The 144,179-nt window shown below is 34.6% G+C and overlaps 8 protein-coding genes across 13 annotated transcripts; 6 read left to right on the forward strand and 2 right to left on the reverse strand.

The window, feature by feature from the left end:
• The first annotated feature begins 7,416 nt into the window (after positions 1–7,416).
• On the forward strand, positions 7,417–11,578 carry LOC126727242 (cysteine-rich receptor-like protein kinase 44). Of its 2 annotated transcripts, none has more exons than XM_050432811.1 (8): positions 7,417–8,228; positions 8,924–9,049; positions 9,686–9,840; positions 9,968–10,178; positions 10,319–10,556; positions 10,759–10,927; positions 11,032–11,336; positions 11,438–11,578. In XM_050432811.1, the coding sequence occupies exons 1-8, from the start codon at positions 7,448–7,450 to the stop codon at positions 11,520–11,522; spliced, it is 2,070 nt and encodes a 689-aa protein (XP_050288768.1). In that variant the 5' UTR covers positions 7,417–7,447; the 3' UTR covers positions 11,523–11,578. The 2 variants fall into 2 exon arrangements, with proteins under 2 accessions (XP_050288768.1, XP_050288767.1); XM_050432810.1 differs by having other exon boundaries at positions 7,419–8,228; positions 10,759–10,909.
• A 3,026-nt stretch (positions 11,579–14,604) lies between these two features.
• Positions 14,605–15,601, forward strand: LOC126727249 (cysteine-rich receptor-like protein kinase 26). Its single transcript, XM_050432820.1, has one exon. The coding sequence runs from the start codon at positions 14,713–14,715 to the stop codon at positions 15,325–15,327; it is 615 nt and encodes a 204-aa protein (XP_050288777.1). The 5' UTR covers positions 14,605–14,712; the 3' UTR covers positions 15,328–15,601.
• A 404-nt stretch (positions 15,602–16,005) lies between these two features.
• LOC126727250 (cysteine-rich receptor-like protein kinase 44) lies at positions 16,006–18,107 on the forward strand. 2 transcript variants are annotated; one of them, XR_007656192.1, is made up of 3 exons: positions 16,006–16,520; positions 16,642–16,852; positions 17,663–17,791. XR_007656192.1 is itself a non-coding variant. In XM_050432821.1 (2 exons), the coding sequence occupies exons 1-2, from the start codon at positions 17,238–17,240 to the stop codon at positions 17,969–17,971; spliced, it is 609 nt and encodes a 202-aa protein (XP_050288778.1). In that variant the 5' UTR covers positions 17,022–17,237; the 3' UTR covers positions 17,972–18,107. The 2 variants fall into 2 exon arrangements, 1 of the variants encoding a protein (XP_050288778.1); XM_050432821.1 differs by lacking the exons at positions 16,006–16,520; positions 16,642–16,852 and adding an exon at positions 17,022–17,537 and having other exon boundaries at positions 17,663–18,107.
• Positions 18,108–41,748: 23,641 nt separating this feature from the next.
• Positions 41,749–63,020, forward strand: LOC126727245 (cysteine-rich receptor-like protein kinase 44). Of its 4 annotated transcripts, none has more exons than XR_007656191.1 (9): positions 49,638–50,220; positions 50,294–50,368; positions 50,800–50,850; positions 51,841–52,002; positions 52,089–52,261; positions 52,353–52,452; positions 52,667–52,762; positions 53,180–53,241; positions 60,643–60,769. XR_007656191.1 is itself a non-coding variant. In XM_050432813.1 (7 exons), the coding sequence occupies exons 1-7, from the start codon at positions 41,768–41,770 to the stop codon at positions 62,833–62,835; spliced, it is 1,995 nt and encodes a 664-aa protein (XP_050288770.1). In that variant the 5' UTR covers positions 41,749–41,767; the 3' UTR covers positions 62,836–63,020. The 4 variants fall into 4 exon arrangements, 1 of the variants encoding a protein (XP_050288770.1); XR_007656189.1 differs by lacking the exon at positions 60,643–60,769 and adding an exon at positions 53,379–54,079 and having other exon boundaries at positions 49,639–50,220; XM_050432813.1 differs by lacking the exons at positions 49,638–50,220; positions 50,294–50,368; positions 50,800–50,850; ... (3 more) ...; positions 52,667–52,762; positions 53,180–53,241 and adding exons at positions 41,749–42,590; positions 61,220–61,347; positions 61,464–61,674; ... (1 more) ...; positions 62,221–62,371; positions 62,521–63,020 and having other exon boundaries at positions 60,643–60,771.
• A 13,873-nt stretch (positions 63,021–76,893) lies between these two features.
• Positions 76,894–77,848, forward strand: LOC126727247 (cysteine-rich receptor-like protein kinase 26). The gene has a single exon (XM_050432818.1). It carries the CDS (start codon positions 76,943–76,945, stop codon positions 77,768–77,770), a length of 828 nt encoding a protein of 275 aa, XP_050288775.1. The 5' UTR covers positions 76,894–76,942; the 3' UTR covers positions 77,771–77,848.
• A 5,890-nt stretch (positions 77,849–83,738) lies between these two features.
• Positions 83,739–95,221, reverse strand: LOC126728764 (cysteine-rich receptor-like protein kinase 25; the record flags this gene model as incomplete). The annotated part of the gene is made up of 5 exons (XM_050434548.1): positions 83,739–84,132; positions 84,258–84,468; positions 84,688–84,812; positions 85,048–85,215; positions 94,426–95,221. Coding segments are annotated over 5 exons (1,539 nt in total), but the record flags the coding sequence as incomplete, so codon positions are not given.
• Positions 95,222–97,731: 2,510 nt separating this feature from the next.
• On the reverse strand, positions 97,732–110,882 carry LOC126727243 (cysteine-rich receptor-like protein kinase 10). Its single transcript, XM_050432812.1, has 7 exons — positions 109,812–110,882; positions 99,951–100,121; positions 99,601–99,731; positions 98,850–99,060; positions 98,495–98,732; positions 98,258–98,408; positions 97,732–98,163 (listed from the first exon to the last, which is right to left on the reverse strand). The coding sequence occupies exons 1-7, from the start codon at positions 110,662–110,664 to the stop codon at positions 97,879–97,881; spliced, it is 2,040 nt and encodes a 679-aa protein (XP_050288769.1). The 5' UTR covers positions 110,665–110,882; the 3' UTR covers positions 97,732–97,878.
• A 13,844-nt stretch (positions 110,883–124,726) lies between these two features.
• Positions 124,727–131,007, forward strand: LOC126727241 (cysteine-rich receptor-like protein kinase 10). The gene is made up of 7 exons (XM_050432809.1): positions 124,727–125,674; positions 128,573–128,701; positions 129,174–129,301; positions 129,431–129,641; positions 129,772–130,009; positions 130,200–130,350; positions 130,454–131,007. Exons 1-7 carry the CDS (start codon positions 124,795–124,797, stop codon positions 130,796–130,798), a joined length of 2,082 nt encoding a protein of 693 aa, XP_050288766.1. The 5' UTR covers positions 124,727–124,794; the 3' UTR covers positions 130,799–131,007.
• Positions 131,008–144,179: the final 13,172 nt, after the last annotated feature.

A 144,179-nucleotide genomic window follows, 5' to 3' on the forward strand; every position in this document is an offset into this window, starting at 1 on the left:
GATCGGAGCTACCCTGGCGGCGCGTGAAGCGCGTGGGATAATTTGCCGAAACTTTGACCGACGCGTGGCGGCGCATTGATGGTCAGAGGTGGATTTTTCCAGCGGATATGTGTAGAGCGTTGGAAAATCTACACGGTGATATATCTTGTCCTAATCAGAGGTCAGAGGTGACAGATCTGATGATGGCAGTGGTTTTGGCGGCGGAGGAGGAGCTTCTGGTGGTGGAGATTCAACCCTGAGGACCTTTGACGGTGGCGAAGCTGTCGGGAAGGGGCAGTGAAAGGGTTTACTAACCACAGAAGTTGAGGCAGCGGAAAATACCAACAAAACAAGATTGCAAGACACAAGAAAATTAAAGCAATGGCTCTGATACCATGTTAGAAATACTGAATGCAATAATATTGTATTTCTCAAATCAAAGAATATATATCAGTGCCTTTATATAGGAGGCATATGTGTGCGGTACAAGTAAAGTGTAGTACAAGTACAAGTGTGCTATACAAGTAACCTAGCTGGGCCTAAAGTCCATAACATAATATACGTTAACATGTTATATTATCATTCACATTTTTTAACTGATCATAAAAACATCTCGGGCTTGAGTTGATTCTTCAATTCCAAAGAAAAGTTCTTTGTTTCCACTAAAGATCTATACCTAGTGGGATGAAGTTCTGTGTTTATTGTGATTGGAATCTTACAAAATCTATAATGTTCAGCAAATTGTATAACACAATTATTATTTCATATACATATTTCAAGTTACTAGGGTAAGTTTTCACATTCCATTCAAACCCTGCTAACCTTATAAATTTTTTTTTCATAATTTTCATTTATGAATTTATCTATGTATGTAATAGTTTTGAGGCAAGTACAAGACAGTATAAATCACCATTTACTTATTTGATAATCTTTTTTTCTATTTTTGGTATCTTTTGTAATCAGTTTCAACTTGATGCTTGCCTTATAAATATTAACATAAACATATAATTTAAAAATTACTAATTTACATTCATGAAAGAACACACTAAATTCAACAACTAATAATTTACATAAACCAAAATTGATAGGTGACCTTCTTTCATGTAAAATATTGATAGTTGACCTACTTTAAAAAAAAAAAAAAAAAAAAATTAAGCTTTAACGAACTTGGAAATATATAATTATCATTTACAAATTATGACCATTTCCTTTGTGCCAAATTGTCAAAGTGGACTCTCAATATCAACTTTTTGCTTTTATTTTTTATAATATGGGTGTCCACAACTTTTTGGACATTTTGTTATATACATCCTAAACATATGATGAACTTTTTACCTGCGTACTCTGATTTTAAAACTCGCATCCAATTACTAATGGACAAAAATTCTAATTATATTTTAATCATTTTTAGGGCTAAGATATATGAGGCATATTTTTTTCCTCGAAGCACATTGGCAAGAAATCAACAATCAAAATCAACATTTGGTATTTCATTACTTCTATTAACGATGATATCATCAAATTCCAATCAATGATAGACTGTGTATTTGACTCTAAAGGTTTTACAATATAAATATTTTAAAGATAACTTAAACATATGTATATACATTAAAAAAGAAACATGCTAAATATAATGATTAATTATTTACATAAAAAAAAGATTTTAACAAATATACACATTACTTAAATTTAATTTTTTATATGCAAAAATTCATAAAGAATAATAAATTTAATTATTTTTGAAATTATTAGTAAATATATTTTTTTTTGTACTATTTTTTTTTTTTATCTTGGATTTAAAGAACCGCTTCTTATTTATTATTTTTTCCATTATCATTTTTTTTCTTTTATATGTTTTGGACTGTCGAATACATTGATAATTTAGTAAATATTATCTTTATGTTTTTCTTAATACAACATAGCACCTATGAAAGTGATTTCCTCTTAGAAGAACTCCTACCAACCGAAGAGGATTGTAAAATCACCTTGGAATATTTCTAGACAAGTATTTGTATCTATCATCTAGGATTACCAAGGAGGGATTGTTTAATATTGGGGGTAAGATGATTCCTTCAAAGTGATTGCCACTAAACCTATGTCTGGCTTGACATAAAACGTTTTCCAAGTGTAAAATATTTTCAAGTGAAAATATATTTCGGAAAATATTTTTAGGTATTTGATTGCATTCTATAAACTATTTTGGAAATAATTTCAAGTGTTTGGTTGTGTTAGAAAATAGATTTTATACTAGTTTCTCACATTTTCCCAGTTTCTAAACATATATTATAATAGAAATCTCAATACATAAACCCAAAGAAACAAAAACAAAAACAAAAATATTCATCAAACCTTATCAAATTGAGAGAGAGAGATCAGTCATGGGTATCGATAGTTCAATCTAGAGGTGGTGGAGACAAGATCGAGATGCAGAGCCAACATCAATGAACTTGAGACATAGACGGCGAGATCGGTCATGGGTGGGTCGGTGTGGTTTGATCTAAAGGTGGTGGCAACAATCTAGAGGCTATGACAGTGATGATCTCTCAGATCCAGGTTCAAGTGCTCTCTCTCTCTCTCTCTCTCTCTCTCTCTCTCTCTCTCTCTCTCTCTCTCTCTCTCTCTCTCTCTCTCTCTCTCTCTCTCTCTCTCACATTTGGGTGTTCAAATGAATGTAAGTGTGAGCTTGGGTTGAAAATGAATTGCTATAAAATGAAATTGTATTTCATTTTACATCCTACTCTACCCTATATTTTACAGTCAACTAAAAATTAATTTTAGTTTGACCAGATTTTCCTATCCACCCAAACATCCTTAAGGCTTTTAAATATTTTACGTAAAGGCTTTTCATTTGAAAAAGAATGCAACCTAAGTTGTAAGCAATTTAGGGCTTGTTTGGATCAATATTTTTCATCACTCAATTTTCGTCACTCATCACTCATCACTCATCACTCATCACTTAAAATACCCTACCCATTTAGCACCATCACTCACTTGTCATCACCCAATATTTTTCACACTGTTTGTGGGCCACATACCTGTCACTTGGTGCAGCTTTTTTTTTTTCCCAGTACCCAAACTCACCGTCAATTTTGTTACTTAAAAAATAAAATAAAATAAAATCGTAGCCCAACCACAATAGATGACCAGTTCACCACATAGCATCACACAAACAACCCAGAAAATTCCAAAAAAAAAAAAAAAATACATAGAAACCCCATAAACCCAGAAAATCGTAGCAACCCATAAACTTAGAAAATTTCATACCCATAAAGTCATAAACCCAGAAATTTCATAGCCATAAATATGCAACCCACGAAGCTAAGAGAACTGAAGACCGAACCTAGTGAAAGAAGAAGGGAAAAAAAAAGAGTAAGAACTAAGAAGACGAACCCAGGAGAAGAAAGGAAAAAAAGAAAAGAAAAGAAGAAGGTAGATTGGTCAAAAGGTGCGGTTGAGCTATGACTAGTGGGTCCCTCATATGTGTTTAATTACAAAAACGCCATTGAGTTATGAGTTATGGAAACTGAAAACAGCAAAAATGTGTTTTCAGTTTCCATAACTCAAAAATCAAAGACTTAAGTGATGGAAACAGAGTTATGGTACAGCTAAACGAACTTCTAGCTATGGGTCCCACCATTTTTGAGTTATGAGTTATAGAAACAGAGAATTGAGTTATGAAAACAAGCCATCCAAACAACCTCTTATTGTCTGATAGATTTAAATAGGCCAATGAGTATGAGCTACCAATTTTAGTCAAACTTTGTGGAATTGTTCTTGAGAGTGTGTTACTGGAAAGGCCCAAATTTCAATAAAAAAAATTACCTAAGGTCAAAGGGATGCTGCCTTCTATGAAATTTGACATGTTATAGTGCTTTAACATTGTAAAAAAATTCCCAGTAAATATAAGATTTACATAGAATGTGAGAGAAATAACATTATATAAAAGAAAATGACTAGAAGAATACTCAAAAGAAAATATATAGTTGTAAACACCAAATTAATATAGTCATGCTACACAATAGAATAACTTTATATTGTTATATGCTACATAATGAAATAGGATAACATCTATCAATCAAAGAAAAAAAGGATAATACATTAAATCACAAGCAAATAGAATCAATCTCATAAAGCAAAAGTTCAACACAAAAATTCATCAACCTAAGTAAAGATGCAATAAAGAATTAAAAATCCACCACAAGAGAGAGAGAGAGAGAGAGAGAGAGAGAGAGAGAGAGAGAGAGAGTATTTATCTTTTTGTGAGAAAAAATATGGATTGAATGGAAGAGATAATAACAATTTTTTATAGTAAATAAAATAGAGAGAAGAAGGAACAAGAGAAACTAGTTTGAAGAGAAACCTTTCAAATTCCTTCTATATCTTTTTGTTGGATGTGAATTTTGAAAATCTAATAGCTAGATTGCATGTTCTTTATGTTTTTATAACACAGATGTCTATTTTTGTTCAAATTTGGATGTTATTTACTATTCGATCATTAAACTTATTTTTTATGCATTATTTTAGTTTGCAAAAACTTGAAATTTAAACATTTAGTTGATGACATAACTATTGATTTTTGATTTTCTTGAAATTTTGTAAACATGGAGGATATAATAAGAATATACAATTCAATAGCATGGTTTTAAAAACCGGTACGATCAAAGAACCGAAATAGAGAATGGTTTTTGGTTCTATGGTCGGACCGGGGTCGGACCGATAGTCGAACTGATGATGTTATAAATAATTAATTAATAATTATAAAATATAAATAAATAAATAAATAATTTTATAACTAATCATTTTAACTAAAAAATTAAATTACATAACAGTAAAACATTAAACCTTAACTTTAATTTATATATTAGACAGCCAAACTCAAGCCCACCACAAAAAATATTTTAATTATTCTTTCATTTTTCAAATAACAAAAAGTCACCGGTGAATAGCAATATCATTGCCCACTTGATATTTCTTTCCCACCACATATCCTACCTTTACACGTTGATACTCCACCCACGACATATTTTGAAATCTTACATCCACACCTTGGCAAAAATAGCCAAATACCATTATTTTCTGAAATTATTAGTGTTTTACCACTGTTTGAGAAATATTTAGAAATCTACCACCTTTTTAAAACTCCAGTTTATTGACATGGAACTCGAGTTTATGAAAATTGAGTTTCTTAAAAAGTGCTAAAATAGCACCCATTGATCTGGCATTTTCTAATAAAAAAGTCCACTTGGAACTCACATTTATGAAACTCAAGTTCCTTGTGATATAAAACTTATTGCCTATGTTTTAAACACTTTCACTACCTTTTCACAATTGCTGACTTATCTCCCATCCCATGTGACCCTGATAATAGAAAGAAAAAAGAGAAACCCACACCTACCCAATATGCAAATGAAGAATATGAAGCAAAACTAGAAGCCAATGAGCAAAAAAAAAAAAAAAAAAAAAAGATAGAAGTTGAAAAAAAAAATTAAAAGAGATAGAAAGGCATGCAAAGTAAGTTGATGTAAGTGATGTAACGTGTGGTAAGAGATTTTTTTTATTTTTTTATTTAAAGGTAAATAAGTTGTGGCTGTATGAGTGCTGTGGGAATTGGGAATAGGAGAGTAGGTGTTTATTACATGGTACTCAAGTGTATTAAACTTGAGTAACACATTGCAACAAACTTGGGTTTCATATAATTGAGTTTCGTGTGGCATTTTTTAGTTAAAATAATCCATGTCAACATCATTTTTTTATGGAACCTGATTTTCTTAAACTCAAGTTTTAAAAAAGTGGTAGATTGCTAAATATTGCTCAAACAATGGTAAAACACTAATAATTTCGGAAAATAGTGGTATTTGGCTATTTTTGCCTCCACACCTTGGTTAATTAAAAGCTCTGTACTTCTGGTTTCTTCTTTCACTTTTCTCTAATTTTTCATCTCTCTCTCTCTCTCTCTCTCTCTCTCTCTCTTTCTCTCTCATCAATATATGTGCATCAGTACATGTGCAAGTCTGCAAGAGCAGCAAGCAAAGCTCTTAAACTGAAGCGGATAGATTGTACCTACATCTCTTTGGTTTATGGGCTTCCTCGGTTCTTCCTCAACTGTGTCAACTCATATATAGTAAATCTGATGTTTCTGGTGTCAATGTGGGTGTCTTAGGCTTCATAGCTTTAGACATGACAACATCTTCAAAGTCAAAATCTCTCTTCTTCTTAAATTTGAAACAAAATCTCTATCTTTTTTATTTTTTGTCAAAAACACAGTGGCTAAAGTGTTAATGAACAAAGCAGCTTAAAACCGGTTTAACCGTATCGGTTTCTGGTTTTCTAGTTACACTGGCGGTTTTTCCATTTTTTTCTTAATTTTTAGTTTTTAATAATAATGGGCCGAATTAAGATCCAATTTTTGGTTGAACTAGTCAAACCGGTTGGTCTGGTTCAGTTTTTAAAATCATGTTCAATAGTTAGGTTTTCAAAATTCACATTCAATAAAAAAATATCAAATGAGTTTGGAGGTTTCTATCCAAACGAATTTGAAAAAAAAAAAGAAAAAAAAAAAACCTTTTTCAAGAAGAAGAGTAAAAATAAAAGTAAGATGAATGGATGGAGGTATTGTAACCTTAAGGTATAAAATAGTGGAGAGATAAAAATATAAAAGTGTGAGAAAATATTGGAAGAAATGTAATTGTAACGTAAGAAATTAATAAGAAGAAAAATAGTTTAAAATCAGGGAGAAAGTCTTGGAAATAGGCATAACAACAATAACTAATACTATTCAGACTTTCTCTATTGTCTGGCCTTCTTGCTCTCCACCTAAACCTTATAACCTTAATTTCACTTAAAAGAAAATATAAAATAAAATAAAATTGTCTCAATTAAATTTTCAAAGTCAACTAAGAATATTTTGGTTCTCAATAAACTAACATTGGATGTAGAAGGTGGGGGTGGGTTTGGGTTCGGAGTCCTTGGTTTCATTTCACATGTGATGAGACAATTTTTTATTCTTTTACAAATGGGAAACTAGGAATGGAAACTGGAAAAAAAGGATCGTGTGTCAAAGTGAGGCGCTGGAAAATACACGTGGCATATATTAGACCATGCAACATGGAAAGGAGCTAAGTGTGCGATGACATATTCGCCTACTATGTTTTTTTTTTTTTTTTTTTTTTTTTTTTGTCTTAACCAAATTCATTTGACCACTCGTTTTTACTTACCTGCCGAATAGGAACGTGTCATATGTATATAGGAAGGAAAATTCTTTTCTTAGGAAAATTATTGGTAGTTTCCTAGCTCAGTTCCAACATAGAAAACGACATGTGCTCAAAATTCAACAAAGATTTTTCCTGATCGCCAACTTTCTATGATTTTCAACACGGCAGACAAAATTTATTACATTTAAATCAAACTATGTTATCTTCTCCATAAACCTTCAAGTCTTCATGATTTTAACTATCATTTTGCCCAAAACATGGCTTTGATTTCATCACCACTACTTTTTTTTCTTTCTACAGTGTTCATGCTCATTTCTCAAGCTAGTGCACAGTCAAGCGTCTCCCACTTCTGTTTATACGATCGGGGTAATTACAGCACTAGAAGCCCCTACGAGGCAAACCTCGATCAAACCCTCTCGGACTTGGTCTTCTCCACTAACGAAACCAATATTAAAGATGGCTTTTACCCTTACTCTTACGGCCTAGTCTCTGACAGAGTTTATGCCATTGGACTCTGTAGAGGAGATATTAAGGAAGACCTCTGCCGTAATTGTCTCAATGGCTCAAGAACTGCTCTCAAACAGCTTTGTCCCAATCAGAAAGAAGCAATAGTATGGTACGACAATTGCATGTTAAGGTACTCCAATCGACCTTTATTATGTATCCTGGAAAATCAACCTGCTTTCTCGCAATGGAACAACAGTACTCAGAATGTATCGAATGTAGATGGGTACAGCAAGGTGATAAAGAACTTGTTAGATGGGATGATAAGTGAAGCTGCCTCAGGTAATTCTTACAAGTGTGCTACAAGAACCTTAGTCGCACCAGACTCATCCAACACCACAATATATGCCCATGCGCAATGCACTCCCGATTTGGTTGAGACGGATTGCATTGCATGCTTGAAAAATATTTCTGGACAAATTCCACAATGCTGTCTTGGAAAGGAAGGTGGGAGATATTACACACCCAGCTGTAATTTTAGGTATGGTACCAACGCTTTCTTTGACCTCACAGCCGATGCATCATCACCGGAAGGTAAGATAATCCTCTGAATACTTCACTTTCCTAAAAAAATTATTCGTTTTTATTAGAGAAGTTCTCCCTTCTCCCACGGGAGATGTAGGTCCTATCATGAGTCTCCTCTTATAGGAGGGAATAAATTCTTCTTTTTCATTGAATGGGAAAATCTTTATTTCTTGCTCTTAGGGTACATGTTCTTCTTACAAGGAATACAAATGTTTTGAAATGGAGAAAGTAAATTTTACGATTTAAATTTTATTTTAGGGATCTATCATATCATGTAAAATTCTAAATAAGATTGCATTGAACACACTTTTAGATTGCTATATTGAGGAAAAGTTTGTGTATAAAATTGAGGAAAAGGTTAGATTGCTATATTTATAGTTTCTTTTTTGCTGGCAATCCAAAGGTTATGTTGCAGTGTATGTTGTTTCTTTTTTCTTTCTTTCTATGGATTATTTCTTAATATATTAAGTTTTGCATATCAATTCTTCGCTTTGTTCTATAATTTTTCTTCAGTAGATCCAATTATCGAAAGTATATGTTAAAGTATTGTTATTTTCCTCTGGAACTACTTCATTAGTATGTGGTAATAAGTTGTGATTTGTGTGTCAACGATGATAATTGGACAATTCCTCCCACTCTATATGGATGCCTCAAATTCAGAAAATAGACGTCTCAAAGTAATAACATGCTTTTGGTTTTTGCAGGAAAGCAGAGGAGTACAACTCGAACTGTCATCATCATTATTGTTCCGACGGTTATAATTACTATGATAATTGTCATAAGCATTTGCATCATTTTGAAAGTGAGGAGGCCAAGGGATAAAGTTGAAAGTAAGTTCAATTATTGCTTGTAATTTGAAAGCTATTCTTTTATATTATCAAACAGCTTTAAAATGTGAAGCATAGGATTGCATGAATTTTTTGAGTACCAGGCAAATTTGTGAGCAACAGTTGATCCCATGCCCCATAAATTTGGAATGAGGGAATGGGAAGATATACATTCTTACGTATTTGGAAAATTATTTCTTGTGGAACAAACTTTCTATGGTGAGATATACATGCATAAGGTCTACTTTTAAGAATATTCTCATGCAAAGTTGGAATAGTTGTTCATAATAAAAACGGCAAATGTCTTTAATTTTGAATCTTTAAGAGAGGAAAATCACTTAGCTATGTATGGTTTTGAGTTGTTAAAATCCTGTCTCACATTTGTATCCTAATATCCTGTCTCACTTCTATAAAAAAAGGGACGACTTATGAAGGTTGCGAAGGGAAAAATATGAAGAGGAACACTTAATGGGACAAACGATTTTTATTATATTTCAAGAAAAAACTAGAAACCATAGCTTTGTTTTTGAATGAACTCTTGGTTAATAATTTCGAATAACTTTGTAAAACAAGATTGTGAGCTTTGCTGCAAAGATTATGATTAGCCCTTTTCCGTAAGTAACCTTTCACCCACTACAGCGTACGATATATCGTCTTCTTCCTCTTATGAAGCTGGGGATGAAATAGCAAGTGTGGAATCCTTACAAATTGATTTCAGCACAATCAGAGATGCCACAGACAACTTTTCCGACGCATTCAAACTTGGGAAAGGTGGATTTGGGACAGTTTATAAGGTAGGAAACCCTCAGGGTATCAAAAGAATTTTTAATAATCCGCTTAAACTTGCAAAACTATTTTTTTAAATTTTTTTGAAGTTGATTTTGATTGTTTTATTTATGTATTGCTCTCACATATATTCAGGGTAAGCTTTCCAATGGACGAGAGATAGCTGTGAAAAGGCTATCAAAGATGTCTAGACAAGGAGATCTACAATTTAAAAATGAGGTCATGTTAGTGGCAAAACTCCAACATCGAAATTTAGTTAGGCTCCTTGGATTCTGCTTAGAAGGAGATGAAAGGCTTCTTATCTACGAGTTTGTGCCTAATAGAAGCTTGGATCGCTACATATTTGGTACAATTGCATTTCTACTTTTTTTTTGTTCTTGTATATTGTAATAAAAATGATTGCATTTGGATTTTAAGTCTTTTTCTTCATTCCCAAGAGTAAATTTAAAAATATTTCTTGTATAATAGAATTTAATGAATATGCAGATCCAATGAAGCGTGCACATTTAGATTGGGAAAGCCGCTACAAAATCATAAAAGGCATTGCTCGAGGACTTCTATACCTTCATGAAGATTCTCGACTTCGAATTATCCATCGTGACCTCAAAACTGGCAACATTCTATTAGATGCAGAAATGAACCCTAAAGTTTCAGACTTTGGCATGGCAAGGATGTTTGTATTGGATCAAACTGAAGGCAATACAAATAGAATTGTGGGGACCTAGTAAGTATCATGACAGTTTTTAGAGCTAATGACTAGAATTGTGCACAATTTTTAAAAATGATTCCAATAGGCTACTTGTGTCGGAATGACACCAAAATAAGCCATAACAAAGAAAGAAATAAAAAATAAAAACTCATAAATAATCATTAAGAGTTTTACTGCCATTCAAATTGATTATTTGATTTATTATTTTGATATGTAGTGGATATATGGCTCCAGAGTATGCAATGTTTGGACAGTTTTCAGTCAAATCAGACGTTTTTAGTTTTGGTGTGCTAATGTTAGAGATTTTGACTGGCCAGAAAATTACTCGTTTTCATAACGAAGAAAACAATGAATACCTTCTAAGCTATGTGAGTATGAATGTCAAAGTATACATATCCCTTTTCCTTTTGAAAAAATAAAATAAAAGTTAAGAGGGAAAGTAAAACAATTTTTTCATTAACATGCTATGTGCACGTTGATATTTCTACAGGCATGGAAAGTTTGGAGGGAGGGTATAGCTTCAAATATCATAGATCCCATGTTAAAAGACAGTCCAATAACTGAAACGATGAGATGTATCAACATTGGACTGTTATGTGTTCAAGAAAATGTAGCTGAAAGACCAGACATGACTTCAGTTGTTTTCATGCTTAGTGGCAATTGTAATACTCTTCCTGTACCTACACAGCCAGCAAATTTTATGCTCAGCAATGATATATCAACCACTTTAATACAACAGGACAACAGTTCCAACGGAACCAAGTACGAGGTTTCAATAACTGAATTATATCCTAGGTAATGTTTTTATTTTTATTTTAGAGTTTCAATCTATGACGTCCGCTCCTGATGATTGCTTTTTATCATCAGACCAAGATATCAATCAATTTTTTGTGTAGGCGGGAATTGAATCTCAGATCTCTTATCATTGGGGCTATAAGCGATTTTGTATATAAATTACGCTCACTGCTACAGTATATCTAACTATATTTTGTCTATAGTTTTCCTGGCATTATCTAGAAAACTATATCGTTTGAATCCTTTTCCGAATGTAAATTGTAAATATAGTTTTACTTCCGAAAATTTTGAAATTAATTATAAATTCTCAACAAATTAATTAAGATTGACCATATATATTTTCAAAACGCAAACATATAAGGAAAAAAAAAATCTAAGCAATATCCATTGTCTTAAAAAATATTTAGTGGTGCCTCACCCTTAAAGAAATAATTTTTTATTTTCATGGTACTCACACACACCATACTGTGCTCTGTTCTCGCATTACATACACAGAGGCAAAAAAAGCAGATTTGATCCCTATAATATGGGATTCTTACATTATCCTCGTAAATTAAATTGAGTTAATAACTTAATATATTCCCTAGGTCTTTTGACAGAGAATCTTTGTCGTCATGACATCATCTCCTCAATGGAAAATGTTTATGCGTTAAGTAATGCTATGGATACATAAAAATGCACAATTTTATATCACAATTTGCCACGTGGTGAGTTGTTATTGGTAGATGTGTGATGGTGGGCTATATGAGGACACATTTCAACCAATCACAACTTACAACATAGCGAGTTGTGGCGTAAAGTTGTGCATTTTTATATGTCCATAGCGTTACTCAACGTATAAACATTTTCCGTTGAGGAGATAATGTCATGACGACAAAGATTCTCTCTCAAAAGACCTAGGGAATATATTAAGTTATGAACTCATTTTAATTTAGGCGAAAATACACTTTTAGTCATTACATTTTGGGTCAATTATCATTTTGATCTCAAAATTGATTTCACTACTAATGTAGTCCCTAAAAAAAGAAAATCATTTCTCTTTTGGTCCCTGCCATCAACCCACTAACGAAAACCTCCTACGTGGCAAACGGAATAACCTTCTTGCTGACGTGGCGCTGACATGACGCTGATGTGGCCATTAAAACATTATTAAAAACATTATTTGGCATTTTTTAAATGCCAACTCACCATTTTTATTAATGAAAAATTAAAACAAAAATTTTATTTCCTCAATTTTAATTTTGATTTTAAAAAATCAAAAACAAACAAAAACTTTACTTTTTTAGTTTTAAACGATTTTTTATTAATCTAATTAAATTAATTAGAAAATTCAATAAAAAAATTATCTTTAGATCATTTTAGTTTTAAGTGTATTTACTTTTCTTTAAGTGAGTTAGTCAAAAGCATCAAACGATTTTATTTATTTATTTATTATCAGACCATTTTAAACCATGATTTGAGTTTAGAGAGAGCTGTACCAAAAACAAAAAAGAGTTTAGAGAGAGAGAGAGAGAGATGAGGTCGGCAGTTTGGAGCAGATCCAGAGGAAGAGATCAGCGGTGGTTTAAAGAGAAAGGAACTCGATCTCGACCTCTGTCTCAACCACCATCTCGACCACAATGGAGCTCGCCGGTCTTAGCCACCGTCTTGGTGTGGGTTTGTTGATTGATTGGTGGGTTTAGTGACATTTTCAATGGTAGTGGTGGTCATGTTTTGGAATTTTTTTGGGTTTTTGTGCTGAAGTTCATGTTATGGAGAAATGCTTTTGATCGGCGGGGTGGTGGTGGCTTGATTTTGTCAGTCGGTGGTGGTCATGTTCTGGAATTTTTGTGGGTTTTAAGCTGAAGTTCATGTTATGGAGAAATGTTTTTGATCGGCGGGGTGGTGGTGGCTTGATTGTGTCGATTAGTGGTGGTGGGATCTAGGTTTGATTTTGTTGGTCTGAGTTTGATTGTGTTGATCTGGGTTTGTTGCGATTGGTTTCTTGATATGGGTTGGTTTGTTAACTGGGTTTATGGATTTGATTTGCTAAGAATTCGATAATGATTGTGTTAGAATTTGAGGAAGAACATGAAGAATTCGATGGTCTTGATTTGTAGTAGATTCGATGGTGCTGGGTTTGATGATCTTTGAGGTGTTGAATTTGGGTTTTTTCTTCTTGTTTTTATTTATGTCTTAGTGATCTGGGTTTGAGTTCTTGGGTTGTTGGGTTTGTGTTCTTGTGATGGATTTGAGTTCTTGGTTGCTGAGTTCGATTTGGGAAGAGTATGAAGAACAAATTGTAAAATGAAGAATAAGTTGAAGAACATGAATAACATTAAGAAATTTTTTTTAATTAAAATTTTTAATTAAATTAGATTTAAGTTTTTTTAATTAAATTAAAAATTTTAAATTTTCTGACATAGTTTTTTTTTTTTTTTTTGTAAAAAAATTAAAATGCTGATGTGGCACTTAAAAAATGCCAAATCATTTTTTAATGGCCACATTAGCGTCACGCTAACGCCATGTCAACAAGCCCCTCCGTTTTTCACGCAGGAGGTTTCTGTTAGTGGGTTGACAGTAGGGACCGAAATAAAAACAATTTTCTTTTTTTAGGGACTACATTAATAGCAAAATCAATTTTAGAACAAAAATGAGAATTGACCCAAAATGTAAGAGTCAAAAGTACATTTTCACCTTTAATTTACGAGGATAATTTAAGAATCCCATATTTATAGGGATCAAATCTGCTTTTTTTGCCTCTGTGTATGTGTGGACAGAGATGTAATGCGAGAACAGAGCACAATATGGTGAGTGTGTGATTACCAAGAAAATAAAAAATTATTTCTTTAAGGGTGAGGCACCACTAAAGGGTCATCCTAAAATTATTGTTTCTTGACACACGTTCATTTTGGGTGTAATTTCGTCTAGAAAATAATGGTCCATAAGTTGTTATATTGCTTCCTTTAATTCACTAGCTTAAAGAAGCTAATTCCAAAGTAAATAAAACTTTGACATAGAGTTCAGAAATAGAGTCTGAGCAGCAACAACTTACGTTGATTATATAATGCCCTAACATAATTTTATCTCTAAGACAGAGTTGGGTCATCATCGTTGACCAAATCAATATACAGACCTTCAATATTTTAGTTTAACAAGCCCTAACTGGCGGCCATGACTGCTGCAATGACATAGTAAAATGATCGGTAGCTACCTAGCCTAGTTAATCCTAAAAAAATGAAAAAAAATATCAATTTTACAAATACTAATACTTTGTAGATTACTTTGACTTCATATCAATGCTTTGAGCTAGGAAACAACACAAAAATTGATTGTTAGAAACTAGTTCAGCCCTCCTCGATAAAGCTTCTAGGCATTAATCTATCCATGTTACTACATGGCAATGATTTCTTCGACACTACTTGCCATCCTGTATCCCATGTTCACACTCATTGCTCAAGCCACCGCCCAGCAAATGTACCTATACCATTCATGTTTTAACATTCAGGGTAACTACACCACTAACAGTACCTACGAGGCAAACCTCAGCCTTGTCCTCTCTTCCATCTCCTCCAACACACAAGTTGAAAACGGCTTTTACCCTGATTCTAAGGGCCAAGACCCCGACAAAGTTTATGCAATTGGTCTTTGTAGAAGAGATATTGAGCAAGATGATTGTCTTGGTTGCCTCAAGAACGCTTCGAGTTTTCTCCCACAACTCTGCCCAAATCAGAAGGAGGCAATAGGATGGTACGATTATTGCATGATACGCTTCTCTGACCGCTCCATATTTGGCATCATGGAAATTAATCCCTCAATGTTCATGTGGAACACTGACAGCGTATCAGCCCAAGATGGGTACAAAAGGGTGCTTGAGACACTGTTTGAAAGCATGAGAAGTGAAGCTGCATCAGGTGGTATTTCTCTCAAGTGTGCGGTGAGAACATCAGTCGCCCCGGACTTACGCACATTATATGTGCTTGTGCAGTGCACTCCTGATTTGTCCGAGTAAAACTGCAGTGATTGTTTAACAGATATTTACGGAAATATTCCACCTGTTGTTGGATCGGAAGGCGGGAGAACTTATGCACCCAGCTGTAATTATAGGTTTGAGACCTACTCTTTTTTTAACGTTGCTTATGCAACATCACCGCGGCCGCCATTTTCGGCATCTTCTCCTCCTCCTCCTCTGCCAATTCCTATAACAGGTATGATAATTCTCATGTAGGCAGCTCCGGAGCTGAGATCGACTGCGATAAGACAACTAAAAAAAGTTCACTTTTAATATATATATATATATATATATATATATATCTTACTACCTTCTCTCTCTCTTTTTTTTTTTTTTTTTTTTTTTTTTTCTGAAATTAAAAGTGCAATTATGCGATGTAATAACCTCAATTATTGTATCAGATCAAAACTTCCTTATTGAGATTAAAAAAAATAAAAAAATTATTCACCATAATTTTTTTATTGAATATGAACTCATCAATTTCCTAATATTCCCATAGGATTTGTCATTTTGGGTAATGATTTTGTCTTTTTGTGGCAAATCAAATTATATGTTTCACAAATACTCTCTCTCCTTTATCCCTTCTTTATTTCTTGTGTGGTGTGATTTTGTTTAGTAGGACCAATCTACCCACGGATGAATAACTGAATTCAACAATTGACATGATTTTTTTTTTGGTTTAAATATATTTGACGAGACGCTTTTGGTTTTCTCAGGAATGAAGAGAAAGAAAACTCGAACTGCCATCATCATTGTTGTTCCATCTATTATTGCTATGATGCTTACCATTAGCATTTGTATATTTGTTAGAGTCAGGAAGTCAAAGGAAAATTATGAAAGTAAGTCACTTATAATCAATTAGTTTCAATATTGCTAGCATGTCATCCACTTATCTGAGAGGTGTTATCCTACATGGGCTCCGCCATATATATATAGGTACTCTATTTGGCAAAGAAATTTTGAATAGGAGACACATTTACCCTAGTTTTGACTCTTAAGAGAAATGATACTATTTAAAGAAAGTACTTAAATCGTTTGATTGTTTATAACTTGTTTCCTATTAATTTGAAGCTGTGGAAGGAATAAAAAGTGTGGAATCCCTCCAATACGACTTTAGCACTATTAAAGCTGCGACAAACAACTTTTCTGATGCAAATAAACTTGGGAAAGGTGGATTTGGGATAGTTTACAAGGTAGGAAAACATTATGATATGGAAAGATGTTAAATTCAAACTGTGTTAAACCAACGTTTTAAATTCAATCAAAGTGATTGACTTAAGTTTTTTAATTTACATATTATGCAAATAATTTCAGGGAAAGCTTTTAAATGGACAAGAGATAGCTGTGAAAAGGTTATCAAGAAACTCTCAACAAGGAGATTTGGAGTTTAAGAAAGAGGTTCTATTAGTGGCCAAGCTTCAACATCAAAATTTAGTTAGACTCCTTGGATTTTGCTTGGAAGGGAATGAGAGACTTCTTATATATGAATTTGTGCCTAATAGAAGCCTCGATTACTACATTTTTGGTATTGTTACATTCTCTCTTCAATTTATATTATGTGATTCTAATAAATTCTTTTGAATTTCATGGTATATGACTAAAGAATATAATTTCTTGAATATAAAGATCCAATGAAGTGTGCACATTTCAATTGGGAAAAGCATTTCAAAATTATAAAAGGCATTGCTCGAGGACTTCTATATCTTCACGAGAACTCAAGACTTTGGATTATTCATCGTGATCTCAAACCTAGTAATATTCTTTTAGATGTAGAAATGAATCCTAAAATTTCAGATTTTGGTATGGCAAGAATGTTTGTATTAGATCAAACTGAAGGCAATACAAATAGAATTGTTAGGATCTAGTAAGTATAGTAAAACACAATAGTTGATGACAGATAATATTTATGCATGTCTTATATACTAGATTTTACTAGTCTTCTTTTCTTAGGGCAAAACCATATTATTGCCATAACAAACATGGAAATAAAAATTTTAAACAGAATCATTGATTTATTACAATTTAAATTGAAAATAGATTTGTTGATATTGAAATGCAGTGAATATATGGCACCCAAGTATGCAATGCTTGGACAGTTTTCAATAAAGTTAGATGTCTTTAGTTTTGGTGTGCTAATTTTGGAGGTTTTGAGTGGACAAAAAATCACTCATTTCCATGATGGAGAAAACTCAGAGTATCTTCTAAGCTATGTGAGTATGACTACAAAGTATAGAGTAAACATTTCCTTTTTATAAACAAAAAAATCATGAATCGGAAAGTACATAATTGAATGTTTTCCTTAATTTTGTATGTGCATAATGAACTGCTTTGACAGGCATGGAAAAATTGGAGGGAGGAGACAACTTCAAATCTTATAGATCCCACATTGAGAGGTGGTCCAATAACTGAAATGTTGAAATGTATCATAATTGGGCTTCTATGTGTTCAAGAAAATGTAAGTGACAGACCAAATATGACTTCTATTGTTCTCATGCTTAACGGCAATTTGGATCCAATTCCAACGCCAACACAGCCTACAAGTTTTATGCAAAGCAATATTGTATCATCCACTTCAGTACAGAATGACAATAGTTCCAGCATAACTAATAATGGGGCTTCAATAACTGAGTTATGTCCAAGATAATGGTTTGTAAATTGGGGTCGCAATATTCCACTTGAAACGATTAATTTAAATAATTCAAGTACACGTCAAATACTACAATTTGAACTTCTTATATGTATTGTTATTCCCTAAATTTATAATTCCAAATTTCTTTTCAAATTTAATTTGTGATAAATTTTTTTATCTATTAATGTGATCACGTAGATGCCACTGTCGGCATCTTCTCTTCTCGCACCGCCAATTTCCCTATAAAAGGTTTGATAAACAAACCTCACATAATAGGCCACGGTTCCTGGTAAAATTAAAATTTTATCATTTTTTTACCAATATATATAGGTTTACGTTATACAAACATATGAATCTTATATCGTAAAAGAAGTAAATGTATACAACATGTAAATTTTATATTCATAAAAAATGGTACTAACATATAAATCTTTTATTGTAAATATTTGCAAAAATTATATAATATTGTAATTTTATTTTTTTTTGTTGTACACATTTATTTAATATATAATTTAGATCTCACATTAATACTACTGCAATATAAACTATAAAATGTAAATCTTACTTTGCAATATAAACTATTTTTTTATTATTTGAATGTGGACTTCTTATATGTATTGTTATGCCCCAAAATTTTTAAATCCAAATTTCTTTTCAAGTTCTCAGTTGTGATAAATTTCTTTATTTACCAATGTGTCCATTAAATAATTATTTTTTAGAGACTGATAAACAATTTAAGCGTGCATGTGTACTTCACACCTTCTTACAACATAACCTAACCTCCAAACTTGTTCTTGGTAGAGTGTAGACTAATTTTCCTTATATGTTGAATCAATTAAATTTTAAAAAAGAAAAAAAAAAGTTTTCATTTCTTATTTTATTTTTCCTCTAAAATGTAAATTTTAAAATAAGTGGTAATTCACTAATTCCTAAATTTTCAAAGACATGTTCTTGTCAAGAAAAAATTACTAATAAACAATCTGTTTTCTGGAAAACCTTTAGAGAGCGTCACGTTGTGGTTTCCAGTATCCGCGGTTACGTCGGTTAGGCATGCAACTGGTAAACCAAATTCACTTGACTAGCCCTGCAATATTTTAGTTTACCATGTCCTGGCAGCTAGCTGCCATGGAGTAGGAAAAGGATCGGTATCTTCCTAGCCTAATTCAATCCCAAGAAAATGATGAATTTTTCATTTTTGGAAGAAAAAAATAGAAAATACTAATTTAAAAAAATAAAGAAATATGGACTTCTATCAATTTCATTAAGATTCTCATAAGAATTGTCATTTTGTTTAGTAATTTTGATTTTTTGTGGCAAATTAAATTGATTCTCTCTCTGTTTTATTTCTCATTTTTGTGGTGTGATTTTGTTAATAATTGAAATGCTCATGTTCATGTTTTTATATTAATGAAATGAGATAATACTTTTTTTTATAAAAAAAAAAGAAAAAAAGAAAAGAAAATAAAAAGAAATGTCATGAAATCAAAATAGAATATATATATATATATATATATATATTTTATATATATATATATATATTTTTGGAATAATAAGAAGTTTTATTAAAGAACTACAGATCAGAACAAACAAACGGACCTAGCCCATCCATCAGCCCACTGCCACTGGACCTCCAAACCAGAAAGGGGGATAATTCGCCACCTTCTCAAACAAAAGAGCCCAATGGGCTAAAGCAATCTATCTAAGAATGAGTTGAATCACGGACAACTCTGGCAGCACAGTAAGTTTTTGCAAACTCATATTTGTTCATTCCCAGTAGACCAGGCCTATTACCAATAGAATTGCCAAGAAAAAATAGATTAAATTAACAAACCGTGTAAAAGAAAATCAATCTTGTAAGACATAAAGGTGTAAAGAAACTTGCCATAGCATGTTTACCTGATGAAAAAATGTCATATGGCCTATGATCACCTAGGAAATATACAACTAAGATATTAGAATTCATTAAACAAAAATTAAAAAATAAAGCCACACAAAACATTAGAAAGCCAAGCGAGATAGAGTATCAATTAAAAAGGAATGGTCGCATTGTTTAAATGTGCCACAACCTCAAAAAAGAAGGGGTCCCAGATAGTAGAACTATTCACTTGATCTTCAAAGTCACATCAAGGACAGCTTTTATCTGTCAATAAACCAAAAAAGAACAAAGGAAAAAAAATTAACATATGGCAAAAGGATCCTTGCAGATGATAAGTACAATTAACTAACCATAACAATAAAAAAGTGGAATATGAAAGCAAATTATAAAAGAGATTGTTCATGAAAATGAGGACTACCCTTTGGTTCATACTCGACATCTATGATTACACGTTACACGCTCGACATCTATGATTTTTTATTATGTGAGTCACTATAAGTATATAATATATAAAATTATTAAGATGATTTGTTTTAGATAAATTTCTGTTACCAAAGTTATGTTCTAAGAAGTTGTAATATTATTTAAGTTAAGACTTTATTACAAATATTTCAAGAAAAAATAATCCCTTATTTATTTTAAATTATTTTAATCATCTATATTTTTCTCAAAAATAAATTTAATATTATGATACTGCCATGTACTTCAACAGACTTTTTATTTTTATTATATCTATTTTATGGTTCAATTTTAATAATAGTAATGCAATCTTTTTTTATTTAAGACAGCCTAATAATGAATTCTGATAGGAAACAGAACAAAACTGGGGAGAAGGTAACGACACCAAAAATTAAATCGTTTCTTGTTTCTACGTTGGCCAGAGAGTTCATAGTTTGTACTTTTTTTTTTATAAAGAATTTTTTAATGTACTTAAAAAGGCTGATTAAGATGTAAGTGCCCGAGAACAAAAGGAAGTGATGTTCGTTGAACTTTCCGAGTGGAAGGCAAGCAAAGTTTTTCTTTGGGAAATGAATTTTTACTTCTCAAGCAATAAATACAGTCGCATACTCATGTCATAAATGTGGTCATATTCAAAATAACTCAACAAATTCATGCATAATATTTAAGAAGGGTTGTAATCTCCAGATCCTAGAATAGCCAAGGAAAAATAAGAACTAATTCGTTCGCATTTAACCAAAAATGAAAATCAACTCAACTAATCGTTTGTATTAAACTTTTCCTTCTACTACCGTCATATTAATATATGAAAACCAAGGACTTCTTTTCTTATGTGGTCTAAAAGTAGTAGTTTAAAAACTGGATTCAGACTATAATGAAAATGGCATTTCAATGATTTTGATCCTCTCTCAAGTGAAAAGTGAAAACAAATCTTGTTTAGCAAACATATTATTGTTTGCTTCCCCACACACACACACACACAAACACTATTATATAAGATAACAATTCCACTGCAAACAACCAAACAAATAGATGATTAAACCAAGATTAAGATAAGTCAACTTCTAAGTCAAGAAATAAAAATATGAAAAAGTCATGAAACATCAGTGCTTATATACCTGGTGTAGTTGTAGGCGATTCTGGTGGTGGGGATGCTGCAGATGGGACAAGTGGTGGTGGTGATGGTGATGGCGGTGGCAGTGATGGTGGTGGCTCAACTGAAGGGTCATAAAAAGAGTATACTTCAAACCTTATATCACAGCTGGGTGTTACAAATTTACCTCCCTGTTTTCCATTACAACATTGCGGTATATAACTCTGAACCTGCTCCAAGCAACTGTTGCATTCTAGCTTGCTCAAATCAGGGGCGCACTCAAGAAGTGCATGTATGGTTTGGAAGTTTGGGGCAGAGGCACTCTGCGCAGCAAACTTGTGAGTAGAATTTCCTGATGCACTACGGTTTCTTAGTCTATTTAACAAGGGTAAATAGCACGTTGTTGAAAGCTTCTACGTCTGGGACGTCTCCTGTGTTGTAAAAGGCAAAAAGAGGGCTAGCTTCCATAGCATTAAATATGGATCTGTTTGAGTATCGAAGTGAGCATTTATTAGGCCAAATGATTGCCTCCTTTTGGTTTGGACAAGCTTTCAATAGGTCGGAACTTGCCCCATTGATACAACTACGGCATTCGCTGGGCGAAGTGTCTCCGCTACAGAGCGCAATCGCGTATACTTTGTCGGGAGCTTCACCAAAAGAAAAATTGTAAAACCCATAATTAATTTTGGTGTTGTTAATCATTGAGGCCAGGAGAGTATTGAGGTTTGCCCTGTAGGTACTGTTACTGGTGTAGTTTCCAGTGTCATAACAGTATTGGGCAGCTGTGGGAATAACAAGATAAATGAGAGCAACAGAGAAGAATAACAGCAGTCTCGAATGGCCCATTTTCATTGTTCCTCTGCAGTTGTGGCTAGGTTTAATAACAAGTCCTGTAGGTACTGTTACTGGTGTAGTTTCCAGGCCAAAATGGTCAAATACCACCAATTTTTGAAAATTTTTGTAAAAAAACACTGTTTCGGAATTATATAGGAAAATACCATTTTTTATGGTACTCGAGTGAACTCGAGTTCCTAGAAGTTTTGCCACCATGGCACTGCTGAGGTGGAAATTGGGCAATTAAAAAAAATTGTGTGGTACTCGAGCATGTTAAACTCGAGTACCATGCAACAAAATACTCGAGTATACCAGGCTCGAGTACCATTTTATAATAAAATGCTTTTTTTTTTCTTTTCTAAGGTACTCGAGCTCACCAAGCTCGAGTACCTTGTAATTTTTTTTTTTTTTTTGATTATCGACAAATAAACATAAACATAAAAATAAGTAGCTTTTTTATGTTTTTATTTATTTAAATAGAAGCATTGTAAAATATAAAGATTTTAATTTCAAAATATGAATTTAATTTCTACATTAAGTAAAACTGTTAACTGTTTTCTCATAAAACACCTAGTGAAATCGTTTTTTCTAAATCTAAATGCCAAATCTGAATGCTTTTTCATGTTTTAATTTCACAATAATCGAATCTATTTTTCTGTGTTGATAAAATCTGTTTCTACATTTAATAAAATTTGCAATATGCCCATCATATTTACTGTATATTCGAATTTGCTTACTGCATTCATAAAATCTGTTTTTTTTGCATTAAGTAGAACTGTTCACTGTTTTCTCATAAAAATTGTTCACTATTTTTTTGCATAAACTATTTCTAACATTCTGTATAAAATTATTTTCTGTTCAGCATTATTTAAAAAAAAAATCACTCTTTTTTGCGTAAATTATTTTCTGTTCACTATTTAAAAATTCGTTCACTGTTTTCGCATAAAACACCTAGTGAAATCGTCTTTTCTAAATCTAAACGCCAAATCTAAATGCTTTTTCATGTTTGAATTTCATAATAATTGAATCTATTTTTCTGCATTGATAAAATTTGTTTCTACATTAATAAAATTTGAACTCTACCCATCATGTTTACTGTATATTCGAATCTACTTACTACATTCATCAAATATTTTTTTTGCATTAAGTAAAATTGTTCACTATTTTCTCATAAAAATTGTTCACTGTTTTCTGCAAAAACTATTTCTAGCATTCTGCATAAAATTATTTTCTATTCTGCATTATTTAAAAAATTGTTCACTCTCTTTTCTGTGTAAATTATTTTCTGTTCAGTATTTAAAAAAATTGTTCCCTATTTTCTCATAAAACACCTAGTGAAATCTTGTTTTCTAATTTTAAAAGCCAAATCTGAATGTTTTTTCATGTTTAAATTTCAAAATGAACGAATTTGTTTTTCTGCATTGATAAAATCTATTTCTACATTAATAAAATTTGCTCTCTGTATATCATGTTTACTATATATTTGAATCTACTTACTGCATTCATAAAATTTGTTTTTTGCATTAAGTAAAACTGTTCACTGTTTTCTTATAAAAATTGTTCATTGTTTTCTGCATAAACTATTTCTAGCATTTTGTATAAAATTATTTTCTATTCAGCATTATTTACAAAATTGTTCACTCTCTTTTTTGTGTAAATTTTTTTTCTGTTCACTATTTAAAAAATTGTTCACTGTTTTCTCGTAAAACACCTAGTGAAATCATTTTTTATGTAAAAAAGCTACTTATTTTTATGTTTATGTTTATTTGTCGATAATCCCCCAAAAAAAAAAAAAAAAAAAAAAAACATTTACTCGGTACTCGAGCTTGGTGAGCTCGAGTACTCTATAAATAAAATAAACACCATTTTATGTTTATGTTTATTTGTCGATAATCCCAAAAAAAAAAAAGCGTTTTATTATAAAATGGTACTTGAGCCTAGTATACTCGAGTATTGTGTTGCATGGTACTCGAGTTTACCATGCTCAAGTACCACATAATTTTTTTTAATTGCCCAATTTCCACCTCAGCAATGCCACGGTGGCAAACTCGAGTTTAAGAAATTTGAGTACCGAAAAAAGTGGTATTTCCATATATAATTTCGAAACAGTGTTTTTTTACAAAAAATTTCAAAAATTGGTGATATTTAGCCATTTTGGCCTAGTTTCCAGTGTCATAACAGTATTGGGCAGCTGTGGGAATAACAAGATAAATGAGAGCAATAGAGAAGAATAACAACAGTCTCGAATGGCCCATTTTCATTGTTCCTCTGCAGTTATGGCTAGGTTTGAAGAATTTTAGCATAAGAGACCTATGTCATTCCTGTTCTATACTTTTCCTCGGTTCATGTATCTGCGCCTTTCTACATTGACTAGGGTGAAAGGTGCTGGAAACTTCATTTAATTTATGACCAATTCAAAGCTTTGACTGAATAATACACGGTTTACATATAAAGACGTGAGTGAATACTGAATAGTCATAGTTATAGACTAATAGGACATAATAGAATTCGGAAAGGTCTTTTCCACCGTGGGCCACGTTCTACGGGTTTGAATTTGAAAACACGGATATATTTATTTTGAATTAACGAAACTTTGAAACTTTCTTCATTTTTATTACATGCTATTGGTAAGAAAATTTTAGGGAAAATTATAGTTTTTCACTCAAATCTTTAATTGATTTATAATGTTCCCCAAAATACTTTTTATTCTTGGAATGAATAATCAGTAAATTTTATTAACAAAAGGAATAAATGAGCATAGCAAATTGCAAATTACACCAACAAGCAAAACATCAAGTTCAAGTGAAGGAAGCAAACAAAGCAACAACATTTCAAAACATAGTTTAATAAACCACTAGCCGAGATTAGAAGCTAGGTGGTACATTGCAAAAAAAAAAAAAATCTCAAATTACTTGAGGGAGTTAATCGTGCATTTTGAATTGTCATATTGAAGAATTTGTTGAGATGCAAATTTGACACAAAAAATATTGGAGCTACTATGAAGATCCTTGGGATAGAAATTCATCATGATAGAGGGACTTGTAATTGCGGTTATCTCATAAGGAATATCTTTAAAAAGGTGTTAGAGATGTTTAGAATACTTGATACAAAAACAATTAGGGTGCTGCTTGTTGCCAGTTTCAAATTATCTTTAGAGCATCAACACTGGGGAATGCTAATGCCAAATGTAAGAAGAATTTGGCATTTCAAGCCCCAAAGTGCTCTGCATCAGGGAATGCTAAACCCAAGTATTGCAAATTTTTTTACAATACTGCTACAGTGCAATTCTAAAGGTAGAATTGCATTGTAGCAGTATTGTAAAAAAAAAAAAAATTACCAACCAACCAAAAAAAAAAGAATAAAAAAAAAAAAAGAAACTACATCCACCTGATCAAATAAAGGTGTTAGCTTGGGTTTTAAGTTTTCACATACAACTTCGAAGCAGGTTCTTGACCAAATATTTTGTTTCTTTATAGTCTTTCAATATCAGATTTGTTATATACTTTCCCTCTTGACCAACTTCGAAGCATGTAATGTGGAAAATTGGGATAAAACAATAAGCCATTATTATGAGTGTATAACCATATGCATAATCTAAACTATATTTTCTCTTTGTGGGAAGGTAGGCATGGCACTGCGAGGGTGGCATAGTGACACGAATCTCAAGGGGTCTAGAAGTAAGAAGAAAAAAATGGTTGACAATAGCGATTGGAGGCCATGGTCAGAACTCCCTAAGGCTTTGTTTGATCGGATAACAAAGTTAAAGCTCCCTAATGGTTCATAAAATCTGTTTTCTGCATTAATTAAAACTGTTTATTGTGTTCTCTAAATTTAAAAGCCAAATCTATATGCTTTTTCATTTTTAAATTTCACAATAATTGAATCTGTTTTTCTGTATTGATAAAATCTATTTCTACATTAATAAAATTTGCTCTCTGCACATCATGTTTACTGTATATTCAAATCTGTTTACTGCATTCATAAAATCTGTTTTCTGTATTAATTAAAATTGTTCATTGTTTTCTCATAAAAATTGTTCACTGTTTTCTACATAAACTATTTCTAACATTTTGCATAAAATTATTTTATGTTCAGCATTATTTAAAAAATTGTTCACTCTCTTTTCTGCATAAATTATTCTCTGTTCACTGCATAAATTGTTCACCATTTTCTCATAAAATCTATTTTTTGCATTAATTAAAACTGTTCATTGTTTTCTCATAAAAATTACTCACTGTTTTTTTGCATAAACTATTTCTAGCATTCAGCATAAAATTATTTTCTGTTCAGCATTATTTAAAAAATTGTTCACTCTCTTTTCTGAGTAAATTATTTTCTGTTCACTATTTAAAATTAAAATTGTTCACTATTTTCTCATAAAACACCTAGTGAAATCGTGTTTTCTAAATTTAAATTTCAAATCTGAATGCTTTTTCATGTTTGAATTTCACAATAATCGAATCTATTTTTCTGCATTGATAAAATCTGTTTCTACATTAATAAAATTTGCTCTCTGTACATAATGTTTACTGTATATTCGAATCTACTTATTGCATTCATAAAATCTGTTTTCTGCATTAATTAAAACTGTTCATTGTTTTCTCATAAAAATTGTTCACTGTTTTCTGCATAAACTATTTCTTCAATTTTGCATAAAATTATTTTTTGTTCAACATTAATTAAAAAAATGTTCACTCTCTTTTCTGCATAAATTATTTTTTGTTTACTATTTAAAAAATAATTCATTGTTTTCTCATAAAACACCTAGTGAAATCGTGTTTTCTAAATTTAAAAGCCAAATCTGAATGCTTTTTCATGTTTAAATTTCACAATAATCGAATTTGTTTTTCTGCATTGATAAAATCTACTTTTAGCCATACAGTCTACCTTTCTAGAGCATCAAGTTGCTGAATGATTGTGTCTGTCTATTTGCCTCCCTTCAAGCTTTGCAAGTAACAAATCTACTTTTATAGGGATGCATACACCTCCCATTGTAGTCTTTTAAAGTTGGCCAACTTGCAGATTGTGCAGCCACTTCTTTCATACTTATGGCTTGGGTACCTAATCATTAGTATTGCACAACTGCATTGTACAAACACTGAGAATTGCACACTAGGAATTGCACAACTGCATAATTTTTTTAAAGTATTTTTCATGTGTATTATTTTCATACTAAGCTACATTGTATTTCTACAAAATTTAATGCAACACAAATCTACTTTTATGGCTTGGGTACCTAAAGATTTTCTAGCTGATTGCTGAATGGGGAACAATACACAATATCTAGTCCAATCAGAGTCCACTCACATAGGCTTAATTTATGCAGTAATCTTCCAATCAAAAGTACGAGTTAACATTAGAACGTAACCATTAGTAGAGGAAAGTCAATTAAATTTGAAACAAGAGGTATAGAAAAAGTCACGTTTCTTTAGCAATTTTATGAAACAAAGTCTAACAGGATACATAGCTACAATTAACATTGAATTAAATAAACTGTCTATTACATGTGGAACAAGAACTTGGAGACAATGTCACTTTGCAAGAAATAGAAGTGGTATCAACTAAAAACATAACAAAAGTGAAATGTCCTATGATATTTAAAAGATTTTTGTTTTTCATATATATATAAAAAAAAAAAAAAAAAAGATATTTGTTTTGTGATGCGTTTGGATGGCTATCAAACTATCTATCATTTTTCCATTTTGGAAGGAATGTAATAGAATGATTATATATTTATATATATATAGAAGGATTCGTTCAAAATTTAAATTGAAAGAAATGAATCAAATGATACCCTTAAAGTGTGGATGAAATGTTTTATAATGCATAAATTTATAAAAGATACTAGTGAAAGTTCCATGCGTTGCATGGCTTTAATCCTGAATTTTCTTTATATATATTTTTGAGAAATTATAACTAAATGAGTTATTATTACATAATTTTGAATTATTTTCTAACTAAATGAATGATTATTATAATATAACATGCATAATTTTGTATATTTGTCCTTATATATAATATCTGTAATTAAGATTATTAATAAAAACATTTCTAATTTTTTTTATAACTCCTTATTTATTAACGAATGAGATGATTTTAACTCAAGAAATTAAATCTTTTATAATACTTGCATATTATTGATACTTGCATATGCGTAAGTTGCAACTAAAAAAAAAACAATAAACAAAAATGTGGGGTGCAAGAGAGATTCTATGGCAAGACTATTGGTGAATGTATATAAGTTTTAAAATTTTGATAGGGAGGTTGGGTTACAGAATAGTAATGGAGTGAAACACAAGTGGGTTAAGTGCCAAAAATGAAACCACGGGTGGGTAAGTTAAATTTGAGACAATTCATAGGTGGGTAAAGTGTAATTCCCAAAAAAAAAAAAAAGAAGAAGAAGAAGAGTGGGTTCAAAGGACTAAAAAACCACAATCTATTAGTTCTACTAAGGTGAGTTTGGTTCAGCTTTTTCAAACAATTCTTTTGGAAAAAGTGGAAGTTTTAAAAAGTGCAATATGAAATTGAGATTTTTTTTTTTTTTTTTTTTTTAAGTAGTATGTTTGGTAAAAGCTATCAAAAAAATGCTTTTTCACAAAGTTGAGTGTTTGGCTAATACTTATAAAAGTGGCGGTTTGAGTTGTAAATTACCAAAAAAGACAAGATATATATAAATATATATGTTTTAATTACCTCTCTTAATGCAAGTTATGGACACAATATTTTTTCAAAAAAGTCACAATAAAGTCTGCATGACAAGCTGGAATTTAAATTAGTTTATTTCCCAAAGTCATCCAAGAAGTAGCCGCCCTGATTGGAGGACTTAATTATATGAAGATCACTATCTGGAGTACTCTTCCAGCTTGGGATAGTAGTTATTATATGGAAGCTCGGCCAGCACACATTTTGGTTATTATTCATGATTGGGGTTGTATCCTTGAATACAACTACTATACAGGAGATACTTATTTACCACTTGATGAGCCAGATGCTCTGGCTCAAGAATGGTCTAATTTCATGAGTAATAAGATTTATGAGATAAAAAAAAGAATTAGACAGAGGCTTCTACTTATATAGTTACACAAACAGGATAGCCGTATATGGTCCAATACCTTCAGCAAGGAGGCTATTTAGGAAAAGAAAGATTGTTAAGGATCCTAGAATGATACAGATTGAAAGACAGACAAACAGATCACTATTCACTGGCGATAGATAACTATTCACTGGCGACAAATCACTATTTCACTAGCGACATATCACTATTTACCAGCACGCATGAATAGCTTCCAAACAAATCAAGATAATCCAGACTAATACAGACAGTCTAGACAGATACAGACAGATGTTCAAAAGTTACTACTATTTACTAGCATGCGTAAAAAGAGATTTGATAGATTCCCGAGATCTGAAAGATTCCCAGACAGACGCAAACAAACTATTACTCATCAGTACTAATTTCCATACCACCGACAGATTAACTTGAGTTAAATTTACCTACTCAGGTTACTTTACCATGGTTCATTTCACCTATAAAAGAGACGGACTATGAAGACAAAAGACAAGTTTCTAAGTTTCTAAGAATCTAAGCTTTTAAGTTCCAAGTTTTAGAAAGCCTTTTGTAACAGCCTTCCCTCTCCCTCAGAAAGACTTTTGTACTCTTTCCCCATCTTGTAATCTTGTAACCTTTCTCTTCAGACAGTTTTATTTTCAAGCTTGTATCAAAGACAGCAGTTTGTTTTCAAGTTTATAAAAGACTGAAGTTTTTATTCAAGTAAGATTCTACTAGTTTTTGTTTTCATATCCCATACTTCATTTTAACCTTATTTTGAATATATCTATTTTGCTGTTTACTTCTTTATTATCTATTTTATCATTGTTTTTCGCTTCCATATTACTACTATGTTCTCTCCTGGGTAGTCATTGGTATTAGAGCATCCAGATCATAAAACACCAAATGAACAGTGAATAATTTATGCAGAAAAAACAGTGAACAATTTTTCAAGTAATGCTGAACAAAAAATAATTTTATGTAGAACGCTAAAAATAGTTTATGCAGAAAATAGTGAACAATTTTTATGAGAAAACAGTGAATAGTTTTAATTAATGCAGAAAACAGATTTTATGAATGCAGTAAGTAGATTTGAATATATAGTAAACATGATGTAGCACCAACTGTGGCATGAGTAGTTTTTTGAAGACACATCACCAGCCCACTACTGTAGCACCAACTGTAGTCATACGAACCACATGCGCCAACAGACGCCACTATTTCACACGTGCTGCTCAATAGCTTGGCACGATTTCACACACTGTCCAGTCATATCATCCACATTCATGAGAATACTTAAATATATGAATAATCGTACCCTGGTACCAGGGACATAGCACTGTGTCAATTAAATATGATGCTCTGTTCAAGAAAACTGCAACTACTACCCACATCTTCAAATCTCACTGTGACATTGGGAACATTTAAAATCCTATTCAGGTAGTGTTTTTCCAGCTTGTATTGACATGACAAGCCCTAATAACTGAAATTATAATGCCTGGAACCAGAAATGAGGTTATAAATGCACCACAATAATGATCTTATTTCTACCCCACTAATTTCATAGATTGACTAAGCTATGTGTTGTAACACCTCAATATCAAATCGTACAATGTGAAACAAGTTTGGATCTACTTCAACAAATGGATTATCACAAGTTTCAGCAGATCAACAACTACAGACATACATAGACCACTATGGAGGGAAATAGATTGGAAAGAAAAGAGATTTCCTTAATATGCCAATATACACGTACGAGAGTCTTGGAAGCGTCGGGCACATCATGGTCAGTAAACCTACAAAACTAAGTACAAATACCACTACAATAGAGTTCACTGTAGCAAAACCACCATAGTCAACCCTATATGAGAAGAGGTATGAGTTGGAGGTGTATTGTCGATGGCTTGGGTTACGAGTTCCTAAGGCACACTCAGCAGAGTTACCTAGAGATGAACCTACTAACATACTTGCTCATCTTGAACAAGAGAACAATCAAATGCAAAGGCGATTAGACCGTTTTCATGCAATCCAAAAAGCTAGGAAGCATTTAAAGGGGAAGGCGCAAGAGTGAGCCATTAAGTCTATTAATGAAGTTACTGCGTTAGATGATGAAAAAGATATTTTAGACTTCTCAAATTCAAGTAATGATGATTTCCAAAAGTTTCTACCTACGAACATTAAACATTGTTTTTAATGTCTACACATTTTGTGCAATACAAAATGTTGTTGTCAATGTCTGACAACTGATGATTATGTACATTCAACTTTTGCAAATCTAAAGATTAACTGTTCATTAGTTTTGGCTAAGTTTATATGAAATCACTTGCTCATTTTTTCCCTATTGTTCTTTGTTGCTACATATGATTCTCGTGCTTTGGTTGGACAATGTCCTCTTGCTTTGTAATGTAGGAAACACCTTAGGAAGTGAAATGCCTCCAGTTAGATATGTTGATGTTTCCAATATTCTGTTTGTGTAATTTGAAATGTTACACACATAACACTTATCACCTAAATTAGATTTATTGTACATTACTTGTAGAGTCCTGACCAAAAGTATCCATCTACACTCACATGAATACACAGATATACAACCCTTTGTAATGCACCACTTCCAAGGATGCAGAGCATCCTTGGAAAGTTTATGCATCAATTTTAGGAGTGAGCTATCCACCATTGCTACACTAATCTTCGCAGTGCTACATGTGCTACTCAACGATTTGGTACGTTCTTTGATTTTCCATTGAGTTTACACGATTTTGTTCATTCAACAATTTTGAAATTTTCATCAAATCAGGATGATTAGTACATTAGTACACAGTTTTAAATTGATTTTTCACAATTCTGTACATTTGACGACTTCAAATTTGGAAACAAATCTGGATGATATGTACATCTAATGTAATTAATTTTCCATTGAGTTTACTCAATTTGGTATGTTCTTCAATTTTCATTTGAATTTTCAGGATTTTACACACTTAACGAATTCAAATTTTTCAACAAATTCGTACTATTTGTACATCTAATGTACACTATTTTTCCTTGAGTTTTCATGGTTTTGTACATTCAACGAATTCAAATTTTAAAAAAAATTCATACGATCTGTACATCTAACGTACATACTTTTCCATTGAATTTTCATTATTTTGTACTTTCAACGAAGTCAAATTTCTCAACAAGTCTAGATTATCTGTATATCTTATGTACACCTTCACGATTTGGTACGTTCATTGATTCTCCATTGATTTTTCCCGAATTTCTATATTCAACTAATTCGAACTTTTTTACAAATTCGAATTATTCGAGGCATTTACCATTAGGTGATTTATACGAATCATTCATTTTTCTTTCATGGAGTTTGTCCATTATTCATATGGTTACATATTTAAAAAAACACAAACCATTTAAGTGCAATAACTGCGCCAATGCTAAAAGCAGTTTATACAAAAAACAATAAACAATTTTTATGAGAAAACAATGAACAATTTTAATTAATGCAAAAAACAGATTTTATGAATGTAGTAAGCAGATTCGAATATATAGTAAACATGATGTGCATAGAGCAAATTTTATTAATATAGAAACAGATTTTATCAATGCAGAAAAATAGATTCGATTATTGTGAAATTCAAACATGAAAAAACATTCAGATTTGGCGTTTAGATTTAGAAAACACAATTTCACTAGGTGTTTTATGAGAAAACAGGGAACAATTTTTTAAATAGTGAACAAAAAATAATTTACGCAGTAAAGAGAGTGAACAATTTTTTAAATAATGGTTAACAGAAAATAATTTTATGCAGAATGCTAGAAATAGTTTATGCAGAAAATAGTGAACAGTTTTACTTAATGCAAAAAACAGATTTTATAAATGCAGTAAGCAGATTTGAATATACAATAAACATGATGTGTAGAGTGCAAATTTTATTAATGTAGAAATAGATTTTATCAATGCAGAAAAATAGGTTCGATTATTGTGAAATTCAATCATGAAAAAGTATTCAGATTTGGCGTATAGATTTAGAAAAGACGATTTCACTAGGTGTTTTATGAGAAAACAGTGAACATTTTTTTAAATAGTGAACAGAAAATAATTTACGTAGAAAGGAGAGTGAACAATTTTTTAAATAATGTTGAACAGAAAATAATTTTTTGTAGAATGCTAGAAATAGTTTATGCAAAAAACAGTGAACAATTTTTATGAGAAAACAGTGAACAGTTTTACTTAATGTAGAAATTAAAATCTCTATATTTTACAATGCTTCTATTTAAATAAATAAAAACATAAAAAAAGCTACTTATTTTTATGTTTATGTTTATTTGTCGATAATCCCAAAAAAAAAAAAAAAAACATTGAGAAGGTACTCGAGCTTGGCGAGCTCGAGTACTGTATAAATTAAATACACACCATTTTATGTTTATGTTTATTTGTCGATAATCCAAAAAAAAAAAAATTACAAGGTACTCGAGCTTGGTGAGCTCGAGTACCTTAGAAATGCATCAATTTCCACCTCAGCAGTGCCATGGTGGCAAAACTGATGAGGAACTCGAGTTTATGAAACTCAAGTTCTAGAAAAGTGGTATTTCCCTATATAGTTTCGAAACAGTGTTTTTTTGCTACAAATTTCTAAAAATAGTGGTATTTGGCCATTTTCTCCCTATGCACTTGGTAAACAATAGTATTAGGATTACCAAATTTAATAAAATTTTGTGTTACAACTTGCCAATGAAATTATCGGTCACCAATAGGGCTGTCCAAGGACCCGCCGGAACCGACCCACCCGCTGCCGTCGACCGAACCCGATCCGCCGCCGACCGAACCGACTGCTCCGGCGGTCGGCGATGGATTTTATTCTCCAAAACCCGAGATCAACGGGTCGGAGATCGGATCTCCTCCTCTCAAATCCGAGAAACCCGATCCGACCGACCCATCATATTCCCGGCGAGTTTTGAGATTTTTTTGGGTAGATCCGACGAGTTTTGAGTTTTCTTTGGAAATATTTAAGCTAGATCCGGCGAGATTTCGCTAGATCTAGCCAAGATCTTGCCGAAAATGGCCAAGATCTCGCTGGATTTGGCGAGATCTGGCCGGATTTCTACCATTATTCAAAATTTCCTCGTCGGATTCTGCCGTTTTTCATATTTTCTTGGCCAGATTCTCGCCATTTTCCAAATAATCAACCCGACGGAGACCTGACCACTTTCCGGCAAGAACCGTCCGATCCAATCCGATTTTCTGACTAGTCGGCGGCGGGTCTGAGAAATTGGAACTCGACATTGTCGGGTCTGATGAAACCAAAATCATCAGTTGGGTCACTCGTTCAATCGAGAGCATTAGACGATCTTGTAGGACCTGCAAGATAAAAGAGAGATAGATTGAAAAGACCACCGGGTTGTGCCCGGTGGGGGAGCCTCCGATGCTTAAGTTAGTATTAGCTCATATATTTTGTATATAGATAGTGTTTTGTAGTAGTTTTTGACATACCTTAGCTAGTGAGACCGATTGTCCCTTTTATAGGTGACTTAGGTAGTTGTTGTACATAAATTAGGGTGATTATTACCTTGATTGTAATGTTTTTTGTCTTGATGAGAGTTTAAGACCTTTGATGGTCGTTATTGAATGTGTTGAGCAGTTATCTTTGACGGTCTACTAATGATGCAAGGTCGTCCATTAATATGGACTACCTTAATGATTTTTCTAGACTCATCAGTTGCCCCCCATTCCCAAGTCTGATTTTGCTTTATGCTGGTCAGGCGTAGGGAATATTCTTGACTTGTTTAGATTCAGGCTTCTTTATCTTCAACTATTTTCTTCTTCAAGAATGGTAGTATTTTTGCGATGACTTTTTAGTATATGCCATTTGAGGGATCATAGCTTGATCTTGAAAGTGAGCTAATTTCTTTGGACGATCATTTTTTATCATTGCTGAAGAGCAAGCTAATTTCTTTGGATGACCATTTTTGATCACTTCGATGCTTCTTCTTTCATTCATTTTCTGGTTGTCACGTTTGTGTGAGAATCCTTGTCTGCTTACACTCATCTAAGGGAATTTTAGTCACTTAGCCACTTTTAGGTGACTTACATCCAGTTGCGGAGCTTCGCCATTTAGACTTCGTTAGTGATTTGCATCGGTCTAGCGGAATCTTGTCCATTTTTTTTTTTTGGGTGACTTACATCTATTTAAGGAATCTTGTCACTTAGGCTTTGTCAGTGATTTACATCCGTCTTGGCGGAATCTTATCACTTAGCCATTTTTTAGTGACTTACATCCGTTTAAGGAATCTTGTCACTTAGGCTTCGTCAGTGATTTACATCCGTCTTGGCAGAATCTTATCACTTAGCCATCTTTTGATGACTTACATCCATTTAAGGAATCTTGTCACTTAGGCTTCGTCAGTGATTTACATCCGTCTTGGCGGAATCTTATCACTTAGCCATTTTTTGGTGACTTACATCCATTTAAGGAATCCTGTCACTTAGAATTCGTCAGTGATTTACATCCGTCTTGGCGGAATCTTATCACTTAACCATTTTTTGGTGACTTACATCCATTTAAGGAATCTTGTCACTTATTGCTGGAAAGATTCCTTGATGCTATGTCGTTTTGGACCTTCTTGAGGTCATGTTGATATCTGCATTAAGTAGCACATGCACTTGCCAAGACTTGGTTAAACAAGAATTTTAGAACAATTCATATATAAATAATAAGTTACCAATAGCCTAGGTGGACCTTTTTCTTATTTCCTTGTCGTTCTAGAGTTTTACCTCTTTCGTGATCTGTCTAGTAATGCATATATTTTTGCATGAAACCTTACTAGGTGTAAATTTTTATAGACGAATATAAAAGATAGAGAGATAAATGTGTTACCTTAAATGACGATATTATTTTGTCACATACCCCGATCTTTTTATTGCTAGGATCTTCCTGACTAGCTCTTCCTTTTTTAAGATGACGAGCTCTTCTCTTTTCAAGGTTTTTTAAGCTCAACATGGTACTTCATGTCTAAGGCCTAGATCTCTTTTGCTTCTCTTTTTCTTTTTCTTTTTTTTTTTTTTTTTTTTGGGAGTGATTTGACGACTATGGCCATTGCTGTTTATAATAGCAATTTCCTCTTCCTTTTTCTTTAATTATACAGTTAAGTCACTTCAAAAGTGCTAGCTACATTTTGTTAGGAATGACGATATATGAATATGCAATTGCATGCTATACAATTATGGATGTCATTTAACAAAGTGAATTCTGGTTTTTGTTAATTGCTTGCACCGTATATAATTTTTAAAGCAATTTAAAAAGATTTTGGTGAGTTGACGGAGATAGAGGAAATTTATCGAGACGTAAAATCATGACCATATTGTGAACATTATCATCTAGTATTTTAAGTTTAGGAGACCTAATAGAACCTCTCAAACTCATGACGATGAAACATTTGCTACTAAGAACATATACAACCATATTAATTGTGATATTTGTAATACTTTTATAGCAATATTTTCAACATGTTCTATATATACATATTTGTAGATAATCATGCAAGTTTGATTTGCACTTAGTTATAATAAGCTAATATATGGCATGGCTAATTAAAAAGAAAGAAATGAATGAGTTACCTCGGCAAGAGACCTTAAATCACGATACTATTGTGTACATACCTCGATCTTTTCATTTTTGTAGTCTTCTTGATGAGTTATTTTGACACGTACATCGTTCTTTTTACCATTGGAGTCTCCTTGCCGAGTTCTCCTCCTTTGAGAATTTTTTTTTTTTTTTTTTTTAAGCTTAACATGATATTTCATGTTGAGGGCCTAGATCTCTCTTGCTTCATTCATTTGAAGGGATGAGAACTGAGACACATTGTGGTAATTCGTCGAGGTCATTCCAAGGCTATATTTCATTTATCAAAGGACGAAGGTCATCCTATGTTCTTTTATCGTTGTTGTCTATAGTATCTGAAGACGACCAAAGGGTTTGTCCTCGTTCAAACATGAAGGGTATAGTCCGTTGTTTGATGATAACCAAATGAATAATCTGTCATAGTTTGAACCCGTATATTTCTTTCTTGGGGCTTAATCTTAGCTTTAATTGTGTACTCAAAATGAGTCACCTCAATAATGCTTGCTGCATTTTGTTAGGAATGACAATATCCAAATAGGCAAATTGCATGTTGAACTATAATAGATATCTTTTGACGAAGTGAACTAAATGTGAATCATAGAGAAGTATACTATGATATATGAAGACTAGAGCTACTAACTATATGCTTCTTTAAAGTGTCAAAATTAAAGCTGGTATGTCCATTATTTTGGATACTCAAGTGTCCAACATATATCAAAAATGATTTTAAGATAAAAAGAAGTGTTTGATGTTGTGATAGCATGTGCAATAAGTTGGTAAGATATGAACTAGAGAAACGGTCATGAAATTTTTTTTTTTTTTTTTGAATGGTGTAGCGAATCTTTTATTCTAGACCTCAAGTTTCTCTATTTTGACCTTACTAAATCATATAAGTAATTAACTATCAAAATAACAAACTATTGCAGGTATTTAAAGGATAGAAAGGGTTGAATGTTAAATAATGCAATTTATCACGTCCTACTATACTATTATGGTAAAACCATAATGATATTTGATTCCACATTTTAGTGCCTCAACATGGCATATTTTAAAAAAAATTTGACTTCACATTTCTTACAATCTCAGTAATTATAGAGCTAGACTAAAGGAAAGTACAGGATTTCCTTGGATTTTTTTTTTTTTTTTTTTTTTTGACTGTCAGCCTTAGATTCATTTTGCATTTAGTTGGTAACTTATGCAACTCCTTAAATTTAAGATATACATTACACACATCAAAATCAAGTTTTGAAGATTAAGTCAACAAGAGAGAGAGTGAGTAAGGTTTAATTACCTGTTTGCCTCGAGACTTTTTTTTAGAAATTGAATATCTGAGCCCACCTTTGCAAGGATCTTAGAACAGACATACTTGGCTTGGAACCACTTTGTTCACATGGCAAGTGATTTAGATGTGTGTGTGTGGTACTTTGGGTACCCTTCTAAGCTGATTTCTTTTCAACGAGCTCTTCTTTGGTGGGTTGATATTGGCTTCAAAGCTATTGGGGCTTGACTCCCTATTTGTGATGTCAAAGGAATTTTCATAACCTTTGGTTGTATTACCCTTTTCTACTTAAGGGTTTTTGATATTTTTCTTGGCAGGTTCTTCTTGACAATTTCTTAAGAATATAGGTACAATCAAGTTAGCCTAGTTACACTAGTGAATATTTTAGTACTTTTACTGTGCAAAGTGTTAGACTTGGAGCAATCTTGTCAAGTAAGAAATTCACAAATAATATTAACCACAAATGTATAAAACTTGTTGGGGGCTTAATATTGATTCTTATATAGATGAGGTGTAATATAGTTTATACCGAGCTCTGAAGTGTAGTGGCTCAGTGAAAGCATGATGCTTTAACATATAAAGACCAATAAAGATTTCATGAAACCTTTTGGTGGGATTTATGTATGGAACAATTTAAATTCTTCATTCTCAAAGTGTAATTATACATGGAAAAGTTTAAATAGTAAACTTTGTTCATTCTATGGTGGAACATATGAAGATATAAAATTTTATAACTTAGCAATGATGATGGAATTTATTTTAGAAGAAACGTACTGAAACTAAATATCTTTTATGCACATTGGCATAAATTCTAATGATTTTTGAATTATGAAATTTTACAAACATGCATTCCTTAAATAACTAGATCCTTTGACTAAAAAATCATGCTATTAGCATATTTTTTAAACCATCTTATATCTTCTTCTTCTTCTTCTATTTTTTTTTTTTTTTTTTTTTTTTTTAGAGAAAAAACATCTTATATCTAATGATATTGACAACTCTAAAAGTAAAAACATATAATGTTTTATACATTTAATTGATTGCTCTAAGGAGCATTTATAAAATTAATTTCCATTAGGAAACTAACTGTAGAAAGTAAAAACATATAGGAGTATTCGCTAACTTTCTTCATCCAGAATTTCTTTAACTTCAAAAATCGAAACTGAATAACTTTGGGTTTAATGCCTAAAGCAGATTTTTTTTAATAAATAACTTAGACAGGCAATAAGATTCAAATCCACCGTTTTAGTGGTCAGAATCATGACACACTACAATTCTATTAAGATAATAAATTTCGGTTTCACTTTTCTCAAATGGTAAAATATGAGATTTCTTGCCTTTGAAAAGGGCCATGCAATAAAATTTGACTTCAATTTTCCTATCTTAGCAAGATGCATTAGAAAAGAAAAGTAGTGATATAAAAAGTCATAATGTGTGGACATCAATTAGGATATTATAAAAATTTATTTATTCAGTAAAGGGACTCAAACGGTTTGTTCTAATTATATTAGGAAAATGTAGTAGAACTCTTTTTGATGGTCATAATTAGAATATCATGGCTATAATGCTTGACTTATATTTAGCTTTAATGGAGGGGATTTCAAAGAGTAAATGGTGATATTCCTTGACCGACCGGGGGAGAGCATTAATTCTGTCTCTAAGGAGTTGAATGCTGAAGGTTAATGTGCAAGAGGAATGCGTTACTGATGGCTTATAGGTGGACGACAGTTTGATAGCAAGGTTAAAGGAGAAATTATTGCACCATAAATACTCAGTATTTCCCTCAGACTCCGTCTTGGTTCAAAAATTAAACAATGATAGCTCAGAAACGGCAATAACGGATAAGGAAAAAGAGGCTCCTAGAATCATGGAAGTTAATGCTGGAGAATTTCACTTCAATGCAAATTGCATTAACTCTAAAAAAAAAAAAAAAAATCTCTTTCCATACTCTTTTCCCTAACTACCAAATATAATATATTCCTTAAACGTGTATAAGCTATAGCAATTAAGGTATTCATTACCCTTGACTTTCTCTCCTTGTTTTAAACTTTATATCATGTTAAAAATTAGGATTCTAAATTTAGGAAGACAATAAAATCTGACTTTTTCCTTTTTAATGCCTATATTTTAGACGCCATCATTTTGGGAAGGCAATTACGTCTTAATGAAATCTAACTTCACCTTTCATGCAAATTAAAACAATAGGGAAGAGTGAAACCAAGAAAGAAAAGCTCTTTGATGGTAATTTCATCATAGCTTTTGACTTGGGTGGCCGAAAATTACATGACCACCTACAATTATCTCTCTATTTTCAGCAAAAGAATATTTAACATAATAAACTCCTTTTTATGTTTATAAAGCATTAGAAGAGGTTATTGTGTTTTTATACTTTTAGGTCATTTAACAACATGTGATAAAACCATTTGACATGATGAGAAACGACTCATCTTACCTCAAGACCTAGGAGTTGGGCCATGTCGTTGAGGCCTGTCGTGTTCTTCCAAAGTCCGTGTCTGTCTCATGTTCAGTCTGAGCCTTACAGCGAGCCACCTTTGGGTGATTTGATGGAAATTTTGAGGTTTTGTTCTTTGAAGACGAAATTGCTAAATGGGTTTGCTTTATTGGATCTTGAAATAAAGAAGGCTTAGCCTTTTGATCTCCTCTTCATTGCAAATCCAATTGTATGCTCTGTTTCTCTTGGATACGGGTTCTAGCATCATCGTCTACGAGTTTGAAGTGAGTGACCCTTTGTCGTAGGAAGAGCTTAATGGCAAATCGATCTTCCCACAGACGGCGCCAAACTGATGAAGCCAAAATCATCAGTTGGGTCACTCGTTCAATCGAGAGCATTAGACGATCTTGTAGGACCTGCAAGATAAAAGAGAGATAGATTGAAGAGACCACCGGGTTGTGCCCGGTGGGGGAGCCTCCGATGCTTAAGTTAGTATTAGCTCATATATTTTGTATATAGATAGTGTTTTGTAGTAGTTTTTGACATACCTTAGCTAGTGAGACCGATTGTCCCTTTTATAAGTGACTTAGGTAGTTGTTGTACATAAATTAGGGTGATTATTACCTTGATTGTAATGTTTTTTGTCTTGATGAGAGTTTAAGACCTTTGATGGTCGTTATTGAATGTGTTGAGCAGTTATCTTTGACGGTCTACTAATGATGCAAGGTCGTCCATTAATATGGACTACCTTAATGATTTTTCTAGACTCATCAGGGTCGGTCGCGGGTTGGGCACAAACCCGACCCAGACCGACCCGTGGTCAGCCCTAGTCACCAATCAGAAGTTAACCCATGGCCATGTTGTCAACTTGGATAAGACGTCTCTACAGTCCTTTCAAAACAAAATCCGTGTTTCCAAATACGGTAACTTCTATGTCTTCGTCTTCTACGGAAATTGCCTTTTTTTTTATTTCCATTTTGTCGTACCGCTATTCTCTGACGTTTTCGTCAACAGTGTATTATTTTATTTGGTTCAAACTTTGAATTGGTCATAAAGTTATAGAAGTTTCGAAGAAAGTAGATTCATGCATGAGGTTATAGAGCAAGAACGATATATTATTGCTGGCTAAAATGCTTCCAACCTTCAACTGCAAAGGAACAATGAAAATCGGCTGTTCAAAACTAGTGTTATTCTTCTGTTTTGCTCTCATTCATCTTCTTATTCCCACAGCTGCCCAGAGACCCCTAATCAGGTGTTATAACACTGGTAACTACACTAGTAACAGTACTTACAGAGAAAACCTCGATAGCCTCCTGACCACCATGTTTAACAACTCCAAAATCGATTATGGGTTTTACAATTTATCTGCTGGTGAATCTCCTGACAAGGTATACTTGATTGCACTTTGTAGAGGAGACAATTCACCCAGCGAATGTCGAAGTTGTATCAATGGGTCAAGATATGAACTATTAAAGGCTTGTCCATACCAGAAGGAGGCTATCGTTTGGGGTGAAACATGTTCACTTCGATACTCATACAGATCCATATTTAATATTATGGAAGCTAGCACTGTAACATACCGTATCAACGGAGCAAACTTCTCAGACGTAGAAGCTTTCAATAGCGTGCTAAGACCCTTGTTAGATAGCCTAAGAAACCGTGCTGCATCAGGGAATTCTACTCACAAGTTTGCTCTGCAGAGTACGCCTGCCCCAAAGTTCAAAACCGTATATTCACTTGCGGAGTGCACCCCTGATTTGAGCGAGCTGGATTGCAACAGATGCCTGCAGCGGGTGCAGAATATTATACCACAATGTTGTGATGGTAGGCAAGGAGCGAAATTTGTAACACCCAGCTGCGATTTAAGGTATGAGCTATACCCATTTTATGATTCTTCAGCTGAGCCACCACCATTATCGCCTCCACCACCGCCACTAGTCCCATCAGAATCCCCACCACCAGATTTGCCTACAACTACACCAGGTATGGCACTGACGTGTCTTAGAACTTAGAATGTGACTTATCTTCTTTGTTTAATTATTTATTGATACGTGGTTTTATATTGAATTGTTATAAGCTAATTTTACTCTAATCTACTCTATTCTTCTCAATCTAAACAGATCATTAATTTAATAATATTTGTTTGTAGAAACAAACAATAGTGCAAAATTGTATTAATGAATTTTTCTTTTTTGGGTATGGTTAACTAGTGACTTTAAGGTATTTGTTAATTGACTATTTTAGAAAAAAAAAAAATTTATACAACTTTTATTAAAAATATAAAAAGCTAAAAAAAAAAAAAGTTTTTTTATTAACATTTTCCGATAAAAAATTTCTAAAATAATTTACAAAATCAATGCCTTTAAGGTATTTGTTAACTTTTACCTTTTCTAATTAATGTTTTTTCAATTAATGTTGAAAACAAATTATTTTCATAGCACATTAAAATAATATATTTCTTCAATAGTAAATTTGTTTAAAGTGGAAAAAATTCCATTGAAACGGAATCTCAAATCTACGCCAAGAATTATTAATGTGTCGTGGTTGATCAGAGGTTAGGCTAAACGCCATATTAATAAGTAAATAAAATATTATATTCTGATCACAGTTTTTGAACTAGTACTTATAGACCACACACGCGAAAGAAAAACAAGCCCTTGATCCTTGATTGTAATGGCCTAATAGGAGGGTAAAAACAAAATAGTGAGAGGTGTATTGGTAATTGAATTACAATCAACAAATTTTTACTGAAATAATTATGAATTTAGAATGAAATTATTAGAACTTTAGGATACAAGAAAGAAAAGTTTAATACAATCGATTAGTTAAGTAGCTTTTCGGTTTTGGATAAATCCCAAATATTTCTTACTTTTCCTTGGCTATGTAGGATTTTGAGATTACATCCCCTCTAAAATATTCAGCATGAATTTGTCGAGCTATTTTAAATATGACCGTATTCTAGACCTCACATGCTTTGATTGTCTCACATTGGTCATTACATTTTTTGTACCACTGTTCTAAAAACCAGACCGATCGGTTTAATCGTGAATTGAACTTGAACCAGCCTGCTCAAAACTAAGAAAAACTAGTCTCTTTTTCTAGTTCTTTTAACCGTTTCGGTTTTAAAACTATACATCGTACACATCATGTTTTAGTCTCTGTTAAATTTAGGCATTCTTAAATGATCAATGAGTTTCTTACAATAATTTTTTCACATTTTTTTTATTGATATGTTAAAATGTGAATGCTTCTGCATCATAAATCGTGGATATTGATATAAATTATCTAAACAAGTGTAAGATGATATTTTCTCTTCTTAAAAAATACAGACACTTTGATGTTAAAGTGTAGACATTATATCTATATTAAAAAGTGTGAAACTATAATATTTTTCCATAATTAGCCTAAAGAAAAAGCTTTACTAGGCTTTGCTCAGAAAGTTCAACGAAGGTGACTTTTATTTGTTCGGTGGAACTACTGGCCTACTGCCTTTCTGAAACCAAACGTTTAGAAAAGCGTGTAACGCAATAAGAAATATGAGCCTTTGGCCAAAACATTATATGTGGTCCATATTGACAAAGACATTCTTTATGTTTATTATATAGTCAGTTAGCTTTCAGAAGTATATGGTGTGAACTGTGAACTTCCTGTTGTTCAACACTTCAACGTAAACAGAAGAAACTATATATATTATTGGGTGTCGTTACCTTCGCACCGCTTTCGATCTCAGAATTGAATATTAGGTTGTCTTAAAAAAGAACATATTTCCTTAACATTATTAAAAATGTACCATAAAATACATATTAGGCCCGTTTTGATTGAACTTATTGTTACTGAAACTGAAAATACTGTTGTAGGGTCACGTTCCGGAACGAACCAAAAATGGTAGTTGGGTCAGGACGTGAATGGGCCCATACAATATCATTTGTAGAGACACTACAAGAAAACTGAACTATTGCGGCGGACCTATTGCGGCGCTTTTTTGGCCCGCCGCTATACATGAGATCTATTGCGGCGTTCTATATGCCCGCCGCAATAGCTCTAGTATTTTGCGGCGCACTATAGCGGTGGGCCAATGACCCGCCGCAATATACCTGTTTTAGCGGCGCTAAACTTAGATATAGCGGCGGGTCAACGACCCGCCGCAATATGTACCCCTTTTTGCGGCGGGTTGGACCGCCGCAATAGACCTTTAAATTTCCATCTATTTTTTTTGCCTTTCCACTTAAAGATCAAATAGTAAATTACACCCGATTGGCATGAAAATTGGCATGCATGTTAATAACATATAGAAAATGTGATCCAACGGTTGGATTTTCAAAATTTGAATCCAACCATAAGTTATTGGTTGGTGTAACATTTTTTAGAGTTACATTAAGTGTAACTTGAACCCAACGCTATATTTCTTAATTCGATGTGAATTTTGACAAATCTATCATTAGATTACATTAGCTTCATATATTTTTTATGCATACAAAATTTCAAGGTGATCAAAGATTAATAGTCATGTCATCAATTAATTGTTTAAATTCAAGTTTTTGTAATTTAAAATAACGCATAAAATATAAGTTTAAAGATCAAATGGTAAATTACACCCGATTGGCATGAAAATTGGCATACATGTTAAAAACAAATATAAAATGTGATCTAACGGTTGGATTTTAAAAATAATAATTCAACAATAAGTTATTGGTTGGTGTCATATTTTTTAGAGTTACATCAAGTGTAACTTGAACCCAACCCTATATTTCTTAATTCAATGTGAATTCTGACAAATTTACCGTTAGATTACATTATCTTCATATATTTTTCATGCATACAAAATTTCAAGGTGATCTAAGATTAATAGTCATGTCATCAATTAATTGTTTAAATTCAACTTTTTGTAATTTAAAATAACGCATAAAAGATAAGTATAAAGATCAAATGGTAAATTACACCCGATTAGCATGAAAATTGGCATGCATGTTAAGAACAAATAGAAAATGTGATCCAATGGTTGGATTTTCAAAATATGAATTAAACAATAAGTTATTGGTTGGTATAACATTTTTTAGAGTTACATCAAGTATAACTTGAACCCAACGCTATATTTCTTAATCCGATGTGAATTTTGACAAATCTACCGTTAGATTACATTATCTTCATATATTTTTCAAGCATACAAAATTTCAAGGTGATCAAAAATTAATAGTCATGTCATCAATCAATTGTTTAACTTCAAGTTTTTGTAATTTAAAATAACGCATAAAAGATGAATTTAAAGATCAAATGGTAAGTTACACCCGATTGGCATGAAAATTGGCAAATATGTTAAGAACATATAGAAAATGTGATCCAACGGTTGGATTTTCAAAATTTGAATCCAACCATAAGTTATTGGTTGGTGTAACATTTTTTAGAGTTACATTAAGTGTAACTTGAACCCAACGCTATATTTCTTAATTCGATGTGAATTTTGACAAATCTATCATTAGATTACATTAGCTTCATATATTTTTTATGCATACAAAATTTCAAGGTGATCAAAGATTAATAGTCATGTCATCAATTAATTGTTTAAATTCAAGTTTTTGTAATTTAAAATAACGCATAAAATATAAGTTTAAAGATCAAATGGTAAATTACACCCGATTGGCATGAAAATTGGCATACATGTTAAAAACAAATATAAAATGTGATCTAACGGTTGGATTTTCAAAATAATAATTCAACAATAAGTTATTGGTTGGTGTCATATTTTTTAGAGTTACATCAAGTGTAACTTGAACCCAACCCTATATTTCTTAATTCAATGTGAATTTTGACAAATCTACCGTTAGATTACATTATCTTCATATATTTTTCATGCATACAAAATTTCAAGGTGATCTAAGATTAATAGTCATGTCATCAATCAATTGTTTAAATTCAAGTTTTTGTAATTTAAAATAACGCATAAAAGATAAGTATAAAGATCAAATGGTAAATTACACCTAATTAGCATGAAAATTGGCAATCATGTTAAGAACAAATAGAAAATATGATTCAACGGTTGGATTTTCAAAATATGAATTAAACAAGAAGTTATTGGTTGGTATAACATTTTTTAGAGTTACATCAAGTATAACTTGAACCCAACGCTATATTTCTTAATCCGATGTGAATTTTGACAAATCTACCGTTAGATTACATTATCTTCATATATTTTTCAAGCATGCAAAATTTCAAGGTGATCAAAAATTAATAGTCATGTCATCAATCAATTGTTTAAATTCAAGTTTTTGTAATTTAAAATAACGCATAAAAGATGAGTTTAAAGATCAAATGGTAAATTACACCCGATTGGCATGAAAATTGGTAAAAATGTTAAGAACATATAGAAAATGTGATCCAACAGTTGGATTTTCAAAATTTGAATCCAACAATAAGTTATTGGTTGGTGTAACATTTTTTAGAGTTACATTAAGTGTAACTTGAACCCAACGCTATATTTCTTAATTTGATGTGAATTTTGACAAATCTATCGTTAGATTACATTAGCTTCATATATTTTTTATGTATACAAAATTTCAAGGTGATCAAAGATTAATAGTCATGTCATCAATTAATTGTTTAAATTCAAGTTTTTGTAATTTAAAATAACGCATAAAAGATAAGTTTAAAGATCATATGGTAAATTACACCCGATTAGCATGAAAATTGGCATGCATGTTAAGAACAAATAGAAAATGTGATCCAACAGTTGGATTTTCAAAATATGAATTAAACAAGAAGTTATTGGTTGGTATAACATTTTTTAGAGTTACATCAAGTATAACTTGAACCCAACGCTATATTTCTTAATCCGATGTGAATTTTGACAAATCTACCGTTAGATTACATTATCTTCATATATTTTTCAAGCATACAAAATTTCAAGGTGATCAAAAATTAATAGTCATGTCATCAATCAATTGTTTAAATTCACGTTTTTGTAATTTAAAATAACGCATAAAAGATGAGTTTAAAGATCAAATGGTAAATTACACCCGATTGGCATGAAAATTGGCAAACATGTTAAGAACATATAGAAAATGTGATACAACGGTTGGATTTTCAAAATTTGAATCCAACAATAAGTTATTGTTTGGTGTAACATTTTTTAGAGTTACATTAAGTGTAACTTGAACCCAACGCTATATTTCTTAATTCGATGTGAATTTTGACAAATCTATCGTTAGATTACATTAGCTTTATATATTTTTTATGCATACAAAATTTCAAGGTGATCAAAGATTAATAGTGATGTCATCAATTAATTGTTTAAATTCAAGTTTTTGTAATTTAAAATAACGCATAGAATATAAGTTTAAAGATCAAATGATAAATTACACCCGATTGGAATGAAAATTGGCATGCATGTTAAGAACAAATATAAAATGTGATCTAACGGTTGGATTTTCAAAATAATAATTCAACAATAAGTTATTGGTTGGTGTAATATTTTTTAGAGTTACATCAAGTGTAACTTGAACCCAACCCTATATTTCTTAATTCAATGTGAATTTTGACAAATCTACCATTAGATTACATTATCTTCATATATTTTTCATGCATAAAAAATTTAAAAGTGATCAAAGATTAATAGTTATATCATCAATCAATTATTTAAATTCAAGGTTTTGTAATTTTAAATAACGCATAAAAGATGAGTTCAAAGATCAAATGGTAAATTACACCAGATTGGCATGAAAATTGGCATGCATGTTAAGAACAAATAGAAAATGTGATCCAACGGTTGAATTTTCAAAATATAAATTAAACAATAAGTTATTAGTTGGTGTAACATTTTTTAGAGTTAGATCAAGTGTAACTTGAACCCAGCACTATATTTCTTAATCCGATGTGAATTTGGACAAATCTACCGTTAGATTACATTATCTTCATATATATTTTCAAGCATACAAAATTTCAAGATGATCAAAAATTAATAGTCATGTCATCAATCAATTGTTTAAATTCAAGTTTTTGTAATTTAAAATAAAGCATAAAAGATGAGTTTAAAGATCAAATGGTAAATTACACCCGATTGGCATGAAAATTGGCATGCATGTTAAGAACAAATAGAAAATGTGATCTAACGGTTGGATTTTCAAAATATGAATTCAGAAATAAGTTATTGGTTGTTGTAACATTTTTTTAGAGTTACATCAAGTGTAACTTGAATCCAACGCTATATTTCTTAATTCAACGTGAATTTTGATAAATCTACTGTTAGATTACATTATCTTCATATATTTGTCATGCATACAAAATTTCAAGGTGATCAAAAATTAATAGTCATGTCATCAATCAATTGTTTAAGTTCAAGTTCAAGTTTTTGTAATTTAAAATAACGCATAAAAGATGAGTTTAAAGATCAAATAGTAAATTACACCCGATTGACATGAAAATTGGCATGCATGTTAAGAACAAATATAAAATGGGATCCAACGGTTGGATTTTCAAAATATGAATTCAACAATAAGTTATTGGTTGGTGTAATATTTTTTAGAGTTACATCAAGTGTAACTTGAACCCAATCCTATTTTTCTTAATTCAATGTGAATTTTGACAAATCTACCATTAGATTACATTATCTTCATATATTTTTCATGCATACAAAATTTCAAGGTGATCAAATATTAATAGTCATATTATCAATAAATTGTTTAAATTCAAGTTTTTGTAATTTAAAAAAACGCATAAAAGATTAGTTGAAAATTTAAATGGTAAATTACACCCGATTGACATGAAAATTGGCATTTTAAATTATATTTATTTAAATAGTAATAAAATATATGTAATTTATTTAAATAGTAATATAACATATGTAATTTATTTAAATAGTAATAAAACATATATAATTTATTTAAATAGTAATATAATATAATATATTTATTTATATGACTATGACGTTAACTCCAATCACTAGTTCAGTGGTGTGCAGCACATGTTTTGCCCATATGGTCTCGAGTTCGAGACTTTACTTTGTTAATAATTATTTAAAAATTTTAAAACTCTTATTTCATATGTTAAAACCCTAGCAATAGTTTTTTCTCCTAGCCGCCCCCTTCTCCAAATTCTTTTCTCTTCCTCCAGAGCCGTCACCCTCCCTAAATTTTTTTTCTCTCTTCAGGAGACGCTACTGTCAAGCATAGTTTGGAAGCTTTTTTTTTTTCACTTTGAGCTCTAGTTTAATTGTAGGTCGTTTCCTCTTCCTTTTCCTCTTACTCTGAAATCTGGAACTACCTCTGGATCCCTCCTCATTTCTTACTCAGAAGAACTCAGTCAACGATCCTTCTCCCAACTCAAAATCATCAACTCGATCTCGTAGCCAGGAGGCGTTTGTGCTAATTGAGGAAGAGATAAAAATACCCTAGTAGTTTTTAGGGAAAAATAAAAAATAACCGCCGCTCCTCCTCCGCACGCTCCGCCAATCGCTCCCTCCGACGAGGTTTGCACGATCTTCATAACGGGATTGCCCGAAGACGTGAAGGAGAGTGAGCTGCAAAACCTTCTGCGGTGGCTACCTGGCTATGAAGCTTTTCAGGTTAACTTCAAAGGCGAGAAGCCTATGGGATTCGCTCTCGCCGCCAAAGACGCTCTTCAGGTCTGGACTGTTTGATCTCAAAATTTTTGGATTTTGAATTGAATTATGGTTTTTGATTGATTTTTTGGTGTAGGAGATGGTTTTTGATGCGAGTCGAAGTCGGTGTTGCACACGGAGATGGCGAAGAAGAATCTGTTTGTGAAAAGAGGTGGTGAAAATTGAAACTCAAACTCACTTTGATTTTTCTTAATTTTTTGCCTTTTATTTTATTGCAGTTATATGTGAAATTAGCTTTAGATTAGAGGATAGACTCTAGAGAGTATAAGATTTGTTGGATCTTTACATATATATATATATGTGTGTAGGAATTTTGATTGGAAACCAGTAGAATCGAATTTGTGTGTGTAGGAATTTTGATTGGAAACTAATAAAATCTAAGATTTGTGTGTGTGAGTGAGTGAGTGAGTTTAGGAATTTTGATTGGAAACTAGTAATATTGAATTTGTGTGTGTGTGTGTGTGAGAGAGAGTGATTGTGTGTAGGAATTTTTTGTTACTTAGTTTTGGGTTTTGTTACTTACCTGCGGATTATATATAGTTAACGGGCAGTTAGCTTACAGATTTTAATATTTCAATGCAGGTTGGATATAGGCACATTGATTGTGCTTAAGTTTACGACAATGAGAAGGAGGTAATTTTGCATAACACCAGATATTGTATATCATTTTAGTTGCCATTTCATATCATGACATTTTGTTAAGTCATTCAACTTTGGTTAGATCTACTCTCAAGTGTTTTTTTTTTTCCAAAAAATGTTTCTGACCAAATTGCAGGGGTACTATATAGTGCATTTCACCTTTCATGTCACTGTGTGGTCTATGAAGCTTACTGCTTGATTTGCTAAGAAATTACTAAAAGCTAGCAGAAGTAACCATATTCCTTAGAATAATTTAGAAATGGTCAATAGTCATCTCTTTCATCTTCATGGCATAGCTCACTCCTGATATTTTCTAAGTCAACCAAGTGTGGGGCAATGTTAGGATTTAGTTGTGAGCAATTTAATAAATCATGTTAAATATAAATAATTTGATATTGTTATAACACCTCCCTCACATATTTACGATGATTGGTTGAATCTGATATTGCTTTGGAAGCTGAGATTGTGTGCAGAAATGATTGAAATCGTGCTTTTCAGATATTTGGATCTTAGGAGTGTAGAACACTAGAACTAAATAGGGTTTATTTGATGAGAGAAAGTTATAAACAAGTCACTGGCCACACAACGGGGGATTTGAATTGTTATGCCACTGAGTTATAAAGTTTTTGGCGACCATTACACTATTAAAGGGTCAACAAAAGACATTATAAATTCATGTGTATTGGTTGTGCAAATTTGCAATACAGTTTACCTTGTCCTCTACCTTGTACTTCAGCCTTAAATTCCAGATAGAGTGTACATTGATCTCATATGCTAGGTTGAGAATTCAGATAGTCTACTAAACTTTAAAGTTAATGACCCGAGTGGCTTTTCCCTATTTGTCCCTAGCTCCTAGCCCCACAACCACAACCTCTCTCTCTCTAACAAAATATGGTTTTTTCCTCTCACATACTTCCTGTCTTCTTCTTCTTCTTCTTTTTTATAAAATCCTTATAAAAGAAAAATTGCAAGTAAAATTGGCAGTGAGTGAAGTGTGAAGATTGGGGGAAGGACAGAGAGAAAGGGAAATGGAAAAAGACGGAGAGGTTGTGTGCGTGACCGGAGGTAGCGGGTGCATTGGATCCTGGCTCGTCCGTGAACTCCTCCATCGTGGCTACAATGTCCATGCCACCGTCCAAGATCTCAGTTAAAAAAACCAAATTTGCTCGATCGATCTTCCATCACTTTATTATTATTATTATTCTCCTAACCGACTATCTGTTCTGTTGCAGAGGATGAGAATGAAACGAAGCATTTAGAAGGTCTAGAAGGAGCTGAAACTCGTCTCCGTCTCTTCCAGATTGATCTCCTTGACTACCCCTCCATTCTCCGCGCTGTTAATGGCTGTGCCGGTGTCTTCCACCTCGCCTCTCCCTGCATCGTCGATCAAGCCCAAGACCCCCACGTTTGTGCTCCGATCCTCCTCTATCTTTAAACATTGGATATTCTCTTGCAGCTGGAATTGATTTAGTTTTACGTGGTTCCTGTTTTTCTAGATTAAAACGACAGCGCAGTTAGATGCAGCTCTTTCATTTTTTGGAACTACTGCTTCGGAGGATTTTAAGTTGAATGAATTTGAAGAAGCCTGTGGTGTTGGTATGTCAAATTTTACATGTTTAGGATGATCATTTCGTAGTGTGTTTTTTTGTATGTCAAAATTTGAATTGGAGTGCTTCTCTCTGGCCTGTTGATGGTCTCATTATTTCTTACCCTGATTTAATTTAATTGTTTTGTGTGTCTGTGTAATTTTATTATGTATTTTCTAACTTCTTCTTTCTGGATATTGATTTTCATTTGTTTTTGCAACCAGGTGTTGAGGTTTCAGTCGAAGAAATTGAACAAGCTGTAAATGAGGTTTTTGAAGAGAATAAGAATGTGATTTTGGAGCAACGCTATTGAACAAATGGTTAGTGACTTTATTCTATGGAATTTTTGATAATTTAATACATGTACTTTGATTTCCTTAATTTTTTGAAATGGCTTATCATATTATGATGTAGACATGTTGTAAATATTGTTACACTTTGACATGGAACAATCTCTTGGACAATTGGTTTGTTAAGGGGTCATATTGTGGGGTATTTGTGTCACTATGCTTGTGTGTGTAGATGCATCACTGATCAACCTTAATTTATTTTTGTATTGCCAATTCAGTTCATGCTATGCCATCTTTTTCTTTTTATTGTGAAATTTTGTGACTATGTGGTTCTGTGATCGTTTGTTCCTGCCTATTCCTAGTTGTAGGCATATAACCTCTACCATTATGCTGCATGATTCCGTTCTGTTCAGCATTTGAATTTGTGTTCTATTTCTTTGTGTGTAGTGGGTGAATTGTTAGGGCACGTTCGGAGGCGGCACCCATGGGGTGATCCAAAAATTGTGAAGGTAATTTTTTTTTTTTAAATTTTTATGTTAACTTCGGTTATGACTGGATCAATTTTTGTTGTTTCACTTTAATAGTGTTTTAACATCATTGATCATACTTTATAGAGACCAACACAACTTTGGTATTTGCTTGTCAGGTTTGTCTGGACATTAGAACAATAAAACTGTCCGCAAATTCTCTTGGGTAGCTTTTTGTTGTACTTTTTTTAAAAATGTTTTGTGTTTAATTATATTGGTTGACTCATCAATCTCTCCTTCTCTCTCTCTAAATATAGACACACACATATGTAATCCCAAATTGAACTGTTTTTGGGGTAAATGGCTTTGTACTTGTGCAGAGAATGTACCCTCGTTTTGGAAATTTTATGTGTTTTGTATCCTGGAAATTGTTATAGAACATTTTTATATTGTTTGTACGTTAATCTTGTTAAATTTGTGATGCAATCCATCTAGATAGTTAGCACATATTTCATTTGACTTGACTCCATATTATGTATAGTAATGATGCAGTAGCCTGATGTATTAACATTACTCATTAGCTTATAGCAGCAGCAGTAGTTAGAAGAATAATCTAGTAGTTTTAGTGTAAAATTGTAATAAGCAACTTTAAGTAACAGCTAGAGTTAGCTACAGCTTTTGTAACTCAATTAGTTAGCAACCAAGGCTGTTAGCTAGAAGTTAGTAATTCTGTTAGCAGTTTGTATAGCTGGCATTAGGCCCTGTGCTGAGTATGTTAAATTCCTTAGAAGTTAGTACTTAAGCATGGCATGTATAAATATCCCTAAGATGTACAAATTATTCAGTTTTGAATGCAATTACATAGATTAGCCTAGTGCTATTTTGAAGAGATGTATTATGTTGCATTTTTGTTCATTGTTGTGCTCCTAATGTCTTAGTGGAGCTAAAATTATTACAGGTTATTTGTAATAGAAATGTGGTTTTAGGACCCAGGAGGAAGGAAAAAAAAAAAAAAAAAACCTATAGCGGCGGGCGAAACCGCCGCTAAAAGGTACACAGGTTATGTTGTACATGAAGTCCTATAGCGGCGGGCCTATCCCGCCGCTAAAAGACCACATGACTTGAATGGCAACCTTATATGGCGGCGGTTTTTAGCCCGCCGCAATAGACCAAAAGCGCCGCTAAATGGCAGATCTATTGCGGCGCTTTTACCGACCGCCGCAATCGACCTATAGCGGCACTGCAGCACTGGCGGGACGGCCCGCCGCAATAGCACCCGCCGCTATAGGTCAAATGTACCTTTAGCGGCGCTTTTTTGGGCTTTAGCGGCGTTTTTGGCCCGCCGCAATAGCCCGTTTTTCTTGTAGTGAGAGTGGGTTCGAAAGGCCAAGTCGTGGTTACCCGGCGGTGGTTTTGTTAAGGTATTTATGCATGGTTCAGGTGTATTCGCCTCTGAAGCCCTTTTTTCTTTCCGTGGGACTGGGGAGGCCCCTCTTTTAGGTTACATATTTTTTCTTTTATACTCGCATGCGTTCAATTTCCTTCGTCCACGTGTAGGGTCGACCTTTCCAAGACTGATACTTGTCTCATCAGTCCCAAACCCAAGTCGTTGGGAGTAGTTGATAAAGCTAAAGGACATGGCTCTGTTAGGTATAAAGTTCTGTCTGGGAAAGGTAGTAAGGGCAGCCTTTCCCAGATATTTCAGATTTTCTTTCAAGATTGTCCTTATGCCGCTTTTGCCCCTTTTCTTGGTGGAGCTTTGGGCCAGCCAAGGGCTGCACCGTCCTCGGCCGCTTTTCTGGGCCCATTTGTGCTTTGCGCTAATGAGCTTGGACTACCACCTTCTTCGGCTTGGGCCTTAAAGCTTCTTGCGAACAAGTGGGCCTGGCCCATATATTGTTGGGCCCCACAATAGCCCCTCAAAACCCTGTTGTCCGACCTCTTGGTTGGAGAGGGGGGTTTTGGTAACTCCGAGCCTTTATTACGGCTCATTTAATTCGACCCTTCTCTGGCGTTGACAATTCTCCAAATGCCCAAGAAACGCTCCGATCTACGAGATATCCTTCTTGATTTAGCCTTTATACGTTCTGTCCGTTTGGCTACCCGAAGTAGGTCTTTAATGTTTTCCCTTCACGAGACCTCTCAAATTCAATGGCTACTGATAACGTGGGGGAGCGGAACAGGCGCATTCTTGCTGGCAGATTTCCTTGAAGATCTGAACACATTTAATGCCATCCTCTTCGTCCCTTATATAAAGAGGGTGGACATAAGTTGTTTCTTTCATATGTGAATCCCTTAACCCCCCAGAAAACTGAAGTCCTTAGATTCCTCCCAGAATTCACATTTACCCTCTGATTATACATCAACTCGTAATACGTTCGCCACAGTCATAGGTGATGAAGAAACTTTCTCCCTCCCAAAAACACCTTGTTCTGACCAAGCTCGAGATGGCTCGGTCGGGGCAAGGATGGCGGAGACTCAAGATTTATCCCGCCTACCTTTCAGCCAAAATCCGAAGCAGGAACTCGTCACGTCGCACCTTCGACGTGACTGAGCCGAGGACACACAGCATCATCACCACCCGCTCTCTCATGAGCATATCTAATGTGGTACCGGTGTGCTAGGAGTCAGGACTGGGGCAGGGACTAAATGCCCCTGCTTCTTCCTCTCTTCGTTCACTAGTGCCACCCTTTACTTTTCTTTCTTCTTTCCACCACCAGATCCATCCTGGTGCTTTTCCTCTTCTTCTCCTCCTTCTTTTGCTCATGTCCTCCATCTTCCTCATTCATCTCCTCCATCTTCTGCTCATGTCCTCCATCTTCTTCTTCCTTTGCGCTCCTTGATGACAAGAGCTTGCTGAAGTGCTTCCATGTGTTCCAATTCTTCTTCCTTCTCCTTCATCTTTTTCTAAAGTAGGTTCTTCTCCTGATATGAGCAGTACTGAAGCAGAGACTGGAGAGACTTTGAAGGCGAGTTTAAAAGACACCTGACTGTTTACTTATCTGTATTGTGGATGCTATTGTTGCTTTGGCAGTTCATCTTTTGTATAGGCTTGTTTAAGCCCTTCTTTGTACGTTGTAACAATTTTTCACATTAATAAAAGTTGCTGTTACCTTATTTCGCATGTTATATTTTTGTGTTTTTACAAGTTTACAAACGCTGATCGGCACCGTAATATAGCATTTGAATCAATGATAACTAAGGCTAAAATGTTTGCTAATAAAAAGGTGTCACCATAACTTTAAATAAATTATTTAACATAGCAAAACCGACCAGTGAGGAACGAAACTCACCTTAAAATTAGCCAAGATGATGACTAAGTGCTCGATACGGTGCAGGAAGTAACTATCCGAGGACATGTCACTCGCCAAATGGACAGTTTCCTTAAGTTAATGAAAGTTGGGTCGTTTCGCCATCTTCTTAACACACTGGCTTTAACCTTTTACAGTATTTGAGCCGAGAACCTTCCCCATTCGAGTAGTCGGTTTCCCAAAAGGCTTGAGTCCGAGGACTTCGTAACGCCTAGGCTCTGTCTAAAGCTTAGATTTTTTCTCAGTACTTGGTTTCCCCATAGGCTTGAGTCCGAGGACCATGCAAGCCCTAGGTTCTGTCCAAAACTTAGGTTTTCTCAGTACTTGGTTTCCCTATAGGCTTGAGTCCGAGGACCATGCAAGCCCTAGGTTCTGTCCAAAACCTTTTGAATTCAGTTTCTCCCTTTCCTCAGGTAGTTCACGAGGTGCCGAGCAGGAAGTTGTCCTCGGCAACGGTTATTCCTTGGTGTGGGCCATTGCCCCTGGGCCCCCATGCAGAACAGGCCTGGGCCGCGAATTCACTTAGCCCACAACTTAAAGGGTATTTATGTAGTTTTTGGTTACGTAGTACTTTTTGGCGTCCCAATGTTCAAGGTGCACCTTCCAGAGACTCCTTTAATCCCCTGGTTGCAGGTGGCGTTGGAGATTGAGCCTACGCCATCTTGTCTGTAGTGTTCCTTGGGACGCTACGTGAATTAAATGCCACCATCTTATCTCTTTAAATAAATAGGAGAGAAAGTTACTTCATCCTCGCACCAATTCTTTAGTTTTCTCCCAAATCACAGCTCCTATACTCAGTGCTGTCCTCCCTTAGCACAATATGTCTGAGGCGAGGGTTGGGAAGAAGGAAATCTCTCTGCCACGGAAGCGCCGTGCCCTTATGAGACTAAAAATGGTGAGGTATGGGCACAGGAAGCATAAGTTCAAGAGAGTACTCCATTTCAATCGAGGGGAAAGGATGTCTCTCCCTCTTTTAGTCAAAATCCGAAGCAGGTTCTGTTCATGCCAGAACTTTGGTGTGTCAGAAGAAAGATTCTCCGCCATCAGCGCCTCTGCCTTGTGGCGGGCGAATATTTAGAGAAAACCCCTCAACTTCCAACTCCCTGCACCTTTCCTTCAGCGGTGTCAGGCTCAAGTTGGGTCTCTTTTGCTGTTTGAGTTGTGGGCAAGTGAAAGCATTGAGGAAGAACAAGGTCTTGGAGCTGTAGCCAACCTCTCCTCTGATCTACTTCCTCGGCTTTACTTTATTCTCTTGTATCTTCCTTTCTTTTTGGTTATGTAGTGAGCTTTGACACAAACTGATTCTAGCTTTTCATTGTACGCTGTACTATTTCTTTGCTTTAGTAAAAAATGGAGATTTATTTACTTGTTTTGAATGCTGTTCCTTTGACAACACTATTTTGTGAGTGGGTGTGCTCCATGTGTGTGTTTCTCCTCGGCGGTATTTAAAGCAAGAACTCTTGAAACACAATCCAACTAATTCTAATCTACCGACACTATCAGGCATAATAATAATAACTCATAATAAGTTAAACTTAGGAAACTAACCGAGATAACGGTTGAACGTTCTGTAATAAGCGCGAGAATATTGTCTGAGGACGACAAATTCTAAATAATTCATCCGAGGGAGTGACCGAGCATTGCATGACTTCGGTTATGCTTTTGGAAACACGTTACTCCATTCCATACTGGTCCCTTTAGTGTTGAGGATCCGAGGGCAAACTAGAGAACCCATGTAACACAGTTTCTCCTTTTAAGTAGTTGGTTTCCCCAGGGGCTTGGGTCCGAGGACCATACAAGGCCTTGGTTCTGTCCAAAACTTGTATCGTCTTTTTAAGTAGTTGGTTTCCCCAGAGGCTTGGGTCCGAGGACCATACAAGGCCTTGGCTTTGTCCAAAACTTTTATCTTCTTTTTAAGTAGTTGGTTTCCCCAGAGGCTTGGGTCCGAGGACCATACAGGCCTTGGTTCTGTCCAAAACTTGTATCGTCTTTGTAAGTAGTTGGTTTCCCCAGAGGCTTGGGTCCGAGGACCATACAAGGCCTTGGTTCTGTCCAAAACTTGTATCGTCTTTGTAAGTAGTTGGTTTCCCCAGAGGCTTGGGTCCGAGGACCATACAAGGCCTTGGTTCTGTCCAAAACTTTTATCTCTTTGTAAGTAGTTGGTTTCCCCAGAGGCTTGGGTCCGAGGACCATACAAGGCCTTGGTTCTGTCCAAAACTTGTATCGTCTTTGTAAGTAGTTGGTTTCCCCAGAGGCTTGGGTCCGAGGACCATACAAGGCCTTGGTTCTGTCCAAAACTTGTATCGTCTTTGTAAGTAGTTGGTTTCCCCAGAGGCTTGGGTCCGAGGACCCTTACAAGGCCTTGGTTCTGTCCAAAACTTTTATCTCTTTGTAAGTAGTTGGTTTCCCCAGAGGCTTGGGTCCGAGGACCATACAAGGCCTTGGTTCTGTCCAAAACTTGTATCGTCTTTGTAAGTAGTTGGTTTTTCCAGAGGCTTGGGTCCGAGGACCATACAAGGCCTTGGTTCTGTCCAAAACTTTTATCGTCTTTGTAAGTAGTTGGTTTTTCCAGAGGCTTGGGTCCGAGGACCATACAAGGCCTTGGTTCTGTCCAAAACTTTTATCTCTTTGTAAGTAGTTGGTTTCCCCAGAGGCTTGGGTCCGAGGACCATACAAGGCCTTGGTTCTGTCCAAAACTTGTATCGTCTTTGTAAGTAGTTGGTTTCCCCAGAGGCTTGGGTCCGAGGACCATACAAGGCCTTGGTTCTGTCCAAAACTTTTATTTTCCTTTATTTATTTATTTTCTGAAGGTTAGCTCCTCGAACAAGGTGGGGGGAAGCTAACCTAATGTTTGGAGCCCCTAGACTTGTTCATGCCACTGGCACTGCGAGGCGTAGCCCCTGGTGGGCACTTGTGTCGGAACAACGACAAGGTGTCGCCGGCCATAAAGGCGTCTTCGTAGACCCCTGTTTAACAGAAACTCAACTCCATCGCCGCTCGAGTTCACGCGTAAGCCTTCCCACAGACGGCGCCAATTATAGGGTCACGTTCCGGAACGAACCAAAAATGGTAGTTGGGTCAGGACGTGAATGGGCCCATACAATATCATTTGTAGAGAGTGGGTTCGAAAGGCCAAGTCGTGGTTACCCGGCGGTGGTTTTGTTAAGGTATTTATGCGTGGTTCAGGTGTATTCGCCTCTGAAGCCCTTTTTTCTTTCCGTGGAACTGGGGAGGTCCCTCTTTTAGGTTACATATTTTTTCTTTTATACTCGCATGCGTTCAATTTCCTTCATCCACGTGTAGGGTCGACCTTTCCAAGACTGATACTTGTCCCATCAGTCCCAAACCCAAGTCGTTGGGAGTAGTTGATAAAGCTAAAGGACATGGCTCTGTTAGGTATAAAGTTCTGTCTGGGAAAGGTAGTAAGGGCAGCCTTTCCCAGATATTTCAGATTTTCTTTCAAGATTGTCCTTATGCCGCTTTTGCCCCTTTTCTTGGTGGAGCTTTGGGCCAGCCGAGGGCTGCACCGTCCTCGGCCGCTTTTCTGGGCCCATTTGTGCTTTGCGCTAATGAGCTTGGACTACCACCTTCTTCGGCTTGGGCCTTTAAGCTTCTTGCGAACAAGTGGGCCTGGCCCATATATTGTTGGGCCCCACAACTGTAATAAAATAATTTTTAAATGTGTGAATAGTACCGTGGAACCTGTTTTTAATATTTTTTAGTACGTGAATAGTACTGTAAACAGTGATAAACAGTATGTAAACAGTGATTTTTGTCACAGTAAACCCGATATTACTGTTCACGCACGGGGGAAAAAAAAAATCTGAAAACACAGAATCTGAAAATGCAGACGCCTACTCTAAACAGCATCATTATATAATTATAAAATATGCTAATTAAAGTATATGGACCTACATATGGCATAACCAAATAGAATAAAACATTGATATATTAAAAAAAATTATTATAGGTGACTAAAATAATTTAAAATTATGGATATTTTTTATTAAGTAGGCTATTTTTAGAGAGTGTAATTTTATACCTATATTGAAGTTTTTTTTTCCTTACAGTTTTATTATTTTTTTTCCTCCTCTGTTCCGACACTAAGCAATTGGAATTCCGGATTGTGCAGGAAAGGAAAGTAACTCATCTCGAACTGTAATCATTGTAGTAGTGATTACTATTTCTTCTGCTGTACTAATCATCTCTATCAGCATCTGCATCTATTTAAGAGCGAGGAACAAAGAAAACAAAGCTGAAAGTAAGTTAGAAATTGGTTTACCTTTCCCTTTTGCTAAGTGATAAGTGAATCATTAGTATTAAAGCAAGAAAAATTACCATATCCCTACAATTTGTATGTAGTGGTGAATGCATTTTTTAGAGAATTAAGCAATATTATTGAAAGTAAGATTCCGCTATTTCAGGTATTATTTTCTCCTTATCATTTTAAATGAAACAAAAACATAATCTAGAGGCCATTAATTGGATATTAAATCGGATTTAGTAGAAACTACCCTACTGCAAGAGTTGTACTAAACAAATACAAGAATATTACATAGAAGACATTTATTGTTCCCTTAGAATTCAAGAAGAAAGGATTTCAGTAATTCGTTCTGCATACCTTTTGTTGTTTTTTTATATACATAATTGCAATTTCGATTTAGGCAATACTTAGTAATCTAACTCAGACGTATTGACTTATTCTTCAGTTGATACTGATGATCAAATTAGTGTTGTTGAATGCTTGCAATTTGACTTTGGCAAAATCAGAGTTGCTACACAGAACTTCTCTAATGCTAATAAGCTTGGAGAGGGTGGATTTGGTCCTGTTTACAAGGTAATGTGACATTATCAAGTGAAAGAGTGTATCATTTTTTTCTCATAATATGTTAAATTCGAAATTTTGAATTATTACGAATTACATATATATATATAATTTTTTTCTTTTTCCAGGGTAGGTTTCCAAACGGACAAGAAATAGCTGTGAAAAGGTTATCCAAAAATTCATCACAAGGAGAAATAGAGTTTAAGAATGAGGTCATGTTAGTTGCTAGGTTACAACACCGTCATCTTGTAAGACTTCTAGGATTTTGCTTGGAAGGAGATGAGAGGCTTTTAGTCTATGAGTTTTTGCCAAATGCAAGCCTCGACTGCTTCATATTTGGTATGGTTTCACTTCCACTTAACTATCATATTCTTTTTTGTAGTGATTTCTTCTCTTAAAAGAAGTTTTGTTGGTTGAAAACACTTCCACATATATTTATTTATTAGAATTATACACTTACATGAATTTGTAGATCCCATCAAGCGTGCACAATTGAATTGGGAAAAGCGATACAAAATTATAGGGGGTATTGCTCGAGGACTTCTTTACCTTCATGAAGATTCACAACTTCGTATTATTCATCGAGATCTCAAAGCTAGTAACATTCTACTAGATGCCTATATGAACCCCAAGATATCTGATTTTGGTATGGCGAGATTATTTCAAATAGATCAAACTCAAGGCAACACAAATAGAATTGTGGGGACCTAGTAAGTATATCCATCTAAATTATAACTAATAATCACAACATTGCATACATTCATAAGGGAAAAAATCATTAATAAACAATTGGGAATTCCTAAAACTATTTTTAACATTCACTCACAAATATAAAAAGTTCTATTACAATTCAAAGAAACTGATCTTACTCATATTCACATTTAGTGGATACATGCCTCCAGAATATGTGTTACATGGCCAGTTTTCAGTGAAGACCGATGTCTTTAGTTTTGGTATACTAGTTTTGGAGATGGTGACTGGACAGAAAAATCATACTTTTTGTGGTGAAAACAATGGAGAAGGCCTTCTAAATTATGTAAGTTATAGTATCTTCACCTACATTCTAACTCATTTACGTGACTACTGATCCATATGATTAACTTGTGCTACTAATTCATATTATACAGTAGGGTAAAACAATATTCTCTTTGTTGTTGTGTTTACTATTTTAACATACCTTTGCAGGCCTGGAAAAAATGGAAGGATGGGACAACTTCTAATCTTGTAGATCCTACATTACGCACCGATTCAACAATTGAAATGATGAAATGCATCCATATTGGGTTACTTTGCGTTCAAGAAAATGCGGTTAATAGACCAACCATGGCTTCAGTTGTTCTCATGCTTAATAGTGAATCTATGACTCTATCAATACCCTCAAGACCTGCGTTTGTGATGGACAGCCACACTAGATCAAGCATGGGGACAACACCATCCAGAAGTAGCCCTGTCCAAGCCTCAGTAAATAATGTTTCAATTACTGAATTAGACCCTAGGTAGCGTTAGATGGAAGTTGCATGGGTTCATGATTCCTTCTTACATTTTAAGATTTCCATGTTTGGGTAGATAGATTTATTTTTTTGGGTTCATTCTCACATATCCATTTCCGTTTACGTTTTATGAAATCAATTCGCCGCATGTATCCTTACACAAGTCATGTGCGGTATATAAAAGCAATTTTGGTCTGTCATATACATTCAAATATTAGATTTTCATTTCACAAAAGTAATGCACGCAAATCGTGCTCGCGCCCACGTAAAATGTCATTTACTACGTGCGTCTCGTAAGGCATTACCGCATGCAAATATTGCTTTTCTTACGGCAATTTTGGAGAGACATCAGACATATTATTAAGCAGGGAAGCAGGGACGGAGCCAGAGCTGAAGGTTTGGGGGGCAAAGTTTGGACTTTTAAAAAGTAAAAATAAATAAATAAATCGCAACTTCAAGAAAAAAAAAAATTGGGTCAATTTAATATTTTATCATCTTTTTGCATATGTTTTTAAGACCACATTCTTTGGCCTCATGTTCTGTCATAGGCTCTTGCCACATTAGTTAGACATTTCAAAGCCCAATTGAAACTGAGTTTTTTCTTTGAATTCTATTGACACTTGGTTTGACAAATTCTATCTACTTTACAACCTTTTCGATATCATTAACTGATTTTCGTAACTCAAATAGACAATACACATCACTAATAATGTTACAAACAACTAAAATTCATCCATTGTGGTCATCAATGGATTCAACGAATATCAAGATAGTGAAAGAATAAACATCAAGCATAGGAGTAACCTTTGTGTAGAGCAGAGTAGTAGCCTACGTGTGGAGATAGGAGGATTTTTGTCGAATATTTTGGTCATTAAGAGAGAGAATTCAGGCTAATTTTGATATTGAGAATCCAAAAAGAGCAGTATGAGAACTTGATTTGGGTAAAAATTAAAAAGCTTGTTTTTTATTGCTTTTATTTTGTTTCATTCAATTACTCTATCCCTTGTATATACAAGTAGAGCTGTACTTTTCTTATTAATTCAATGAAAAATTTCTTTCTTTCATCTTCATCTCCAAGTTTATCTTATTATACGAGAGAGTTAACCATAACACAGCTCCATCTCTGGCCAGGAGTGAGCTAATAATAAAAAAGAAGAGACTAATGATGACCAATTTTATTTAATTTTTGGCCTAATTGAACATTAAATATACCTATAGAAAATTTTTTCTCCAAAATCCAGGGGGGCCCATGGCCCCCTAGTCAAAGAGTAGCTCTATCCCTGTTATTAAGGAGTGGTATCTTATGGAGTGGCTATATATGTCATCGCTGTCTCGCAGAATGTGGGGTTCACTTGCAATGAAGGCCCTGAAAAATTCTCAAAGAATTAGCCATTGTATTATGCATACCTCTTGAAATTATGAATTTTCATGCTATCCAAATAATGACCAACATAGATGGGCCATCGCAATCAGGGACGGACCTACAGTCGGGTAAGGGGGGGGGGGGGGGGCATTGCCCCCTTCCAAAAAAAAAAAAAAAAAGAAGCTATAGTGTGTGTATATATATATATATATATATATATATGTGTGTTGAAATTTTAAATTTTCATCCTAATAGCCCTCAATATTAAAAAAAAAAAAAAAAAAAAAAACCCACTGACAAACTAAAAATTACAAAATAAAAAATAAATATGGACTGAAAACCTAAATTACAATTCCCAAATTTTTACCCTAACCTCACTCTTCCTCCATTCAACCTCATCAACACCTCCATCATTGCTGCTGCTGCTGTGCCTGTTCTTTTCCTCTGATCAGATCCGTTGATCTGGTGTTGGCGTGTTGCTGCTACTGCTGCTGGGCTACTCTCAGATCCTTAATCACAGTAAGAAATTTCTCTCTTCTCTCAAGTTCATATTTTTGTTTTTTTGTCTTTGCCATATTGCTGATTGCTCTACCTTAGCCCTTTACCCTTTGCGGTTTTATTTATTTATTTATTTTTTTAATTTTTTTTTATGAACTTTGGTTTGTGTTGTGTTTGTGAGTTGTGGCTTTTTATGGACCGATGTGTTGTGTGGACTGTAGGATAGTTTGTGGCTTTGTATTGACTACTGTGTAATTGACTAATTGTGGCTTTTGGCCTTTTTGTATGGACCGGTCACTTGTGTTTGTGTTTCAGTGTTTATAACTTTTTTTTTTTTTTTGGTTTTATCTATAATAAAGACATAAAGTGGGACCATTATACCAGGACAGTAGGGACTAGGACGTGAGCAATGAGTTTAGATAGTGAATTTGTGAGACTAGTCTTTGGTAGTGAGTAGTAACTGTTTGGTGAGTATTGTGATTGTGAATTTGTGAGACTAGTCATTGGTAAGTGACTTTTTTGTGAGACCAAAGTCTTTGGTTTGATATTCAGCAAAAAAAAGTCTTTGGTTTGATTGTTTTGGTTTTATGAAAAACTTTTTCTTTTTGATTTTGTCACTTTGTGTGATGTGGCTAATATTAGTACTATATATGAACTTGTGAACTTTGTCTTTATCACTTTGAATGATGTGGCTAATATTAGTATTATATATAAACTTGTGTTTGTCTATTTGTGATAAATGTGTTAAAATGTTTAAGAAACACTTATTTTGTATGTTATACTTTTTTGACATTTTTATAATATTAAATTTTTAAGAAACACTTATTTTATATGTAGTATTTTGTTGAATATGAAATAGATGTTAGTTTTTATTTTCATAAAAAAAAAAAAAAAAAAAATTGTTTTAAGCTTGGGCCCCCCCGGTTTGAATCCTAGTTTCGTCCCTGATTGCAATAAACATAGAACACTATGTTTCAAGAAAAAACTTGTAAATCCACAAGGGATTACTTGAGTCTATAGGAAAAAAGTTTAAAATCTACCACGAATTAGAAGAAGAGAACAAATCTCTCTAACATTTCTAATTGTCGAGGTTTGACACCCCCCAACTCCCCCACCAGGTTATAAGCACTAGTTTATAAGGAAATTGCAAAAAGCCTAAAGAGATTCGCAAAACTATAAAGGAATTCAAATTCCCACAAAAATGAATAATAATGCTTGTTTGTTTAGACCCTTTAAAGCAAATTGTTAAACTTAATATATTAGCCAAGTGATTACTTATGTTAATTATGAGATCTAGGTTAAATAAGGACAAATCATATCATGCACAGCAACGGAAAATAAAAAGACAACAATATAATGACCTAGGAAAACCAATTAAACCAACAGTTTCTAGGAAAAAAACTTGGAAATGATTTGACTTATTTATCCCCAAGGTAAAACAAATCTAAAACCAAACGCAGCCTAAAATATAGGGGCAAAATTTAAATTTTGAAACGTCAGAGTGTAAAATCTAAACATCACCAAACTTTAGGGGGTAAAATCCAAGTTTTGAAACTTTAGAGTGTAAAATCCAATCAACTCCAAACTTTAGGGGAGTAATTTGTAATTTACCCAAAATAAAATAAAATTTTAACTTTTCTCTCTTCAACCAAAACCAAATAGTCAATAAAATCTCCTTGATGAAGAAACTAGGGAACAAAAATGGTAAAGTGAAAATTACACCCCTAAAGTTTGGGGGTGTTTAGATTTTACACTCTGAAATTTCATAATTTGGATTTTACTCTCTGAAATTTTGGATATTTAGTTTTGACACTCTAACGTTTCGGAATTTGAATTTTACTCTCTAAAGTTTGGATTTTGATTCCTAAAATTTAGAAGTGTTTAGATTTTACACCTTAATATTTCAGAATTTGAGAGGATAAAATTCAAGAACCTCTAAATTTTAGGGAGTAAAATTCAAATTATGAAATATTCATAAGATATTAAAATCTATATATATATATATATATATATATATATATATTGTAAGGACACGATTTGTAACGACCCGTAACAGTGTTGGGTTCGTACGTAAAAGGCCCAAACAATATCATTTGTAGAACGTGGATTTGAAAGGCTAAGCCTTGGTCGCCAAACGGTGGGTTTTTCGTGATATCCATACATGGTTAAGTCGTCTTCGCCCTAGGAGTCTTTCTCCTGGAGGCGGGCTGGGAGGCTTTGGTTTTTGGCCATTTTTCCCAGCCCTCACTTTGTGCACTAACTTTTACATTATATAGTCCTTCTTGGTTGATCCTAGCCCTCCACTCGTTGGTCAGGCAGGTGCTTACTTCTGTACCTGTCCCATCAATTGTCCCTTCTTACTTTCTATTAGTTGCGAGGATCGAAGTTACACCGTCCAAGCGTCTTTTCTCATTAATATGATTAGGACGTTGGCCGGTGCATTTAATGCGGAGGGGACGTATTTTCTTTGAACCTATTTTGCACCGTACCTACACGTGGGCCCTATTCCACGCACATCCCTTTCAGGGGACTATTTGGGGATGGTTTTCACTAAGACGTTGCTCTTCTCATCAAAATCTTGGAGTGCCGAGGATAGGGTCGTCCTCAGCTATTCCCCTTAACTCCTCGGCCTTTGATCACTCGTCCTCGGCACACTACCTCCTCAGCACGGGCCCTGAGCCCGGATAGAGCGTGGGCCGGATCATAAGCTCCCCGGCCCTACAATAGCCCCTCAAAATCCTGCTATCTGACTCCTCGGACGGATAGGAGGGTTTTGATGACATCAAATATCTGCCAAGGCCTGTCCATCCTTGTCACCTATCGGTTCCCGAGACTTTTTATCTGCCCTAGGTACGTTCCTAAAGCCCTTGGAAGGCGAAACGTGGCTTCATTAAATATGGGTGGCTTTGTGTTTCCCACGTTCTACGGCATGATGAAGATCGAACGGTCGTGATCCCTTGGTCTTTATGGGCGGGAAAATTTGTGCAGTTACCCTAGAAAGTATAAGAGATTTTTTGGAACGGATCTGTCTCTTCAGTTTTGCACTTAAGAGTTATAGCGCGTATATTCTGGGTTCATCTGAATTTTCGTCCAAATTCAAGTCTATCTCCAGCACAAAAAGCCTATCCGAAGCGCCTTTCCTCTTTCATGTAAGTTCCCTACCTCCATTAACTCGTGCTTTGTCTTTTCTGGGTTTGTTTTTCGTTGATTCCCTTTCTTCTCCTGTCACGGGTTGAGTTTGTTTAGTAAATCATAGAGATGGCTAAATTGAGACTGAGGAAATTAGTAGATACTGAAGATGCGATGAATAAGTTCATCGTCAATTATAGGATTCCTCCCAACGTAAGTTTGAGGCATTGTAAGATGGGGGAGTGGCATTATAAGAGGGAAACGGGCGCGGTGGTAATTCCCGTCCTCGCCTTTGTAGAGGGGGGTATGAGAATCCCTATGGGGCCGGTAACGAGGGGTTACCTCAAGCACTTCCGATTGGCCCCCACACAGTGCGCCGGCAATGTTTTTAGGATTCTGGGTTGCGTGGACGCTTTAAACGAGAAGATGGGGTTAAGACTGACCCACCATGATGTGAACTGGTGCTATAATCTCCAAAAGTTGAAGGGGAAAATCTTTTACATGAAGTCAAGGGACGAAAGGGTTCAATTAATCCAATGCCTCCCTGACTCCAATAAGGGATTAAACAAGGATTTCCTTATCGTCTCTGGTGAATGGCACGATGGCAATCCGTGCCCCATAGTAGAAGGAGAACCAGGTGGGGTACTGGGAATGGAAGGGCGATGAGCCTTAACGCCATTCTAATCTGATGTTTTTTGGTAACTAACCATGCATGCGTGTTTTTCTTTTTGTAGATCCACATGCCCACCAACGACATTTTCACTTAGTCAACCGGGCGGACTTGGAGACCGTCTTACAAGCAGCAGTTTTTGTAAATGACGAAGATGGTCAAGTCCGAGCAGCTCACAAAATACTAGGGTACCCTCCTGTTTAGAAGTCATTTGCGGACGCAAGGCACGTGATCAGCGCCAGCCGTCCTTGGCTTCCAAAAATTACCGTGGTTAAGACAGGATTTTCAATCTCCTAGGAACCATCTGTCCCCGAGAACATCCCATCGGGGGGCCCCTCCTCGTCTCATCAAGTAGCAGAGGACGAAGGCGAGCTAGACCGGCTCGAGGAAGGTTTTGGGGTATTTGACCTAGCCCACCAATCCGAGGATCCTCCTAGTGATATAGGTGACCCAACCTTGTCCGAGGCGGAATTGTCATCAGTAGGCACCTCTTCTCAAGCCGAGATGGGACTCAAGAGAAAGCCCCCGACCCCCCTACTCGAACTCCTCGAGGGCCAACCTGGGAAGGATACGCAGGGAACGCCACAACCCCATGCTCCTTCCCCACCACCTCAGCCCCAGATTGTCCAGACTAGGTCATTTTCCACCAGGTCACAGCCACAATCCCCTCGCCCCAAACTTCCTGCTTCCTCCCAACCAGCTCTGCCTCCTCGGCCGGAAGGCACTGATTCAAAGAAAAAGAGGAGCCCCAAGGGCAAGGAAACCATGGACGGGGGAAAATCCCAACCTTCTAAGGAGAAGGAGGAGGCTCCACGCACAAAACAACTGAAGATTGGACACCACAGCAAGGGTAAAGAAACTGAAGTCCAATCCTCTCAAAGCAAGGGAAAGGGGATCGAGGCCCAGTCCTCGCCAAGCGCCTGGCTTCTTGCCCCAATGCTTCACGGGGGTCCGTTACTGGAAACTGCGTCCATGAGGGACCTTGGAGATGGCGAGGGTGGCTACGTGGCCGATGCACTAGGGAGAACCATGCTACTTCCTACTGACATGGATGGTCTGAGAAAAATGAGGATGCAGAAGGTCTTCCTCAGTACTAAGAGGTACTTGGGCATGGTAAGGTTTCTCGAAACCTAAAACTTTATTAATTCTCGCTCCTGGTTTGTCATTAACCATGCATTTATCTCCCCTGCCAGGCTCTCCAGTCCACCTATAGGATGGAGGAAGAGGTGAACAATAAGAGTAAGGCGGCCAAGAATGAACGCACCAAGCGCATAACGGCCTCGAAGACTCTCCAAGCCTCTGAGGATGAACTCACCAAGGCCAAGGCTGACCTAACAGTTGCTATCCGTGAAAGAGATAGCGCCTCGGTGGGCCTAGCTAGCGCCCAAAAACAGGCTAAGGACCAAACAAAGCGTCTACTTGAAGCCAAGGATCAGTTGCAAATAGCTAAAGATCTGATCGAGGGTTTAAATAAGAAGCTGGCCGCGACCAAGCATGATAAAGGTGTGGCGGAGTATGCCCGTGATGAAGCCCTAAGGGCCAAGTGGGAGGCTGAGTTTGCCAGGAATGAGGCTGAGGTTGCCAAGGAAACGGCCGAGGATAATGGTTATAATACGGGGGTAGCTGAAACCCAAGCCACCCTTAAAGCCCAGATTCCGGGAGTATGCAGGCTTTATTGCTCCCAGGTTTGGGAAGAGGCATTGAAGCAAGCTGGGGTGAATGCTTCATCCGATTTGTGGAAGGCGGAGAACATATTCTACCCTACAGTCATCCGCGAGGCCACTTCCTCCAGCTCCGTGGCTATGGGTGACCAACCCGAGGAAGGGGTCACTCAGCCGGAAGACTTACAGGTCGGCGGCTCTCCTGGCAAGATGCTCAAAGAGGGAGAACTTTAGGATGTAATAGAAATATCTCAGCATACAGATCCTGGGGCACCTAAAGAGGTTATTGAGCCCGTGGTTAGCACTTAAATGCCTAATGCTGAGGAGCCAGCCACACTTGCTCAGCCCCTACAGGCAATTCCCCTTGCTGTGGTCCCCAAGAGTACTGATACTGACCCTGTTCAGCCTTCCCCAAAAGAGGCTATCCTCCAGGGTGCCAAAGCTGATTCCGCTCCGCCTTCCTAGGACGTTGCCGACGCAAAACTAAAGAAATAGAAACCCTGGCTAGGCTCCGTATTTGTTTTCAGTTTAACGATTAACTTGTCTCTTTTTCATTTTGAAAACTTTGTAATCTATTGGTAGTTTGAACCTGTTGAATATGTATATATGAAATCTTTTTCTTCCTTTTCCTTTTAGTTACTTGTTAGTTGCCCTTGTCGATACTTACTATTGTTTATGAATTTTGAACTAATTTATCTTAACACGTTTGAATATTTGCGCATGCGATACATTTTAACATCATGTTTCAAAACCCTAGCTTACCCGCACCCGCAGAGCCTTGGACTCATTTCTAACCCTTATTCAACGAAGATATAGGCATCATTTTAGATGTCACGTGTAGTTGCTAAGTCCTGCTTAGAGCCCATGTTTCTTTAAAGTAATTGGTTTCCCCATAGGTTTGAGTCCGAGGACCATGCAATGCCTTGGTTCTGTCCAAAACTTGATTTTGATAAGTAGTTGGTTTCCCCACAGGTTTGAGTCTGAGGACCACACAATACCTTGGTTTTGTCCAAAACTTGATAAATATTGATAAGTAGTTGGTTTCCCCATAGGTTTGAGTCCGAGGACCATACAATACCTTGGTTCTGTCCAAAACTCAGTTTTTTCATCTAAGTAGTTGGTTTCCCCATAGGTTTGAGTCCGAGGACCATACAATACCTTGGTTCTGTCCAAAACTCAGTTTTCTCATCTAAGTAGTTGGTTTCCCCATAGGTTTGAGTCCGAGGACCATACAATACCTTGGTTCTGTCTAAAACTCGGTTTTCTCATCTAAGTAGTTGGTTTCCCCATAGGTTTGAGTCCGAGGACCATACAATACCTTGGTTCTGTCCAAAACTCAGTTTTCTCATCTAAGTAGTTGGTTTCTCCATAGGTTTGAGTCCGAGGACCATTCAATACCTTGGTTCTGTCCAAAACTTAGTTTTCTCATCTAAGTAGTTGGTTTCCCCATAGGTTTGAGTCCGAGGACCATGCAATATCTTGGTTCTGTCCAAAACTCAGTTTTCTCATCTAAGTAGTTGGTTTCCCCATAGGTTTGAGTCCGAGGACCATACAATACCTTGGTTCTGTCCAAAACTCAGTTTTCTCATCTAAGTAGTTGGTTTCCCCATAGGTTTGAGTCCGAGGACCATACAATACCTTGGTTCTGTCCAAAACTCAGTTTTCTCATCTAAGTAGTTGGTTTCCCCATAGGTTTGAGTCCGAGGACCATGCAATACCTTGGTTCTGTCCAAAACTCGGTTTTCTCATCTAAGTAGTTGGTTTCCCCATAGGTTTGAGTCCAAGGACCATACAATACCTTGGTTCTGTCTAAAACTCGGTTTTCTCATCTAAGTAGTTGGTTTCCCCATAGGTTTGAGTCCGAGGACTATACAATACCTTGGTTCTGTCCAAAACTCAGTTTTCTCATCTAAGTAGTTGGTTTCCCCATAGGTTTGAGTCCGAGGACCATGCAATACCTTGGTTCTGTCCAAAACTCGGTTTTCTCATCTAAGTAGTTGGTTTCCCCATAGGTTTGAGTCCGAGGACCATACAATACCTTGGTTCTGTCCAAAACTCGGTTTTCTCATCTAAGTAGTTGGTTTCCCCATAAGTTTGAGTCCGAGGACCATTCAATACCTTGGTTCTGTCCAAAACTCGGTTTTCTCATCTAAGTAGTTGGTTTCCCCATAGGTTTGAGTCCGAGGACCATACAATACCTTGGTTCTGTCCAAAACTCAGTTTTCTCATCTAAGTAGATGGTTTCCCCATAGGTTTGAGTTCGAGGACCATCAGTACCTTGGTTCTATCCAAAACTCGGTTTTCTCATCTAAGTAGTTGGTTTCCGCATAGGTTTGAGTCCGAGGACCATACAGTACCTTGGTTCTGTCTAAAACTCAGTTTTCTCATCTAAGTAGTTGGTTTCCCCATAGGTTTGAGTCCGAGGACCATACAATACCTTGGTTCTGTCCAAAACTCAGTTTTCTCATCTAAGTAGGTGGTTTCCCTATAGGTTTGAGTCCGAGGACCATGCAATACCTTGGTTCTGTCCAAAACTCGATTTTCTCATCTAAGTAGTTGGTTTCCCCATAGGTTTGAGTCCGAGGACCATACAATACCTTGGTTCTGTCCAAAACTCGATTTTCTCATTTAAGTAGTTGGTTTCCCCATAGGTTTGAGTCCGAGGACCATGCAATACCTTGGTTCTGTCCAAAACTCAATTATGGCATGGGAAATAACCCCTCAGCTATGGCATGGGGCCTTGGTTTTAGGGGGATTGGCTCCTCGGCCGAGCCCCTAGAACCATCCATGCGATTGACGCTACATAGCGCAGCCCCTAGTCAAGAATCATAGCCCCTAATGGAATCCTACGCTAGAACACTATAACCGGCTGTTAGAAATGACAAGGGAACTGTCTCGACCTATCGTCTATGCCAACACACAAGCTTTCCCACAGACGGCGCCAATTGTAAGGACACGATTTGTAACGACCCGTAACAGTGTTGGGTTCGTACGTAAAAGGCCCAAACAATATCATTTGTAGAGCGTGGGTTTGAAAGGCTAGGCCTTGGTCGCCAAACGGTGGGTTTTTCGTGATATCCATACATGGTTAAGTCGTCTTCGCCCTAGGAGTCTTCCTCTTAGAGGCGGGCTGGGAGGCTCTGGTTTTTGGCCATTTTTCCCAGCCCCCACTTTGTGCACTAACTTTTACATTATATAGTCCTTCTTGGTTGATCCTAGCCCTCCACTCGTTGGTCAGGCAGGTGCTTACTTCTGTACCTGTCCCATCAGCTGTCCCTTCTTACTTTCTATTAGTTGCGAGGATCAAAGTTATACCATCCAAGCGTCTTTTCTCATTAATATGATCAGGACGTTGGCCGGTGCATTTAATGCGGAGGGGATGTATTTTCTTTAAACCTATTTTGCACCGTACCTCCACGTGGGCCCTATTCCACTCACATCCCCTTCAGAGGACTATTTGGGGATGACCTTCACTAAGACGTTGCTCTTCTCATCAAAATCTTGGAGTGCCGAGGATAGGGTCGTCCACAGCTGTTCCCCTTAACTCCTCGGCCTTTGATCACTCGTCCTCGGCACACTACCTCCTCGGCACGGGCCCTAAGCCCGGATAGAGCGTAGGCCGGATCATAAGCTCCCCGGCCCTACATATATATATATATATATATATATCTGCCGTATATAAAAAAAATATATATGGTTAATTTGTTCATAAGATATAATCAATGTTAAATGTTAATAGTATAAAAAGGAAACGTGCTTATTAATAAGTTTCTATTTTCATTCTTAATTGTTTCATAAGATCTTTACTGAGATATTCATTGTTTATAGTAGGTTGCTTCGGAGCTATATTTGATATGCGATCATTATGCTTATAATTTCCACAAGCATGTCAACGTCGTGGTCTGTTGTGACGGGTTCTAGATAACTAGACATGGCAAAACGAGCGGGTCGGGTCGGGTCAATCGGTTGGCGGGTCAATCGGGTTGCGGGTCGGGTCATGTCGGGTTGACCCGTATTTTTCGAACAAGTTTTTTTTTTTTTTTTTTTTTTTTTTTTTTTTTTTTTTTTTTGCAATTACAAAAACAAATCAATGACAATCTATTTAGAAAGAATGAATAAAATCAGTTAAGCAAATGAATTGCACTTAATGCCACTTGTTAATATCCTTCTAATTCTGACAGTTTTGACTTTTGAGCATAACAAAAATTATTTATAGTCATAAATTCATAATGGAAAAAGTCTTCAATGTTAATAGTTCACTGCCATAATGCATATAATTACAAGTTTACAACTTCAAAAAGAGATAGATCTTAAAACAAATAAAAAAAAATAAGCCAGCAAAGTAGCAAGTTATCAGTCTTCTTAAGTGCACATGTTCCTATTGCATTTAAAATAATAGTAAAGTTAGATTATTTAGAAAGATAAACTAAACAAAAAAATATTTAAAAATAAACATAACTTATTAAGTAAAGAAAAATAAGTAAATATTTTATAAAAATTACACCTCAATCTCAATCTACTCAGTGTTGGTAGCAGATTCAGCACTGCAAATATTCATACTTGTAAATTGTAGCTCAAGTTGACCAATTTCGTCAGCATCTATTCTAGAATACAATATTTTAATATAACTTAATGTACCATGAAAGCAAATTAATAAAGAATTAAAATTGTATAATTATGACTAAAAAAAAAAAATAAATTACCTTTAAATCCATATAGCTAACTTTTAGTACATAACGTAGCTAGCAAGAGAACTTAGAGAAGTAGAGGAAGTGAGGAACTCAACTTTCAGGTTTCACTTTTCAGGTTTGTTTGTATAATTGTATTGTGTTTGTGCATTTTGTGCTTTGGCCGAGTGATGGACTACAGCTAGCAAGCTTTGAATGAGTTTTTTTTTTTTTTTTAATGGTTGTGGCAGCCTTGGCCAGTTGGCCCTTGACCCTTGTCACTTGTGTAGTGACTTGTCTTGTCTACTGTTAAGCACAGTAGCATTGATGGTGTGATAAATATTGAATATATTATTATTAGTTTTGGTACTTTGTGCTTTATGCACATAGTATCAAAACGTAATTAAAAAAAATTTAGTGAATTTTTTTTAACGGGTCGGGTCACGGGTTATCCGGGTCGGGTCGGGTTGACCCGCAAAAAAATCGGGTTGGGTTACGGATCAACCCGCTTTTTACTTCGGATCAAAAAAATCGGGTTCAGGTTAGGTATTTTTCGGGTCGGATCGGGTCGGGTCAGAATTTTCTGACCCGTATTGCCATGTCTATAGATAACGTTGGCTTTGAGAGATTTTTGTACATTATATACCACCTCCCGTTTTAAAAGTAGGATCTCGTCCATTTTCTATTCAGTGGACATCAGTTTTAATTATTCTGTGCTTCTAATATGTTATATATTGTAGCATCCAAGAATTACCATTATACAGGGAAATTGGAATCATTCTTATACTATAGCTTTTCTTTTGGCCCATAAAAATCTATCTTCTACTAGGACACACAAGGAAAGGTATTCCCTCAAGTCCCATTTCTTATACTCTAATTTTAGATTATGCTCATCTTTTGAAACAGGCACTTGCTTCCGTATCCATGCGAACCTCGAATCACACTGTTATTAACAACATTGGAAATAATTCTTTGTTAAGCCTTTTTTCAAGATTATTTGGGTGGACTTAATTTATGGGCTTGCCTTGTGTGATCTTGCCTGGTGTGATCTTTACTTTTGATGTCTCCGACGACACATACCTACCCTGTTCATGCTCCAACTAGTAAAGGGAGACGTGCACAACTCTAACTGAGTAGTTAATATAATCTATAATGATATCAGTTAATCTAAAAGTTTAAGTCAATGTATTTGGGCTAATTATGTTATATTAATCACTCACGTTTCTCATTATTATTCAATAGAACTTCACTTACACCTGTATATCTAGTAGTCTCCCCTTCAGGTGTGAGTCATCGCTTCTCTTTAGGTCTTGAACAAGTCCGACTAGCTCTCCACTTTCACATGTTTGGGTGTCAACTTGTTATTGAATTATATCAGTTATATATGAGACCACCATATGTACTTGTGAAAAATGAAATTGTTGTGCACCAATTAGAAATTAACACTTAGGGAAGTTATGAAATTGGATACTAACTTGGGTGTGTCTTTGGAGTATTCAAAAACAAAATCTGTGTTTGTCAAGTCACAATTTTAGTTTCTTTACTGTTTATGCGTAAAACTATGTAAAGTAAAAGTTCTTTAACCATTTTCCAAATGAGATAAAATCTACATTGCGCACGATGGAAAACACATTTATTTTTTTACAAAAGTTATATTACCACAAACTAAATCATAATTTTTATAATAATTATTCAAATGTTTGATTATGAGTAGTTTGTTCATGTGAAAATAACAAGCATCTAGCATCTAGTAATAGTCTACTACATAAGGTAATTGTATCAAAAGTTGTAACTTTGTTTGAGGTACTAGAAATACTTTTTTTTTTTTTTTTTTTCATTACTATTCACTCACGTCTTCGTCAACCGTGCATTATTCGGTTCAAAGCTTTGAATGGGTCAATGGATGAAAGTATAGAAAGGTAATTGTATCAAAAGTTGTAACTTTGTTTGAGGTACTAGAAATACTTTTTTTTTTTTTTTTTTCATTACTATTCACTCACGTCTTCGTCAACCGTGCATTATTCGGTTCAAAGCTTTGAATTGGTCAATGGATGAAAGTATAGAACAGGAAAGATGTAGATGTATATTGCTAGACTAAAATATCTCCAAACTACAACTGCAGAGGAATAATGAAAGTGAACTGTTCGAAACCACTGCTATTATTCTATTTAGCTGTAATTCATCTTGTTATTCCCACGGCTGCCCAATACTGTTATGACACCGGTAACTACACCAGTAACAGTACCTACAGGGCAAACCTCAATACCCTCCTGGCCTCCACGTATTCCAACACCGAAATCGCTTATGGGTTTTACAATTTCTCTGCTGGTGAATCTCCCGACAAAGTAAACGCGATTGTACTCTGCAGAGGAGACGTTTCGACCGATGTATGCCGTACTTGTATCAATGAGTCAAGTAGCACCCTATTGCAGTCTTGTCCAAACCAAAAGGAGGCAATAATTTGGGCTGAGAAATGTGTACTTCGATACTCGCACAGATCCATATTTAATATGTTGGATACTGACCCTTTATTAGGCTATTACAACATAGGAGATGTTCCAGACGTAGAAGCTTTCAACAAGGTGCTAAGACCCTTGTTAGATAGCCTAAGAAACCGTACTGCATCAGGAAACTCTACTCACAAGTTTGCTCTACAGAGTGTGCCTGTCCCAAACTTCGAAACCATATATGCACTACTGGAGTGCACCCCTGATTTGAGCAGACTGGATTGCAACAACTGCTTGTCTCAGGTTCAGGTTTATATACCACAATGTTGTAATGGAAAGCAGGGAGGGAGATTTGTAACACCCAGTTGTGATATAAGGTATGAGATATACTCTTTTTATGACCCTGCAGCCGAGCCACCACCATCACCACTGCCACCACCACCTCCGCCACTAGTCCCATCTGCTGCATCCCCACCACCAGAATTGCCTACAACTACACAAGGTATATAAGCACTGATGTTTCATGACTTAAAACTTAGAAGTTAACTTATTTTCTTGGTTTAATTATCTATTTTTCGATTTGTATAATTGTCTTACAAACCTGTATCCGGTGGAATAATTGTACTACAAAACCGAAAAACTACTAGTAATTGTTTGTTTCTTAAGACAGCTTTTGTTGGTAAATTATTAATCACAATTTTTTACTGAAATAATTACGAGCTTTAATTAGATGAAATTTTTAGAAGTTTGGATACAAGAACAAACGATTAGTAGTAGTTTTTTGGTTTTGGATAATTCCAAATTGGTTCCTACTTGTCCTATTAAGCATCCTGCACGAGTTTGTCCAGTTATTTTGAATATGACCATACTCATGACCTCACTTGATCGTATTTCTTGTTTCAAAGGCAAAGGGTATTGATTTTCTCACGTTGTCTTTATACACTATTTCTATATATGTGTTATCATATGTTAAATGTAAACACATTTTTTTAAAATGTTGAGACTTGAGACCTATTGTGAAAATACGGATATCGTATATATTACGGAGTATGAAACAATAATTTTTCAAAAACTCATTCACCAAAGATTAAGTTGAACGAAGATCACTTTTTTAATATTTGCTCGGTGGAAGTCCATCTGGTCTGGAAGAAAATAGCCCACTGGGTGGGGGCGGTGCCTCCCCACTTTACAATGTGTGTGTAGTTTTTTTTTTTTTTGAAAAAGCACTCACCACTTTATAACTTCTGCGCTATAGAAACCCTGTAAGGCGTTAGAAAATATGAACCTCTAGAATCCGTCCAGCAAAGACATTCTTTAGTTTTGCGGTCTGTCCTCGGGCACTCACACCTCAATCAGCCTTCCTAAGTACATTAAAAATTAGATATTACTTTTCTTTTTCTTTTTTTTAAGTACATTAAAAATTACGTCCATTTGCGCATTAAAGCGTTCAAAAGCATTTAGTATGAACCGTGAACTCCGCCAATGACTTAACTGGTTTAATGGTACCTAGACTAAAATTTTTCAAATCAGAGAGAAAATACAAGACAAAACTATATTGCTAGTTCTTTTAGCTTCAAAAAGTCAATATTACCCATTATTTTTCTATTAACCAACACATCTTTCTTTAATATTAATATTTTTTTTCTTATCAAAAACAATTTATATATATATATATATATATATATATATATATATTCTTCTTTGTATTCAACAGTCAGTACAAGGTATATCAACTCTTTCTTAATAATAATAATTTGTATAATTAAAAAAAAAAAATAGTGAGTAATATGTCTGTGAGTTATATATAAAAAATAATTATAATATTTTACGTAACAAATGTATAAAAGTAAATTTATATAGTTCTAGCTTCCTCTTTTTTCCCCAACTTAAATGAAAGAGTTTTTCAACCCTCAAGTTTTCTACCCCAACCAAAACACACGAAGGGAACTTAAAGTCTCTTCTAACCCTCAAGTTTTTTCATCCCCTCCTTACTTTCTATTTCTTCACTTTTCTATACCACAAACTGAACAAGGCCTAAGTGCCTAGAGTGAGTAAGGGAGGGGTAGATTTATGAATTCCTAATCAAAATTAATAAAAAAATAATAATAAAAAAACTACAATAAGAACAATAAAATTGTGAACGCTTTGGTCAACGTAGACAGAAGAAACTATATTTTTGGGTATCATTACCTTCGCACTACTTTTGATCTCAAATTGATTATTAAGTTGTCTTAAATATGAAAATATTTCCTTACAACATCATTAAAATTGTACAATAAAATTGATATGATTAAAAATACAAAATACAAAAATATGCTACATGGACCTACATGGCATAAGCAAATAGCATAAAAACAAAAGATTATGAAGCAATTCCAATTAGTGACACAATTTGTATTATAATTTATCATTGTGGGTTTGAAAGAATTCCAATTGCTGCCAGTTGTAAACTGGCGTGATTTGTTGACCAATACAATAATGTTAAATCTGTAGTCAATTGTTTCTTTTATTTTGTTGCCTCAATCACTTTAGATGTCTCTAACAAATCGCTGCCTAAATCATAAGGGAGGTAATGGGATGGTAATAATTGCATTTTTTATGCTTCTCATCACATCATATTTTGGTAGTGGAATTGTTTGTGATAGTATTATGGAACATGTTGATGTTAGGACAGAACCTTAATCCGAAAATTTAAGTAAATCTTAAATATAATAATATCATATCAATCAATCACAATTTAATTTTCTTACAACCACCGCCAGTACATCACCTCCTTGACCATCAACCAATACCGTGGGTTGAGGAAGTACCAGAGTGTATTAAAGGGCTGGTGGCCCAAGATGTCTTGTAGTTGTTTTTTAATAGTTTAATTGAAAGTAACGTATTTCACATAAAAAAAAAAAAAAAAAAAATACCGCATCTTAGAGATAGTAACAACCTAAGCCAATTTATTAATTTAGTCAAGGTTCAAGTCTATTATAGTAATTCTATCTAGTCTGAATTATGAAAGCAATCTTAACTATACTAAGCAATCTTAACTAGATTTAGCAATAGCTTTTACATCTTGGATTAGAAGACCAAATGAAGCTAAGGATAGCGAATCCTCCATCAATGAGTTTATTAGAATTTCAGAATCTCCCTCAAGAATAGCAGAATCCAACCCAAGTTCTAAAGCAAACTCCAAGTTTGTTATTGTTGCCATCGTTTCAGTTTCCAGCACGGTTAAAGGAAGTAGAAGGGAATGAGACAATGAGGCCATGAACAAACCTTTGTAGTCTCGAATTACTTCTATCCCAGCTTTGTCCAACGTGGTAAACAAAGCCCCGTCAAAATTTTATTTTGTAAATACCCAATGTATTTTTCAACGATCTCCCCTTTGCCTCCACCAAAATTTACAAATAAGCTCTGCAATTTCATGGCAAAGACCTAGTGGAAGCATAAAACAACTCATTGTAGATATTGGAATGGCTTAAACCACTGCCTTAATCAAAACTTCTCTACCTGCCTGTGACAGTAGCTTCTCTTCCCAACCTTATCATTTTCTCCACACTCTTTCTTTGTTGTAATCAAAACTTGCTTTTTTGTGTCTTCCAATAAGTGATGGTAGCCCTAAATACGTGCCATAGTGCAAAATCTCTGAAACCCCTAATGCTTCCTTTATTTCTATTTTTGTTACATCAGTTGTTGATTTGCTAAAAAACAGAGATGTTTTCCTTCTGTTTATTTGCTGCCCTGAAACACCTTCATAATTAGTCAATATTTACAACACCTTTTGACAATCCTATCCATTTGACCAGCAAAAAAGGACACTATAATCTGCAAAGAGTAGATGGGTTAGTCTTGGGCTTCTTCTACCAAGGGAGAAACCCCTAATAGTGCCATCATTTTCAGCTTTGGAAATAAGGCAATGTAATCCTTCAATGTACAAAAGTAAAAGGAATGGGGATAAGGGATTGCCTTGGAGGATGCCCCTAGTGGTATGGATTGATCCTTTTGGTTCACCATTCATTAGAATTGAGTAGGATACTATTTTGACACAAATCATCATAAGATTTATCCTCCTCTCCTCAAACCCCAATTTCCTCATAATTTTTTCCAAAAAAGACCACTCCATCCTATCATATGCTTTGCTCATGTCAAGTTTAAGGGCTATGTAACCAGTTTTGCTAGTTTTGTGATTTTTCATGCTATGGAGAGTTTCGAAAGCAACAAGTATATTATTAGAGATTAGGCGATTTTTTGTGAAAGCACTTTGATGTTCAGTAATGATTTTTAGTAGAATTTTTTTCAATCTATTTGCTAATACCTTAGATAAAATTTTGTAAAGTACATTACATAAGCTGATAGGTTGAAAATCATTAACAGGTTGTAGGTTTTTTGTTTTCGAGATTAGGGTGATGAAAGTATGGTTAATGGGATGGGGAAGTGTGGTCGAATTTAGGAATGACAATATGGTTTTTGTGACATCAATACCTACCAAACTCCAGTAATTTTGATAGAAGAGAGGGGACATACCATCAAGACTTGGCGCTTTCAGTGGCGCCATTTGTTTCAATGCTTCTTGTACTTCCCATCTCCTCGGTGAGAAGCTTTCGCATCAGATTCAAGGCTTCCTCATGTAGAACCGGGTTTGTGGATGTAATCAGACCTTGATAAAACTCAATGAAAGTTTTTGCTATCGACTCATCATTCATGTCTAGGGTAACTCAGGTGGTTTTCTGCATTGAGACTGGCCTCAAAGTTGATTGGATGGTCTGACTTAAAGATGGTTGAAAAGTAATCAAGGATGATGCCCTCAACTCCCTCCTGGTCTTCTTGCCAAATGCCATTTGGATTCATGAGTCCCACAATTTTATTGTTCCGACGCTTTTAGAAGGCTATGGTGTGGAAGAACTTCATATTCTAATCACCCCATTTGATCCATAGTGCTCTAGATCTTTGGTGCCACATGATTTCCTCCCTTATCAACATCTCGTTAATCTCTTTATTCAAGCTCTGTATCTCTAATGCCTTTTCATGAAGGCTGTTAAGGGATTCAAGTTGTTGGAGTTGATTCTGCTTCTATTTCAAAGTTTTGTTCACATATCCAAACTCTCTCCAATTCCATCTTTGGAGTTACTCCTAGCATCTCTTCAGTTTGTCTATGACTTCAAAGTTTGGGTCACCCTAGTAAGGATCTCAGGCTTTTTCTACCACCTCCATGCACCCTTCTTCTCTCATCCACATGGCTTCGAAGAAAAATCTTTTCTTGGCCGGTTTTTGGGTTTGCCTTCTTTTGAGGAGAAGCATTAGGAGGTAATGATCAAAGATAGACATTGAGGAGTGATGGACTTTAGCCTTAGGGAATTTCTCCATCTAGTCCTCATTAGCCACCATTCTACTCAGTCTAAAAAGGGTACACTACTCCCTAATTGACCAATACACCATGTAAATATTTTCCCAATAAAACCTAAATCATATAAACCACACCTGCTCAAGTACTCTCTAAATGCTATCTTCTGCTTTACATCTCTATCCATCTAGCCAAGCTTCTCAATAGGGTGTGAAATCTCATTGAAATCCTCGAATACCATCCATGGCATGTCACACTAGGCTCGTAGTGCTTCTAGCAGTTGCCATGAGATATGTCTTTTTCCTAAGTCTAGTTGACCATAGAAGCCTGTGGCTCGCCATGGATTAGTTGCAGGACTACCACATCGATATGTGAGTTTGAGTAGCTCTTGAACTTGACATTGGTGCTTTCCTTCCATAGTAAAGCTAGGCCACCACTTCTCCCATCACTTCGGCCTTTGTCTCCACAAGGAAGACCAAAATTGGGTTTTTTGCCTTCACCTCGTCAGTGAAGGTTTGAATCACCAAGGATGACCCTAAACCCCAACAATTCCAGGCTAAAATCTCATTGGGCTCGGCAATGTTGCAAAGCAGCCACCACTTCACTGCCATCCTTTTGATTTTCCTTCTCTAGGGTTGCGTTTTGTTAATTCTTTCCTCTTCTTCTTTTCTGATCAATAAATTTAGGGTCTAGTTCTTGTAATGGGATTAGGCCTTCTCTTTTTGGCCATTTGGGTCTATTTCTTTATGAATTGCGCTTGGTTTCACCTCCTACTCCAGTCTCTTCCAATGCCCACTTCTCGGGCCCAACTTTTCTATTACCCATCCTTTTGGGTCGTAGGTCATAGCCATTGGGCCCAACTTAGTGTTAGGGCCCCCTTTTTTATTATTGGGGGTTGGGCTTGGTGTCAAACCGAATCCAAAAGCAGGCTCACTAACTTGACTGGTCACTTTCTTCCACTGCATCACCTCAACTTTGTCTGCCTAGGCTATGGGTAGTTCCAAGGATGTCTCGCCAAAGGGGTTTTGTTCTCCTCCAACTTTCCCATCAACCTTTTGACCTTTCTATTTTCTTGCAATTCTCTCGTTAGGTGTTTTAAGGCGTCTAACTTTGTTACCAACACCAAAAGCATAGCAGTGTTACTAAAAGACAATTAGGAGCCTCATGAAGATGCTGTTCAAAATGACCATTTTTATTAATTTTTTAATATTTTATTTCAGTGATTCATTAGGTGGAATGGGACTTGAATAAATCTATTAATTTCTAATGATGAAAGATAGAAGAAAACAATTTGGTACTTACTATGTCCCCACAATTCTACTCGCATTTTTTTGAGTTTGATCAACTTCAAGAATCCGCGCGATACCAAAATCTAAATTTTTTGGATTCATATCAGCATCTAACAATATGCTACTAGCTTTTAGATCGCGATGTATAATTCTAAGTTGAGAATCTTTGTGAAGATATTGAATTCCTCGAGCAATCCCTCCTATAATCTTATATCGTGCTGCCCAATCCAATTGTCCTTGTTTTTTTAAATCTAACAGTTCATCAAAGAAAAAAAAAAATCTAATAAGATTTAAAGAATTGCAAATGCACATCAATGAGAAATTGATGCAATTCTATTCACATAACACTATTGGATGTGTGTTTTGATGCACAAACCATATATAAAATTGTCAAGGCTTCTATTGGGCACAAATTCATAGATGAGTATCTTCTCTTCTCCTTTTAAGCAGAATCCCAAAACCCCTGCTAAATTTTTGTGCTGAAGCTTGGCTTGTAGTTCAACCTCATTCTTAAATTGTTCGACTCCTTGTCCAGAGCTTTTCCCTAACCTCTTTACAGCTATAACTTGTCCGCTAGGAAGTGTACCCTGGTAACATATATGTACTTGAACTGGCTTTAGAATAGTTTAATTCAAAGAATTTATTAAATCCCTACTTCAAAAAAGTTTCAAATTCTAAATTTGATTATATTTGTATGCAGTAAATTTTCTACAGATTCTTAATTTTAAGTAATACCAAAAACAAAAACAAAAATATAAAAGGGAAAAGAAGAAGAAAAAACACAAGAAATAAATTTTGATTTATACCTTGTAAACTTTACCAAATCCACCTTCACCAATCTTGTTGTCATCTGAGAATTTGTTGGTGGCGGCTTCAATTGTCCCAAAATCAAATTGCAAGCAGGAGTCTACAGTTGGTAATTCACTTGCAGCTAAACATCCGAAAAAAATGAACGTAAGAGATTACATTAGAAAGAGCAATGTTTGCAGATATCATGAGGTGAGAGTTTGTACATAATCAATAGGTTCTATCATTTTCTGGCAAATTACAGTCTGTCCTCGCATTTGGCTTAACAAACCAGTTTAATGAATCGATTCCTTCACGTGTACATGAAAATGAGAAGACAGTGACATATGATGTGAACATAAGACCACTTGCATACGTACCTTGATAATTTAGGATTTGATCAGATTTCTTAAAATTCTCTCCCTTTATTGCATTGGACTTCTTTCTTGCTCTCATTGTTAGGAAACAGAAGGACAGAATGACCAGAACCAAAGCAACAATTGGAACAACTATGGCGATTATTGTTGCCGTTGAGATTTTTTTCTTTCCTGCATAAACAATATCATGTTTCATTGACAACTGTACAGTAGTCCCTTAGGAGAGAGCTGCCTAATAATTAATTAGGTCTAATCCTATGTTCCATGGACATGGCTAAAATGGGCAAGTACTCGTACTTGTACTTGTGTGCGTATCTATGTACGTAGCTTGGGTGTTTAGTTTATCTGAACTCTTAGTTTGTACTTTAAATAACATTTTATGGGTGTCATTGTACTTCTTCGATATTTATTATCGCCTTTAAATTAATTTTAAATATGTTTTCAATAATTTTATTATTGTTACTTAATTTTAAAACCTAAAATAAAATATTATGTCCAAAAATATTTAAAATATACCTAAACAAATATTAATTAATTAATTACCGTATCCTAGCCTTGTACTCTTGTATTTCAAGAAATGTTGTACCTGTACCCATGAAATCTGCTTTTAATTTTATTTATTATTTTTTTTATGAGAAAGTTAATCAATAGAAAATAAGGAAGAAAATGTATCATATGCATAAGATATATGCATTATCTTTCTCATAGGATGTGGTTACCATATGATTGTGGAGTTCACAAACTTTCAGAGGTTGAATGCATCCATTGGATGCATAGAATACATATTGGGGAGGGAAGGATGTCCCAATAAATCTACCAAATGGAATACCCATTAAGGTTGAGCAAAAAACCAATTATTTCAACTGAAAATTATTGTATACTCTGGGGGTAGGCTGGACTCACTCCTTTGTGAGAGGGAGGGAGTATACTCCCAAAGTATGGAATAACAACCCTTATTCAACTTAGGCATCATACAATATAATTGTCAATTTTTCAATAAATAAAAAGAAAAAGTAAGGAAGAATAGAATTGTTACTTTTTCAATAAATAAATAAACAAGTAAGGAAGAGATTAGTTGTAAGTTGTAAAAATCTGAGTTAAGTTTAATCATGCATCCTTACACTTACAAACCAATGACAAAAGAAAAACATGAATATACGAGCTCATCCTTCGCAGAGGCCTCATGTTAGAAAGTATGAGATTTTGCCAAGTGGCGCATTCTTGGCTAAAAGAATTAAAATATTCTCAAGTGCTACATTAGAGATAAGAACAAATTAAATATTAAAATTTTGTTTTATTTGATTCAATGTTTTAAGATTTTTTTAATTAAAAAAGTAAATATTATTTGTATCTTTTGGTTAAATGTATCAAGACTTTTCCTCCCTCATGCATATACACAATATTCTTTACATTTAAATTCACTATTTTTACCTCTTGCACTTCTACTCCTTTATATATACCTATCCATAACCCTTCACGTCATCCCATGTCAAATACAACAGACCAGAAATGATTTCATTTATCTTCAATCTTTAAACGACACTTACCTAGCTCTATCATTGTTGTCTCATCTAATTCTAACCCGTATGAGTTGGCTACAAATAAGGAATGAGTGGCATGCATTTTACATTGAGTGACAGTGACAATTACAGTTTTGATTTTAAGGTCAAACGTTATAGATTTGTGGGTTTTGTGAAGGATGTGATTGATTGTGGGTGTTTTGGATGTATATTTTGTTTTAGAATTAAGAAGAAAGAGAAAGACATGTTTTATATCAACTTTTATTCTACAATATTCCTCCAAAGTTGTTTTTTAATTTCTCATTACTTGAACTAAATAATTGTAATAGATATGTTTGTGCAATTTATAATTATTTCTTCTTATGATAAACTCATTATTAACAAAATTTTATAACAATTATGCTATAATATATGTGCAACATTTTCTAAAACCATATTACATAAAATATTATGATGAACAGGTAACTTGAAAAAGTGCATCGCTCTCATTAATTAATCACAAATTGAAAAAGTAGAAATGCCAAACACTTTATAAATGCCATGTAATTTATTTATTTATTGTAAATTTGTTAACTCCAACTTTTGAATCCAAATCCACTATCCCACTTGATTTTTAAATAAAAATAATAATAAAAAAAAATAACTGTACCACTTTTTGTATTCTACTTTATTCCACCAATTACAATTTATTGTGTTTATTAAAAAAAAAAAAAAATCACCATACCACTTTTTGTATTCTACTTTATGTTCCATCAATTACAACTTTTTGTGTTTATTTTTTTTCATTTTAAACTTTGGCTGTTTTATAACGAAGTTAAACAAATACAGATTAAGTTGTGATTGATGGAACATAGTTGAAAGTTCAAAAACGTGTATAAACACCCTTGAACGTTTAGACCCCCAAATACAAAATAACCAATTCAAGCTTTATGACAAACAACTAGTGTGCGGAAAATGAACATAAGCTATAAACAGAATTGGAAATCAATCTAAGCCAATTATAAATCACATCCACAGCAGAAAATAAAAGGCAAAGATAAAGGGAAGAGAGATGCAAACACAAGGACAACACACGATGTGTTATCGAAGAGGAAACCGAAGCCCTCGGCGTAAAACCTCTCCGCCGCCCTCCAAGCGGTCAATAATCCACTAGAAAATGTAGTTGGGATACAAGGACAGCAATAGACCCTCCAAGCCTAATCTACCCAGTGTACCTAAGCCCTCCAAGCTTCTTGCTCCAACGAGGTTGCGCCGAACCTTTTTCTTTTCTAGCTTACCGGATTCCGCTACTAGACCGTAGCATCGGCCATCCTTGACATCCTCCAATGCTTCCCAAAGCTCCAAAAACACTCAACACTCTAAATTGGTGTGGGTAGTGTTTGGATAGAAATCTCCTCTCAATAGGTATGACAATGAGAGAGGGAATGAGAAGAGACTACAAAGGTTTCTCTCTAAGAATGAGTAGCTCTCTCTAATTGGGTGGGTGTTTTGAAGAAACCTCTCTTAGGGTTTTTCTTTCTGAATAGCCACCCATATCTTGTGGAAATGAGGGGTATTTATACTGGTGTGAGAATGGAATACGAAGAGTCAGTTTTTCCAAAAACAGGGCTGGCTGGTGACTTGACCTCGTGACTTGACTGAGTCGCGAGTTCAAGTCGCGAGCTAACTTAATGGCCAGTCTGGATTTTTGTCGTGTAGTGCTCCAGGTGGCGTGACTGTTCAGCTCCCCTGCATGCTCTGCACGTGAGCAACCTTTGGCGGCTTGCAAGCCGCGAGCCACCCGCAAGTCCTAGCCGCGAGTCTCTGCTTCACTGCAATGTCTTGAGCATTTCTTCACACTCTCTCACACACTACCCTTACATGATTCCCACCTAAATACAAGGTTTCTAAGTGCTATATTACAAGCAAATTTGTCATGAAATAAAGCCAACACATGGTTGATTAAATTCAACCTTACAATCTCCCCCTTTGGCTATTCCATGACAAAACACCCTAAAACAGACTCTAAACTTAAACATGAGTTTGGGAACAATGGTAAAACTCACTCACACCTAAATCTAGAAACTGTGTAGCTCTTGAATCATATGAACATAATACTCCTGAAACACAACAATACACCATGATCATTGTAAGCAGAAAATTATAAATGCATATGAAACAGGCAATATGTGATCAAGCAAAGATGGAGTTAAGAAACAAATCATGGCTTGATCAAACAAGCAATCACTACAAGGTAGTGATCACAATGCTCATTCACACTTGGAATGAACACTTGAACATACAAGCTAACAAGAACAATGCAAGTTACTTGTATGCCCAACACTCAACCAATGCATAATACACTAAGTATATGCATCTAGGAAAAATCCTACAAGGGCACAAGAGTGACAGTACATAAACCAAAATGTAGGACATTTAGATTAGAGTACTGATTTCAACATAGCAAAAAGGCTGCATTAAGCAAGGTACATACCATAAAGCCTACAAACTATGCATAAAACATTAACCCTAAAAACTTACAAAAGTACATGGGTACAAACACATTATATTGAATAAAAATTTAAACAATATAAACTAAAAGTGTTTAAAATTTCTCCTCTTCAAAGTGATGAGAAGCTGTGATGCACTTGGAACATATATATACTTGTACCCTGAAACACTTGCACAAAACACATTAGACCCTCAAGGTAAAGCAAGTAATAAATGACAAGTATAATATAACAAGTATAGAAATGACTACAATGATCACATAGCAAAGCAAATGATCATCTGAACATGCATTCAATGAAGCATAATAACATAGGGATATATGCATGTCCAAAGCACAAACATGATGCAATGAGAACACCAAAGCATAACACAAAGCACCATAAAGCCAACAAGAAAACAAACAGAACAAGGTTTTTTAGTTAACACAAAGTCTTCTCCCCCTTGGTATATGCATCTCCCCTATGGAATAACTCTCCCCCTACAAATGTGCATGAGAAATAGAATTTCTCCCCCTAAGGATGTGCACAAGAGTCATATAGAAATGACAAAATACTCCGAAACATTCTCTAGAGTGTACTCTCCCCCTTTTTGTCAGGAATAGACAAAGGGTCAAGAAGAAACGAGGGCAAGATATGAAGGTATGAACAATGCTAATGATGCATGAGGGGTGCAAGATGAATGAGAAAATGAAGCTCAAACCTAAGACAAAGTAACATGCTACAAAGCATAAGGTAAGCATGACATGCTAGGATGAAGAAATAAGGTAAAGACCAATGCATGACAAGGGTAGCAAAGGTGTGTGCAAGAGGTGGCTAAGTGCAATGCATGACCAATGCATGAAAAATGCACATGTGGGGCAAAGTGTGCAAAATACACAACTAATGAACCAAACATGTTCCTAATAAGGAAACATGAGAAACCCCAAAGTTTGGTACTCATCGGAGTCCAAACAAGCGAGAAAATGTCTAAGAGGCATTTTATCAAACACCTAGCATGCACACTATGAACAAGAATGTGAAACAATGCATGAACAACATGAAATCCACCTTTAATACATGTTCTTTCTACCACAAGGGGCCAACATCCAATGCATATCAACAAAAGAAACCAATCCCATGAAGAAAAATGACAAAAAATAAGTTTTCCCAACCCCTATGATGAAAATCCCAACCAAGAGCACAAAACTCACCAAAACATAATCCAAAGATCAAAAATCAATGAAAAGAGTTTATAATTACCTTAGAGATGTTAATGGATTGAAAAATCATTCAAATTGGTTGGGTTTTGATGTAAAAATATTGAAAGAGGGGTTTTAGAGAGGATGGGAGAGGTTTAAAACAAGTTTCCCACGAAAAAGCTCTTTAAAAAGCTGATTCTGGGCGACTCGCGACTGGCGAGTCGCGAGCCAAGTCGCGAGTGAGCCGCGAAACCTCTCTGTATGAACTCGCGGCTTAGACTCGCGGCTTGTAAGCCGCCAAACCGAGTAGCCAAAACTGGCAGCTTGCTGGCAGCTCACGCAAGTAGCCAAAATGAGTGGCCAAAAAATCTGACACTTGTTTTTCAAACCAGAACATGTTTAAACATTGAAAAACAAAATAAGCACTAAACATAAACACAAAAAGTAATAAAAATCACTTCCAAAAACATATAAAATGATCAAAAATATTTTTAGATTAATCCATATAAGATAGAGCACACACACATCACATTTAGACAAGTACAATCTAACAAATGAATAAGACATTCATTGAACATAAGGCAAGTGTGTTATGTGTGTGTATCAAATGTGGAATAGTCCTTAGTCTAGAGTGAAACTTCAATGATCAATTCAATCAAGTCATACACAACTAGTACTAAGTCAAGTGGTCTATCTCAATTATAGAAGTGAACATATATGACCTCCCACAAGAAAATGATTACATAAGATTGAAGCTTTTCATTTGGCTTCTTACAATTCATATCATTTGATCATTTTGAATCAATACAACTCATTTTGAGCAATACATCTCATTTTTGAGATTGATGCCTGAAATTTTTGATATTTCACTTTGAAGAACAAGCCTTTGGCTTTTTGGGCATCATACATTTTCATATAAGTCGCTTTCCCTTTTTCCTAGTCGAATACTAGTATGTGCGACGGCTTTTGCAGCTCATTATCTCTTTTCATTTTGAGATTTACATTTATTGAGCTCTTTAAGCAATAAAAATAAAAGAGTGGGAAGAGATATAAGCACAAGTCTACGCATGTATCAAAACCAACATGACTATTGACTAATCATTCATGACAAGCTTGAGGATCGATTTACAACAATCACACAAAGATGTCAAGATTTTTCCCACAAAGATATAAGTGCAAAAATAACAAGCTAAGCTCGTAAATGCACAAAACCATTTGTACAAAGGTACAAGGCCAAACTCACATGTGATATGTGCTCAAACATATACGATCAAACTTTTTGAATTTTTCACTTTTTATGTGGTTTTGGATTTTTTACTCACACAAAACTGAAATATAAAAGTAAGATCAAAAACAAAACAATGCATACAAATAAATGCAAGATGCACAAAATGCATGAAGATATGACATTTAATGCATGAAGGGTCCTATAAAGATTGAAAAAATTAGATCAAGGACCAAAAGAGCAAAAGCTCAACCATAGGAACCCTTCCTCATCCAAACGGAATGATTGTTTGGAATGAGTGTCTCATGAGAAATGAGACGAGGGTTGGAAGAATGAGAACCGGAGATGCACATAGTCAAGGAGTTAAGAGCATTAAACATTTTCTTTAACAACATGCTATTTTCACTTAAAACCGGTTTACTCTTTTTAGCACAACTTCCAAAAAGTTCAAGTTTTTCTTTTCTTTTGATTCTTTTAAAAGCATGAAATTTAGAGCATTGAGGTCTTACATGACCAAAGGCACCACAATGGTGACACACAATGTGTTTAGGTCTACTAGGCTTTTTGGGAAGAGATCTAGCAACAAAGGTTTGTTCTCTTTTTAACTTGGGGCATTGGGGTCTTATGTGACCAATCACACCACAATGGTGGCAAGTTGGAACAAACTTAGATCCATCCAAAACCTTAGGTTGAGACCTAAACAGAGGCTTTGACTTAACAGCCTTTCTCTCCACCTTTTGATTTCTTTTATGTGGAGGAATGTACACCGATTTGTCCTTTACGGTAGAACACACACTAGGCACAAAATCGGGTACCACAACATGATTGCAACACATATTTTCATCATTTTTAACAGTAGGTTCAGCAATCAAACACTTGGCATGCATCTTAAGAGATTCATTTTCACATTTAAGATCATCAACAAGTTTGTTAGACAAAACAAGTTTAGCATCCAAGTCCATATTCAAACGTTCAAACTCTTTCAGCTTTTCAAGAGAAATTTCAGCAAGTTTTTTATATTTCTCAACCAATTTGTTGGATTCATTGAGCTTAGCAATCAAATCATCCTTTTCACAAAATAACTTGCTCAAATTCTTTTGAAACTTCTTAGCATTTTTCTTCAAGAGTTTGTCAACAACACCCATAGATTCAAATAACATGTCATCACACTTATGAGGATTAACACTCATAGAGGCATTTTCACAAACATGTGGCATGTTACATTCATCACCAACCAAATCATGCAAAGAGTCATACAAAGCACAATCCATGGCAAATAAACACAAGGGGTCAAGGATCACACTTAGGTATTTAAACCACAACAAGTGTACCTACTCTGGTACCAATTGAAAGTTCAAAAACGTGTATAAATACCCTTGAACGTTTAGACCCTCAAATACAAAATAACCAATTCAAGCTTTATGACAAACAACTAGTGTGCGGAAAATGAACATAAGCTATAAACAGAATTGGAAATCAATCTAAGCCAATTATAAATCACATCCACAGCAGAAAATAAAAGGCAAAGATAAAGGGAAGAGAGATGCAAACACAAGGACAACACACGATGTGTTATCGAAGAGGAAACCGAAGCCCTCGGCGTAAAACCTCTCCGCCGCCCTCCAAGCGGTTAATAATCCACTAGAAAATGTAGTTGGGATACAAGGACAGCAATAGACCCTCCAAGCCTAATCTACCCAGTGTACCTAAGCCCTCCAAGCTTCTTGCTCCAACGAGGTTGCGCCGAACCTTTTTCTTTTCTAGCTTACCGGATTCCGCTACTAGACCGTAGCATCGGCCATCCTTGACATCCTCCAATACTTCCCAAAGCTCCAAAAACACTCAACACTCTAAATTGGTGTGGGTAGTGTTTGGATAGAAATCTCCTCTCAATAGGTATGACAATGAGAGAGGGAATGAGAAGAGACTACAAAGGTTTCTCTCTAAGAATGAGTAGCTCTCTCTAATTGGGTGGGTGTTTTGAAGAAACCTCTCTTAGGGTTTTTCTTTCTGAATAGCCACCCATATCTTGTGGAAATGAGGGGTATTTATACTGGTGTGAGAATGGAATACGAAGAGTCAGTTTTTCCAAAAACAGGGCTGGCTGGTGACTTGACCTCGCGACTTGACTGAGTCGCGAGCTAACTTAATGGCCAGTCTGGATTTTTGTCGTGTAGTGCTCCAGGTGGCGTGACTGTTCAGCTCCCCTGCATGCTCTGCACGTGAGCAACTTTTGGCGGCTTGCAAGCCGCGAGCCACCCGCGAGTCCTAGCCGCGAGTCTCTGCTTCACTGCAATGTCTTGAGCATTTCTTCATACTCTCTCACACACTACCCTTACATGATTCCCACCTAAATACAAGGTTTCTAAGTGCTATATTACAAGCAAATTTGTCATGGAATAAAGCCAACACATGATTGATTAAATTCAACCTTACAATAGTGATTGATGGAACATAAAGTGAAACACGAAACACAAAAAATGATAGTGAGTATTTGTATTTCCCATAATTCACATGTTATTCAGTTGTTAGGTTGTTTTATATATGTGACTTATACTCGGCTTAGTATAACTGTTACAAGAAGTACTTTCTTCGCTAAATGACGATATGCACTAGCCAATAGAATTATAGCAGGGCATGAGCTCTGCAAATGGTTGGGTCTACCATTCTACCCCTCACCGAACCATATTGGTGGGCAATAAAATGGACACTTACCTACTTCTATAGTTTTTTTGTTTATCTGATAGCTATATCAGATAGAGTTATAGCCCTCTTAATTGGTCCTGACTTTGAACAAGTTAAAGCTAATGTTTCCAATTCTTTAATGCGAGAATATGACCCGCACTAAAATCATACCCAACATAAACAAAGATTCATAAAGTATGCCTTGAAAAATTGAAGCACCATCACTCAATTGCCAATAATATAAGAGAAAAAGGAAAAAGCAGTCAAAAGTCCAGCTACCGAACCTGTATATGAAGGTGGGTGAATTGGTGTAGGTGGGAGTGTCGCAATTTCCATCCGGTAAAAAGGGTACAATTCGTACCTAACACTGCAACTAGGAAAAATAACTCTTCCCCCTTGCTTTCCACTACAACACCATGGCAGAAGCTTTATAGCAGCTTGAAGACAAGTACTACAATCGTTTCTGGACAAGTCCGCTGTGCACTGTACAAGGTTGTACAGTGTTTGAAAAGCAGAGATATTCACTTCCTTGGTCCCATACTTTTTGGCACCAATAGGAGCATTAGATGCTTGTGCTGCAGTCTCGTTCATACTCTTTGCTAGTAACTTATTAAACTTGTCCTGTTCAGTGATATTCTGCGTGTTCAATAGGGCGAACCTTGGTTTTTCGTCCACGGTAGAGAAGAAAGACCGGTTTGAGTAACGTAACATGCACTCATCGTACCATATCACAGCGACTTTCTCTCTTGAACACTTTTTGGTTACCTCTTTCACTGCCGCAGCTACACATTCTTGACAGAGTTGAGGGGTTACATCGCCGCGACAGAGGAAGAGGCCGTAGACGGGGTTGGGAGTGTTTTGGCCGCTGGTTGTGTTGTAGAATTCGAGGTTTTGTGTGGCGTTGGAGGAGAGTGAAGAGAGGAGGGAATTGAGATTGGATTGGTAGATGCTATTGGGGCTAAAAGTGGTGTTTGCACATACCTCTGTGAGGTGAACTGGGTCAGCAGCATGAGTAGTGGTATGGCTGAGGATTATATTGATGTAGTGAGAATTGACAAGATTTTTGATTAGGAAATGTTGTCATGGAGATGCATTTTTTTTGTTTTGTTTTTTTGTTCCACATGTCTTATAATAACTTGATACACGTGAGAAAAATGTTATAGATTTAAAAAAATTACAGAAAAAAGAAGGAAATATGTTATTGCAGTTTAGTCCACATATCAAATATCTGGAATTCTTGTTTGTTGTCCACAAGATGGAGCCGGAGATATTTTTTCTCTCTTAGTTATTGTCTTTGTAGTTTTCTGTTTTACTTTGTGCCAGTGAAAGTATTTTCTAACTTAAAAACAAAATAGGGATCCGAGGGTAAGATATCAAGGGCGTAGAATATGCAAGCATTTTCGTGAGGATAAGGTTGGGACTTAGGCCATGATGCAAGTCAAACTTTTAATAATTTATATGTCCTTATTCCTTTCTAGAAGGGATTACCCAAAAAAAAAAAGTAAATTTCATTAACATAATTGGGATTTGAACTATTACCCATTAGGTTCAAGATTTTATCAAACTGATTAATTTAGTTCTTAAAGTTAACTTATAGCCTGTTTGAATAGAGGGGGAAAGGAGAGGAAGTGAAGGGGAGTAAAGTAGAGTTGTCTAAAAATAAGCTAATTTTGTACTAAATCTACTCTACTCTGCTCTACTCTACTCCCAATCTTTCTCCCTCAATTCAAACGGACCATTAATCTTTAAAACAATTAAAAAAAATGACTAACTAGTTTAGCAATTTTTAGAGACTAAATTAAATTTAAGGAACAAATGAGTCCATTTAGAAAACTCTTGAACCTAATTGGCAATAAACCAAACTATCAAAATATATCATTGGATTTTATTAAAAAAATCATATGGAACAGTGAAAAAGATTAAAGAATATATTCCGGTCAAAATTGTTGTGCTGCCCGAGTGGTAAAAGTCAATGATGGGTGGAGACTGGAGTGGAACTATGACCGAAGCATTGGCCAAACTGATCTACTTTCCAGTGTAGTGAAGGCGCGGTCTATAGTAGCCTTTTTGTCGTAATTCTTTGTCCAGTATTGAAATTCCTTTCCTTGATAAAAATTAAAATTCGTAGTTCTCTTGTGGGGTCCAGAAGAGTGTGACCAATATGAAGGGACTTTATATTGGTTAACAACTTGCATATAAAAAAACTTGCATATAAGAATCCAAAGGCCAAAGCCCACTCATGTAACGTACTCACAGTATGAATCTCTTATGGACCGTTTGAATTGAGAGAGAGGAAGGAAGAGAAGAGTAGAGTAGAGTAGATTTAGCACAAAATTAACTTATTTTTAATCAATTCTATTCTACTCCCCTTCACTCCCCTTCCTTCCTCCCTTTATTTAAACAAACCATTAGTCTTAAGGTTCAGTCCAGAAGGGGTATTCTTCAAGAAGGAATAAGATTTTATTTTTTATTTTTTCTTCCACCTCATAATTTATTTATTTATTTATGTCAGTATATTAATTAATAGGTTAAATATATTGATTTTTATATATTAATTATAGATAGATGGTGCACAAAATATTTATAAAAAAATGAATTTATATAGTTATTTTCATAAAATTTATATAAAAATAACAATATGAAATTCTTCCTCATCGAAACAAAATCATTGAAAGGTAAAAAAAAAAATAATAAAAAAAAAAGAGGTAAAACTCCAATAAAAATGATTAAAAATAATTGCAAGCTTAAATTAGCTGAAATAATTAAAAAAAAATTTTGAATTCACTAAAGTGATATGTTCATTTTATTATTATATTAATCTGAACAATTTATATTTCTTAAATCCTTTTAGTGACATAATATAAGTGTGTGTGGAACCAACATCGCAGTAGTCTAAATTTGTTCTATGTAATTATACTCAATATTAATAGTGTAAAAACATTTGTTTTTATGTACTAATTATTTGTAGTTGGTGCACTAATTAGTTATGAAAAATGAATTTTTTTATTATTTTTATTTGATTTATATAAGAAACAATTGATTTTGAAATATGACATTTTTATTTAAAATGAGTTGTTTTGGCAACAATTGAATAAGAGCAAGGCAAAAGATAAAATCAAATTTACCAAATTTAATTACTTGCATGTAATCAAATTATAAAAGATAATTGAATGCTTAAATTAGTGAAAATAATTAAATATTTTTCAATTCACTTAAACAATTGGTTTATATTCTTGATTATCCTCTTATCGTAAATAATTCAAGAATCCAACGTGTGATTCCCATATAGGACTTGACTGAAGAAAATAGCAATCACAAATCATGATTTTTTTTATTTTTTATTTTTGAAATTTGGTAGGAAGGAATAGTACAACACAAAAACTGAAGAGAATGGTAGGTGCCAATAGGGCTAGTAGCATATTCCTGTGAGATCTATTTCTTTATTGAGGGAAACGGTACTGAGTATTTTTTGTTAAATCCAAATTCCGGACTGTCCAAACATCCTGCAGGCCCATCAATGAGATATGTCCAAGTCTCATGTTTATTTTGTCCAAAGGTCCCTTAGTTCATAACTCCCTTCTCAGAAAATCACCCCAAAAAATCACCTTTATTTGCTCAATTAACTGAACCTTCCTTCCCAACACGTATCCTATTCCTAATTTATAGAAATTTTAGTCTGCAATATTAAGTTCACCATTATGCAAGACCTAATGCCAATCTTATACAGTTGTACGCGTTCATTGTGGTACAATACTAGAAAAACTAAGCTCATTTACAGAGAATTCATCCATCTGAATGAATTTAGCCACAGAAAATGCAGGGTGTCTTGGTTTAGGAAGGGCTATTGATTCACTTCCTAGCAATGCTACCACAGTCGACATGTTGGGTCTATCTTGTGGATCTTCCTGCACGCACAAAAGTCCGATATGTATGCACCTTACAATTTCTAATGTCGAACATGATTCCATCAAGAAGTTGTCCACAAACTCCAACACTTTATCTTCACACCATAGTCTCCATGCCTATCAATTTAGATTTCGAATGGAGTTATATTTCACATATGCAGTCCATATTGCAATGTCTAATTCTAATTCAAGGAGAAAAAAGTTAACATACATATGTAAGGAGTGTTTGGGCATGTTCTGTAAGGTAAAAGCCACTATTCTTTTTCCCACTAATAATCTCAAGTAAGATTACACCAAAGCTGAAGACATCTGACTTCACAGAGAACACTCCTTCCATTGCATATTCTGGAGCCATATACCCACTATTTGTATACAAACATTACTATTATTATTATTATTAGTATTAAAACAAAAAAAGAAGAGAAAGATATTGGAAGAAGTGGCTTACTATGTTCCGACAATTCTTTTGGTGTTTGCTATATTTTGTTTTTCATAAAAGATCCTCGCCATTCCAAAATCTGATATTTTGGCAACCATGTCATGGTCCAACAACACATTGCTAGGCTTCAAGTCCCTATGAATGATTTTAAGGCGGGAGTCCTCATGAAGATATAGAAGTCCTCTAGCAATCCCGCTAATAATGTTATAGCAAGTCTTCCAATCAAGTAATGGGCTCCTTTTTGAATCTAAAATTTAATATTAATGTTAAGTAATGACATCATGTATAAGTGTGAATTGTATAAATTTACAAGCAATCCAAAATAATATCAAGCTTATGAAACAGAATGTAGGAAGAAACAAACCAAAAATAAAAATATCAAGGCTTTTGTTGGGCATGAACTCGTATACAAGCAGCTTTTCCTCTCCCTCTATGCCAAATCCCAATAGCCTCACAAGATTTCTGTGCTGAAGTTTAGCAATAAGTATGATCTCATTTTTGAATTCCTCTAAGCCTTGCAATGACTTTGATGAGAACCTTTTAACTGCTACTTCCTTCCCGTCAAGTAGCATACCCTGAATGAAATAACCTCCAAACAGACAAATTTAGGACCATGTTGTTAGTCGGTGTGGGACTATCATGGTAGGAAGGCAAACTAGGAGTTTGCAAAGGTTGCATAGGTCTAGACAAGGCAAAGATTTTGTAAGTTGCTAGCTATGTAGTAGTTCCTCTAATAGTGATTTTTGACAGGATTGATTTTTTCCTAGTAGTGCTTTTTCATTTGAAAGGTTTCACTTCAGTATTTTTATTATTTGTCAATATTGTGTGCATGATTAATTGTTTAAATTCATTATTCTTGCATTGTTAATTACTTAGGTGTTTAAAGTATATTTTCAGTAAGGAAATGGTGAGATTAATATTGAGGATGTGTCCAACGCTTAGACTGGCTCTAGAATAGTTTACTTCGTATAATTTGTAAAATCACCACTTCAAAAGACTTTAAATTTTTCTATAAAAAAAATGTATATTTATATGCAGTAAATTTTCTATGTATGCTTATTTTGAGTTTAAAAAAAAAAAAAAAAATGCAAGAAATGAGTTTCGATTACCTATACCTTGTAAACTTTTCCAAATCCACCTTCGCCAATCTTGTTGTCATCTGAGAATTTGTCTGTGGCGGCTTCAATTGTCACAAAATCAAATTGCAAGGATTCTACAGCTAAATCAGCTGATATTTCACTTGCAGCTAAACATCCAAAAATAAACAAACATAAGAGAGATAACATTACAGGGATCAATGTTTGCAGATATGATGAGGTGAGAGTTTTTAGATAATCAATATATTCTTTATCATTTTCAGACAAATTATAACAAACATAATGAAAGGATTCCTTCACGTATAATGTTGAAAATGAGGAGATTGTGTTATGATCTTATGAACACAAAAGCACTTGCATGAGCATACCATGATAATTAAGCAAACCATCAGATTGCTTGGGACTCTCTTCATTTATAGCATCAGACTTCTTTCTCGCTCTCCTCCGGAGGAAACAGTAGGCCAGAATGACTAGCACCACAGAGGCAGCAATTGTAGCAACAATGGCGATAATAATTACTGGTGAGATTTTTCCTTTTCCTGCAAAAACAGTATCATGTTATATTGACAACAGGTAATACCGTAATAGTCAGTTACAAGAAGTGCTGCCTAATAAAATAATTACGTCTGATCAGTATAGATGAGGTTGAAAGTACCATTGGAACATATTGGCTTGGCTGGTATACTTGAGTCTTAGATTAGTTACTCACTTTTTCTTTTTCTTTTTTATACAAGATAGAAAATTCTATTTTAGCATAATTTATATGTATATGCGTATAAAGTTCCCTCCTAGAGACTTGAACTCTGGTTCTTACTCACCCACCCCACCCCATCCCACCTCACCCCAGCCACTCACTTCTAATTGTAATATTTGTCGAAGTTAGTGAGCCTCACACACTACTCAACTAAAGAGACCCGCACTCACAAAGCACACAAAGTGAAAGAGAACGAAGAGGAAAGAGGTAGATAACACTTGATGTCTTTTATTTAAATTCTTTCATTGTTGCATACAAATTGATGAAGGAATGGCTTTATATAGCCTCCATGCACTCTCTTAACCTTCATTATTTATTGCATAACATCAAAAATCTCCAAGATGTATTTACTTCATAAACTCCCCACATTCATAATTTTCCACATAACTTCAAGAAAGTCTTTCATATGCATTCATTCAAATATTAATTAATATACAAAAAAATCATAATAAAAAATGAAAAAAAAAAAAATTAAACAAGTTTAACATCTAATGTCCCCCATTAAACTTGTTTTTCTAGTCAAATTAGTAAGGCTTGTAGCTTGTAAAATATATCAAACTTGATTGGTTTGGTGATTATATGATGTCATGGAAGCCTAAAAAAAGTACACATGATGCTCTCTTTGAAGGACATAAACTAAACTATTAGTTTCTGGGTAGTAAACCTCGAATCCACAAGGGGTTCCTTGAATCCATAAGGTGATAAAATTGGAATCCACTAGAGAAGAAAATTGACAAAAAGTTTATGTTTATTGATAATAGTCTGAAAACTAAATTGCCTTTGGAGGCTACAATGCGTTTAAATAGTAAAAAAAAAAAAAAAAACCTTGGGTGGCTAGAAACCCTAAGGCAGCTAAGAAAGCATATAAAACCCTAATTTGACTAAACAACATTAAAAACACCTAAAATAAGGAAATAAATAACTTAAACCTAAAATAACAAAAGTTACATAAAAATACCAAACATAAAAATTACAGAAATTAATTTGAATATTTTGTACTACATCATTATATCTACAACCTGATCATATTACTTCATGATCTCAAGTTGAAGTTCCTTTCTTGTATTATGTTGTCTTGAATCATTGTGAGTGATTCAATCATGAAAGAATGGATTTTATGCATGAAGTAGTGTTGACTTGTTGTCCACAAATATCTTTGTAGATTTTGCTTGCGGTATATGCAACTCCTTTAATAAACTTCTAATGCAAATCACATGACAAACACTAGAAGTAGCATAAATGTATTTAGCTTCCCAAGTGCAAAGTGTCATAATTGGTTGCTTCTTAATAGTCCATGTAAAAACAATATCACCCTTGTAGAATACAAAACCAATAGTAATCTTTTTATCTTCCATATCTCTATCCCAATTGCTATCACTATAGCAAGCAAATTTAACTCTTTAGAAAGGTGAATACAATAATCCAAAATCACAATTTCATTTGGAAATCGTTAATACACACAACCCAAAAAATAACTCAAATGATTTCCAAGTTGGAAGTCGTGATTTCAAGTCATGGTTTCAATTGTTTTTTGAGCTATATTTAAAACCGTGTAAAACAATTTGTGTGGAATAAGTATTTTCCTTTTTTAATTTTGAGTTTTGGATTGTACATATGTCTTTTGTGGTCTGCGTTATGTACAGTGAGTTTTGATAAAATTATATACGTTGGGGGACTACAATTCGACTCTCTACAACCACTCTAAAAATAAGCCCGCAATATGTAATGTCAAATACTATAAAAGATTTGAATGCATCTTTCTTATCACTAATTAGTTTTGAGATAAAATGACACAGCTCACGGTCCTACAATATCTCTTGTTCATTAAAAAATTAAACTCAAAGAAAGATTTATAAAGTAAGCCATGAAAATTGAAGTACCATAAGTAGGATCTGTTAACGTATATAGTGTTATGAGTTTTAGGCCTAACTAGATTACTTGAATAACACACATTCTTATATTACACTCTTACTTGTACTGCACACATATGCCTCTTATATAAAGGCACTCATGTATATTCTTTCACTATGAAATACGATACTACTGCATTCAGTATTTCTAACATGGTATCAGAACAAATAGATACTGGCTCACCTAATGAACAGCATAGGAAATGTCTAGACAAGTAACTATGAGATAAACTAGGCTGCCAACCAATCGTCTGTAAAGAGAGGGATTAGACAATGGTTTCCCCCCCCCCCTCCCCCCCCCCCCCCTGAGAGTGTCAGATACGTATTAAGTTCAATTAGAGTGTCAATAGTCTTACTGTCAATGAGTCCAGCTCTAGACAAAATATCAGAAGCATACTTGGCTTGAGTAATATAAAGACCATCTGTGAAATGAGTGATTTTAAGACCCAAGAAATAACTGAGATATCCAAGATCTTTCATATCAAACTGCTAACTGAGAAACTCCTTGAGCTCTTGAATGTCACTGAGGTCATCACTAGTTATGATCATATCATCCACATATAGGAGAAGCAAAATAGTGCCTTTATCAGTGCGGCAAAGAAATAAGGCATAATCATAAGGACTGGTAGTGTAACTCAAACGAAAGATGGTGGAGCTAAACTTGGCAAACCAAGCTCGTGGATCTTATTTATGGCCATAAAGTGCACGTCGAAGGCGACAAACCTTGGTTGATTCAATAGAGAGACCGGGAGGAGGTTGCATATAAACTTCTTCACTCAAATCCTCATTAAGGAAGGCATTTTTAACATCTATTTGAAAAAGATCCCATTTACTAGCAGAGGCAACGACTAAGAGGGCACAAACAGATGAGATATGAGCAACTAGAGTAAAGGTCTCTTTCATGGTCTTTTCTACTCAGCTCAATCTCCTCTTGTACTCCGTGCATTCTCTTATGCTGATTGGGCAGGAGATCCCATTGATTGCAAGTCCACCATTGGTTATTGCTTTCTCCTTGGTTCTTCTTTGATTTCTTGGTGAATTAAGAAACAAACCTTTGTAGCCCGCTCCGATATTGAAGCAGAATATCGTGCCCTTGTAGATACCACATCTGAGCTCCTTTGACTACGATGGCTTCTTAAGGACTTAAGCGTGTCCACATTCTCTACTACTCCTCTTTATTGTGACAACCAGAATGCCATTCATATTGCTCACAATGATGTCTTCCATAAATGAACTAAACACATCGAGATTGATTGTCATTTTATCTATTATTATCTTATCCATGGTGCTCTCAAGCTTTTCTCAATCTCCTCCAAAAATCAACTTGTAGATATATTCACCAAGTCACAGTCACATCCTAAGAAACGCCTTCGTGATATGGTTGACAACCTCACGCTGGTCTCACATCCACCTTGAGTTTGAAGGGGGCTGTTAACGTATATACTGTTGTGGGCTTTAGGCCCAACTAGATTACTTGTATAGCACGCATTCTTATACTACACTCTTACTTATACTGCACACATATGCCTCCTATATAAAGGAACTCATGTATATTTTTTTACTATGAAATACAATACTATTGCATTTAGTATTTCTAACAGGATCAAAGCAATTATGTTCGGGTTAGAAACAGATCATCATAAACTGATTACAAAATCTATGATCCACACCTGTATTTTTAGGGACGGGTCAACTTAGTATCACAATTTTTCTCCCCTTTTTCACAAGGCAAAAAACTATTTTAAAAATTTTAATAATGCATTGGTTTTTGTTGAGTTAATGGATTGAATTATTAAATGCACACCCATATCAATAGCAAAAAATAAAAGAGAATAGGAAAAATCAATGAAAGCCCAAAACATAACATCACTTAATATCCCATAAAAAAACACATTTAATAAAATAAAAATAATTAATATCAACGAAGAAAGGTGAAAGTGACACACAGCATATACAAAGCAAACAATACCACAATAGTTAGTTAAGGGTTTGTTTGATAACAATGTTCAAATATTGTTGTTCAAAATAATGTAAAAATTATGATTTAAAAAGTGTTGTAAAATACGTGTTTGAAGTACTCGTAATGTAAAAAATGTGTTTAATATAATATTTCAAATAACAATACATTTAGTACTATTTTCCTGTTCACTCTCTCTTTATCTTCTCTTGGCAAATAACCGAAAGATTTTCCTTCTTTTCGTCTCTCTCAATGCTCTTCCACCCTCTCAACCCCAGGTCCCTGTATCTTTGCTTCTCTTTCTTTTGTTTTTGTTGTTGTTGTTGTTGTTTTTTTTTTTTTTTTTTTTTTTTTGATTTGGGTTGTGTTTTGTGGGTGGGGGTTAAATTCAAATTGGTTTTGTTTTTTTGGGTTTGACTATTTCTATGGATTTTGTTTTGTTGGTGGGGTTAAATTCAAAAGGGTTTTTGTTTTATTTGAAAGAAGAAGACCAGCAAACGACAAACACCACCAAAAAAAAAAAAGACCACAAAGTGGTCCGGGCAAAAGAGATAAGAAAACAAAAAAAAGAAAGAAAAGTCAAACATTAGTAGAGAGAGAGAAAAAAAAAAAAAAAAAAGTTGTCTGTGTGCCGTTCGCATCAGTGGGTCCAACGAATTTTAATATATTTATAACAATGCTATCCAACATTGTTACTCAAAATGCAAATCTGCTCTGAGCTGTTTCAAATTCGGAAAATTATTAGAAATTTCGGAGTATCATAAATGTGTAGTTTTTTCTAGTAGGTTTTTCCCTTCAAATACAGTGTTTAAACATAATAAATTGAAAATTGTAGCTTAAACACCCTTGATAGGCAATGTGGTTGACAGATCCGGGGTGCAAGGAAATTGTCACAAAAGCTTGGGATTGTAATGTCGTGGGTACTCCTATGTATGTTGCCACGAAGAAATTGAAGAAGTGTAAAAAGAGGTTGAAGGAGTGGGACCGGGATCATTTTGGAAGTGTAAAGAATAATATAAAGAAGCTTAAAGAACAATTATGGAAGGCAGAGATGGAGTCGGTCAGATCTGGGAGCTATGAGGAAGCAGCTCGTATTAAATTCGAACTTTCAGTTTTGTATGAAAAAGAGGAGAAGATGTGGCAACAACGCTCTCGTATTCAGTGGCTGCAAAGTGGGGATAAAAATACGAATTTTTTTCATGGGACAGCCACTCAAAGGAAGAGGAAAAACTTCATTAAGGGTTTAAAGGACGATGAAGGTGTCTGGCATGAAGAGGAGAACCAAGTTTTGGGTTTGCTTATTGAGTACTACTCTCAATTATTTTCAACCTCACATCCTCATGATTTTGATCGTATCCTTGACGGGGTTGATACAATTGTTACTGAAGAGATGAGGGTAGAGTTAACACGTCCTTACACTTCTGATGAGGTAGATGCTGCTATTAAGGAGATGGCACCTTTAAAGGCTCCAGGGCCAGATGGTATGCCTCCATTATTTTATCAAACCTATTGGTCAGACGTAGGATTGGATGTTCATCAAGCGGTCTTGTCCAGCTTAAATTCAGGTTCTATCTTGAAATCTATTAACCATACTTTCATTACTTTGATTCTAAAAGTTAATAATCTAGAAAAGATCTCAGATTTTAGGCCTATCAGTTTATGTAATGTGATTTATAAGATTATTAGTAAGGTGATAGCCAATCGCCTTAAACCTTTGCTTAATTCCATTATTTCAGAAACACAGAGTGCCTTTACTGCTGATAGATTGATTACTGATAATATCTTGATAGCTTTTGAGTCTTTACACCATATGAAGACTAATTGCACAGGGAGGAAAGGTTTTATGGCCCTAAAGCTTGATATGAGTAAGGCCTATGATCGAGTGGATTGAGTTTTCCTTGAGAAGATTCTTTTGAAGATGGGGTTTCAGGATTCTTGGGTGGCTTTAATTATGGAGTGTATTCGTACTGTGACTTATTCAATCCTTGTTAATGGAGAGCCGAAGGGTTTAATTACTCCTTCTAGAGGCTTAAGACAAGGCGATCCCCTCTCTCCTTTCTTATTTTTGTTTTGTGCGGAGGGTTTAAATGCTATTTTCAGGAGAGCAGCCTTGGACGGAGAGATTGAGGGTTTTTCCTTATGTAGGAATGGACCAAAACTTACGCACCTTTTCTTTGTAGATGATTGTCTTATCTTTTGCAGATCGACATTGGAGGAGTGCCTTAAGATCCAGTCACTGTTGGATATCTACGAAGTGGCTTCAGGCCAGATGATTAACATGGAGAAAACTACGCTATTTTTCAGCGGAAATACAGATACACAAACGCAAGATGCAATCAAAGTGGCACTCAATGTCCCTGCCATTCAACACTATGAAAAATATTTGGGGCTTCCATCCTTTATTGGTAGGGAAAAGAAGGCTTGTTTTACTAAGGTGAAAGAATGAATATGGGCGAGGATGCAAGGTTGGAAGGAAAAGCTTTTGTCTCAAGCAGGAAAGGAGGTTATGATCAAGGCTGTAATTCAATCCATTCCTACGTACTCGATGAGTGTTTTTAAATTGCCGATCAGTCTTTGTAAGGATATTGAAACAATGATTCGCAAATTTTGGTGGGGGCAAGGTGATTCAAAAAAGATTCATTGGGTGAAGTGGAGTTCCTTGTGCTCTTCTAAGTCGATTGGTGGGATGGGCTTCAGAGATATCCAAAATTTTAACAATGCTCTTTTGGCTAAACAAGTATGGCGGTTGATCCATCAAAAAGACACTTTGCTCTACAAGGTGTTTAGTGCGAAATACTTTCCTCATGGGAGTATTATGGACGCTTCAGTTCCTCAAAAGTGTTCATATGCTTGGCGAAGTATCTTACAAGCTCGGGAGGTCATTGAGAAGTGTGCTATCTGGCGTGTGGGCAGTGGTCATGGGATAGATGTGTGGAAGCATAGATGGCTCCCAAACCCGACCTACAACAAAATTATTTCTCCAAGAGGAGAGTCTTCTGTGACTCAGGTTAGTGAGTTGTTCTATCCGGATACTCGAATATGGGATCCGGGAAAGCTTGAGGAGAATTTCTATCCGTGGGAGGCAGAGATGGTAAGTCGGATTCAAGTCAGTGTTGGTAGTGTCGAAGACCTCCTGGTTTGGCCCCTGACTTCTGATGGTTCCTTCAGTGTTCGTAGTGCTTATAGATTCCTGGCTTCGGAAAATTTTAGCTCTCTACCAAGTTCTTCCTCAAGTATTGAGCAGCAGCACTTTTGGAAAAAAATATGGAAGATTCGAGCCCCTAATAAGATAAAACATTTCATTTGGCGTGCGGCAAAAGATGCGCTTCCGACTAAACAGAATTTGCGTGCTAGACATATTCCCATTGATGAAACCTGTGATCTTTGTGAGGATCATCAGGAGACGTTGCTGCATAGTTTATGGCTGTGTGACCATGCTCAGTTTGTTTGGAAGTCTGATCCAGGTTTTGCTCCCTTGTTTCAAAAACGGTATCGATCGTTTCGGGACTTGCTTGAGGCAGTGATGCTGAAAAGTTCTCAGTTTCGGGTTGCTCTGTTTTGCACCACAGCTTGGAGTTTATGGCAGCGGCGTAATAGGCTCAGGGAGAAGCAGCCATCATGGACTCTTCACGAGTTAGGCAGTCGAGCTAAGGCTTATGTTGTGGATTTTCTCAACGCGAATTCTCAGCCTTCACAGGGTTCTTCTCGGAGTGCTCTGGTGTCTTGGTCTCCGCCGATGGAATCGGTATACAAAGGAAACTTTGATGCGGCCTTCTTTGACACGTCTGGTTGCGCGGGTGTTGGAGTGGTGTTCCATGATTTCCAAGGCCAAGTGATCGCAGCTTTGAGTCAAAAAATTCCTTTGGTTCAATCGGTGGAGCTGGCAAAGGCTATGGCTGCTCGTCGAGCCCTGTTATTTGCCAAAGAGCTGAGTTTGTTTGATGTGGAGATAGAAGGGGATTGTTCAAGGGTTCTTGCTGCTCTGAACATGGTGAGGAGCTGTAGCACTTTATTTGGTCATGTGATTGATGAGTGCAAGAGTCTAGGGGCGTCGCTCCGTTCTTGCAAGTTCAATCACGTTAGGAGGGAAGGGAATAGGTTGGCGCATGCTTTAGCTAGGAGAGCAGTTATATCTGCAGACACGGATGTATGGGTAGAATCTCTACCTAGTGATTTGGATAATGTATTCCAATCGGATTTGATTCAATAAAATTTCCTTACCTTTTTCTCAAAAAAAAAAAAAAAAAATTCAGACTCACAATTTTCAATGTTTAAACATTAAAAACTATTATTTTAACTTACTCACCAAACAACCCTAAAATTGTAAAATTGTGTCGTGTACCAAATCATAATGTGAGGAACATGCAAATGTGTAACAATAATTAATCATTAACTAATGGATTGAACTGATTAAACATGCTGCGCAAAAACCCAAAAAAAAAAAAAAAATAATGGATTAAACATGTTGCACATAAACTGATATACACAATTTCACATACTACTCAAAAAGTAATCGAATCCAGACTAAGCAGTGGCGGCTCCAAGAATTTTATTCAGGGTGTTCTTTAAAAAACATAAATTACACAATCTTATTTTTTTTTAGCCTTTAGATAATTAGGTTTGATTCAATGTTATTAATTTCATTCCGTTCCGGCCGTAACAGCCGGAAAATACCGTGCTGGCAAACAAATCGGAACAGCAACCCACCCTATTCCACTTTGGAAAAAATTTTGGGTCATTCCGGTCTATTTCGGGTGTTTCGATAAATACCAGCCGAAATTCAAGATTCGGCCGGCATGAAGTTTGTGCTTAAAAAAAAAAAAAGGTTCTTAAAACCAAAACAAATTTGCATTCTATTAACCAAAATACCTCAAAAGGCAAAAAAAGAAAAGAAATTAAATAAACAAAGGTACCTGTACAGCTAAAAAAAAAATGTATTGAGAAATTTGAGACTCAAAACTTGAAAAGAAGCACTGCCACACTGGTACTGATAGAAGACATAAAAGTTACGAATAAGGAGGAAGACAAAACATAGATGTAAAAGTGTAGATGAAAATGTGATAAAATTTAAAGTTATGAAGTGTAAAAATCTAAGAGACAGAAGACATATATGGTTAAGAATAAATAAGAAAAAATAATTAAAAATGAGAAGTAAGTAATATATGTCGTGAGGAAAAATAACACTATAATAAAAAATAATAAAAGGTTGAAAATTGTGTTGTATTAGGCAATGTGCTTAGTCGAAGGAATCAAGGCACTACCCAATTTATAATAGTTTTATTATAATTTTTTTTTTCCAAATTTTAGTTCAATATTTTTTTTTTTTTTTAGTTTTTCCTTTTTACTTGAAAGACCCTAATATATTGTTAAATTGCTCAAATTATGGACAAAAATTTAATTTTTTTGAAATAAAAAAAAAAATCTAAGGGGGTACCAAAAAATTATTTAAAGGTAAATAAATATAAAATATTAAATTATTATATATAATTTTTTTTTTCCAGGCAGGTGATCCTGGGACCACTTTGGCCATAAGTGGCGCCGCCACTGAGACTAAGTCTAATCAAGAATGAAAAGCAGTAAACTAAAACAGGGTGCTCGTGCAGTTTACCTTTTGGTCTACCGACGGAATCCGGAGGTGGAGGTTGAAGCCCTGGAAGTAGAGGTTGAAGCCCAGGGGAAGGCTGGGGCGTCGTTGTTGCCATCCGGTAGAATGGGTACAATTCGTACCTAATATTGCAACTGGGAAAAACAATTCTGCCCCCTTGCTTTCCACCACAACACCAAGGAACAAGATTTATAGCGTCCAGAAGACAACTATAGCAATCGGCGCCGGACAGGTCCGGTGTGCACTGTAAAAGGTTGTACAGTGTTTGAAACGCAGATATATTCACTTGCCTGGTCCCAAACTTCTTAGCACCGGTTGAAACGTCCGAGATTTCCCTTGCCAAGTCAGTCAGCAACGCAATCATCGACGTGTTCACTAACTGATTAAACTTGTCCTGATCTGTCACATTCTGGGTGTTTAACAAACCGAACATTGGTCTTTCGTCGACGGTGGTTAAGAAAGACCGGTTAGAGTAGCGCAAAAAGGACTCATCGTACCATGTCACGGCGACTTTTTCTCTTGAACACTTGCTGGTTAGCTCTTTCACTGCTGCTTCCACGCATTCTCGGCAGAGTTGACGGGTGACATCACCGCGGCAGTTGGAGAGGCCAAAGACAGGGTCGGAGGTGTTTCCGCCCTTAGTGGTGGCGTAGAAATCAACATTGGCGTTGGAGGAGAAAGAAGAAAGGAGGGAGTTTAGATTGGATTGGTAGATGCTATTATCGGCGCTGAAAGTGGTGTTTTCACATACGGTGTAGAGATGAACAGGGTCAGCAGCATGAGCGGTAAGGCTGAGGAAGGTAAGAATGGAAAGGAACAAGATGGGAAGAGAGAAGGGATTGAAGAAGGAAGTCATTTCGATGAATCAAACTCTTCCTCTACGCAGTTATGTGAAGAGTTTATGTGGTGTTTTTATTGCATATATGTTTTGGGATTCAGATGCTTAGGGGGTAGGTATGATGAGCAGTGAGGATGTACAGACTACAGATCTGCCTTTTAGGATGAGAACTATGCTCCACGAGGAAGTATATCCACCTACAGGTTTATATTTCCTCCCCCTCACAAGTTGGTGGCATCCACCACTAGCTGGGAGAGAAGAGAAATATACACCCATAACCCGGTGTATTTTCTCTTGCTCCACGCAAGTCAACAAGTCTAAACGGCATCGTGTTGTGGCTTGACTTTTCAAATTTACTGTAAAAATATATATATTGTTTTGGTAAATTTTAAAAATTTAATAGTTGATTTTTATTATTTTTTATGCTCTTAATATGTATATTAAATTTTGTTCAAATTGAGTATTATTTCCTATTCATTTAATAAATTTATTTTTTATACAAAATTTTATATTAAAGGTATAAATGATATAATAAGATTATGCAATTTAACGGTTAGATTTTGAAAATTCACACTCAATATAAAGATATATCAAAATTTTGAAGAGTTTATCTTCAAACTAGTTTGAAGAAGAATGTTGTTCATAGCTTGACCGATAATATTTTCTATAAAAATGAATTCAAAATTTTCTTTAAAAAGTCTATTAACAAATGTTTTAAAGAAATTTATTAATTGGATCCAATTATTAAAAGAACCCCATCTCAGTTGGTTTCTAATGTCAAGTTTATACTTTGGTTTAACTATTCATATATGTGATACTATGTTATTGTCTTGGACCAAACCGCAATTATGTTGATGACAATGGACGGAAGAACGATCTTGATAGAAATGTTAAACGTTAAGTATTAAAATGACAAAAATTAAATTGTATAAACAAAAATGACAATTAATCCAAACTTATAGGGTATAGTTATGGAATTTGGCCTATTTTAACTATTGGTGTTTGTATTACTTTATATACCCACCTAAGTTTTTTGGTAAATTTTCAATATAGTAGCAGTTTCAAGCTAAAAATTCATTTCTTGCCATTCCCAAAAAAAAAGAAAAAAAAAAACAGAAGTGGCTCAATAAACCAAAATGGCATTGTAGAGGCATTTCCTCTTTTTATATAGTTAATAGATAGATATGAAGGCAAGAAATTAGTTTTTATTTTATTTATTTATTTATTTTTAAGTTTTGAACAATAGCTCAGTACCAAGCGGCACTGTAGCTACAGTAGCTACAATTTTTTTTTTCCTTTTTATATATATTGTTATACTGACACAACAAATTTCACAATATTTTTACAAAATAAAATAATAAAATATGAAACTATGACCAATCACAATTGAAAATAAATGTTTTGTGAAAATGTTGTGACATTTGTCAGGTGAATATCTAAAAGATACCGTACTTTTGGTTTGTTCAATACATACTTTTTTTTTAGTCATCGATTTGTGCTCTTTTTTTCTACTAACTATATAAAAAGAGGCAATGCCTCTACAGTGCCCCTTTTGGTGTAGTGAGCTATTTTTTTCCCCCAAGTTTTGAATAGTTGCTACAGTGCCACTTTGGTTTGTTCAAGTGGCACTGTAGCTATAGTAGCTACAACATTTTTTTTCCCAGTCTTCCGTTTGTACTTTTTTTTTCTTTTAAATATTTATAAGAACCTGCATATATATTGTTATACTGACACAATAAATTTTACAATACTTTTACAATTATTGAGGTGTCAATTTCTTATAAGTCAAAATAAAATAATAAAATACGAAACTGTGACCAACCACAATTGAAAATAAATGTTTTGTAAAAATGTTGTGACACTTGTTGGGTGAATGTGTAAAAGCTACTGTACTTTTGGTTTGTTCAATATGTATTGTTCATTGCTTTCTTTCTTTTTTTTTTTTTTTTTTTTTTTTTTTTTTTTTTTTCAGTCATCGATTTGTGCTCTTTTTTTTTTTTCTATATATAAAAAGAGCAAATAGGCTCATGAATAGTGTTATGAACAGTATTTTCGGTTTAATGACTTGCCTTTTTCCTCCTTTTTTTCCCTTCAAGTTCACCGACTTGGTTTGAACTTGTTTTTTTTCTTTTAAATGATCTTTATATGTTTACTTTTTACTTGTAATGTAAACTTACATTGTATACACACAAAAAGTAGCAAATATTATATACATTTGCAAAAAAAATTGTACAAATTTTGCAAATGTGTACAACATTTACCAATTTTTATGTGTTTATAATATAGATTTACATTGTAAGTGCAATGTGTGTGTGTGTGTATATATATATATATATATAAAGAGTGAATGTGAAAAGTTATAGCTCTCCCACGATGGTTTGCTATCCTCCAAGTTTGGCAGTGCAGGCACATGTACCTAATCTACCTTTGTTACCTTGCTAGGCACATGGTTCTTCTCTATTGTCCTCTCCGGTCCAGTTTCGATTGTCCTATGCCTACTATTAGAGTCCCCCCTTACTTAACATTTCGATTGTCCAATTTCTTTTCCGCCTCTTCTTGACATTTCGCCCCTTAACCAGGCTCCATACTACATGCATTCAACCTCAACCTGGTTGTTGTTTTCTAGACCTTATAAGCAGTCTTTTAGAGCATGGCTAAGCAAACCACACTTGTAACAGAAGTTAAGGAGTCTTTCATACTTGAAGTTCACCCATCTACTCTCTCCCCCTTCTATGGTGATTTTGTTCCCCCGAACAAGTCTTTTGGTGACATCTATCCGAACTTGAACCCGTAGGCATTTCCCCTATTGAACCCCTGTTTCTAGGACGTCCACCTCCAAAACCTCCCCTAACTTAGAGCCAATTTCCCATCCCATTTCTTTAATTCTACTCTTCAGGGGAAGGTTAAAGATCTAGATCCAAAAGGGTGACCACTTTAGGATTATCTCTTTTAGGGCTAGTTCCCCCTCAAACTCTTGCATGAGCATTAATTGTTTTTCGTAGCTCCATGGGCATATGTCCAAAATTTTCTTCTTATTCCTTCCATTTCCAAACTCAACAAGAAAAAGGACCTCCTCTATCTTAGAGATTTGGACACCTTTTTTAGGCTTCCACAACATTCTCATATTTTTCCTTAGAGCATCTAAGCTTAAACTTCTATGGATCAGAACCTTCATCACTACACAGTTCATCCCCAATTCTCTTGCTACCCTTGTACTACTGCTTCCAAGCTCTAGACTTTCATCCTCCTCTTCCGTGAAGGAGAGCTTACTCTAGAGCTTCTTGAGCTCCTCTACCAAAGGTTTCGTTCCTTTTTGAACTTCACCAGAAGGGGAAGTAGAGCCAAGTAAACACCTTGACCCACCGACCTCATGTAGGGGGAGGTCACTTTAACTCTTGCAAGAGGCTGCAAGACACACTACTGCTTCCACATATACTCGAGCATGAGAGCACTCCTTGTAGACACAATGGATGGACAGAAACATCCAAGTTCTAATATTGGATTTTTTTTTTTTGGATATATACCACTGCTCATCATTAGGAAAAAAAAAATAGAAATCATTTGTCTCATACCATTGCTCATCATGTCTGAGTCATTGCCTCTTATGGACTATGAACAAGTCATAATTATTAACTCACTAGTTTCATCTGCTTGGATTAAATCATTTACCCATGAGACCACCACATATAATTGATGAAAATGAAATTGTCATGCATCAATTACAAATTGACATTTATTAGTCATTTTATAAAGAAGTGATATTATCGTCATAAATTATTTTACAATATTTTACAATTTATTGATGTGGCCTATTCTAATTGGTTCTCATTTTGGTCTATCATTAATTAGCATTGATTTTTAATTTATCAATAACCATTCACTACATAAAAAATTTGTAAAAATTATTGTAAAATTGTTTGTAACTCAAATATTTTGGGTTATGAAATTGGATACTGATTTGGGTGTCTCAAATGTTTTTCAAAACAAAATCCGTGAATTCAACATGGCCCACGAAGGAAATATCCTTCTTTTTTTTTTTTTCAAAATTTCCTTCCACCATTCACTCACGAAGGAAAATTATAGAAGTTTCCAACGCATTAGTCAACGTAAAAAGTAGATACATGCATAAGATCAGTACAGAGCAGGAATGATACAGCGCCACCACCATCGTCTCCTCCACCACCTCCACTAGTCCCATCAGCATCCCCACCACCAGATTTGCCTACATCTACATCAGGTATGACACTGATATTTTTCATGACTTAGAACTTATAAGTTGACTTATCTTGTTGGTTTAATTATTTATTTGTACGTGGTTTCGGTGGAATTGTTAATATAATATATATATATATATATATATATATATATATATATATATAGATATATATATTGTAGAAACAAATAATAGAGTAAAGTTGTACTATTGAAATGTTTGTGTGTGTGTATTTTTTTTAATTATTGTGGAAAACAACTTCTTTTCATAGAACATTAAAATAATGTATTGCCTGAAAAGTAAATTCTGTTTTCAGACTAAAGAGGAACAAAATCATTGAAACGCCATATTAATTACAAAAAAAAAAAAGTTCTGGACACAGTTTTTGAAATAGTATACTTTTAGACCACACAAGTGACCAAGCCCTTTGATCCTTGATTGTAATAGCTAAGAGGGTACGTAAAAAGAAAATAGTGAGAGGTATATTGGTAAATATATTGCAAATCAACAATTGCTTACTGAAATAAAGATGAATTTAGGATGAAATTATTAGAAATTTAGGATACAAGAAAGAAAAGTTTAATTCAAATTATTAGTTGGATATATCCGAATTAGTTCTTACTTTTCCCTGGCTATCTATTATTCTGAGATTACATCCCCTCTAAATATTTAGCATGGATTTGTCGAGTTATTTTGAATATCACCATACTCTTGATTTCACATGCTTTGATTGTCTCGCAGTAAATTCTTTGGACACATCATGTTTCATTAGCCGTTAAATTTACACATTCTTAAATGGGCAAGGAGATTCTTACACAGTTTTTTTGGCATTCTTTTTTTACATATAAATCATAAATCGTGGATATTGATATAAATAAACAAGTATAAGATAATATTAATTTCACCTTCTTAAAAAACAAAGACACTTGACGTAAAAGTGTGGGCGTTATTTTCAACTCCTTCAAAAGAGGCTCAAACAATAATTTTTTTCCGATTTTTCCGAAATTAACGCAAAGAAAAATGGCCAAACTTGCTTTTCTCGGAAAGCTGAACGACGGTCACATTTGTTTATTCGGTGGAAGTCCATCTGTTATTGAAGCAAGAAAAATGGCCTAGTAGGCGCCGCATATTGACAAATACAATCTTTACGTTCAAAAGTATGGGCCTGTTTGGGTAACCTTTTTTCATCACTCAATTTTCGTCACTCAATTTCCATCACTCATCACTCAATTTCCATCACTCATCACTCATAACTCATAACTCATCACTCATCACTCATCACCCATCACTCATTTTTTCACACTCATTTGGCAACATCACTTTTATTTTCATCACTCAATTTTTTCACACTATTCATGGGTCCCACACCTGTCAGCCAGTACAGTAGTTTTTTTTTTTTTTTTTTTTTATTAATACCCAACTCACTGAAGCTTAAAAAAAAAAAAAAAAAAAAAAAAAAACCGAACAGCCAACCCAGGAAAAAAAAAAAAAAAAAAAAAAAAAAAAAAAAAAAAAAAAAACTTCAAAAGGTGGTCAAAAGTTGCGGCTGTGGGTCCCTCATGTGTGTTTATTTACGGAAATGCCATTGAGTTATGAGTTATGAAAACTGAAAACAGCCTTTTGTTGTTTTCAGTTTCCATAACTCATAACTCAAAAATCAGAGAATTGAGTGATGGAAACAGAGTTATGGAAACAGAGTTATCGTTTGGCCAAACAACCTTTTTACTATGGGTCCCACCATTTTTGAGTTATGAGTTATGGAAACAGAGAATTGAGTTATCAAAAAACTCAATCCAAACGGCCCCATATATTTTCCACTGTGAACAATGAACTCCCTAGTGAACGTAGACCGAAGAAACTATATTATATTTATGGTTTGTTGGTGTCATTACCTTCGCACCACTTTCGATCTCAGAATTGAATATTAGGTTGTTTCCAAAAAAAGATATTTCCTTAACATTATTAAAAATGTACCACAAAATACATATAATAAAGATGCAAAATAGTAGTATAAAACATAAATAGAAACAAACATATATAGTCTATATATATATATATATATATATATATATATATAAAACCGAAGCCTTTGCTGGCACCACAATTTTCCACATAAAAAATAAAAAATAAATAAAAATTATAACTCCTCAAAACCCTAGCAACCTTACCCCTCTCTCAAGTTAAGAAATATAAAATCACGGTTTCTGCAAACTCTCTCTTTCTCCAGACGTAGGAAGCCCTAAAGCATTCAAGATCTACAAAACCCTAGCAACCTTACCCCTCTCTCAAGTTAAGAAATATAAAACCACGGTTTCTGCAAACTCTCTCTCTCCAGACGTAGGAAGCCCTAAAGCATTCAAGATCTACAATGCACGGTATAGATTTTAGCTTATAAAGTTCAAACCTTTTGTAAGGTTAGTTTTGTTTATATATTAATTAATACATAGTACTTTGTTCACCATTGAATACTCATATAATCAATTTCCAATTCAGTGTTCAAGAATTAAACCAAAATTCTAACTGCGTTATCATAAAATATTATTATTAGTATGAATTTTATGGAGTTGCGGTGTTCAAGAATTAAACAAAAATTCTTTTAAATTATCTATAATATTTTGTCTTCTGAAAATTTTATCTCTTTGATTTTAGTATATTATGTTTCTTAAATTATAGAGAGATTTTCTTTGGTTTCTGCAAACTCTCTCTCTCTCCAGATGTAGGAAGCCCTAAACGCACGGTATAGCATTCAAGATCTACAACTCACGGTATAGATTTTAGCTTATAAAGTTCAGTTTTTGTAAGGTTAGTTTATTTATATATTTAGTCCTTATGTTTAGGTTTAGGTTTAGGTTTTAAGAGATTTATATATTACTACTATGTGGCTTTTATTTCTACCGCAAGAACTATTTAGGTATGTATCCCTTGCAAGCACACATGAACTTAAATTGTCTTTTAATATATACATGCTTTATTATTTTCTAATAATTTTCCCGTGCATCGCACGGGTCAGCGACTAGTTTTAATAAAAACAGAATTCCAGATTTTGCAGGTAACTCATCTCGAACTGTAATCATTTTAGTAGTGGCTACTATTGCGTCTGCTGTACGATTCATATCTATCAGCATCTGCATCTATTTAAGACCGGGGAACCCTTAAAGTAAGTTAGAAAATGGCAAAAACTTAGCTTTCCTGGGAAAGTTCAACGACGGTCACATTTGTTTATTCGGTGCAAGTCCATCTGATATTGAAGGAAGAAAGATGGCCTAGTAGGCGTTACCTCACCACTTTTCAACCCTGGTATTGACAGAAGTACATATTTTCAACTGTGAACAGTGAATGGTCAACGTAGACCGAAGAAACTATATATATATATATATATATATGGTTTGTTGGTGTCATTACGTTCGCTCCACTTTTGATCTCAGAATTGAATATTAGGTTGTTTCCAAAAAACAGATATTTCCTTAATATTATTAAAAATGTACCACAAAATACATATAATAAAGATGCAAAATATGCTAAAGAACATGGACGTACGTATGGCATAACCAAATAGTATAAAACATAAATGAAAACAAACACCCCATTCAAAATATATATATAATTTTTTTTTCCCGTGTCCCGAAATTGAGCACTTGCAATTAATGTTTTAATAAAAGCAGAATTCCGGAATTTGCAGGAATGAAAGTGACTCATCTCGAGCTGTATTCACTATTCATTGTAGTAGTGAGTACTGAGCAGTGACTACTATTAATTGCTTCTGCTGTACTAATCATCTCTATCAGCATCTGCATCAATTTAAGAGCGAGGAACCCAGTGGATAAAGCTGAAAGTAAGTTAGAAATTGGTTTACCTTTCCTTTTTGCTAAGTGATAAGTGAATCATTACTATAAAAGCAGGAAAAATTACCATATCCCTACAATTTTTATGTAGTGGTGAATTCATTGTTTTGAGAATTAAGCAATATTAGTGAAAATAAGTTTACGCTATTTCAGCTATTATTTTCTCCTTATCATTTTAAATTAAACAAAAACATAATCGAGAGGCCATTAATTGGATATTAAATCGGTTTTGGTGGAAACTACCCTACTGCAAGAGTTGTACTAAACAAATGCAAGAATATTACATAGAAGACATTTTTAGTTCCCTCAGAATTCAAGAAGAAAGGATTTCAGTAATTCGTTCTGTATACCCCTTGTTTTTGTATATACATAATTGCAATTTCAATTTAGGCAATACCTAGTAATCTAACTCAGACGTATTGACTTGTTCTTCAGTTGATGCTGGTGATCAAATTAGTGTTGTTGAATGCTTGCAATTTGACTTTGGCAAAATCAGAGTTGCTACACAGAACTTCTCTGATGCTAATAAGCTTGGAGAGGGTGGATTTGGTACTGTTTATAAGGTAATGCCCAAAATAAATTATGATATTTCCTGAAGTGTGTATTGTTTAACAATGACATGATATTCATAAAATAAAATAAAAAAATAAATAAAAACCATGTATAAATAAGTAAACAATCAAACTTTAATGTATATTTTCAAATATATATATATATAACAATAGGTAAAGTTGAGAAAAAATCCAATTAAATTTCAAATTGGAATTTAATTATAGTATAATTTTGCGCCACATGTCCCATCTAATCTAAGTTTTTAAATTTTTGTGTAAAGTGAGTTAATTCAATGTAAAAATTAGATTTCAATTAAAGTTTAATTTTAGACATGTGTTCCATTTAATCTAAGTTTTTTTAATTTTTTTTGTTAAATGAGTTAATTTAGTGTAAAAAACAAAGAGTCTAATATAAGTAAACCATAAAAAACATAATTTTTTAATGATTTTATATTTATGAGCATTTTTTTATAGAACTAAAAAAAATTCAAGTTTATAAATCATCTATATATATAGGTCAAACTGAGAAAAAATCTAATTAGATTTCAAATTGGAATTCAATTAGAGTCTACATATACATATATGTCTCATCTAATAAAAAAAATTTAATTTTTGTGTCAAATGCAGAAGTCTAATATAAATAAATCATAAAAAATATAATCATATATCTAACACTATATATTAAATTAGAAAAAAAAATCCAATTAGATTCTACAATTGAAGTCTAATTTCGCGTCATGTGTCCTAAATTATTTATTTTTATAGAGGGTTTTATTTCTTAATTTTAGAATCAAACGTGGGACTTTATAAATATCCATTGAAGTGAGTTATTGTGTACAAAAACCAAAGAGTCTATAATTAATAAACATAAAAATATTTAAAAAATGGACAATTTACACTGTCTACATAATAACATTCTTACAAGAATTTTTAAAGAGTTAAAAAAAAAATATAAGAATGACTACCAATAACATTTAAATTATATATGTAAGAATTATACTATGCATCTTAATATGTACATTTTTACAAGCTAGTTGAAATAGAGTGTCAACCACAATTGATATTAGATTATAAAATTAGTTGTCAAGATTGTAAATTTCATATATGTTTTTATTCTTTGTCAAACTAGTTATTCAATAAGGCATTTGTAATTTTGTTTTTTGTTTTGGGATGTTGATATTGTGCAGAAATGAAACTTGTGTGTTTGTTTTATTTATCTTTTGAGCTATTTTGTTTTGGTTAGTAATGTTGAAATTTGTATCATTTTAAAATTATTGAACAAGTGTTAATTTGTTTACCTGAGCTCATTCTTGATATGAGTGATGAATTCAAAGTAATGTATTTTACATCAAGTGATTTGCTGCATTACTTTCCAAAGGACAAATACATTTTTTTTATTAAAAAAAATTCATGTGAAAAGTATGGGTCAAACTAACCCGACCCCACCCATAATCCGTTTAACCAAACATATTCCTAAGCCACTTAAAATGACCTTTTTTTCTACTTGAACTTGTTTTAACTTGCAACCTGATTGAGCTATCTCGAACTTGACCTGTCCCATCCCACCTGTTTTCCATGTCAATAAAATCCAATACCTCCCTTCCCCCCCCCCCCCCCCAAAACCATAAAAATTAGTTTAAAAAATTTTGAAAAATCCTAAATTAGACCATATAAGGTTTGTCATTTGTGACAAAACACCCAAATTAGGTGGTTGTGCACTCAAAAGTTTTGGGCAACATTATAAATCAATTAAAGATTGGAGTGAAAATTTATAATTTTCCCTTAAATTAACTTACTAATAGCAAAATGTAGAAAGTTTGTTGGTTGGTAATTAAAAATAAATAAATAAATAAATCTTTATACTCAATCGCCATCACATCTAAGTAAAGTTAGCTCAACTGGTAAGTCTCTGATGGCTGAATAAGAGATCTCCTCGCCTACACCAAAAACCAATTGGTATCTTAATTTGATGATAACAAGCTATCTTCAGGAGCAAATGTCATCGGTTGAAACTTGTTTAAAAAAATAAAAAAGTGGACCACCATAGAAATTACTTTTTGAATTCTGTTTTCTATATTACTATTTAAGGAGCTTCCCCTGTTTAGACAAGACATCTTTTTGGTTTCAAAATACTCCTACAGCCTACGTTTAAGTAGGGGTAAAACTGAAAGATAACCTGGTAAAAAACTAAAAATACATCTTTAACTTCCACATACAATATTGTCGACAAAATAGGTTCACTTTTCTGTTGGTTTTCAAAATTCAATCTGAACAAAAAATTTATGTTTTTAACAATTATTATTTTTTTTTATTTTTTTATTTTTACAAATTTTGTAGTACACCCATTAACTCCTAAACTGAAGTTGTCATTCCCGGTTTTCTTTTTTCCTTTTTAACCCCATGTATAGGGTATTGGATATAAAAAAAATATATATTAAAAAAATATTTTCCTTATTTTCCTATCTTTATCACTACTTTGGATAACTTTTTTTTTTTTTAAATAAAATGTTTGAATAATTATCATTTGTTTTTTCAGTTGTCAAAATAAAACTAGTTATCCTTATTACTCCATTGTATACACCTCCAAGTTTGCAATTTGCCTCCTTCAGTAAAATAGTTTGTCTTTTCCTTCGTTTCTAAACGCCGCAATTGAAAAGATGGGATGGGTCATGCGATTACTTGTAAGAATGTTTTAAGCAGTTTTATGGTAGTACTTATATTTCTCTTCCATTCCTACAACTTTATAGTGTTTCATGCTTGAAAACTATCCAATATTGTTCTATGATCTCACGTTTTGATTCAATGTGGTTCTTAGTGTTGAAGCACTTTAATATTAAATAATTAAAATGAATAAATGTTATAACATAAATGTAAAAATGTGGGAGTAAATATAGAAAATGAGGAGTTAGTGAAAATGTTTAATCCCACATTGAAAAGGAAAGAGACTATTTTATTCTTTTTAATTGTAGTGATTAATGGGCTAACAAATGGGTCGAGTTTCACCTTGTCCAATAAAGAATAGGGTCAGGTTTGGGTTTAAAAAAAAAAAAGAAAAAAAAGAAAAAAAAAAACCCGAACCAGGACCCAGACCCGACCTAGTTACAAGTTATATATATAAAACTTGTAAACCCTAAAACTATTCCTCTTTCATTTTAGCTCACACACTCACAAGCCGCCCCACTTTCCTCTCCCACTCTCAATCTCACTGCCGATCCAAGCTCTGTCATCGCCCTCCCTCAAGCCATCAAGCACCACACAACCGGAAACTCACCCAAGCCACCACAGTCAAAACCAAGCCCAAAAAACAAGATCCAAGAAAATCCTCGCCGACAAGCCCAGCCACAATCAAGCGATCAAGCACCTCGTCAACAAGTCGAAACTCTCATCAATCATGAAAATCTCTACAACCACTGTGAACCACCCCTCACCCATTACAGATCCACAATTGATGCGGTCTGGGTTGGTTTTTTTTTGGGTGAGCCAAATTTGTTGGGTTTTTTTTTTTGGTGTTTTGTTGTTGGAATTTTCAAATTTGCTAATTTTATTTATGGGTTTGCAAAATTTTGGGATTTTGTTGGATTTTTTGTACAGATTAGTTTGTTAGATCTTGGCATCCGTTTGGATGAAAAGAAAATTACCAAGAAAATGCTGTGATTGTTGTGATTGCTAAGAAAATTACATGTGATTTGTGATTTTGGGTTTGTATTGATTTCTGGATTTGTGATTTTGGGCTGGGGCTCGCGGGGCCCGATCGGGGGGGGGGGGTGTTTGGGTGCAACAAAAAAAACCTGTTTATTAAATGGGCTGGGTTTGGGTAATGGGTAACGGCCCAAGGGTCGGGTTCGGGTATAAAGAAATCCGACCCGAACTCAACTTGTTGTCATCTCTAAAATGAATTGTTAAAAATTATCTTTTAAGAGCATTAGTTAGTATTTCCCATAAAAGGAGTAGGTCAAAAAAATAATGGAATTCAATTAAACCATTATGACCGACAGACAACAAACACTAATAAGTTGTGCTTTAATTTGTCCTTGCACGCTATACTTTGATTCCTTGCCAAGTGAATTGTACTTTTTTGACAATTACAATGTCCCACCACTATTCAAAAAAAAAAGGAAAGTCCCACCACGCTATCTTGCTTGAAACCAAGTTCATTAACCGGTCTTTAAAGCCACACTCCTTTTTCCTGCCAGATATTGCACGCAAGATCCCCAACATAACCACCATCCCCATAACTCAATGTTCTGTACAAGCTCATATCTGATTAAAAAAGGTACTAAAGCACGAGTATCTGTAAGATATCATAAGATCCAATTTACTTCAGTCCAATGCTCTATTTTTTGTTTTTTTTGGATCTGTCATATACTTACTAGCCACAATGGCTGCATTAGAAATATATATATATATATATATATATATATATATACATATTTTGAACGCTGCATCAGAAATATTAAGTCTAGTACACACCATCAAGTACATGAGACACCCAATTACATTAGCATATGACATTTTAGATATACACTTTGACTCTTACCTAATATTAATATTGGATGCAACTGTAAGGACAATTTGAAACTGGCAACAAGCAGCACCTTAACCGTTTTTAAATCAAGTATTCTAAACATCTCTAACACCTTTTTTAAGATCCCTCTATCATGATGAGTTTCTATTCCAAGGATCTTCTTAATAGCTCCAACATTTTTTGTGTCAAATTTGCATCTCAACAAATACTTCAATTGACAATTCAAAATGCATGATTAACTCCCTAAAGTAATTTGAGATTTTTTTTTTTTTTTTTGCAATGTACCACCTAGCTTCTAATCTTGGCTAGTGGTTTATTAAACTGTGGTTTGAAATGTTGTTGCTTTGTTTGCTTCCTTGACTTGAACTTGATGTTTTGCTTGTTGGTGTAATTTGCAATTTGCTATGCTCATTTATTCCTTTTGTTAATAAAATTTACTGATTATTCATTCCAAGAATAAAAAGTATTTTAGTAATTTCAAATGCTAAAATATTACCAAAATGCTCCTCAATTGTTTAGATTACTTAAATTGCACTTTTTCGTTAAAGTTAACCCCAAATTAGACAATATGAGGTTTGTTATTTGTGACAAAAGAAAACTCCAAAATTAGGTTGTTAATCTTGCGCTCAAAATTTTTGGGGAACATTATAAATCAATTAAAGATTTAAGTGAAAATTTTCCCTAAAATTTTCCTACCAATATCATGTAATAAAAATGAAGAAAGTTCAAATAAGTTTCGTTAATTCAAAATAAATATATCCGTGTTTTCAAATTCAAACCCTTCACATCTACGTGGCCCACGGTGGAAAAGACATTTTTGAATTCTATTTTGTCCTATTTGTCTATAACTATGACTAGTCAGTCTTCACTCACGTCTGTATATGTAAACCGCGTATTATTCAATTAAAAGCTTTGAATTGGTCATAAATTAAATGAAGTTTCCAGCACCTTTCACCCAAGTCAATGTAGAATGGCGCAGATACATGAACTGACGAAAGTATAGAACAGGAATGACTTATGAGTCTTATGCTAAAATTCTTCAAACCTAGCCACAACTGCAGAGGAACAATGAAAATGGGCCATTCGAGACTACTGTTATTCTTCTATGTTGCTCTCATTCATCTTGTTATTATTCCCACAGCTGCCCAATACTGTTATGGCACTGGAAACTACACCAGTAACAGTACCTACAGGGCAAACCTCAATACTCTCCTGGCCTCAATGATTAACAACACCAAAATTAATTATGGGTTTTACAATTTTTCTTTTGGTGAAGCTCCCGACAAAGTATACGCGATTGCGCTCTGTAGAGGAGACACTTCGCCCAGCGACTGCCGTAATTGTATCAATGGGGCTAGATCCGACCTATTGAAAGCTTGTCCAAACCAAAAGGAGGCAATCATTTGGCCTGATAAATGCTCACTTCGATACTCAAACAGATCCATATTTAATGTTATGGAAGCTAACCCTCGTATTGCCTTTTACAACACAGGAAATGTCCAAGACGTAGAAGCTTTCAACAACGTGCTATTACCCTTGTTAAATAGACTAAGAAACCGTACTGCATCAGGAAATTCTACTCACAAGTTTGCTCTGCAGAGTGCCTCTGCCCCAAACTTCCAAACCATATATGCACTTCTTGAGTGCACCCCTGATTTGAGCAAGCTAGACTGCAACAGTTGCTTGGAGCAGGTTCAGAGTTATATACCACAATGTTGTAATGGAAAACAGGGAGGTAAATTTGTATCACCCAGCTGTGATATAAGGTTTGAAGTATACTCTTTTTATGACCCTTCAGTTGAGCCACCACCATCACCGCCGCCGCCATCACCATCACCACCGCCACTAGTCCCATCTGCAGCATCCCCACCACCAGAATCGCCTACAACTACACCAGGTATATAAGCACTGATGTTTCATGACTTTTTCATTTTTTATTTTATTTCTTGACTTAGACGTTGACTTATCTTAATCTTGGTTTAATCATCCTCAAAAAAAATCTTGGTTTAATCATTTATTTGTTTGGTTGTTTGCAGTGGAATTGTTATCTCATATAATAGTTTTTTTTTTTTTGGTGTAGAAGCAAACAATAATATGTTTGCTAAACAAGATTTGTTTTCACTTGAAAGAGGATCAAAATCATTGAAATGCCATTTTAATTATAGTCTGAATCCAGTTTTTAAACTACTACTTTTAGACCACATAAGAAAAGAAGTCATTGGTTTTCATATGTTTACATTTTTTTTTTTGAAAGTAAAAGATTAGTTTTCATATGTTAACATGACGGTAGTAGAAGGAAAAGTCTAATACAAACGATTAATTGAGTTGATTTTCGTTTTTGGTTAAATGCGAACGAATTAGTTCTTATTTTTCCTTGGCTATTCTAGGATCTGGAGATTACAACCCTTCTTAAATATTATGCATGAATTTGTTGAGTTATTTTGAATATGACCACATTTATGACATGAGTATGCGACTGTATTTATTGCTTGAGAAGTAAAAATTCATTCCCCAAAGAAAAAGCTTTGCTTGCCTACCACTCGGAAAGTTCAACGAACATCACTTCCTTTTGTTCTGGGGCACTTACATCTTAATCTGCCTTTTAAGTACATTAAAAAACTCTTATATCAAAAAAAAAAGTACGAACTATGAACTCCCTGGTCAACATAGAAACAAGAAACGATTTAATTTTTGGTGTCGTTACCTTCTCCCCATTTTTGTTCTGTTTCCTATCAGAATTGATTATTAGGCTGTCTTAAATAAAAAAAGATTGCATTACTATTATTAAAATTGAACCATAAAATAGATATAATAAAAATAAAAAATATGTTGAAGTACATGGCAGTATCATAATATATATATATATATATATATATATATATATTTTTTTTTTTGAGAAAATATAGATGACTAAAATAATTAAAAATAAATAAGGATTATTTTTTCTTGAAATATTTGTAATAAAGTCTTAACTCAAATAATATTACAACTTCTTAGAACATAACTTTGGTAACAGAAATTTATCTAAAACAAATCATCTTAATAATTTTATATACTTATAGTGACTTACATAATAAAAAATCATAGATGTCGAGCGTGTAACGTGTAATTAATGAAATCAAATGGAATAAGTGGTATATATCAAATCCATCTTTTATTATATTACTACATGTTAGGATTTAGTGCCAAATTCCGTAACTTCTGATCCTGTTTGAGTTATAAAGTACAAGATCATGTGTCCAAGATGCAATTCTAGAGAAGGCAATTTCTTGAAACTTGACTGCCTTTTGATTATGTCTCGATTAATTGAAGCAAGCTTCTTGACTAAGCCTCACTCTATCAAGATTCGAGACACAAGAATCCTAATTTCCCAATTGTTTAATTAAGTTGGTTATTGACCTGGTATGTGTGTGCTACATACTGAACTATATTAGATATTAGGTCTCACTAAAGTCGTGTCAAGTACGTTTTCAAGAGTATTGATCCAACCTCTATTTTCACCATAACTCGAGTGTTCTTAAAGTAAATCTCATGATACTGTTTCCAGTAGGTGATCTGAGCTATAGAGCCAATCCTAGTATATGTTTGCATTGCAAGTCAAATCTCCAAGGCAGTCCTTTTAGTAACGAACGTGATTCGGGGATGGACTATGGTTTAGAATAGTCCAATGGTCTTGGAGCAAATAGTGGTGCCACATTTGTAAGCTTTGAATTGGGTAGCGACTATGATCACATGGGTATAATTTGGTTTGTATAAATTCAATTCTAATAATGAAATTCCTTTTTCGGGCTACGGTTAACCCTGTAGTGGTTTTTTTTTTTTTTTTTTTCCTTTGGATGTGTCCATAAGTTTCTTTACTTTTCTTCTTTGTGCTTTATGTTTTTTGACGTGCATAATTTGTGGTATTTAACCGGTAATAATTGGAATTGTATAATTTGTTAGTTTGTCAAATTTTACTAATTTCCATTTAAATCAACCAACGGGTCTAAATATGTTTTTCATTGCATATAATAATGTCATTTCTTATATGGTTAAATCCCCTTTTAATTGCCTTAAATACGCAACCCCTATTTATAAACCCAATCATGCGTATCATGAATCTCTAATATCTCATATATAAAATAGTGTCCCATCAATTAAATTTATGGTGTGACCTATTATTCATGTGAAATTAGAGAATACACCTTTACTGTACTCTTGCATATTGTATAATCTTCCCTTTTGTAAGATACTCATCAATAAACTTTCTCCAAAAGAGCTGGTATTCATAAATTAATGCCAAGGCATAATTATGCAAATTTATGGACTTGTTAGTCATTAATAAAATTTTCACTTATTTGTCATTGTTAAAATTTTCACCTAAAGGGTAGGTATTACAAAATAATTTCAAGGATTAAACATGCAATTTTGTGGACTCATGAATCACATTAAGTGTAGAATTTTGGAATTAGTCTACTATACATATATTTTCCATGTTTTTTAATGAGTTAAAACTTATAAGTGTAAGCTGTTAGGAGTTAAGACTTAATCACGTTAATTAATTATGTTCTCTCTTCTCTCTCTCGCACCCGAAAATCATAACCAAAAGCCATAAGTAGAAATGTGTAGCCATGCTATTATACTTACGACATAACAAATTATGTGTAGACTATTTTTAGTGGTGTAATGTTCTATCTATATTAAGTCATTTTTGCTTTTAAGTTTTGTTACCGCTCCTCTGCATCCTCTAGTAATGTTCATTTTAAAATTCAACACTCGGAATGTTTTAATGAAGGCAGAGTTCCGGATTTTGCAGGAAAGGAAAGCAACTCATCTCGAACTACAATCGTTGTGGTAGTGACAACTATTTCTGCTGCTGTACTAATCATCTCGATCTGCATTTGCATCTATTTAAGAAAGAGGAACCCAAGGAAGAATCTTGAAAGTAAGTTAGAAATTGGTTTACCTTTCCTTGTTGCTAAATGATAAGTGAATCATTACTATAAAAGGACGAAAAACTACCATATGCCTACAACTTGTATGTGGTGGTGTAAGCATTGTTTGAAGTATTAAGCAATATTAGTGAAAATAAGATTCCACTTTTTCAAGCATTATTTTCTCCTAATCATTTAAACAGAACAAAAGCATAATTTAGCTACCATTAATTGGACATGAAATTGGTTCTAGTGGAAACAATTATGAAAACTAATTGAAAGATGAGCGTATGCAATAGTTTTACTAAAACAAATTTAAGAATATTACATATAGGACGTTTTTTGCTCCATTTAGAGTTAAAGAAGACACGATTCAGCAATCAGTTCTGGATAGCCCCCCTTGTTATTTTTGTGTACAAATAATTACAATTTCAATTGAGTCAATACAGTTATCTAATTCAGACCTATTGACTTGTTCTTCAGGTGAAGCTGAAGAAGAAATTAGTGCTGTTGAATCTTTGCAATTTGACTTTGGCACAATTAGAGTTGCTACACAAAACTTCTCTGATGCTAATAAGCTTGGAGAGGGTGGATTTGGTATTGTTTACAAGGTAATGCGACATTATCGAGTGAAATAAATATCAATTTTACTTTTCCTAACATGTTAAATCCCTAATTTTGAATATTTGAGGATTACATAATTATATTTAAATTTTTTTAATATATTTTCATTTTTTCAGGGTATGTTCTCAAATGGACAAGAAATAGCTGTGAAAAGGTTGTCTAAGAATTCTTCACAAGGAGAAGTAGAATTTAAGAATGAGGTCATGTTAGTTGCTAAGTTACAACACCGTAATCTTGTAAGACTCTTAGGATTCTGCTTGAAAGGGGATGAGAGGCTTCTAGTTTATGAGTTTGTGCCAAATGGAAGCCTTGACCGCCTCATATTTGGTATGCTGCACTTCTATCTTAATTGTCATGTTCTATTTATAGTCATTTCTTCTTAAATGATCTAGTGTTGGGTTACAAACACTTCCACATACAGTGTTTATTGGAATTATACACTTACATGAATATGTAGATCCAATCAAGCGAGCACAATTGAATTGGGAAAAGCGCCTCAAAATTATTGGGGGTATTGCTCGAGGACTTCTTTACCTTCATGAAGATTCTCAACTTCGTATTATTCATCGAGATCTCAAAGCTAGTAACATTCTACTTGATGCCAGTATGAACCCCAAGATTTCTGATTTTGGTATGGCGAGATTATTTCAACTAGATCAAACTCAAGGCAACACAAGTAGAATTGTGGGGACCTAGTAAGTATATCTCTCATACTATTAATATAGAATAAAAACCATTATTTGTAGAGAGAGTGGGGAAGTCCTTAAAAAAAAAAAAATTAATCATCTTTATTCAAATATGATGAAATCATTAATTTTAAATTATAATATAGAAACCTCTATTACCATGCAAATAAACTTATCTTATTCTTATCCACATGTATAGTGGATACATTCCTCCAGAATATGCGTTTCACGGACAATTTTCAGTGAAGTCCGATGTTTTTAGTTTTGGTGTGATAGTCCTAGAGATGGTGGCTGGGCAGAAAAATAGTACTTTTCAAATTGAAGACAGTGGAGATGGACTTATAGATTATGTGAGTACAAGTGCTTTCCCTTCATTCTAACTCATAAGCATGGCTAGTAATTCATATGATACCCTCAGGTTATTGTGTTTACAATTTTAACATACCTTTGCAGGCCTGGAAACAATGGAGGGATGGGACAACTTCTAAACTTGTGGATTCCACATTGCGTACTGATTCAACAACTGAAATAATGAAATGCATCCATATTGGGTTACTTTGCGTTCAAGAAAATGTAGATAGGAGACCAACCATGGCTTCAGTTGTTCTCATGCTGAATAGTGAATCTATGAGTCTACCAGTACCATCACAACCAGCGTTTCTGATGGACAGTAGCACTAGATCAAACATGCTCTTGGTGGAGCACCATTCAAGGGAGATGGGGTCAACACAATCCAAAAGTAACTCTGTCCAAGCGTCAGCAAACAATGTTTCAATTTCGGAATTAGATCCTCGCTAGAATTGTATGGATTTTACATTTAGGGCTGATCATATTCTCACATCTCCATTTCCATTTGCATTTCATAAAATCAATACACCACATGTTGCATTTTACAAGGGTGATGCACGATAGTTGTGCCAATGTAAATTTTGCTATTTCTAACTGCGTTTTGGAGAGACATAGAATTAAGCAGTGGTATCTTATGGAGTGGCTATATGTTATCGCTAGAGTGGCTATATCTCATCGCTATCTCACAGGATGTGGAATTTACATGGTTGAGCTAGAATTTTTTTTCAAAAAGGCCATATGTTACCTTCGTGAACTAAATTGAACTTAACAAAGTTATACTACATGTTCTTTCTTAGTATTAAAATAATTTATAATTTATTCTAAAGTTTTTCTTTTTTGACAATCTCTTTTTCTATATACACAGTAACACAGGTAAACAATCACTTAATTAAATTTTCTTAATAAGTTAATGCAATTTTTTTCTTAATAAGTGTATATAGTCGATCAAAACTAAACAATTGAAGTAAATTTGTTTCTATCTTAATATACAAACAAATATATAACAATAACTGAAATTAAATTATACATGATAATATTATCAAATATAACCATTTAACAATCAATTTAGCAAAAAAGAAAGAAAGAAAAAAAGACATCACATGACAAACAAGAATATTTTAAATAACTTAATTTAATTGTTCAAAGCAACTATTATCAAATAAACAATAGCAAGTCACTGTTTTTTTTCTTTTTTTTTTTGATAGAGCAAGTCACTGTTATTAGAATACAAAAATTACTATTATAATATTTAAATATAAAATAGTAAAACAGTAGCAACACAAATTAAAATGTGCAGGCTGGAAACCATTTTTGACCTTTAGATTTTTTTATAACCAAAAAACAAAAAAGGAAAATACTCAAAATAGAGAAAAGAAAAAGAAGAGGTTAGAAATCTCTACACGTTAGTCACTACAGTGACTTTTTAGTAACTAAGATTCTAGTGGAGAGGATCAAACCGCATCTAAATAAGCTTGTTTCCCCTATCCAAACGGCATTTGTGCAGGGAAGGAAAGGATTAGATAACATTTTAGTCGCTCAAGAGCTTTTCTATGCTTTGGATAATAAAAAAGACAAGGAGGGGTATATGGCCATTAAAGTTGATTTGGAGAAAGCGTATGATAGAATGGAGTGGTGTTTTATACACAAAGCTCTACATGCTTTCCACTTTCCTCAAAATCTGATTAAGGTGATAATGAGTTGTGTCACCTCTACCAAGGTGTCTATTTTGTTTAATGGAGGGAAGTTGGAAGCTTTTAATCCTTCACGAGGGCTTCGACAAGGAGATCCTTTATCGCCGTATTTCTTTATTTTGTGCATGGAGTACTTAGGCCATTTAATAGAGAAGAAATGTAGGGAAGGAGTGTGGAAGCCGTTGAAAGCCTCGAGAGAAAATATTGGTATCTCCCACCTCTTTTTTGCGGATGATTTACTTCTATTTGCTAAAGTAGATGAGGATGCTTGTGAAGCTATATCAGAAGTATTGGATGATTTTTGTGAGGAGTCGGGTCAAAAAGTGAGCATGGAGAAGTCAAGAATCTACTTTTCCCCTAATGTGCAAGCTGAAATTAAGAGCGGAGTCTGCTCAAGGTTGGGTATTCAAGCCACGGTGAATATTGGGAATTATCTTGGATTTCCAATCAAACATAAAAGGGTTCCAAGAAATAGAATGAACTTTATAGTTGAGAAAGTTATGAGCAAGCTGGTTGGTTGGAAGACTAGATTCCTTTCATTTGTAGGCAGATCAGTTTTAGTGAAATCAGCCATGTCTACTATTCCGAATTATGTTATGCAGGCCTTTGCCCTTCCTGCTCACCTTTGTGACAAATTGGATAAAATTAATAGGGACTTCTTGTGGGGTTCAACTAGTGAAAAGAGAAGACTTCATTTGGTAGGGTGGAGTAAGATTATTAGGCCAAAGGAAGAGGGAGGACTTGGAATTCAAGCTGCGAAATTTAAGAACTTGGCATTATTAGCAAAGCTAAATTGGAGGCTGAATCAGGAAAAAGAAAGTCTATGGGCGAAGGATATTTTGAAGAAGTATTGTTCAACGGATAGAAGGAGAGCTAGAGACCCAGATAAGTTGCCATGTTCTCCAAATTGGAGAGCCATAAAAGCTAGGTTTCAGACCTTCGTTGAGGGTATTTGTTGGGGGGTAGGGAATGGAGAAAGAATTAAGATTTGGGCGGATAGTTGGATAAGGAGATGCTCATTGAGAGAACTGATTGAAGGCCCTTTGACTCCAAGGGAGATGGATATGAAGTTGTCAGAGTTATTTCTTGATTCGGAGCAGGGGTGGAAGTGGGATGCTATATCCTTTGAGTTGTCGGTTTGTATTAGAGAAAGGACTAAAGCTATTCCAAGGCAACTGGTTGGAAGAGGAGAAGATGTGATTATGTGGAAACATACTAAGGATGGAGAGTTTACTACTAATTCTGCCTATGCTTGGCTGAATGGATCACAACAAGAGGAGACTAATTTCCAAGGGCAGTGGATATGGAAGATAGATATGTTGCCAAGGATTATTAATTTTCTTTGGCTGTGTATGCATGGAAGTCTGCCTGTCAGATCGGTTTTGGCTATGAGGGGAATAACAAGGGAGAGTTGCTGCCCTTTATGTAACAATTTTTCGGAAACTATTAGTCATTTATTGAAAGAGTGTGTGGTGGCAAAAGATTTCTGGTTTAAACTTAGAGTCCCCCATGATATGGTTAGTTCTTTTGCTGATTTGGACTTGCTTGAATCGCTAAAAGTTAATTGCCAAAGTAAGACGTTACATTACTCTTCTGTGCCGTGGTCTTATGTTTTTTCCTTTGCTATTTGGAATTTGTGGAAACATAGAAATGGTATGGTATTTAATAATAGCATTGTCAATGGAAGCTTACATAGTGTTAGTAAAAATCAAGCCTTGGAATATTACTACTGTGTGGGTAAGGCTAGGTGTCAGAAGAATATGGTGATTTGTAATGTCAGGTGGGAAAAACCTCCCTTAGGATGGTGTAAATTAAATACTAATGGGGCTTCCTTTGGCAATTCGGGAAGGGCAGGAGGAGGGGGCGTGATTAGAGATAGTGAGGGTAGATGGTTGAGAGGCTTTGCTCGGTCTATTGGCTTCACAACCAGCATTACAGCAGAATTTTGGGCTCTAAGGGATGGTTTATTGCTAGCTGTCCAAATGGGAGTGCAGAAGCTTGTGATTGAATTAGATGCCAAGGTGGTAGTTGAGCTGGTGCAGTCTTACTCTCCCTCTAATGCATTTTATTCTTCCTTGCTGGCTGATTGTAGGTCGCTTCTGGGCAAGTTTCAGCACTACAGGGTGCAGCACGCATTCAGGGAAGCGAATAGAGTTGCTGATGCTATGGCTAAGCTAGGAGGAGTGATGCAAGATCATTTTGTAGTTTGGGATATTCCCCCATCTGATGTAATATCAATTTTTTTTTGTATTTTGATACTAATAGGGAAAGTATATGTAAGCTTGCTACCTCTAACTTAGCCATTTTGGCTTAGTTGTGTAATAATATTTCCTCTTAACCAAAAAAAAAAAAAAGATCGGTCGAAAAACTATTTTCACAAAATAGAAAAGGGTACAAATGGTGAAATAAATAAATAAATAAATAAGTTAATTTGCAAAGATGTAGCCGGTCAAATGATGCAACAGGAAATTTTGTGCTGGTTACGATGAATTATGTCTTTTTTTTTTTAATTGCCGTTCAGTGTTTCGACAGGTATATTGGTTTGGTTTGAAATAGGGTGTTCGCGGTACAGTGCGGTATGGTTTTAAGTTATTTTTAATACCACATTTTGTGGTGCGGTTTAACTAAAATCATAATTATACTGCATTTTATTTTTGAAGTCACATGTGCAATGTGGTTTTGAGTTAGTCAAAATCATAACCACACCTCAATTTATTTTTGCGCTCACATATGCAGTGCGGCGCATAAGATGCGGTTTAAATGGCTTAAACTTAGTATATTTTTTAAATTTTGAACATTTTCTATGCAATCCAAAACTATTTTTTTTCCTTTATTTTGGGCTAAGTTTTAAACTACTAAGCTAGTTTTTCTTTATTTTGAGCTGGCTTTACTAGTCAACACTTGCTAGGGTTATAAAACTTTTTTTATTTTGAAAATTAGGGTTATTAAACTATTAATAATATATTTAATATTAAAAATAAATAAATATATTAATATATAGACAGGGTGTAATGCGGTAAGGTTTGTGCGATTTGCGGTTTTCTTATTATAAAACTGCAAATCGCACTACACCATACAGTGCAATGCGGTGCTGTCCACTATTACTTGCATTGCAGTGCAGTTATACCATTTTACATAAGGATTTTGTGGTTTGTGTAGTTTGGTGAACACCTGTAGTTTGTATCAATATGTCTCTTCGTAGATTTTTTTTAATGTATTACTGTATTAATGCCACATGCCTTAATAGGTGACAATTTAAGATTAGGCTTTTATCGTTATATATAGTAATAAATATAGAGACAAAGACACCACTTAAGCTAAAAGCTTAAGCCAGTTTGGATTCAACTATATTATACTAACCTATCAAACAATCTTTCCCCTTACATTTAAGTTATTGTCTCTCTTTGGTCACAAATAAGTCCTAATTGCTACCCAATTTCTTTTTGTTTAAGTTTCAAGTTGTGATTAGATTACATCATTTACATATGAGACCATTACATGTTTATAGAAGGAAAATCGAAATATTTATGCACCAATGACTTTTTTTTTTTTTTTGAGAACACCTTTGATTAGCTGACACTTGGATATGTTATGAATTGGTACTAACTTGGGTGAGTCTCTAGTTTTCCATAACAAAATCCGTGTGTTTCCAAATGCGACCCGCATCTACGTACTTGGTCCACGAAGGAAATCTTTCTTTTTTTTTTTCTTTTCCATTTTATCTTATTGATATTAGTCTTTAGTATTTACTCACGTCGTCGCGTCGAGAAAATCAGTAATATCACCTCCTTCGCGTCTACCATGTATTATTCTCTCTGTCTAAAGCTTTAAATTGAAGTTTCCAACGTATTAGTCAATGTAGAAAGTAGATACATGCATGAAAGTACAGAACAGGAATCATATACATTGCTAGACTAAAATGCTTCCAACCTACAACAGCAGAGGAAAAATGAAAATGGGCTGTTCCAAACTACAATTTTTCTTTTATTTTGCTCTCGTTATTCTTTTACACCAGTAACAGTACCTACAGGGCAAACCGCCATAGCCTCCTAACCATGATTGACAACAATAACATCGATAAAGGGTTTTACAATGTCTCTATAGGTGAATCACCCGATGAAGTATACGCGATTGCACTTTATAGAGGAGTCAATTTGCCCAGCGAATGCCGTACTTGTGTCAATTGGTCAAGTAGTGAACTATTATTAATGGGCTTGTCCATACCAAAAGAAGGCTATCAATTGGGCTTGGATTAAAAAATGTTCACTTCGATACTCATACAAATCCATAGTTAATATTTTGGACGCTAGGCCCAGAAGAGCCTCTCTTTTTTTCTTTTTTTTTTTTACAAAATAGAATATTTAGCAATCTACCATTTTTTTAGTACTGGAGTTCTAAAAAATTGAGTTCTAAATAATACTCAAGTTCAGTAAACTCGAGTTCCTAGTGAGTCACCAACGAAACACTACTGACCTAGAATTTGTGTAATAAAGAAAAATAATGTGGTATTCGATATTAACGAAATTGAGTATCTCTTTATAATACTCAAGCTTAGTACAGTCGAGTACCTTTTTTTTTTTTTTTTTCTTTTTTTTCCCCCTTTTTCTACTTTTTGTTTCTGTTGGAATGACTTGAATAGTTAAAATTAGTGGCTTGACATTAGCCAACAAACCATTAAATGGCTTGCATGCCCATGTCATTCCATTCATGATATTCAAGAAGTTTCATGCATGAAGAAATGCAAGAACTTGTGTTAAATGTTCTTTATGAATTGTCAAAGAAGATGGCCAGGAATAACACCTGACATGCAAACCAAATTCATGCTTCTTTTCTTTTGGCCGAAATGGATGACTTTGGCCATAAATGCTTGCCATTTTCTTTGACTTGACAAGTTTCATGTCGGCATAACTATTGCTATTTCAGCTGAACATTGTTATAAATAGATGGTGAATTTGAGAGAAGATACAAGAGTGAGTTACTACGGGAGATTAAAAAAAAAAAAACAAGATACTCGACTAAATGAAGCTCGAGTACTATAAAGAAGTACTCAATTTCAGTAATATCGAGTACTACATTATTTTTTTAACTACACAAATTCTAGGTCAACAGTGCCACGCTAGCGACTCATTAGAAACTCGAGTTCACTGAACTGGAGTACTATTTAGAACTTGATTTTGTAAAACTCGAGTATTAAAAATGTGGTAATTTGCTAAATATTTTTAAAACAATACTAGTTTCCCACAAATTTTGCCGAAGTGTGCGGTATTTGGCTATTTTGACCGAGAATATGTCTCAAATGTAGAAGCTTTGAACAGCATGCAAAAACCCTTGTTGAATAGCATAAGAAAACGTGTTGCGTGCAACAGGAAGCTCTACTCACAAGTTTGCTTTGCTGAGTGTGCTTGCCCCATTACTCTTAAATCAATTAATAATTACAAGTAATCGTGATAAATAATCATAAATAGCCTGATCATCTTTCATACAAGCAGCTTCAAACTCAACTCAAAGAGTTTGCAATCAAACTTTTTTCACACGATCAACACCCTTGATTCCTTGAAGAAAGTGCCAACGGTCTCCCATTCTTCTTTATGTGAATTTGTATTGACAATTTTCTCAAAAGTTAACTCATCCACCTCTTGATGGAATAAAATAAACAATACATTTTTGTCTTTCTTCCTTTGATCCGTGAGCAAAAAAATTTTGCTCTATTTTGTAGGTGACTTCTTGCTCAATTATTCTACATACTTATTGGTGACAAGCTCCCATAACTCCTGTGATCCAAATAACAGTTTCATTTGAATATGCTAATTCTCATAGTTTTCTTTTGTCAATCTCGGAATTTGTGGTTGAACCATGTTAGAAGTCATCTTCACTAAAAATGTAGACAAAGACTTTAGGCTTTTAGGAACTTGGCTCTAATACCAATTTGTTAAAATAGCGAAAGGTTTGATACCACTTTGTTGGCTTTGCAAAGCCATAATAGAAAGAATAACAAAATAAATACTCATAAGATAGAGGGGAATGAACATGTTATTAGACAAACTTCAAACTCATTAACAAAGACCTTGTACAGAACTCTCATCAACAAAGGCTACGGCCTTGTACAACTCCCACAAATAAGGCCATGACCTTTTACATAACTATCGCAAATAAGGCTACAGCCTTTTAAAAAACTCCCACAGATAAGGCTACTGCCTTGAGAACTCTCCAATACTTTTTCTCTTACATTAGAAAGTATTAGGTTGCTACTTTGAGTGCTCTCTACAACTTTTTTTCTCTCTCTATTTACATTTTCTTGCAGAAACATTCACGCCACATATCTACCTCCTTTTATAGAGTTTCCAACCAAGTGAAATTACAAGAGATTTCTTTATTCTAATAACTCTTGAATTCATAATAGAAAATTCAAGAATGTAAAAGACGCAAAGACACAAACAGTATGGAATGCAATAGACACAATAATTTATGGAAAAACAAGGAACGCAAACTATTATAGAAAAATCAAGAAGCAGCTTTTGGTTTACCATTTTCTAACAATATGCACTACCGTTGAGTGCACCCCTGATTTGAGCGAGCTGGATTGCATTAAAATTAAAATTTCTAAAATATGCTATTTAAAAGATCAATCCCTTGTCTTGTGACACAAATTTGTCCAAGAATCAAAATTCGTACAAAATCCCACTACATTCATGACCTCTACCCAAAACAAAATCACCCGTCTCCAATTCGTCATTTCACAAAACTACTCAAATTTTCAAACTGAACAATATCTCTACCTACAAAGACATGGTAAAATGGATCAAAATTTGTTGACCCAATCTAACATCGAATTTTTAGAAGCGAAGCAAAAACGGGTTGATCTGTGGCCCAACCCTAACCTGACCTATGACCAATCCATTTTTTAAAACTTTTTTTGTTAGTGAAAAAAAATTTAAAAAAAAAAATTGATTTAATTGTTTATTGTGAGTTTTACAATACACAAGTCATTCTCAATTGGCAATATTATTCCTGTGACTGACCCATTATTATTATTGTTGTTGTTGTTAATATTATTATTATAAACAAATATTAATTTTTTAACATATTTTGGATAACACCATTCAAATATATATATTTCACATTATTTAGATACAATGACTTTAAAGAAATAATTGAGACCTTTATAGAATTGCATGCAAATAAATTGAAAGATGAATGATTAAGGCATACTGTAATGACAAAAGATTTTTAAATATCAAATAAAAAAGTACATGTCAGGATAATTAATCTAGTCACAGTAGAGTTAATAAAACATATATTTAAAATTATAGACATGTATGAGAAACATTCTTAAGTGTGAAAAGATTAAATCCAAAGTATATCAATGAAATTAGCTTAAATTATGGATACTTAGTCCTATTTTTTAACAACTTAAGTTCAAAATAAACAATTTTTCAAAATAAATTATAATATTTCTTGGAGTGTGTCTTGTTTAACAATGACATGATAATAGAGGTCATGTATAAATAAATAAACAATTAAAGTTTAATATATATTCTCAAATTGAAATAAATTGCAACTATCAAGGTTCTAAAGATAAGAAGAAAAAGAAGGATCAGTGCACAAAAAAAAAAAAAAAAAAAAAAAAAAAAAACCGAAGAGCTGTGAATTAGAAAACAAGATAAACGACAAGCAGAGTGTGTAAAAAGAAAGAGCTCTGTTAGTTGTTAGTTATGCTACAAGCAGAAATTAGGTAGTTTATTTTATTTCCACATGTAAATACACACGTGGCTTATCACACGTGTTGTAACTAACTTGGCTTATAGTTTGGGCAGTTAGTTTGTAGTTAGTTTCTTTTCTGATTCAGGATTATATTTTCAATCCATGTATAGAATCATTCATTCATTCATAATATAGAGAAAAATCTTCCTAAACTCTCTCTAGCTTTCTCTTCCTTCCAGTTATAAATCTTACACCAAATATAATTGATATTAGAATATAAAATTAGTTTTCAAGATTGTAAATTTCTTATATGTTTTTATTTGTTGTTTTATGTTTTGAGGAGATGTTTTTGTATAGAAATGAAATTTGTGTGTTTGTTTTAATTATCTTTTGTGTTATTTTGTTTTGGTTAGTAATGTTGGAATTTGTATAATTTTAAAATTTTGAATAAATATTAATTTGTTTAGTTGATCTCATTCTCAATATGAATGGTGGATTCAAAGCAATGCAGTTTACATAAAGTAATTTACTACATTACTTTCTAAATGGCAAATATAATTTTTTTTTTAAAATAAAAAATTCATGTAAAAAATACAGGTCAACCTAACATGACCATTCCTAACCCACTTCAAATGACCCCCCCCCCTTTTTTTACCCGAACCTTTTTTGACCTATAACTCGATTGACTCGATCCATCTTGCCTGTTTGCCACGTCAAAAAAATCCAATACCTCCACAAACAACATCCCCTATCCCATTGGCCTATAAAAATTAATTTAAATTTTTTAAAAAAATCCCAAACCATTCGAACTCAGGAATTTTGTGGGATGCATTTGTTTAAGAGCTCTCCACACCTCCTCCACCTTGAAGTCTGCTAGCAACTCATCACTCGTGTCTGGGGTAACTCAGGTGGTTTTCTGCATTGAGATTGGCCTCAAAGTTGATTGGATGGTCTGACTTAAAGATGGTTGAAAAGTAATCAAGGATGATGCCCTCAACTCCCTCCTGGTCTTCTTGCCAAATGCCATTTGGATTCATGAGTCCCACAATTTTATTGTTCCGACGCCTTTAGAAGGCTGTGGTGTGGAAGAACTTCATATTCTGATCACCCCATTTAATCCATAGTGCTCTAGATCTTTGGTGCCACATGATTTCCTCCCTTATCAACGTCTCGTTAATCTCTTTCTTCAAGCTCTGTATCTCTAATGCCTTTTCATGAAGGCTATTAAGGGATTCAAGTTGTTGGAGTTGATTCTGCTTCTATTTCAAAGTTTTATTCACGTGTCCAAACTCTCTCCAATTCCATCTTTGGAGTTACTCCTAGCATCTCTTTAGTTTGTCTATGATTTCAAAGTTTGGGTCACCCCAGTAAGGATCTCAGGTTTTTTCTACCACCTCCATGCACCCTTCTTCTCTCATCCACATGGCTTCGAAGAAAAAATCTTTTCTTGGCCGGTTTTTGGGTTTGCCTTTTTTTGAGGAGAAGCATTAGGAGGTAATGATCAAAGATAGACATTGAGGAGTGATGGACTCTAGCCTTAGGGAATTTCTCCATCTAGTCCTCATTAGCCATGATTCTATTCAGTCTAAGAAGGGTACACTACTCCCTAATTGACCATTACACCATGTAAATATTTTCCCAATAAAACCTAAATCATACAAACCACACCTGCTCAAGTACTCTTTAAATGCTATCTTCTGCTTTACATCTCTATCCATCTAGCCAAGCTTCTCAATAGGGTGTGAAATCTCATTGAAATCCTTGAATACCATCCATGGCATGTCACACTAGGCTCGTAGTGCTTGTAGCAGTTGCCATGAGATATGTCTTTTTCCTAAGTCTAGTTGACCATAGAAGCCTATGGCTTGCCATGGATCAGTTGCAAGACTACCACATCAATATGTGAGTTTGAGTAGCTCTTGAACTTGACATTGGTGCCTTCTTTCCATAGTAAAGCTAGGCCACCACTTCTCCCATCACTTCGGCATTTGTCTCTGTAAGGAAGACCAAAATTGGGTTTTTTGCCTTCACCTCGTTGGTAAGGGTTTGAATCACTAAGGATGACCCTAAACCCCAACAATTTCAGGCTAAAATCTCATTGGGCTCGGCGATGTTGCAAAGCAGCCACCACTTCACTGCCATCCTTTTGATTTTCCTTCTCTAGGGTTGCATTTTGTTAATTCTTTCCTCTTCTTCTCTTCTGATCAATAAATTTAGGGTCTAGTTCTTGTAATAGGATTGAGCCTTCTCTTTTTTGGCCATTTGGGTCTATTTCTTTATGAATTGCACTTGGTTTCGCCTCCTACGCCAGTCTCTTCCAATGCCCACTTCTTGGGCCCAACTTTTCTATTACCCATCCTTCTTTTGGGTCGTAGGTCATAGCCATTGGGCCCAACTTAGTGTTAGGGCCCCCTAGGCCCCCTTTTTTATTATTGGGGGTTGGGCTTGGTGTCAAACCGAATCCAAAAATAGGCTCACTAACTTGACTGGTCACTTTCTCCCACTGCATCACCTCAACTTTGTCTACCTGAGCTATGGGTAGTTCTAAGGATGTCTCGCCAAAGGGGCTTTCTTCTCCTCCAACTTTCCCATCAACCCTTTGACCTTTCTATTTTCTTGCAATTCTCTCGTTAGGTGTTTTGAGACGTCTAACTTTGTTATCTCCCACGATGGTTTGCCAAGTTTGGGAGTGCAGGCACATGTACCTAATCTACCTTTGTTACCTTGCTAGGCACATGGTTCTTCTCTATTGTCCTCTTCGGTCCAGTTTCGATTGTTCTGTGCCTACTATCAGAGTCCCCCCCTACTTAACATTTCGATTGTCCAATTTCTTTTCCGCCTCTTCTTGACATTTCGCCCCTTAACCAGGCTCCATACTACATGCATTCAACCTCAACTTGGTTGTTGTTTTCTAAACCTTACGAGCAATCTTTTAGAGCATGGCTAAGCAGACCACACTTGTAACAGAAGTTAAGGAGTCTTTCATACTTGAAGTTCACCCATCTACTCTCTCCCCCTTCTATGGTGATTTTGTTCCCCCGAACAAGTCTTTTGGTGACATCTATCCGAACTTGAACTCGTAAGCATTTCCCCTATAGAACCCCTGTTTCTAAAACGTCCACCTCCAAAACCTCCCCTAACTTAGAGCTAATTTCCCATCCCATTTCTTTAATTCTACTCTTCAGGGGAAGGTTAAAGATCTAGATCCAAAAGGGTGACCACTTTAGGATTATCTCTTTTAGGGCTAGTTCCCCCTCAAACTCTTGCATGAGCACTAATTTTTTTTCGTAGCACCATGGGTATATGTCTAGTATTTTCTTCTTATCCTTGCCATTTCCAAACTCAACAAGAAAAAGGACCTCCTCTATCTTAGAGATTTGGACACCTTTGTTAGGCTTCCACAACATTCTCATATTTTTCCTTAGAGCATCTAAGCTTAAACTTCTATGGGTCAGAACCTTCATCACTACACAGTTCATCCCCAATTCTCTTGCTACCCTTGTACTACTGCTTCCAAGCTCTAGACTTTCATCCTCCTCTTCCATGAAGGAGAGCTTACTCTAGAGCTTCTTGAGCTCCTCTACCAAAGGTTTCATTCCTTTTTGAACTTCACCAGAAGGGGAAGTAGAGCCAAGTAAACACCTTGACCCACCGACCTCATGTAGGGGGAGGTCACTTTAACTCTTGCAAGAGGCTGCAAGACACACTACTGCTTCCACATATACTCAGGCATGAGAGCACTCCTTGTAGACACAATGGATGGACTGAAACATCCAAGTTCCAATATTGGATTTTTTTTTTGGGATATATACCACTGCTCATCATTAGGAAAAAAAAATAGAAATCATTTGTCTCAAACCACTGCTCATCATGTCTGAGTCATTGCCTCTTTATGGACTATGAACAAGTCTTAATTATTAACTCACTAGTTTCATCTGCTTGGATAAATCATTTACCCATGAGACCACCACATATAATTGATGAAAATGAAATTGTCATGCATCAATTACAAATTGACATTTATTAGTCATTTTATAAAGAAGTGATATTATCGTCATAAATTATTTTACAATATTTTACAATTTATTGATGTGGCCTATTCTAATTGGTTCTCATTTTGTCTATCATTAATTAGCATTGATTTTTAATTTATCAACAACCATTCACTAACTAAATCATTGTATTACCATACAAAAATGAAATGTCTCTCTGCCGCTAAGAAAGGGAACTCTCTCTTCTCTTAGGCAGTAGAAGTTGTTCAGTCCCTTCTTTCGAAGGAGAGTTTTATCACCTCTAGTGGTAACAAGTTTACCTCTAAAGCTTGTTGGGGTTTCTTTTTTCAGGTTATAGGGAAACACGTATCTTTTCTTGAGTACTCCATTACATTTTGTTAGCCATGGAGGATCTAGCAGATAAATGGAGTAACTTCTCACTGTCAG

The sequence above is a fragment of the Quercus robur genome, chromosome 5 (genome assembly GCF_932294415.1).
Source record: "Quercus robur chromosome 5, dhQueRobu3.1, whole genome shotgun sequence".
NCBI classification, from domain to species: Eukaryota; Viridiplantae; Streptophyta; class Magnoliopsida; order Fagales; family Fagaceae; genus Quercus; species Quercus robur.

Bases quoted from the DNA above. Each gene is read 5' to 3' on its own strand.
- LOC126727250 (XM_050432821.1), top strand. From the start codon at position 17,238: ATGTCTTATATACTAGATTTTACTAGTCTTCTTTTCTTAGGGCAAAAC. The intron at 17,538-17,662 runs GTGAGTATGACT...CTGCTTTGACAG, and splicing joins CAGAGTATCTTCTAAGCTAT to GCATGGAAAAATTGGAGGGA.
- LOC126727243 (XM_050432812.1), bottom strand. From the start codon at position 110,664: ATGACTTCCTTCTTCAATCCCTTCTCTCTTCCCATCTTGTTCCTTTCC. The intron at 100,122-109,811 runs GTAAACTGCACG...CTGTTTTTGCAG, and splicing joins TTCCGTCGGTAGACCAAAAG to GAAAAGGAAAAATCTCACCA. The intron at 98,164-98,257 runs GTATGTTAACTT...CTAAATTGATAG, and splicing joins CCCAAACACTCCTTACATAT to GCATGGAGACTATGGTGTGA.
- LOC126727245 (XM_050432813.1), top strand. From the start codon at position 41,768: ATGAAAATCGGCTGTTCAAAACTAGTGTTATTCTTCTGTTTTGCTCTC. The intron at 42,591-60,642 runs GTATGGCACTGA...CGGATTGTGCAG, and splicing joins TTTGCCTACAACTACACCAG to GAAAGGAAAGTAACTCATCT. The intron at 61,348-61,463 runs GTAATGTGACAT...TTCTTTTTCCAG, and splicing joins GATTTGGTCCTGTTTACAAG to GGTAGGTTTCCAAACGGACA.
- LOC126727249 (XM_050432820.1), top strand. From the start codon at position 14,713: ATGGCAATGATTTCTTCGACACTACTTGCCATCCTGTATCCCATGTTC.
- LOC126727241 (XM_050432809.1), top strand. From the start codon at position 124,795: ATGAGTCTTATGCTAAAATTCTTCAAACCTAGCCACAACTGCAGAGGA. The intron at 128,702-129,173 runs GTAAGTTAGAAA...CTTGTTCTTCAG, and splicing joins CCCAAGGAAGAATCTTGAAA to GTGAAGCTGAAGAAGAAATT. The intron at 130,010-130,199 runs GTAAGTATATCT...CCACATGTATAG, and splicing joins AGTAGAATTGTGGGGACCTA to TGGATACATTCCTCCAGAAT.
- LOC126727242 (XM_050432811.1), top strand. From the start codon at position 7,448: ATGGCTTTGATTTCATCACCACTACTTTTTTTTCTTTCTACAGTGTTC. The intron at 8,229-8,923 runs GTAAGATAATCC...TGGTTTTTGCAG, and splicing joins CGATGCATCATCACCGGAAG to GAAAGCAGAGGAGTACAACT. The intron at 10,179-10,318 runs GTACAATTGCAT...ATGAATATGCAG, and splicing joins CTTGGATCGCTACATATTTG to ATCCAATGAAGCGTGCACAT.
- LOC126727247 (XM_050432818.1), top strand. From the start codon at position 76,943: ATGAAAGTGAACTGTTCGAAACCACTGCTATTATTCTATTTAGCTGTA.